Below are 134,685 nucleotides of genomic sequence, written 5' to 3' on the forward strand. Positions count from 1 at the left end.
GGCTAGTGGGGAAATTAGACAGATGGTATCCACTGATAAGATGGATTTAAACATTGAAAAGTCCAGCTGGACAAAGCTGACCTGTGGTCAATGGGTATGAATCATACCATTGTAGGGTTTGGAAAGAAAAACTATTGTATCTTTAATTAACTTGTCTAAAGCAGATACCATTGTCTACCATTGCCACAGGTTGAGTCAGGACCATGTGCTGGATTCTGCTGTGGGGTCAGGTTAGCATTGTGCAATGCAATCCCAGGTAGTCTGTCCTGTGCACAGGTGGTTGAGCTGTCAAATGCAGTCTCATGAAGTCTGTCCTGTGCACAGGTGGTTGAGCTGTGAAATGCAGTCCCAGGTAGTCTGTCCTGTGCACAGGTGGTTGAGCTTTAAAATGCAGTCCCAGGTAGTCTGTCCTGTGCACAGGTGGTAGAGCTGTAAAATGCAGTATCAGGTAGTCTGTCCTGTGCACAGGTGGTTGAGCTTTAAAATGCAGTCCCAGGTAGTCTGTCCTGTGCACAGGTGGTTGAGCTGTGAAATGCAGTCCCAGGTAGTCTGTCCTGTGCACAGGTGGTTGAGCTGTAAAATGCAGCCTCATGTAGTCTGTCCTGTGCACAGGTGGTTGAGCTGTAAAATGCAGTTCCAGGTAGTCTGTCCTGTGCACAGGTGGTTGAGCTGTGAAATGCAATCCCAGGTAGTCTGTCCTGTGCACAGGTGGTTGAGCTTTAAAATGCAGTCCCAGGTAGTCTGTCCTGTGCACAGGTGGTAGAGCTGTAAAATGCAGTATCAGGTAGTCTGTCCTGTGCACAGGTGGTTGAGCTGTAAAATACAGTCCCAGGTAGTCTGTTCTGTGCACAGGTGGTTGAGCTGTAAAATGCAGTCCCAGGTAGTCTGTCTATTGCACAGGTGGTTGAGCTGTAAAATACAGTCCCAGGTAGTCTGTCCTGTGCACAGGTGGTTGAGCTGTAAAATACAGTCCCAGGTAGTTTGTCCTGTGCACAGGTGGTTGAGCTTTAAAATGCATTCCCAGGTAGTCTGTCCTGTGCACAGGTGGTTGAGAGGTAAAATGCAGTCTCAAGTAGTTTGTCATGTGCACATGAGGTTGAGATGTAAAATGCAGTCCCAGGTAGTCTGTCCTGTGTACAGGTGGTTGAGCTGTAAAATGCAGTCTCATGTAGTCTGTCATGTGCACAGGTGGTTGAGCTGTAAAATACAGTCCCAGGTAGTCTGTCCTGTGCACAGGTGGTTGAGCTGTAAAATACAGTCCCAGTTTGTTCTGTGCACAGGTGGTTGAAATACAGTCTCAGATAGTCTGTCCTGTGCACAGGTGGTTGAGCTGTAAAATACAGTCCCAGGTAGTCTGTCCTGTGCACAGGTGGTTGAACTGTAAAATACAGTCCCAGGTAGTCTGTCATGTGCACAGGTGGTTGAGCTGTAAAATACAGTCCCATGTAGTCTGTCATGTGCACAGGTGGTTGAGCTGTAAAATACAGACCCAGGTAGTCTGTCCTGTGCTCATGTAGTTGAACTGTAAAATACAGTCCCAAGTAGTTTGTCCTGTACACAGGTGGTTGAGCTGTACAATACAGTTCCAGGTGGGCTGTCATATGCACAGGTGGTTGAGCTGTAAAATGCAGTCCCAGGTAGTCTGTCATGTACACAGGTGGTTGAGCTGTAAAATACAGCCCCAGGTAGTCTGTCCTGTGCACAGGTGGTTGAGCTGTAAAATGCAGTCCCAGGTAGTCTGTCCTGTGCACAGGTGGTTGAGCTGTAAAATGCAGTCTCATGTAGTCTGTCATGTGCACAGGTGGTTGAGCTGTAAAATGCAGTGCCAGGTAGTCTGTCCTGTGCACAGGTAGTTGAGCTGTAAAATGCAGCATCATGTAGTCTGTCATGTGCACAGGTGGTTGAGCTGTAAAATGCAGTCCCAGGTAGTCTGTCCTGTGCACAGGGGGTTAAGCTGTAAAATGCAGTCCCAGGTAGTTTGTCCTGTGCACAGGTGGTTGAGCTGTAAAATACAGTCCCAGGTAGTCTGTCCTGTGAACAGGTGGTTGAGCTGTAAAATGCAGCCTCATGTAGTCTGTCCATTGTTGCATCAGGATTTGGTTTCATGGCGAGGGATATGTGACCATGATTTCTGAAACGTGAAAAACAATCACAACATTTACATTTTATCTATTTGCAGGTCAACTTGTGGTGCAAACTCAGGGTTTCTGTTCTTGAACAACCTCTCACACAAAAAATGTTAATGTTGTTCAAATAAGAGAAAAGAAGCTGTACAAGATTAAAGCAATTACAATTCATATTGATATGCTGACACTGTCAGAAAATCCACTCCTGATAATCAGCTGAAATCTTGTACAAATAAAGGAGTGAAATTCTACAGGATAAACTTTTTAATTAAGTCAAGATAATCCGAAACTTCTGGGACACATGTGTCTTCTTTTTTATACTGAATATGTCCCCCACTTGAAACCAACACCTGCCCTCACAACTTTAACATCAGATGTGATTTAATTAGTTACTCAGACTGGGAGGACTCTAATTGAATCCCTGTAAAGGCATTTCAGATTTAACTTAGAGTGAGAGGGTACAGAGATTTCAAAAATATAGATAATGTCAACATAATTGACCAATAATTACATGCCCGACTCATAAATTGTCTTGACCAAGTATATCTGCAGGGCATGCTAAAGGGTCAAGGTTTATTAACTAATATTTACACTTTATAACATTGAACAAACATTGTTCAATTTGAAAACAAACAACGGCACTTTGAAAAATTTACAAATATCAATAGGTCATTAACATAATTTGTGTTTAAAATTTTCCAAATATTGCAAATTTCCAAAATATTGAAACAGATTAAATGAGGTAATATCGCAAATATCCCAAATTGAGAAACAGATTAAATTAGGAAATATCGCAAAAAAACCAAATTGTAAAACAGATTAGATGAGGTTAGATGATCACTAAACACACACAAACAAAAGAAATACCGTAAATGAGTTAAACTATCAAACACCTGTATTGGTAAGCAATTAAATTAGCTGTTTGATTGTCAATAAATGTGACGATTGGTTCCAATGGAATATCAAACCACCGCTGATTGTTATCTCACAGATGTTAATCAGAAAATAAATGAGGTATTTTTTAAAGATTATTTCAAAATGGGTGGGGAATACACATGATAGTATTTGCATGTTTTTTTTTAACAAGTATCAAGTTTGAAGACATCTGTTTCTCAAAGAGATGGGTTACTTGAATTAAACAAACCTCAATGGTCGATGAAGCGATAATTGGTTATTTGATGTCATCTTACTAGAGTACCTTTGTTATATATTTCCCCCCCCCCCCCCCCCCCGCTTTCAAATTTTGTGTGTGACCTAGTAACATATTTTCTGTCAAGTTTCAACATTCTCATTTTTAGCCCTGTTGTTATAAGTAACAAGTTGTCAATTATAAAGCTTGTTATACACAGATTTGTGCAGTACATGCAAGTTTTAAGTTGTAATAATGTACATTTAAATGTGAAGGAATTCTTAAAAGTGTATGTCTACAGACTAATCAATGGACATTGAGACACCTCCCACTTACTTACTGACTTAATTGTAGGGGATATAAATACCTGTAAGTGTCCCTTAAATCATAAGGCATGTCTCCCCGGAGGTACATTAAAGGAGGGTGCAGTGTATTGGTGCTTTACACTGGGCACTTAAAAGAACCAGGGACGTTTCTGGAATCGGCGCGTTTTCTTTATCGCGCTTAAACCCCCACCAACACCTCTCTTGGGGCGTACAGCACTGAGTATTAAAACTCACAATTTAATAAACAAACCATAAATAATCAAAAATAAATACAAATAATAATGGTGGTAATAATTATCATACTGATAATAATAATGGTGATGAGGTGATGATGGCAATAAGGATAATACTAATAAAAAGAATTGTGATGATGGTGATGGCTATGATGGTGATGAAAATGATGACTACCAGCGAACATTAAGGTCCCATTGGCCACCGTACAGTCATTTTATAGATCTAATGATCATTGTTAATTTCAGATCTATAAAATGATAATTAGAGAAATGATGCTATACTATTCTCTATATTTGTTAAAAAAAAATTTTTGCGAAAACCCGGGCCGCCTAGGTCAATTTGACCTACTTTGGCTCAAAAGTAAATATTTCCCCTGATAGGTCACAATAAGAGATCAGCACGTTAGGTAGTTGTGAAGACTCAGCGATTACCTGTAAATAAACTAAAAAAACAACATACAAACACATTAAATCATAAGGCAGCAAACTCTGGTGTTGTTGTAGCACATTAGTGCCAGAAATAAGGTGTAACACTCATGGCTCCTCACTTAATCCTTACTTCTTTCCCTTGAAAAATTAAACAGAGCAATTAACCTCTCTTTAAAATCTTCTAAACGCTTTCAAAAGATGGGAATTGTTTAAAAGAAAGCCCTGGTTGTATGAAAGAGACATGAGGCCAAAAAGATGAACGTTTCCGCCAACCCAACTCACCCTAATATTTTTGTCCCAGCCCAAATTTGTTTCTGGTATTCTTGGTTTATTTTTAGAACATTTTCACTATATTCCATTAAATTCATTGAACTACATTTGAAGTTTGTTATTATTTTCATAAATATGATCATATTCATTAAATTAATTTAAAGAAATACATTTGTAACTAAAAATAGAATGAAGAGATTGGGCTGATAATTGCATGTGATGCATATTCTTAATTAAAGTAGTGAATCATCAAAAAAAAGGTTAAACACAAGAAAAAAAGCTGAAACTTTTTTTTGCAATGTTAATAGATTACATTTACAATCATAATCTTTTTACCACAATTAAGAAGCATTGACAATGACTTTGAAGTTATATTTGTACATGCAAGCAAAATATGATGCACTTAAATTTACCATACTTTTTCCATGAGACATTGACTTTTTGTAAATATTTAAGATATTTTAAACAAAAGTATGAACTTCAAGAGACAGTATTATTACTTGACAATAAACAGTAGGTGCATTGGCGTGAAATCTCTGGCATATCTGGCGACATGTAGAACATGCCTGCCATTTACAAGAGACTCAAAAAATCAACAAGTTCATTAGGAATGTCATGTCCTTGTCTTGTGCAGTAATTGACTTTGATTCCTGATTGTAAAGGTGACTAGGGTTTCCTTTGTTTGGAATGATTTTATTGTCTGCACTTTTATTGCTATACACCATGCACAGGTTGCTTTCAAGAGTGTATTTTGGCAATCAAGTTTGGACCCCCTGGTTGACTTTTAAATGACTGGTTTGGACATTTCACCAGTCTATTCTACACTTAGTAGCTTATGAGTGGTTACAGAGTTTTGTCTTTAAACTTCTTAAGGTTTTACTTGCAATGCGAATATATATCAATAGCAAAATAAGTAAACTTTTAACGTTTAAATTATACTTGTATTCATGGTGCCGTATCTGGTTTATATTTTAGTCATGTGTGATAAGTAATTAGTCATTCACTCATTACTTACGACCGTCGACGATAAACATGCGTAATGTCCGATCATTACATGCAAATGACAGTATAATTGTTAAGGAATATCTTATCTAGGGATTTTACTTTTCATGGCAAATTAGTTTCCAAAAGCAATCTCTGACAAGGGACGCCTGGCACAGGAAAGTGGAAGAAAAGAAATATATTTTCAGAAATATTAGATTATCTGAATGTTTTGTCTGAAATGGGTGAAAGTACGCATGAAATAAGTCATATTGTACATGAGGTGTTACGTATTGTAATCATAGATTGGTTGATTATAAATTGTGGATCGTACATTTTGTTTATCAGAGGGTTTATGGTCTCCTGTTACTGAGACCATCGTATTTGTTTAAAGATAAAATCAGTAAATAAATTGAGAATGATTTATAGTGAAATTTAACCCCTTTTGCTTGTGGAACAAAGTGAGTGTTCTGTTACCGCCAATTGAAATATTGCCCCAAAGAACATTTCAAATGGCAAAAAAAACGTCAACTTAGGCGACACACAAGCTTTACAATTGCTCTGTGTAATGGTTTCGAAAGATTTGTTTGCAAAAACAGTGCATTACATTAAAACCCTTGCATACTTCAGTGTCATGCAGTTTTTTTTTAAGAGCAATAAAGACAAACCTTTGTTCAATCTAGAATGGTTCAGTTGATGTGAATGTTGATTAACCCAAAGAACAAAAGGAGCCACAAGGTGCAAAACAAAACAAAAACAATTCCATTTGAAAATAGTTTAAACTTGGGAATAATTATATAAGGGTAAAAAAGTATGCACAGTAAACTGTAGGTCCTGCTTTAAAAACTTGTACCAGTATTGGATCAGATACCTTAGTTTACGCTATTTCTTGCATTTTTTTTATATAAATATAAAATGCTTTAAAAAATGATATGTATTGGGGGGGGGGGGAATTATTTTTGCCAATACTCCAGGCCTAGTTATAATCTGGGTTACCAGCATCAAACTAGCTCACCTGGTCAAATCTTAGAAAAACCTTTTGACCATGCTTCATGGCACATTTATGACTCAATTCTGTTTGAAACTGTGTCACATGTCTCCAAACATCAGGCAACCAGGTCAAAGCTAACAAAAACTTTTTCACTTCAATAGACGACACATTTATGTCATTCATTATGAAAGTGGTTTGCATGTTTATCTGGATAATACCTAGGTCAAGTAAAAATCTGGGTCACATGTGTCCAAAGACTCAATGTCAAGTTTGGACAATTTGGTTTTTCTCAAAGTCAGGTGAGCACTACTGGGCTTTCATGGCCCTCTTGTTTGCCTGTTAGCCTGTGGTACTCAAACTTTATGAGCCCTTTGCATGCTGGGAAATTTTTCGTCTGCTGAAAGGTCGTCTGCTGAATTTCTAAAATTAGCACTTTCTTCATTTTTTTTTTCAAAAAATACTATCAGAATAGCAAACAGTTTAAATCCTGATGAGACACCACGTTCTGTGGTGTCTCATCTGGATCCAAACTGTTTTCAAAGGCCTTTAAAATTCGGTTCCAGTGCTGAAAGTGTTAAGAAAGCTGGCAAATACCAGTAACACATGCACATACCACTTAATAGAAGCAAAGTGAAAATGGCTATGTGCAAACAGCATAAAACCAGCCTGCGAGTCACTTGAATACTGTTCAGGTTTTATGCTGTTTGCTGCTCATGAGTATCTAAGGGTTGGAAATGAAGCCTTAAAAACTTGATTCTAGTAAGAAAAGCCTTTCATTAATTTTAACTTTCTAAGGGACTACAATTGTGTGAAAATTAGTATCTAAGTGGTAAACGGTTTAATAGGTATCTAAGTGGTAAAGGGTTAAATCAGAGGTATAGGGATAATGGGAGTAGCAATAATATTCACCAATACCAACACAATTTTGCAGGGCATGTGGGAATCACACTGCATTGTTTGGCTTTGAACTCTATTCCTCTAAAAACTCAACCAACATTATGATTTGAACAATTATTAATGCAAGAAATACTCTTTTTGGATAGCTACTGAATATTTTTTTTTTCATTTTATACACATGTGACTTGCTTTATTAGAAGCAATCAAACATAATTATGATGTTCTGTTAAATATTTAACATTTTCATTTTAATAAATTTTTACGATTTTTTTCTTTTAAATAAACTTGCCACACAAATATATAATATAGATATACAATTTACTTGAAACTTAAGACTTAGATATAGCTTCCTTATCAATATATTGTAGGTGCATATCAATTGTCCTTGGTTTCAATAACTGATTTCCTATGACTGATATATGACTAACGATTCAATTAAATCCTGTTCAATCATGGTGTAGGAAACAACCAATTATGATTCATGTGATGTTCAAGGATATTAAAGAGTCATCAATTGTCTGTGTTAATTGGTAAAAATACATCAATTGTTGATTGTCTTTCTCATTAATTGTTCATTTAATTGCTTTCTTCAGCATGACTGTTTGCATCCCAAATTGTTTGCATCATTTGACTGTTGACACTTTTCATTATTTTTTTGAAGGGGGTGAGGGGGGGGGGTTAGTTGACATATTTTAAGTCCTTGTTAAGTAAGTGATTTTACTTAAATTTAATAAACAAATAATGATTTAAGCTTAATGTCCTTATGTTGGAGATGGTCATACAGAAAGTGTCCTTCCATACTTCATAGAATTGCATTTATAATAGAAGGGCACAAACTATAGTTAGCTTGCACTCCATCAAGCATGAGTTGTCTGCCATGTGTTGATTAAACGCTTAGTTGAGAATTTTAAGTCTGGACATAATGAGGTGATGCACAATAAATGTTTTTTTAGTATTTTAATAGTTTTTAACCACTTGCGTATTTTTTAATTTCCTTTTAAAAATTCAACATCCTAGTGTACAGTTGTAGTAAAATTAATCAAATAAATCATCTACAAACACTGTATTATGTGAATTGGGAATAAGACATCAATTTGGGAATAAATTGTGTTTTATCAAAAGTGCATAATATGCAGTTTTATATGTTGCATTTATCTAGTTTTACAAATTATAATTAAAACATATACTTGCATATATAATAGCATCATTTAAATTGATTTTACTTAAAAACTGGATTTTTTTATTAATTAAAAAAAAAAAATCCTCGTGAAATGAAACTGTGTCCATGCCGCGCATTGACACAGTTTAAAAATACACTTTAAATGATACAAATTCACTGTTAATGAAAAAGTCATGGAAAATTTCTTATTAAGCTTAAATTATAGATAATATATTACAAAAATATATGTAGATCATGAAATGAATAGTTTTGTTTGAGAAAATCACCAAAATGATGTCCATTCCCAGTTTGATGTCTTATTCCCAATTCACATAATACGGTGTTTACAGGAAACAGTAAATAACCACAAGCTAGCATGCAAATACCAATTATTTGTAAAACTTAAACATATAAAGAACCATGAAATATTATTAGAATTTAATATTAAAGGGACATTTTCACAGATTTGGGAATATATTGAAGTTTGTTATTAAATGCTTAAAATTGATAAATGTAAATATTGGAAGTAAATAGCTCCGGTAAAAAAAAGAAAAATAGTAATCCTCATCTGGGTTCGAACCAGTGACCCTTGGAGTAAAAGTCTATCTTTATAATTTTCATCTTTTTAAATCGTAAAAAATATGCATATAATGGATATTTTAAAGCAAGGTAAATGTACAGTACTACTGATATAATACACAATGTACAAATATCATGACTAAAAAGAAAATTTGCGAATCTTTTTTTTTTTTTATATTGTAAATTTACCAAAACGTGAAAAGCTCTATTTAACTGGTATTGGTCAATCGCTTTTATCCGTAAATGTCAGTTTCTCACAGTTTTCACCACATATTAAAGACATACATAAAACTGCTCATTTAATATAAAATTTATGAGCTTTTAAACTTGTTTTCATGAGGTTCCAAGGTAAGTAACTCACGTCAGCATTATGCTTTATCTTTGTAGTAACTTCCCTTGTTCTCTGAATTGCCATAAGCAACATGGATCAAACTGCTGTTGAAATTTAGCCTCAGGCTTTTGAACAATATATTCAGATGTCATGAAAATGATTTCATTTGATCTTGAGTTTTCACTTCCTTACTTGATATCAATCCTCCTCATGGGATGGCCAAGTGTTTGAGTTTGCCAGTCCTTGGGGGCACACATTTTTTTGTAATTATGGATTGTATAATTTGTAAGCATCATTACATAAACAGCCAGTTCCCAGTTGTGATTGAGCATAATGATATACCTATAGGTAAGATACATAAAAAACAAAGTATCCTACATATTATGGAAATAGCAAAAAAAGAAAGAAAATAAGGTGTTTCAAATACCTTAAAATCTTTGAAAAATATTATGTCAATTTATTTGGCATTGCTCTTCAGCAATACCTTAAATCAATTTTCAGCAAGGTCTTCAATCAATCTTAAAGGGATCTTTTCACGCTTTGGCAAATTGACAAAATTGAAAAAAGTTGTTTCAGATTCGCAAATTTTCGTTTTAGTTATGATAATTGTGAGGAAACAGTAATACTGAACATTTACCATGGTCTAATATAGCCATTATATGCATCTTTTGACGATTTTAAAACCTAAAAATTATAAAGCGTTGCAACGCGAAACGATTGAATAATTTGGAGAGTTCTGTTTTTGTCGTTAAATTTTGTGAAACTACGAAGATTGCTTATATAAGGTATAAAATACGTTAAGTACGTGTACTTGGCGGAACAGCTCAGTAGGCTAGAGCGTTTTTACTTCAGGACTCTGGCAGGACTCCAGGGGTCACTGGTTCGAAACCTGTTCCGGGCAATGTTCTTTTCCTTTTTTTAATTTTATTCTTGATTTTTTACTGGAGCTTTTACGATTCAATGTTAACATTTATCGATATAAAGCATTTAATGAATAAGTTAAAAAAATGCCAAAATCTGTGAAAAGGCCCCTTTAAGCAATATTGTCAGTTTATTGCCAGCAATGCATTGAAACTATTATAACCAATAAACATGTATTGAATCATTACTGTCAGCTATATCTTGAATCAAGTTGACAACTGTCAGCAATATCTTGAATTAATGGTCAGCAATACCCTGAATCAATGGTCAGGAATATCTTGAATCAATGGTCAGCAATATCTTGAATCAAGTGCAATTTTCTGGTGATTTTTGTCCATAATATAGTAGAAATTACCTTGCTTATGATCATGTCAGTATTAAATTCTGCTAATAAAGACAATTTTGAATGATGGGACCACCAGCTGGGATACAGGGACGTAGGGTGGTCCATTCAGACCCATATCCATGCGATAATGAAACAACAATACCTCTGCTGAAGATACTGACATAACAGTACCAGTTTATACATGTGAAGTACTATATCTGGTGGAAATGTATTCCTGTGAAAAATGGCCTTTAAATGGGCAAAATGTCAACACACAATCATATGGACACCATGCAGCCATTTCAATGTTAAGTTAAATGTCAGTGGTCATTTGTATTAAATGTGACTGGTCTGGCTTCAGAAACTATGGAGAAGTAGATATTTAATTGGAACATTCTTTAGAATATTGTGAAGACAAGTTTGGAATATAAGTTTCATCATTGTAGTCTTTGGTTAAGATTAAAGAGTCTAAGAAGATGCCTTTTGAAAACATGAAATATAACTGGTATTTGATTGGTCTATGGCTTAAAAAACTATGGAGAAGTAGATTAAATAAAATTTGAACATTTGTTAGACTATTGTAAAGAAAAGTTTGGAATATAATGTGTTATCAGCGTAGTGTTTGGTTTAGATGGAAGATTTCCTAGTAGATGCTTCTTGAAAGCATGACATATTAATGGTATTTGATTGGTCGATGTTGAAATTGTGCAATATGCACTGCAAATAGGTGGTTCTTGTGTTTGAAATGTTTCCTTATTCTTTGGAAAGCTTGAAAGATGTTCTTAACAGTGGGTTATAAGAGATTTCCTATTAGTGTTTGATGGTATACTTAGCATGTATGGATTTATACTGTGATGATGGTAATTATAATGTTTAAGAAAAATGAAGTCTTTTTTCGACAATTAGTGTATCAATTTACTAGTACAGTATCAGAATCTATTCAGTACAGTACAGTCCTGCTTCATAATTAACTTCATCTGTAAAATAAAATAAATATTAATTAATTAATACGATAATTGTTCAACATAAAATGTTAATAAGATGTTCGATAGATGATAATATCTGCATAATATATGTCCTGTTCCTCTCAAGGATAAGTAAAGTTTACTGCCGCATATTAAGAAATATAAAGTCCAGGACCTTATAAAGCCACACACCTTGAAATTAAATACATGTTTATTAATACATATAGATGCAATTTGAAAGTGCTTAAAATTGTCATTCAATCTATAGCCTAGTTAGCAAGTAATTTATTTTTTATTTTAAAACCGAAAGTAGGATTTCTATACGTATACGTATATTTCGACAAACGCGACTAGTTTTAAGTTTTAAAGCGCAAAATAGACGGATTTCTACCTTGTAACCACCAGATATATTCTAATTGGCATAGATTAAATGAAATATATAGCCAAGTTAGCAAGTAATTTATTATTTTTCAAACTGTACCGCTTTTAAAACCGAAAGTAGGATTTTGAGACGTATACGTCCATTTCGACCAACACGATTATTTTTAAGCTTTAAAGCGCAAAAAAGACGGATTTCTACTTTGTAGCCACCAGATATATTATAATTGGCATGGATTAGATATGTTTCTTATTTATACTTAAATTTACTATGCCATGTAGTTCATTTCAAGGTGTGTTGCTTTAAGTCATAACACATATAGTCACAATATTTTAATCTTATCCCAACAGCTTTGTTACCAATTTGTCAAATATATAATTATTTAAGTCCGCATCCACTATTTGCATGTATGTTTAATGTCGGTGCCTGGTTATTTGTTAATTGGTATAATAATTCACTCCAGTATCAATTAATGTGTTATAATTTCATTATGGGAGATTTGGTTGTGAATACGCATAATGAATTTACTCATCACATGCACACATTGTTCAGTCATTGATGACAGAAGTATAGTGCGTAATTACATCAGATGAGGAGTGTATCTATTATTAGTAGCCATGTGCCTTTGAAATGAATTGTCTGTCAAAACTGTCACAGTAGCCCTACCAGTTAAAATAACATTGTCATTGAATCCTCATTGATAATATTTACCAGTAGTAAGAATATAATTATGTGAACTGACACAGGTAGCTAGCTTTTTTGTGGCGGGAATAATTACTGTTAATTCATGTGTGTACGTGTGTTTAAAATAAGTAACAACACATACCTTGGGTTAATAATTATCATGAACACGGATGTTTTAGCAGTGGTTTAAAGGGCAAAACATACTGTGTTTGGTGAACAAGGAATGAAACTTATGTGATAAACTCTGGGAGGAATGTATTTATAAGACATACAGTTGTCTGTGGTGCATAAGGTGCACCATTTAGCTTGTGTTGGTGACAAATCTTCATGGATGTTTTGGGAAGCATTCCATAGTTTATATATTTTGTTTAAACATGTGCTTTCCTCAGACAACATTGTGTTTGCTTTATGATTAAATTGTACAGAATATTGTTATCATTTTTTGGTAGTTTTTGAAGTGGTAAATCTTTTAAATCCTATCATACAAGTCATGATACTGGTAAGAGATACGATTGATTACGTTCGATTATTCACCAGTCAATATTTGTTTTCTTTGCGTAACAGTTTGAAAGAAAGTCACACGATACTACAAGGTGAAACTATGTAATAGTGATTATTCATAAACCGTGTTAAGTTTTTCATAATTATCTTGGTGGATAATTGGTAAATAAAGCGTGAAGAGAGGGTATTAAGATTAGCTATGGATGTTAAAAAATGTGTTCATTTCAGGTAAATGAGTTATAGATCATTGAAGATGGTAGTTGAATTGGAAAAGGTGAATATTGGATTTGAATAGCAATTATGTTCATTTTGGATAAATGGATATATATTAATTAAGAGCCAGCCTGGTTTGTTATGTGTGGCATGAACCTTGGGATTATCAAACCCAACAAAAGTCAGAATGGCGGAAATGAGGAGCAATGGCGGATCTCGTACTCGATTCTCTGAGCGCAAAATATTTCGGTCATCAATTCACATACGTCTAGGTAAGGTTAAATCATATTTTTGTGTTTTTATGCTCCCCGAAAATTTTCGGTGAGCATATAGTTGCCAGTTTGTCCTTCCTTCCTTACTTCCTTTCTTACATCACACTTTTGTAAAAGTTTTTCATAGCGCCTTCAATATTTAAACGATCTCTTACATATTTGTATGAAGGTACCTTGCATGGACTTCTACCTTTTGATGAGGTTTGAGGTCACTGGGGTCAAGGTCACCGTAGCTAATAATAGATTTTCCGTCACACGTTTGTTACAGTTTCTCATAGCGCTTACAATATTTAATCAATCTCTTACATATTTGGCATGTAGGTACCTTGCATGGACCTCTACCTTTTGATGAGGTTTGAGGTCATTGGGGTCAAGGTCAATGTCACCAAGGCTAATAATAGATTTTCCGTCACTCTTTTTTGTTACAGTTTCTCATAGCGCCTTCAATATTTTACCGATCTCTTATATATTTGGCATGTAGGTACCTTGCATGGACCTCTACCTTTTGATGAGGTTTGAGGTCACTGGCGTCAAGGTCAATTTCACCAAGGCTAATAATAGATTTACTCAAGGTCAAACAAGGGAGCATCCATCGTTTTCAACGATACTTGTTTTATATGAAAAAAGTTACTAACGGACAGACAACACCAATTCCATACTAATACCTCTGCCTTTAGCGGGTGATAATATTTGTTCTTGATGATCTTCCAAACAAGGCTACTTTCCCAAATACCCCAATAAAATACCTTAATATGGTTACATTATACAACATGTCTTTGATCAATTACAAAGTATATAATTTAAAAAACAAAAACATCCACTTGTACAATTAAACTTAGCATTTTAACTTCTTGCCCATTGTTACTCTTTGATGTGACTTAACTAACTGTCTGTATAACAAAAAACAAATGTTTTTAATTTGCTTGTCATCGAAATCGAAATCACGAGAAAATTAAATCTACTTGAAATTTTTCTCTGCCTTTGGATGTCCTTTAAAATAAGAACGTGTTTTATTAATATTTTAAATACCACCTCAGGCATTGATGAAAAATGATCCTCTTTTATATATACATGTACCTAGCCTTAAGATATCATTTATGCAAGCGTTGAATTTCATATGGATTTTGATGAATTATGCATTAACGGATATTCACTTTATCTTAGACCTGTTTTTTTGTGATTCAACATAAAAATGTGACTCTTAGAAATTGGTCTTTGCATATACATGTAATGAGTTTATTCATGTCATGGTAATGCTGGTTCAATAATCTTATATTACAATTGAAATTTGGGATCTGAGGTATCCTGATGGAACATTAATTTAGTCATACATTATATTTTGGGTGAAAAGTTATGAATTCTTTTCAAACTTTCAATTTCAAGTTTAACCCATTTATGCCTAGTGGACTCTCCCATCCTTCTAAATAGGTTCAATTTATTTCCAAAATTTGGGATGTCTAGTATATTTTTTTCTATATTTAGAACATTTCTTACAGAAATTCCTTAAAGCAAACAGCGCAGACCCAGATCAGACGCCGCATCATGTGGCATCTCATCTGGGTCTACGCTGTTTGCCAAGGCCTTTTTTCAAGACGCTGCATGGGCATAAATAAGTTAAGTAAAGAACAGTAAAACACATTTAACAATGCAAATTTTAATAAAACGTTCTACGAGAAGTTAAAAGCAAATTGACATGTTTTTGCCAACATCAATATAGTTTTCTTTCAAAATATAAAATCTTGGTCCTAAATCGTTGATAATGACCCAACTTGTAAATATTGTAAAGATTCGTGGTCATTGAGGGTTGGTAAACAGTAAGCTCTTCACAAACTCCTATTGTCTACCTGACATATATTTTGTCATTTGCCCCAGATTATTTTCTTAAAAGCAAATTTAAATAAAGGAATTCAGCTATCTAGAGTGTATCATAATTTAAATAGAGCAATCTTTTAAAGCTGATAAAGCACCGTCTTGAGATAATACAGATAAGATGTTTAAACTTTCAGTCGTATACATGCCTTTTTGATTTAAATGACCTGCTAAATTAGAATATAATTTCTTAAGTCTGTTTAAACCCATTTTTTCCTTTGATTGCATTAAAGTCCTACCCAGGGGAAAGATATGGTTATTAAGGCACAATTGGTAATTGTCGGCTCGGAAACTACTTAAAATGTTCTCGGGTACTCTTAAGTACACTTAAATGTACCCCAGGTACTAAAAATATACACAAACATACCTGACCAACGTAGACTGTAACCAAGTTTTATTCCAACCCAAATTACAATGTTGTCAAATGTGGTACGGAAAAGAAAGAAAAAATCTCTTTGTACAAAACCTGTCTCAGAATGCTTGTTTGAGTATGAGTTTCAATAATATGGAGGCCATTTTACAGGATATTGACATGAATATAAACATATTTAATTATAAAAAAAATGCGACAGTGATCAATTTAGCATAAGAATGCCCAGTTCCTTTTTATGCCCCCGGATCGAATGATCGGGGCATATTGTTTTTGGCCTGTCTGTCATTCTGTCCCAAAACTTTAACCTTGGTTACGATAACTTTTGCAATATTAATGATAGCAATTTGATATTATGCATGCATGTGTATCTCATGAAGCTGCACATTTTGAGTGGTGAAAGTTCAAGGTCATCCTTAAAGGTCAAAAGTAAAAAAAAAAAAACAATCCAAGGGAAGTAATAAGCTTTAAAAGGGAGATAATTTCTAAACCTGCCAAATGATATATTTTTAATTTTATTTCAAAGCGGCGCAATATCAGGGCGGACTTCAAAGACCTCGTGAAGAGACCGGTAGGACCTGTAAATAAACTCTGATCTAAAAAAAAAAAAAAAAAAAGCGGAGCAATAGGGGGCATTGTGTTTCTGACAAACTCATCTCTTGTTAAAAATATTTTCTGTACCCGGGGTACATTTAAGTGTACATTAGAGTTTCCCTGGGTACATATACGTGTAAGTGCATGTAGCACCTGAGCCTAAAATGACCGATCGAGTGTTATTTAGCCATGAAGTGCCGAAAAAGCTGCATTCTACTTCTGTATGTATTTCAACAAATGAGTTTTAAGTTACATTCATGAACTAATTCAGTTGCAACAAATGGACACTTTTGTACCAGTCTTGAATTAAATACTAATTTCATGAACATAAGTTAATGATGGGTTCATGAACGACAACGAGTCTTTTTCATAAGCTCAAGAACTTGAGTTTATTGTCAACACAACCGCAACTATTATATCTGTGCATTAGGAAGATGTTTATTTACACTTAGTGAAGAAACAATTCAGGACACCTCTGCTATAAAAAAATATTTTGGACTCTTTACGTAACTTTGCTATAGCAGGTCTGCGATCATGACATGACTCAGGCAGGCACTACGGTCAAGCCAGTTTTGAATATCAGCCTGTGGTACTTGATTTATTTCAAATGATGTGTTTTTGATTTCCGAAATTATTACTAGATCAACGATTTTTTTCATTTTTTTCAGTATCCCGTAAAAGGTACTTTCCCAGTTGAGGAAATACTACAAAAAATGGTCTGTTTTAGTACAGCTGATAAAAATGGCCATGTTTTATGCTAAAACCAATAGATTTGTGTTTCAAGTCAACACATCTAAAAAAAAAATCTGTAAAAAACTCTTTGAAGTCTTGAGTGGTATAGAATGTATTCAGTAAGCATTTAAAGTAATACTGTTGCAACTGAAATTCTCCAGCTTTGCTTTGATTTTACAGCTTAAAAAAACATTCAAAAGTTAAAAAAAATCAGATCCATCCCCCAGCTAAACTCTCTGGAGACTTCTTCCTGAAACTCAACATTTGTAAGACTTCACCAGTACTGTTACATGGACCATGATCCCTTGTCTGCTTTGAAGCAAACTTGATCATATTTCAAAAGATTTTTAATGTCTGCTTGTTCATGAAAACAAAATTCAAGTGCTGATTTGTTCAGGTGACAGGCAATTACATGTTTAGCCAGTTGTGATTTATTTACTGCAGTAGGCTAAATATCAAGATAAATTCGAAATGAGATTCCTTTTCTATTGTTCAATTCAGTGACTGAAATTTTTGTAGTTATTAATGAGAGATAATTGGTTTGCCCCCTTCACATTTAATCTTTATAAATTAACACAATTTGACTGTAGGCTTTTACAACATAGTCTGAATTCTGATGAGACGCCATGTTCTGTTGCATCTCATTTGGATCCAAACTGTTTGCAAAGGCCTTTAAAATTCGGTTCCAGCGATGAAAGGGTTAAGTTTTTCCCATAGCATACTGGAGGTAACATTTGATATAATTGTAACATTAAAGGTCTGCCTAACATTTGGATACCAGGAATTTTCGCACTCATCCGTAAACAATAAATATATTTGTAAAAGCATATAGAAGGTTGATGTTAATTGTTTTTTGTTGTTGGGTCTCTAAATTCAATGAGATCAAAAAGTTATGAAATATGTCGCTGACGTTTTTCTGTTCAATTCTTAGCCTCATGACATCCAAACACATTTAAATGAGGAAAAACATTAACAAATTATAATTATTTGATACCATACTCCTTCTTAATATTCTATCTGTTTATATGGTCTTATCAACAAATCTACACAAATTGTGGGTTTTCCCAACGCTCTACTTACTTTAGGCTGTATTGCCTTACAAAGATTGTCAAACCATATTTCTTAGAAGAAAATGCTGATATCTCCAAACAAAGGATTCACAAATTATATGTTAGGCATAATTGTTACTTGTGTCGTATTCACGTCTTTATAAATTGTACTGGATATGCAGTCATAGATTTATTGATATGGGCCTTGCTCTGAGGAAACAAAGCTTAATGCATTTGTGTGAAGTCTTGTCCCAGAAAACAAAGCTTAATGCATTTGTGTGAAGTCTTGTCCCAGAAAACAAAGCTTAATGCATTTGTGTGAAGTCTTGTCCCAGAAAACAAAGCTTAATGCATTTGTGTGAAGTCTTGTCCCTGATTAGCATGACGTGCAGTCTGCACAGGCTATAAATCAGCGACAAGACTTTCTGCCTTGACTAAAAAAAATTTTAAGAGACTTCTTTGGATTTTTTTTATCAAAATGGTAAATTGGCGGATGCAGCTGCAAAAGCTAATCTGGGATGATACTTTATGTTTAATCTTGAACCCAGCAGGACTCTACATTAAAGGATGTCTTCTTGCCTTCCTGCCTTGAAAGTGTCTAGCATAAAAAAGATTGGATGCTTGATATGGACATCAAATGGATGCTATGTTACTAAACAAACCTTGAAAAGCACACATTCAAAAACCAAAAAAAATCAGCCTTAAAAATAATTTTACACTTGAATATACAATATGTTACCATTGACCTTCTTGGTAAAATGTAAGCCATCATTGACCCTTTTGCAATGCTTAAATGGTTTTGACACAATTGGCAATTGGATTAAAATGGATATTTTACACATGATATAAATCTTTTTGAAATTTTCTATTGTATAAGAAAGAGGGTAAGTGTTTATTTTTGCATTATCATAAAAATTGCCAATTTCATTTGAGATAGATGTCAAGATCGGATGGGGTCAGTCATTTCACCTTAAAAAACGTTTTGAAGATTATAAGCTTTATTTGCGATTTATATTTTGTGACAATTTATATGGAGACCACTGAGTTAGATATTGGCTGGAGAGAAAAGCGACTTACTTTTAAAATCTTGGCTTGTGTTACAAATGTGTATAGATTTTGTTGCCAAAATTTAATGTATAATTGTGAATAAATCTTTGACCACGAGACGTGGAATTAACACAGGACATAATGATTCAAGGTCAGATATAATTATTTGATTTGGAATATATATCATAGTACATAGTTTTAGTTTTATCCTAATTTCATTTGCTAAGATGAAAGCCCCATGCAGGCAACATGTATAAAAACAATATTGCAAAACAGATCATTTTTGAAAAAATAAAATACAGTCAAACCTGAATTTAGCGGTCATTCAAGGGAAATGATCAAAGTGACCGATGTCAACAGGTGACCGTTGAATTCGGATCACAATTTTCAGATGGTTTGTCAGTTGTTAGTATTGCTACGTCGTTATCCCACCCAGTTGTTTGCATACAGTGTAAAACAAAGGCTTATTGTCGTTAACTAAGCATAATAAAAGTATTATACGTGTGTATATTGAATTATACAGAATAATATCTTATATATTTTATATATTGATTTAATTTCATATTGTTAAATTAAAGCAATGTTGTTTTCAATCCTCGTATAATTGTTTACTCATGCATCTCGTTCATTCAGTAAATAAAGCTTGTCATGCGCCGTTGATGTCACGTCCGTACAAGTCTAAAAAGTGGATTCGCTGTCATAAACCGATAGTACGGTGTAATTGTACCGTTCTAAAAAGACGCTGAAAGTTTGTTAAAATTTATTCGTACACGAACACAAAAGCATTTTTATTCAACAACCTCATACAAAATACAGTAAAACTGCAACAACTCGAGGAAGCACGGGACTGACCTCGATGCTCGAGTAATGGCAGGTTTCGAGTAATCCATGGTATTATTTGTTTTTACTGTCTCGGTTGATGATTCTAAATTTCTGACCGCAAACGCTTTATTAACATGTAAGATGGTGCTAGAGAAAATAGGCTTTGTAAAAATCACTTAAGGTTACAGTATAATAAACAAAACAATAAGGATGATCGTAAATTCGTTTAATTAATTCAACATACACACACACAACACATATATAATAACAAATATTCCATCAATATTCAATGTACATGTAGCATATTAAAAAAGCACACAAGGCACGTACATGCACATGAAAACACCCAACTAAAAACAGCATTATAACAGCATTATCACTACACACTTTGTATTTTATGTTCATTCAGCCAGACTTGTGTTACGCAAAGTCTAAAATTAAAGATTGTTGCAACCCATTTGCTTCCCGGAACTGATGGTGGAAGACGTTTCACGACAGCGAGCAGAGCATCTGTAGTTCCCGGTCTGTGTTAGGCTTTGCTTGAAAGAATCGGCGTACTACATCTAGCGCTTGGGTGGCAATTTGCAGTGCTTCTCAAAGGACGACAATTTGCAGTGGTTCTCAAACTGCAACAAACTTCACACCTATTCGAGCGTCTCGAGTTATTGCAATTCTACTGTACAAACATTCATTCATTCTTTATCCAAAAAAACATACCACATCATGCACAAAAAAGAAGATAAGTTATCACGCAAAAAACTTAAAAACACACACAACCATTATCACTCGCAACAAACAAAACAATTCACTCCACGCTAAAAAACTCGCTTATCTTCTTTTGAACACTAGCACACTTGACCCAGTGCGCAAAGAACTCATCTTGGAATTTCATAATGGAGTCAAGCATCACCTGGTTGATCTTTGCCAAAGCAACGTTCTTTAGGTGATCAATAAACTGGCACGTTTCGCTGACGGAGCAGACGGCGCAGGATGGGGGGAGTGCAGAGTTTTCATCTTCCTCACCGGTATCCGCATCCGGCTGTGTGAGTTTCAGTTCCTCCATAATTTCGGTCGCAGGCCTCTCCCAGTCTGTGATGTTGGTCTCACAAATTGCTTGGTCCTTATCAACAGCTGTCAGATCCCCGATGTCTATATCAAACAGATCCTGCGAAACTCGCAGCAACGCGAGCGAAATCATCTTCACGGTAGTCCTGAATCTCTGTGTCTGCGGGCAATGGTACAGCTTTTGAACCGCTGATGATTTCCGACTAAATCCGCACTTCCGGAAACACTTAACGATCGTTTCCTCTTTAATTTCCAACCAAGCTGCACAATTGAATAGATTGCCTCCAAGATTGTAATGTCACGAAGGATCTCTGGACCAAGCTTGTATGGCATCTTTTCAATTTCCACAAGGACGTGTCGACCCAAAACACCGCGATTTCCGGGACTTTCCGATAACAAGTGGCGTGAGCTTCTCACCTGAAAAAAAAACAAAGTATCAAGTTTAACCTCACCGCGTTCCCCACATTGAGTTTTAAACACGATATTATTGCGTTTCAGGAATGATTCCAGCCAACCATTGCTGCCCTTAAAATCATTGTCACCTAATTCACCAGCGAACTTCCTTGCTTTTTTTTTAATCATTGGTCCAGACACCTTTATCAAACAAGCCGTAGCCTCGGTGAAACACACTTAAACACCAGATCGTTCAACCCGCTGTATTACATGTCATATTTTGGACGCTTCAAACTCACATTTCCATTCGATTCATATTCCTCCATAATTTCTCGCTTACGCTTAAGCACACTCTGCACTTGCATACGTACAACACAGAGCTCACTTGCTATAACATGCAAACTTTTTCCAGTTTCAAACAGTTTCAAACACTTGACTCGCTCCTCTAATGTGAGGAACTTACGTTTACCACTCATTGTTATTCCGTGATTTATTAATCCGATTGCTTAAAAAAATGTTGTGTACCCTAGAAAGCTCTTTTAAAGAATGATCTGAAAATGTAATTTTAAATAGATTCTCAATGTTTTAAGTACAATGTACTAATATGCGGTCATTTAATAAGCGATTATTACTGTAAACGTGTCACAAACTCTGACATATTTTCTTTTGAAGATACCCCTACAAATATCCCCGGAAAAGAAACCTTCTCAACACCTTATTATTTGTTTACTCGCGTCAGGCCGCATTTATAATATCAAAGACAATTACCGCTATCAGATGCTTTAACCGCAAAATAGACTGACACATGATGTGCTGTGTTTTTAATTTTCGCGACTCGAGACGACTGACGCGTGACCGTTGATTTCAGGTCAAACATGAATTTCGGAGTTGAATATAGTGGCCATTGGCCGTTATGGACAGCTGGCCGTTGAATTCAAGTGTAATATAGAGTGTTTTTCGTCGGGGGGATTCCAGACTGACCGTTGTCTGCAGGTGACCAGTAAATTCAGGTGGCCGTTAGGTCAGTTTCGACTGTATATTTCAAATGAAGATATTACTAACTAAAACTCATAAAGCTGCATTTAACTTTTCATAATTCTGCTCGTTTTGAGTACTTTGGTTTGAATGAAGAAAATGTGGCTGCAAAATAGAATTTTCTATACCCAGAAGGGTGACAATTTGTAGCCATTTGGCGATTGGCAGTGAAATCATATGCAGTGAAATAAATATAAATTTCTTCATAAAAACCAGGCCATTTTGACATTTATGGTGTTATTTTTCATATTTTCAGTGGATAGGGGCTATACATGGATTATGCTTGCGTGATTGCTTTGGGAAACGTAGTAGACCGCACCCCCCCTCGCCCTCCCACCCGCCCTTTTTGGTGAAAGACAGTAATAAATTGTTGCCAATGATTTTCTTAACATAGGTACTTATCTGATTGTTGTGCACTTAAATCATTAGCATAATTTATAAAAAGAGATAGAAATGTTTTTACAGCTTTTAAATTCGTATCTGTGGGACCTTAAACAACTCCGTTAACTACCGCATGTAAAAAAAGGAATGTGATGTTATGGCTTACCTTTCAACGCGTCACCTCCGGCTCATTAGTGCCATTGTTAAGGGTGACATAGGTGATCATTGACTTGCAACTGATTGCCTGACTTCATACTTGCCTTTTGTTTTGAGGTGCTCAGGGTTAGCTCATTGGGTGAATATGTACGTCTCGAATAAGTGTGGGGGTTAGTTTATAAACTTCAGTACTCTACTGTTACTATAGAAACTAAATAATATTTGGTTAACATTGTTAATCACCCAATAAACAATGAATACAAGATTTGATAAATATTCTTTCAGCTAAAATGAGAACTATATTTTACTTGATGGTGATCAGGTTTTTGACTACTTTTTGTTGTGTTGTTTACTAGTGAGTTTAACAATGATAAATTTATACTTAGTGCAGACAGTATGATGTTAGTATAATTATTAAATGTAATATGTCATTTAAATATAATATTGTTTAATAATAATACAATTGTATTATTATATTGTAAATAAGTTTCACTTAGAAGCTTATAAGTTGTGGACAGTATTATTAGGTGCTTGAAATTCCTTAAGGAAAGTGCTTTAATCTAACAACAACTTGTAGATTTGATTTTAACCCATTTATGCCTAGCGTCTAAAAAAAAGCCTTGACCAAGAGCGCAGACCCTGATGCGGCGTCTCATCAGGATCTGCGCTGTTTGCTTAAAGGAATTTCTGTAATAAATATTCTAAATATAGAAATAAATATACTAGACATCCCTAATTTTGGAAATAACTTGATCCAATTTAGAAGAATGGGAGAGTCCACTAGCCATAAATGGGTTCAATCTTGCAGTGAAACAGCAACTTGTAGATTTGAATTTAAATATCACAACAGTGCATACAGCTAGTCGCCACATTGGTATTAAAAGTAAATTACGTAAGCTACTGATGCATAGTAATTTTGTTAATGAAATTCATATTAAATGTTTCATATTTAATCTTTAAGCATGATTTGATGTGCATTTCCTACACGTCTAATTAAACTCTCATACTGAGGTAGATGTTTAAATGTCAGTTTTCCTTTGAACTTTGAAAGATATACAGGCCTTTGTGCATGCTGACGAGATATCTCTATCTCAACAAAAAAACAAACAAAGAATTTATATTCACATCACATGAAAGGAGATATACTGCATACATTACATGATGTTTTCTTATATAAATCTGCATTCATGTCGTAGCATTTTGGAAATTGTTTACTTTTTTAATATAAATGTGGTATGAAATAATTATAAAGATCAAAGACATTTATAGAAAGAGACTAGTAAATGGTTAATTTGTTTTGCTAGCCCAGATGACGTTCTCTTCCAATAAGACTAGTTGAAAAGATATTACCTGGTTGGAAAAATGTGAATATATTAATTGCTCAATTAAGCACAGAGACACGCCACCTTTGATTAAATATTAATTTGACACGTGTCATGTGCACCCCATTGCACACGGGTTACAAATGACCAATCAATTGATTCAGAATTTTCTGTATTAATTTTTAATTCAAATTTTAAATATTCTGTGACATTACAGAAATATCTGAAATAATCAAAGCGCTGAAGGCACTGAAGTTGTTCGCTATTGTACAATCATAGACGCAACTCAGTTTTCAAAATTATGTTATAGCTTTTTATATCGCAAGTTTGAAATGAACACAACCCATTCAAATTTATAAAGAGTCTGAAAAAAAATAAAAAAATTTAGCTTCATTTTGAGAAAACAGGGCTTAATGCATATGCATTAATTGTCATCCCAGTACCAGAGACTCTTAACAAAAAACACCATAAAATCAGAAAGTGACATCCTTGATTAGCTTGTGCGCACTGCACAGGCTAATCAGTGTGCACAGGCTAATTTTATTTGACATGTATAAAGCCCCGTTTTCCCTGAAAGCAGCCAATATGTACAGATTTCAATGATAAACTGGCCATTGTCGCTTTACAAGCTGTTAAACACTGTTGATTACATACACACACTTGATGTCTGCAGTGTACCAGTGGTGAACTATAAACAGGCAGATGCAGTGGTTATTGCTCCTAGCGTAGTAGAGCAGACGCTCCTAGCATTTGTTGTCTGCATAATTTTACTGCAGGTAGTGCAGGCCTACGAGTGCTGTCGCTGATACATTGGCCAATATGGAACAATAGTTGTGATGATAATAATACTTTGTTTATCTTTATTCCAACATTTTGTTTGAATTAAATGTCAACAGTTTTTTTTAGTTACAGAAAAATACGGAAAGGCAAACCAGTTTTTGTCAAATGTTACAGACGTTCTTATTTGTTTTTCTTATGCACATTACTGATAATTAATCAAATATATTCTTAATTAATAAACATGAGATAAATCCCTTTAGAGTGAATTAATAAGGTATTAAGGATTACAGCAATGGCCAGAAGAACTGTTCAAAAGACACTTGTTGGTGCTATGTATACAGATTGTCCCTCGTGCTAATTGTACACTACATTGTACTTCCACTTGCATCTCACCTCCCCTCCAATATATGTGCAGAAAGTATCAACCCAGTCTAGCCTGTGCTGTCAATTTTCGTCTAAACTGGATTTTCGCTAAGAAGAGTCTAACTTTAAACAAAAAATACCATAAATGCGGAAAGTGTCATCGCCGATTAGCCCGTGCTCACTGCGTAGGTGAACCTGAAATGACACTTTATGCACTTGCATTAAGCCCCATTTTCCAAGAAACTAGATAACTAAGAAGCATATTAAAAATGTGTGTGTATATTTGTGTTTTCAGGTGGCAGTAGAAGCAGAAGCATTGATGAAGGATCAGGTAGGTGGAGATTTATTTCGTATTATTACTTCATCAGTAGTACCGTGTGCTGACTGAACTTGCCATGTAAGACTTTTACCCATTTATACCTAGTGGATTCTCCCATCCTTCTAAATTGGATCAATTTATTTCCAAAATTAAGGATGTCAAGTATATATTTTTTCTATATTTAGAATGTTTCTTACAGAAATTCCTTTAAGCAAACAGCGCAGAACCTGATTAGAAGGCGCATCATGCGGCATCTCATCAGGGTCTAAGCTGTTTGCCTAGGCCTTTTTTCTAGACGCTAGGCATAAATGGGTTAAAGTGACTCATTTTTGCCAAAGTGGGTTTAATTCATGTGCTTAAAGTATCGTACCATATTAGTCTGTGCAGTCCACACAGGTTAATCAGGGATGACAGTTAATATGTAAACTAGAATTTTGGTAGAAGAGACTTCTTTTAAATGAAAAATTTCTAAGAATAAAAGCGGGAAGTGTCCCTAATAAGCATGTTTTCCCAGAAATTGGCTCAAATTGATTACTTTTCAGAAAAAGAGCTGTGCACAAATTATTCTTGAAGATTCTAAAATCTCAGAAAATGGCTTATGTTACATTATTGTTTACCTTTTACCATTGTTAATTGACCCCCCAAAAAAGTTTTTGATGTTGATGTATAGGCTATAGCCCAAGTGGTTTAATAGCCATGTGTCAGAACATCAAAGAGTTGTTTATTAGTCAATTAACAATTGTAATCAAAAATTCATATTTGTTATTGGTATAAAGATTCACCATCTTGCAATTAAGGTTAGCAAAAGGACCAATCAAATTTTATTAACGTTTGTCAATATTCTTGATTTCATATGGGCAGTTTTTAACATGTTCTTTGTCTCATTTAGTAAAGATATATGAAATAGAGCAATCTTGCTGTTACTTTTAAGTTGTTGACGACTGATCATGATTGTATCTTGTTAAACTATCATGCAGCCAGCAACCTTGTTTTGTCACTAGATATTCACTCGTAGGACCCTGATACCTTGTTCTGTTACTAGATATTCACTCGTTGGACCCTGATATCCTTGTTCTGTCACTAGATATTCACTCTTTGGACCCTGATACCTTGTTCTGTCACTAGATATTCACTCGTTGGACCCTGATATCCTTGTTCTGTCACTAGATATTCACTCGTTGGACCCTGACACTGTGAAGCTAGTGAACACTGCTCTCGAGGCAGGCAGCAAAGAGAGAGCTCCAGAGTTTGCCCTCAAACCAAAACGACAGTTCATCAACGAGGGTGAGACGGCCAAGTTCAAGGCCTCCTTTGATGGCTGCCCAGAGCCCACACTGTGTTGGCTCTTCAATGGGAAGATAATTGAGGCTGATGATAGGCATAAGGTAGAGTCACCTCCCTTTATTTGGTCTATGATTATAGCAATTTCTGTGATAAGCAATTTTGATTCATCAAGCGCATTATTTTTAGTTTTTTTGTAAACTAAATAAAGTTTCAATCTCCATTACTTTATTGAACATCTGCTAGATGCAAATGCAGAACTTATTTCTATAAGTGACTTTTTAATTACCATTTTGTCATTCTTTAGATCTATTCGGAGGAAGACATTCACATTCTTGAAGTACTAAAGACAGTGCCTGCAGACAACGGCAACTACGAGGTCAAAATTGTGAACTCTGCAGGGGAGGCAACTGCTTCAGCTGACCTTGAAGTGTTTGGTAGGTTACCTCCCTTTAAAACTTACATTTAAATTCAGTTGGGCAATAAATGGGCATGCTTTAAGTTAGCATCATGGCGTAAAAGCTTCAATTAAAAGATAATTGGTGAATATGCAATAGAGAATTGTTTATACAAAGTAATAATGCCATGTAACTCAGCTAAAGTTGTATGAATTACTGTTTACAATGTCCCATCTTTTGTCACAAAGTATATAATTCCCTTTTCAACAAATTTAAACTGACAATACAAAAATAACAACAATTGCATATGAATACAGTTATTGTTTGTTAACCCATTTATGCCTAGTGTCTAAAAAAAGGCCTTGGCAAACAGCGTAGACCCAGATGAGACGCCGCATAATGTGGCGTCTCATCTGGGTCTATGTTGTTTTGCTTAAAGGAATTCTAAATATAGAAATAAATATACCAGACATCCCTAATTTTGGAAATAAATTGATCCAATTTAGAAGGATGGGAGAGCCCACTAGGTATAAATGGGTTAAACCATGGGAAAAGTTGTTCCTGTAGCCGACAAGTCTACCAATGTGTGGATAGTTCTAGGGATTGCCAAATGCAAACAGTGGAAATATTGTTGCAGTTCATTGGCCATTCAATTGTTATATTTACCAATCTGGAGAGAGGCTTTCCTACTGCACTTAAAGCCTGCCTGCTTAATTATTGCTTGTCAAGTGCCATGTGCGTAGCTTCGTTAGATATTTTATTCTCATCCTTGTTTATCTTATGGTAAAAACATTTTTGAACACACACATGCTTACATGTAAGAACACATTTAATGGAAGACCAAACCAGTTGTGCCATGAGAAAATGGGTCTAAGGCCATCTTCTGCCAGCATAGCTTCAGACCATCCTGTGCAGTCTGGAATTCGCCTTTCCACAAAGAGACCACAAAACCTTGCGGACAGTGTAGTCCTGATTAGACTGCGCAAATATGCAGGCTTGTCAGGAGCTACTCTAGCTTCACATATCATAAGACCCATTTTCGCATGATGCCACTCAAATAAGACAGAAAACTGCCTGACACTGTGTTTCTTGATGTGTAAAATGCTAAATGATTGCTCAAACTTGTTTGGGGCAAATGCAAAATATTAGGAAAAAATTAGAATATTGTCATTGAAGTCCAGTGTTCCTAAGTGAAATGGTAAATTCCTTGCTATAAAGACAAGAACTGTTCCCATAAAAGAGTAATGAAAATAAAAACAAAGTGTGAAAATCCATAGCCTGTGATTTTGGTAATGTCTTGCTGATGTTTGACTATGATTGAAATGTCTGTATTTTGTCTTGGCTATGGTACTGGCTTTCAATCACAGTTAAATGTCTGTTATTTATAGTTGGTGAACATGTATGATGTTCTTAAGTATCAGATGCAAATCTTTAATGTTTGTTTTCATCATTTGTTTCAGTTCTATTTAAATGACAGTATTTAACAAACATTGTGATCATGTCTTACACAAAAATAATTTTTAAGGAATTTGGAGTCACATTGACAAAAGGCAAGTTTGTTTTGTGGATATAATATAATTATATACTTTTCCAGTTCTTTCCTAACATGCATACATTTTGCTGTATGCAAAATGTTTAATAGTGATCATGGTTGTTTTTTGTCTGTTACCATGGTATCAATTTGAGGGAAGATCTAATTTGCTGAGGGAAACAACAAATTTGGTCCAGAGAAATTTAAGAAATATGCCCTGATTGCATCGTTATTTATTTAGTTGAAACTTTAACTATATAACGTACTTCAGATCACAAAGCTTTGTAATTCTAAATTATTTAATTTCAACAGTCAAATTATGTTTAAAATCACCCATACGAGGTTGAAATAAACTCGTCCTTTTTATATACTATCCAAAAAATGTTAATAACTATTCGTAAAATTAGTTTGACAGTGAAAAAGAGTAAATGAGCTGAAAGGAGGAGACATCACGCTGCTGGTACAGTTCAGTTTCATGTAATTCCTGTTTCGGTATTGCTTTAGTGCGCCCAAAGTCCCAGACTGGCAAGAAGTCCATGTTTGTGGCTCCCACTGTCGACATACCCCTGGAGGACACAGAATTTGCCGACAAGGAAAAAGATGCAACTCTCGTGTGCAAGTTCCACAGTAAGTGAAGATCATTTGATATGAGCTGGACTCTGGGAAAAAGGGGCTTAATGCATGTGTGTGAAATGTTGTCCCTGAATGCAGTATACAGACTCTAATAAGGGACAACACTTTTTGCCTACTGGATTTTCACTAAAGAAGAGTCTGCCTTTAACCCTTTCAGTGCTGGAACCGAATTTTGAAGGCCTTTGCAAACAGTTTGGATCCAGATGAGACGCCACAGAACGTGGCGTCTCATCAGGATCCAAAGTGTTTGCTATTCTGATAGTATTCTTTGAAAAAAATCGAAGAAAATGCTAATTTTAGAAATTCAGCAGAAGACATTTTAGCAGACGACACATTTCCCAGCATGCAAATGTTTACACAAAAACACAACAACATTAAGGCGGAAAGTGTAGACCCTGATTAGCCTGTGTGGACTGCACAATTAATTATCAGATACTTCTGTATCATGTAGCGTTCTGAACCATGAAGGGCCTAGCCGTACCTAATTTAAGGGAGAAGTTTTGGTGACTTGGTGTGCTCAATTTGGAGAGCATTAGCGCAAAAGGGAGAAGTTATAGTTTCAAGTCCCGAACTAAAGTTTCACAATTTCTGGCCCTTTTAAATGATAAACCCTGCAAAACTTGTACCTTATACTTGTGAATTTTAACAATTTTTCGACTGGTTAGATAATCGGGCATGAAAATCATCCTTTTTAAAACTTATGTTTCTATTAAATTGTGACCCTGTCTGAATTAAACCATTAAATAGTGAAGGCTAGAATATTCTAGTCTTAATGGACTAGTTCATTAAGCCATAGTTAAACAACTGATTATATTTTGCATCACAAAAGTATTCTAAAATAGTGAAGTCTATAGGTCAGTGTTTGCAATCTATATCTAATTTATTTATATCTGTATTATTGGTAGACTTTCTTGATAGGTACTTGACAAATATGTTGAACGACACTAGTGAGGGAAGGACACATTTAGATATTTATCCAAGCATATTGTTTGGTGATTGTACATTTAAAATTCAACACAAGACTTGCACTATGATTGAGATCTTACTAAACATTTGGTCCTGTTTTTTTCTTTGATTGCTCTATTTTTGAAAAGAAATGGCTCGATTTGCTTAATGAAATTAACATACTTTATCACTTTACGATATTTTATCAAAATATATAAAAACACTCTTTATCTGAGATTTTCTAGTATTTCTAGTTTTATAATTTAAATTATTTGCTATTTAATTGTTTGTTCTATTGGTATAGAGCATTGTACATTCTTGATCAGTGTTGACAGTTGAACATGGGTACTGGAGAGTTTGCGCCAACAAATACAATTATTAGTTGGAAAATTTGGATGTGTTTCCATGGTATTAAGTCACATGTAAATCCACTAAGAAACTCTGAAATGAACTAGCATTAATATCTGTAATAGAAATGCATAGGTAAAGTTATTTTTCAGAAGATTGTATCTTATTGTAAAACGTACCATCCTGACATGTATTACATATGTTGTAATACTTCATTAAGAAAGTGTTGACAATTAATCAATACTAATATGTCATGATTGCATTGCCCGCAGCCTGCAGTGGTAGTGTCACACTGATAGGCGAGGATCATGTAATATTTATGTAGGCTCTAATGTTATGTGATCAGAGATACATTATAAGGACATGTCAGGTTGTTCCTTAATGCAATAAAATTCACGTAAATATCAAATATGGTGTGAATTATTGGTTGGGTAGACAACATAAACGTTTCTGTGCTTGTAACCAGCACTGGAAAAATATTGTTCAATAAAATTGTGTGATCATTTTGGTAAATGAAAAAATATCATTTTCAGTTTACATTTTCTAATTTATTGACATAATTGAATACAATATTTGTTGTATGTTAAGCAAAATCCATGATAATTTGATGCTGAAGAACTTATAAAAAACATTCCAACCAATTAATTAATACCTTTTAATTTACTTTTTGTGATTGGGTGCAAAATTTCTTAGAAATTTAAATTGCAATTTTTATTGGTCTTTTTAAAGATGCAATTGACGGGAAAGCCAGATGGCTTAAAGACGGCAGAGAGGTCAGCTCATTCCAGACAAAAGCGACCTTTGACGGGCGCACTGCTAAGCTTGTTCTACGTGAGGCGTCTAAGAAAATCTGCGGAACCTATGAGTGCATCGTGAAGAACTCCGGTGGAGAGGCAAAGTCAAAGGCTGAGGTGTCGTTAATGGGTGAGTCGAACAATTAGTATTTGATAGAATTATTGGTGGAGTGTGACCCAGACATGTTGTTTGTTAATGTTTTGTTTGGTTTCTTGATAAGGTTTATATAGACATTAATAAAATCACATTATTTGTTGAATTGGTGGTTTGCATTTTGTACAATTTAATTTTTTCATTCTAATGTTTTATGGAGTTATGTTTTGACCATCAATATTTTAAAAAAATGATTCTATTCCCATGTGTGTTGTTTTGTTTTTCCATACAGCATTTGCCATATGACTGTTGTTTTTATGAATGTTACCTTTTTCTTGTTGAAAACCACTAAGATGGATGATTAAGTTTTACACAAAAAAATAGTCTTGTGACAGTTTGTAGTTGTGGAGCCTGTTTTTTTTGTTTAAGATCACATATTACACAATTGTGGGTAAAAAACAGGTTTTACTAAAAAAAGAAATAAAAAAATCTTAAAAAAAAAACTTTAAAAAAAATATAATATTGATAAGCAAAGAAATGTTCAATGAAACAAAACATCTTTTAGTTAACTTATGGCTTAGCAGACTTTTAATTATAAATTTGTATTAGACTGCTTTGTTCTTGATTTCACTATATGAGCCTTGCTCTGGGAAAACAGGGCTTAAAGCATTTTGTGTAAAATGTAGTCTTTGATTTGTCTGTCTAGTCTGCATAACATAATCTGGGATGACACCACTTTTATGGATTATTTGTTTATACAAAGTCTCTTCTTAATGAAATTTCAGTCTAGGGAAAGAGAGTTGTCCCAGATCAGCCTGTGCAGACTTCACAGGATAATCTTAGACGACCTTTTATGCACATGCACCTAGCCCCCTTTTTTATCAGAGCATGGCTCATTTGAATTAGCCTGCTTTGTCCTTCAGGTTTCACAATAAAATTTTCTTTATAAATACAGGGTGCAGGTTCAATGGGGTTTTCACACGGGCTGAACTGAATGAAAACACACCATTAAGAACTTTATTTTTGCAAATATCTCAAGTTATTATCCCCGCCGAAAAAAAATTCGGAGGGGATTTAGTAATAGTCTCCGTCCGTCTGTCCAGAGCATTACTCCAAAATGTTTTCAATGGATTTACATTAAACTTAGAATATAAACAGATGGCAACTAGGAGAAGTGCAGTGACCAAGAACCATTACTCTATCTACCTTAGTTTTTGAATTATCTTCCTTTATATAATTTCAAAGTAAATTCTTGTCCCGAGCATAACTCTAAATCTACTGAAGAGATTTACTTGAAACTTCAAATATAAACAGATGGCAAGTAGGAGAAATGCAGTGACTAAGAACCATAACTTTATCTATCTTAGTTTTTGAATTATCTCCCTATATTTAATTTCAAAGTAAATTTTTGTCTGGAGCATTATTATAACTCTAAATCTACTCAAGATATTTACTTGAAACTTCAAATATAAACAGATGGCAAGTAGGAGAAGTGCAGTGACTAAGAACCATAACTCTACCTTAGTTTTTGAATTATCTCCCTTTATTGAATTTCATAGTAAATTTTTGTCCGAAGCATAACTTTTAATCTACCAAAGGGATGTACTTGAAACTAGAAATATAAAGAGATGGCAAGTAAGAGAAGTGCAGTGACTAAGAACCATAATTCTATCTACCTTAGTTTTTGAATTATCTCCCTTTATTATTATTCTACTCTAAAACAAATGTTCTCATACAAGCAAACACCCCCGGCGAAATGTTGTTCATGATTTCATGAACACTTCAAGCCAATCAAGAACTGTTCATGAATGGTTCTGAAAAAGTTCCTGAGCTTGGTTCATGAACTTTTGGACATGAACTGTTCTTAAGACGTGTTCATGAACTGTTTATGAATTAATGTTGAACATTTCAAAGTTCATGAACAGTTCTTCATCTAACCATAAATACTTAGTGATGAACATTTCATGCACAAGTATTTCTAATGACTTTTCTGAGACAGACTTTAAGGATCCATCATGAATAATTCATGAATTCCTTTGTGCTAGATGTTTCATACATATTTTTGAAAGTAATATTGAAATGTCTAGCATACAAATCTTGTAGATTTGTGAAACCTGTGAAGTTAGTATGAATATGCATAGTACTTTCCCCACTGTAAGTTAGAGTTCTTGACCTGTTCTAGAGAATTTTAAGAACATTTGTACAAGAACTGTTCAAGAACTGCCTTCAGGAACACTTCAATAACTTTTTAAGGACCTTTCCTGTTCTTGAATTATTCTTAAACTATTTGAACACTTTAAGAACTATTTTGAACAACATGTTTCCTTCTGATGTTCTTAAACAGGTCTACACAATGTTTTTGAACATATGATGGACTTTTTAAGAGTCCAATATGTTCTTAAAAGGATCTGTCATTGTTCTTGGAAGACTTAAAAGACAAGTTTAAGAACGTTTTAAGGACATCTTATTTCAAGAACAGTTTAAGATGATATCAAGAACTCAATGTACATTGCATTGCTGTTTTTACAAAGAAAGAATATTGTGTGCACAGGAAGTTGAAACGGAAGGCACATGGTTTATGTTATATTTGAAAATGTAAGTCTTTAATAAATTACCGGCTGAACTGATCAGCCATTGGTTCCATTTCAAGTTCTTTGGCACTGTAAGTGTAACCATTTCAGGGAAACCATTGATTAGTAAATGATTCTTGAACTGAAAATGAGACTATTCATAATCTTTTCAATACATGAATTATTCATGAACATATAGTGCAAAGTTGTATTATGAAATTTAAAGAGTATTATCAAACCACTTGTATCTCAGTTATTAGTGTTATATTTAAATTATTGTTATATGTTGCTATCAATATGTTAAGTGCTAATACAAGACTTGTTTCTTCTTACCCTGACCTGTTTGTTGAGCTTTAGTAACACTTATGATAACCTTTGCATAAATTGACAATTTCTTGTTCATGAATAGTTCATGAACACTTCATGCCACCTCAGTTCATGAACTCTTGAAGAACTATGGTTCATGAACCATTCACTTACAGTTTGTGAACAGAAAATGAGCCATTGAAAAATAGAAGGAAAATGTTCATGAACTGTTCGTGAACAGCAAAACCCTGAAGAATTTTTCAAGAATTGTGTTGTTCATGAACTGTTCAAGAACACTTCATGCCATTGATGTTCATGAATAGTTCATGAACATTTCATGCCATAATGGTTCAAGAATATTTCATGAACACTTCATGCCACACGGGTTCAAGAATAGTTCATGAACACTTCATGCCATAAGGGTTCAAGAATAGTTAATGAACACTTCATGCCATTAGGTTTCAAGAATATTTCATGAACACTTCATGCCATTAGTGTTCATGAACAGTTCATGAACTAAAATTTCAAGAACTTTTCACAGACGTGGCTCATTTTCTGTTCACGAACTATTCGTGAACAGATCATGAACTCAGTTCACGAACAGTTCATGAACTGTTCACGAATTATTCGTGAACTGCAGAACAACATTTCGCAGGGGACATTTCGACTGGGATTTGGCACTACTGTGACAAGCTCTTGTTAAAATATGTTTGCAACAAATCTTTAATGCATAAAAGACAGTTTGCGTTGCAGTTTGTACCGATATCTTAAGATATAATTGAATATGTCGGAAATCGGTGCCAAAATTTCACGTTGCGTGCAGCATAACCGTGTATATGAATGTTGAATTCATCAAATGTTTGTTCAAGAACACAAGCTTATTAAATAAAGTAATTCTGATGAATTTTACATTGCCATAAGCCACATAAATGTTATTTGAAAAAAAAACACCACTTACTGGTGTGTTTACATCCATTAACATTCATGTGTGAACCCCATTAAGTCACGTGATCCTGCACCCTAAATAGGAAATGTCAACTCCGGTTTCTTCCCTTTATAGGTTTCATGTTTCATATCTCTGGTGTTATTTTAGAAATATGAAACTGGTTTTTAATGTTTACAGTTATTTGCTATGCTAACACTATAACACTTAAACTGTTGTTATATTGCCCTTTATGTTATGATATGTATATGCACAACTACAGTGGCAGAAATATGATGGCAACTGTTCAAGTTTAGAACTGTTTATCTTCAAAATATCATAACAATCAGCAGCTGTATCACATATTTCTCAACTTTTTAGTACCATATAGTGGAGAATGTATATTTAATTAATTTTTGTTTTAATTGTGTGTACTCATTTACAAGGAATGCAATAGATGATTTGTTACAATAATCTTGGAGCACTGAACTTATTTTATTACTCAAGTCCTTTATGTAAAAAAGTAAACCAAATCAAGAGTACATAATTATGACCATGATTAACCCTTTGCATGCTGGAAAATTTGTCTTCTGCTAAAATGTCATCTGCTGAATTTCTAAAATTAGCATTTTCTTCGATTTTTTCAAAGAATACTATCAGAATAGCAAACAGTTTGGATCCTGATGAGACGCCACATTCTGTGGCGTCTCATCTGGATCCAAACTGTTTGCAAAGGCCTTCAAAATTCGGTTCCAGCACTGAAAGGGTTAATTTACCGCTACATTTGTTACTTGATTTTGTGGATATACTTGCTATTACAAACTGGGCTTGTTGACGAGGATTGGTGCTTTAATTTAGCAATATGATTATAGTAAGCATACTTTAACTTATCAAATAACAAATTGCAAACGGGAGGAAAAAACCCCAACAAAAATCCACATTATTTTGTCTTGTTTCCTTCAGATCCGAAAGTTGTTCCAGTTCCCCCTAAGTTCACAGTGAGCCTTGCAGATACAGATATTGACCTTGGTGAAAAACTGGTCCTTGAAACACAGGTCACAGGTATAGATTGTGTACATTTAATAAATGGTTAAATTACTGATTCAAAGTTTATTTAAATATTAAAATGAGTCGATTGTTATTTAAAATGATGGAATCTTTCACCACAAATTACCAAGAAGAATGTTATACAAAATATGGTAACCATTTGTTCAAGTTCTTAATTACATGATAAGGTCAATTTTTTCAACATATTAATACTGATGAATTTCATAAATGTGCTGAATTTCAACTCTTTCTTGATTGTGATTAACTTGCTTATATACATGTTTGAATTGGTTGTACATATTAAGAAAACTTAACTCTTTGTATAGTCAATGAGACATAGCAATAATAACATTTCCTGATGTTAGTTGTATTAAGGATAAAATAAAACACACTTACTATCCTTTTTTCAATGACACCCTAAGAAAAGCGCGACCTTCACTTTTTTTTAAATGCCGCCTTTGATTAACTGTGACCTTCACCTTTTTCAATGCTACCCTTGGTAAACTGTAACCTTAACTCTTTTTTCGATTCTTTCCTAGGTAAACCGCGACCTTCATTGAAGTGGTACAAAGACAATCAGGAACTTGGTTCCTCTCAAGATATCCGCATGGAGTACAAAGAGGGCAAAGGTCGTCTCATAGTGGATAACCTTGACCCTGCAGAAGGGTCAAAGTTCACCTGTGTGGCTAAAAATATCGCCGGTGAAGACACTACCGTGGCCGCTGTGAAAGTGACAGGTAAATTTGGCTGCTTATGTGAACATGAATACATAAATTTAGTGCATTTTAAAAGACATATTCACAGATATTGATATTTTTGTATTTACAAAAAAATTACTTACCAAACTAATTTATATAGAAAACTATTACATAACTTAATATGAAATAAGTATAATATCAAGAAATTAAGTTGAAGATATTCTTTTGTCTAAGGTATTCAACCTTGTGATCTTTGGAAGGAGAATATTTTGTGTTACCGGTATTAATGCACAATGGAGCATTGCTATCTGTTCTTGATCTGTGTAAGAAGATAATCAATATTGTTTTCAGGTGTTTTCTGTAGCACAACAAACACCCAATAAAATTGTAAAAAAATAATAATTTTGTGTTAAGATAATTTTTAAATACCCTTTAAAAACTATTTGTTACATTGCTTTAATTTTTTTTAATAATTTGAATATTTTAAATTGGAAGATTACAAATGATTAATGTCAACAAAATGTAAAAGATTGTCATTTAGGAACTATTAACTCGGTACAATGGGTGTATGAACTTCTATAGCTTAAATTATGCTTTTTAGAATCTGAAAAATGATAAATCTGTAATTCTTCATGGTTTTCATAACTTTGCACAATAACAGGGTTAATCACAACAAATGCAAAAATTAGACCTCTGAAAATCTGTTGTATTTACTTAACATGTTGATACCAAATACAATAATTTCATGGTCAAGCCTCAAAATGTATTCTATATTACATTGAATACATTTTCAATGTTATAAAAAAGTAAAATGCCAATTGTAAAAGAACACCGCCATTTCAAGTTATTATTTTCTGTTGGCTGTCTTAGTGTGTGTATGAACCATAAGTATCAACTTACAGGTAGAGTTTCATTTCGGAAGTGGCTATGAAAACTTTAAGCATAATTAATGAGTGTTAAATCTGTGTAAACCACAGTAATGTGGAGTAATGAACTGAGCCATTTTGAACTCAAGCCGAGGTATTGTGGTAAATGTTATGTCCTTCCATCATGTGAAAGTGCAACTGATTACTGTAACCTGTAGACTTTAATTAATGGCTATTATAAGTTATATAGTTAAAAGTTGCCCATATTAACTGACTGTTGCTTAAGTGAGGGACATTAAAACGATGGCCAGGGGCATTCGGTACGGAAATTTCAAAATCATTATATCTTTAAAAGTGCTAAGTAGAAACTTTATATGAATCGTTTTAAGAAATCTAAGACAACAATTTATTTACATTCTTGAAAATATAATATTTTTCTAAATTTGCAATCTAAAGATGTCATAAAGCTTTCATGTTTTACAATGCAAAAATTCCATGTGGCGTAGTGTCCACCTTGTGACTGGGAAGTCATGGGTTCGATCCCCACTGTGGGAGCATTCTTAAGACCCCCCCCCCTCGACATCAAAAACTGTTCCAAGTCCCAGGTCACAGATTCAAGAGTTTTTCAAATAAGCCTAAGGATATTGATGCAATTTAGTAAACCCATTTATGCCTAGTTGACTCTGCCATCCTTCTAAATTGGATCAATTTATTTCCAAAATTAGGGATGTCTAGTTTATTTATTTCTATATTATGAATATTTCTTACAGAAATTCCTGTAAGCAAACAGCGCAGATCCTGATGAGACGCCGCATCATGTGGCGTCTCATCTGGGTTTACGCTGTTTGCCAAGGCCTTTTTTCTAGACGCTAGGCATAAATGGGTTAAAATAAATAGGTTAAAACTAAATTCAAAAAATTTCTCCAGGATTGACATTGTATTTCATATAGACATGTTATGTAGTTAAACCAATGTTTTGATCAATTCACTATTATAAGGTAAATAGCATGAAATTCATTAGTAAACACCACATTTCCATTTGGCCAAACCTAAATAATATATGTAGCATGAACTCATGAACAGCTTCATTGTAAACAGCCGTCGCAGTAGGTGAAACGATAAGGCAAAAAGTAATGATTGAGATGTAATTGAATCTTAGGATGTTAAAATAGCTTTGTATTGAGTAATCACATGTTTGTGTGTGTGTGGAGCAATAAGATTGAGGACAGTTTGATGAGAACTGTGCAAGGGAACGAGGCCTGAAGTTTGACACTCGAGGTCTCGAGTGAAATTGGATTATCTATAGAGCTAAATTGGATTTTTGTGTATGGATGTTTTATTTGATTTATGTTTTAGCTGTCTAGAAAAGAAAAGATTGTTTGTTCTAAACAAAAAATCTTTTACTGAATGTGTTGTCTTTTTTTATGGGTAAAAATCATTATAATTGATAAAATGAAAAGTTTGATTTGGGGTTTTAATAGTGGTGTTAATTTTTTAGCAAGTGATTGATTATGGCATACACCATATGTGCATTATTAATACCAGAGCTACATGTATATTGGTCTGACGCATTGAATAATTACGTAACTATTTCACGTTGATAAACCCTTGTGGCTTTCAAAGTATTATGATTTAATCACAAGATTACAAATAGAAAAAAATCAAAGCAACCAGTTTTACCCTTTTTCACTTAGAAGCTTAGAGTGAAAATAGCAATGCGCAAACAGCATAAAACCAGAACAGCCTGCGAGTAACTCACAGTCTGTTCAGGTTTTATGCTGTTTTCTGCTCATCAGTATCTAAGGGTTGGAAATAAAGCCTTTACATCGCGAATCTAGTAAGAAAGGTCTTTAATAAAATTTAACTTTTATGCGACAACAAATGAGTCAATATATGTTTCTAAGTGGTAAAGGTTTAAAGGCACATCATACCACCGATATCCATGTGAAATGCCAATTTTATTACACTGATATTTTGCTATAAACCACTGGAAGGCATACCATAGATAGATGTGCTATATCTTTTCAGGATCCTCTGACCAACACGACCCTCCAATATTCACAAAAGAACTCTCAGATATGGATGTCAAGGATGGAAACAGAGTGGAACTGAGTGTGGAGGTCAAAGGTGAGCCAAGATTTCTGCGAGTTGTAATAATTGTAAATATTACAAATATGATATGATTCTTATTATTTGTGATGTGTATTCATATGATAATTTTATGCATTTTTGGCAAATGCTACTTTCCAATTCCTTATTAATGATATTAAATTATATCTTAGTTTATTAATGTATAATTCAATTTAAAGTGATATTCAATTTTTTTGTTTCGTTATATAAAAAGTTATCTGCAAGCTTAATTTGTTTTTGAAAAAAACTTGTTGTTATAAAGAAATGTTTTTAATATATGTATCAACCATTACGTAAGGAATGCATCCATCAAATGCATTATACATCTGCATTGTGTGTACTTGAAGAACTAATAAATTGTGCATTCATGTTTTATTGACAATTGATGGATTTATTACAAGATTCCTTGCCCAGGCATGCATAATGATTGTATAAAAAAGCATGATCAGTTGAAACCGAAATTGGCATGCAATTACCACACCAGATTTTTTAAAGGATGTGTCACATTTTATTTGTCAATCATTCCATTGGTAGAAGATATATATGTGTGCAGCAGTTACTCATAATAAGAAACGGAAATTCTTTTTTGGTATGATTATTTGTCAAACAATTGGCATGATTAGTACAGATGGATGTATTTAGGTGAAACCCAAACTGCATTATAGATTCTAAACAAATGATTTAACAAGCCCTTCAAATAAAACATAAAAAATAATTTTGATACACTGTAACTCCAATATAGTGCGGTCCGTTATAACCCTGTGTCCAATATAACGCGGGGGGTCCTTGGATCCCCTTTTTCTACAACCTTCCATTTCTGATTCAAATCCATGTTATGCAACTTCATGTATTTTCAAAAAATTCAAAGAAGCCGGCGATCACAGCTTGATTGCTTTATCCGTCTGTTAAACTAATTTTAATCGATTAGAGGTTAAACGACACTCGACAGCTAATTGGTGATATTATGTTATGCAATGTCAATAAAGGTGTGAAAACTCGCGAGTTTGTGTTTATTACATGTATTCCCTAACAGAGCGGTTCAGTGCACTAATTTCAATAAGGCATGTGCAAGCGGAATAATGATCAAATAAAAATTAAAGTTATTTAAAACGATTACATGTTTATGTTTTGTATTTATCATGTATTGTATTTCATTGTATAAACTATGGCTGTGTGTTATCGTTTATTATATGCTACACATGCTTGATAAATGAAAATATCTGTGTGTGTGTTTAATGCTTCAGTACGTATATGAAAAATAAATTAAAAAATCCTGACGATTTATTTACATGCTAACGCAGTGTAATAGTTAACAGAGATGCACTTAAATTTTTGCCCGCTATCAGAAAGTCCACGGAAAGCACGTTTTTTACATGCTGCATATGACGCAATAAAACCATTTCTTTGTACATGTATCGTATTGCATTCAATCTAAATTAAATTAGCTCATCCAATTAAAGCTGTGTCCCATAATGCACTGTACTAATTTTTCTGAAAAATGGCGTTGGCATATGAATTTGTTTACGAAATTCGTAAACATATTTCTTGTCATAAATGTTTAACATTATTTGTTCGTAAGTGATGTTGTAATTATATTGGATTATCGGATAAATGTGCACATAAGAAAAGCGGTATGTATACTGTTATCTTTTGATTCGGTTTATATGCATGTATTTGCGGATGACAACACAGCATAACAATGCACAGGAGTGACAGGACCTATATTATAGGCTATACTATACCTGTTTTTATAGCCCCCTTAAATAAATAAGCTCAAAACTTATAACGCTGTCCGTTTATAACGCTGTTGTGTGGCTTGGACCCCGTCATTCGCGTTATATTGGAGTTACAGTGTAAATGGCTAGACATATTTTCAAATTAAATTATTTTAACTCCAAAGGTCTATTGCATGTTTCTGCTGGTGCATGTTGCTCAGGTACCCCACCCATTGATATTGTCTGGGTGCACAACAACCGAGAAATCCCGCACACAGACCCTGTGTGCCGCATGGTTACCAGGGGTAACACCCACATGCTCATCATCCCGGAAGTGTTCCCGGAGGATTCTGGGGAATACGTGTGCGAGGCATACAATAGCTACGGCGATACTGACACCTTCTGTAGATTGAATGTGCATGAAGGTATTGTGAGCTTTCTGTTGGTTTTGTTACTTCCCTTAGTAATGCTGGAACACAATTTATATTGTGTTTTTTCTGAGTTACTTCCCATAGTAGCTGGAACACCATTGCCATTTCGTCTTCTGAGTTACTTCCATAAGTTGCTTGAAATCAGTTGAATGAAAATCGTTGATGTTAGGTCAGCTGAGTTATTTCCCTTCTTTCCATTAAAGCCTTTGATATTCCTGTAGTTGCTTGAAATTCATTTAAATTCTTTTAGTTCCTTCTCTCAGCTGTATAAAGGACATTGCACTGATAAAAAATTGGTCGTTTAAGAAAATGTTGGTGGGGGTAAATTCAGAAGAAAAGCTGACAAAAAGAAAAAAGCAGGCAATTATTGTTTTGTTTCCAGTTTAAAAAACGTTTTCTTGTGACTAGACAAGTAGGATAGTCAATAACATAGAATTATAACCTACTGAAAATATATCAGGTTTATTGTTGTGTAAGATACACATTTGTGGTATCTATTCATGGTTAAAGGAAATAAAATATTTCCTATCATAAACATAATCATAACTGAATTAATTATATGTAAATTGCAATAATGCAACATGTGAAATAATTTAATATTATTGATACTAAATTGTCTGCAATGCTTATTCATTATTTTAATCAATATTTTTATTACTTCTCCATGACACAAAACATTCATGATCAATATTAAATAATCTGAAATGCTTATCCTCGATTTCAATCAATATTTTTATTACTTCTCCATGGCACAATACATTCAGTTTTTCTTTTAATATACATTAATCTTCTAAAGGTTCATTTAAAGCATTCTAACTGAATTTATTTCAGTAATTAATTATTCTAAACCTAATTTGAGTGGATTTTATTTTAAACTGATTTTACTTTGGTATTTGTAAAGGAATCAATTGGCACAATGAAGGTATTGCATTTACAAGGCCAAAATGCATTCTATCTGAAAATGAAATCTGTATTAAACACTTGGATATGTAATTAAAAAAGATTGAGCCAACATTTATAATTAATTGGATTGAACATTTCATATTGATTGAATATTTGTATTTCAAATTCAGCTCCCAAATTAAAAATATTTAGATGTTTTGGTAAAGGTTTTGCTTTAATTTCTAATTTAATATTCTAGTATTTAGTAAGGAGATAAAAAATTGTACCCCTACAGCAAAGGAGAGTTTTTCATAATGGATTTATAATGTCCATCAGTCAATCTGTAAGTAGGAACAAAAAGTACCATTGTTGAGTCACAATATTCAGGCTTGACTGCTTTGTTCCTTGTGATAGTATATTATGGATGTACAATTTTGAATATTGAATTTTATGTTGCAAATGGTAAACAAACTTAGAAGCTTCAATTATTGAACTTTATGCAAAAAACAACAGATTCTTTATTATGATTTTTACAATTTGTTTGATAACTGTTAACTGTTATTTTCCGACTACACAATAGCGTTGTTTAAGAATATCAAACATATTGAACAAATTATTGAACAAATGAAAAACATTTCTTTGGGCACTTAATAGTTTAATCATAGTTGTACCAATTGCTGATACTATCTATTGACATAATTATGTTTCTTACATTTCTAATTTGGTCTCTTACAACTTTTATTTCATTCCTAATATAGACAAAATTTCCCAACAATGAGAGTACGTTAATTCAGTTGTTGTTTCCTTGAGGAAAGGGCAAATACATTAAAGTGAATAATTTAAAGCAAATGTCAGTGTGGCCATTACATTTAACCTTTCTGTATGAAGATGTATGCATTGCTATTTGTCAATGTTATTGTCTTGTAACAGTTGCTTTAAAGGTTTGAATTCCAAAACTCTAATGGGAATAAAATTGAACCTAAAAAAATAATGTTCTTTAATGAATTAAAGAAAGTTACGTAGGTTTGACATCTTTTTTTTTACACAAACACTATCTTGCTTTAAAGACATTTACATTTAATAACAAAGTAATATTAAACTACATGTAGTATGATTTCCTGGCTATCTTTCCAAACAGTTTAATACAACTCTGAAAAAATGCACTTATTTTGCTGTATTAAATACAGGTAATCAATGGTAAAAACATTGGAATTATGAATAATTAAGAGGATATGTTTATATATTTATTTTCTGCAATGTTCTTCTATTTACGCACAGAATATAATAATAATTTTGGCTTGAAACTGCTTTCGTAGCGTTAATAAGATAACGTGATGCCTCATAAAGGTTTATATGTGGAGTACTTTTATAACCACAAATAATCTGTCACAGGCAATATATCACTCAGAAACAAAAACCTAATGTGTCATTGTTCACCTAGTGAAGTGAACCTTTTGTTTATTTCTACCAAATGTAACAACTATGTTTCACGATATGATTGATATAATATATATTGGATATAAATGTGTGTAGGTAGCTTGTTTATTTTAAATGGTTCACAAAAAAACTGCGGAAATAGACAACAAGATTAATGCTCTATAAGTGAACGTACTATTTAATGTTGAAATATGATGATACTCAATTTTTTTCAGTACGAGAGCTTTAGAATAAAGACATTTTTTATACATGGCAGACCATGTAATATGTGCGTTGTGTCACACATGATAAAATCCCAAAGAGTATTTCTTTTTTTTTTATCTACCTGAATATCTTTTGATTTATTTACACTTCACTGAAGACAGGAGATAAAATTGTGATTAGTTTAATTGATGACTTTGTTAAAATAGTGTGGTTAGAATGGCAAGTTAGTATAAATTGATGGTATTTGTTTGTTTTCAGTTTTGATATGATTTATATTTGTTTGATTAACTGATTTAAACTGATTTAAAACGAACTAAAATTTAAAAATTGTAAATGAATGGAGTCAAGTGTCTTGCATTATGGAAGGATCTATAAGTGATATACATGGAACCTTTAGCATTGGAATATATCAGGTAATATGACTTTCACATTATAATTAACAAATAATAAACATTAATTAAACTGTCTTTATATGTAATTGACTAAATTTCCATTTGCTGTTTAAATATATTTTATGGCACTTAGCTATTTTATGCCCCCAAAGGAGGGCATATAGTGATCGGACTGTCCGTCCGTCTGTCTGTCTGTCTGTCTGTACGTCTGTCTGTCACACTTTTCCGTTTTGGTTTCGAAAAATGCTCATAACTTCTATGTCGCTCCAGATTTAACCTTCATATTTGCATGTGTATATGGACAAGGGCTTTCCATACCCACACAAATTTTGACCTCTTTGACCTTGAACTTAGGGTTAGTGTTAAGGTTTCGAAATCTGTGTTTAAGTTTCGAAAAAGCGTTTTTCCGGGGCATGGAGATGGAGACAGCTCTTGTTTGTTACTGTAATCGATAAATTTGAAAAAATGGTTTATATTCTAAACATTAAATAAATCACTCATATTTCATACATAATAACAAATAAAGTCATATTAGGTAAGATCAAAGTGAACTCACCACTAAAACTCTGCAACATTATTTAAAATGATAACTGCTCAGTATTTCTAACTTGATTTGTAGATAATGCAATATTGCAAAATCATGCGATTCCTATGTCAATAGAAATACACTAAAATTGTCCCTTTACCGTCATAAACTTGTAAACAGAAGAATGCAGCTGATATTTGGCTGATCATTGACACCTGTTGCCAAACAATAACGTGATATATGTAGACAAGTATATAGCTGACATAATATCAATTTGGAGGAGCTGATAGACAATATCGTTAACATATGGGCTGTGCTCTGTGAAAAGGGGGTTTAATGCATGTGCGTAGTGTTGTCCCATGCAGTCCGCACAGGCTAATCATGGACGACAGTTTCCGCCTTAACTTCATTTTCATTAAGAAGAGACTTAATTTAAACAAAAAATATCATGAAGGCGGAGATTGTCGTCCTCAAATAGCCTTAGTCTTGCAGTCTGCTCAGGTTTTATGCTGTTTGCTGCTCAAGTGATAAAAAGTTAAAAGAGTAATAGGGGGCATTGTGTTTCATAAACACAGCTCTTGTTATCATGTCATTTAGGGGCATTTAAAATGTAGGTAAGTCTCCATATGTAGAAAATGGAGCATTATGATATAATTGTCAATACAAACAAAACATTATCATGCGCTCCTTCATTGGGTTTTAAACTGTAATACTTTCTTAATTAAACTCCTTTTAAATTAGCTTTTTTATGTTGAGCAAAAAATGCATAACCATGCAAATAACCTACTGAACTTTCAATACAATATACAGGCCAATAAACTTCTAAAGTGGCATTTATAATACCTTAAGATATTTTACAATCCATAAATGTCTGTGCCGTAAATAAAAATAGTCATATAATTGCCTGAACCAAAATCTTGTAAACTGGGCCTTTGCAAATGGTTTTCACTTGAGTTAGGCCAAACACGATAATGGGTGTTGGTAACATTCAACTATGGAATATATGAATATTACATGAAGTTGATTTACAACTAGTTATGTTGTATTACAGAGTAATCTATGTAATTGTGATAATACAATTTGCTCTCCGAAACACCTTTGTGGTATTTAGCAGCATATTAAATTTGCACCTTATGTACTTCACTGGATTGTTTATTGACTACCTGTATCTAAAATCTAGTTTCCATGACAATAGCTTTTTTGTCAGCTTTTCTTTTATCATCTGTAATTACATTCAATTGTATGAAATAAAACCAATTTTACTTTTATGATGAGTATTATACTTACATGGGAAAAATTTGAGAACTTTTCCTGGACATCAAATAAAAAAATAAGCGATCATTAAACAGACCATTTTTGGAACTTGTGTATCTTATTTCATTACAAATATGTGTACCTTTTTACAGTACAACAATTGCTTTCTTACTGCATGATTAGTATAAGTGTTGTGGTAGATGGTCTTCAAGCACATATGGATCTTTGCCTCGCTTGAGAAAAAATCTTGCCTTGACATCTTAACCCATTTATGCCTAGCGTCTAGAAAAAAAGCCCTGGCAAACAGCGTAGACCCAGATGAGACACCGCAAGATGCGGCGTCTCATCAGGGTCTGCACTGTTTGCTTAAAGGAATTTCCATAAGAAATATTCCAAGTATAGAAATAAATATAGTAGACATCCCTAATTTTGGAAATAAATTGATCCAATTTAGAAGGATGGGAGAGTCCATTAGACATAAATGGGTTAATGGGCTCTGATAAGTGGAGAAATACTATAATTTGTAACTGGGACAGTCATACCATGACTTGTTTATCGGTTATCATTCAGCAAAATGGCTTAATTATAGTGTTATAAAAATTGGGCAGATTTTCTGCAATACTAATTCTCAGTTAGAGGGAAATCAACCTCCTAAATGATATGCAATATTCAAACTTCTGATACCTTTGCAAAAACCTAAACTATTTATTGCATTAAGCCTGGTCTATCAGCATGATACTGCTATTTCAAAAGGTAGATTAACAAGTGTTAAATTGGATTTGGTGCAGAGAAAAGAGCTGCAGATATAAAAAAAAAATATGTTTTAATGAATCTAATACCTGGGTCCCCTAGTTGTGATGCTATGTGGGACACGTGTTGAGTGGGGTTTAATTTTGTTGCACTGATGGTATGGGCCGTGCTCAGTGAAAATGGGGTTTGATGCATGTGCGTTAATTGTTAATAAGGCAAATCAGGGACAACACTTTTCGCTTTGACAATATTTTTACTTTTAAGAAAGTATCTTATTAGCTAAGATCCAGTTTAGGTGGAAAGTGTTGTCACTGATTAGCCTGTGCAGATGCATGAAGCCCCCTTTCACAGAGCATGGCACTTTTTTTTCTTAAGTGTGTGTGTGTGTGTGTGTGTGTGTTTAATGAATTTCTTTTATTGCAATAAGACAACTTGAATATTTGAAAATGGAATGCTTTGTATTGTTCATTGTTAAAAAACAATTTTGTTTACAGTTTTTATGCATAATAGTGTTGCAATTTTTTTAATAAAAGCATGGACATAATTTGCATCATGTGTTTGAAATAAATTCTATTCCCTTTGCCTGTGCACTCATTCTTTGCCCCTGGTCTTTCTGTTAAATACTCTAGGTACATGTACACACTCGCATGGTCTTGATCTCCACCCAGGGAGAATTCTTAAGGTGACAAGCCTAAAGACACCCAAGTACTGGTTCTTCCCAGAAATGGACACAAGAGGGACTAAATAAACGAAAGGCTTTTGGGCATAATAATATGGGCTTAATCTCAATCTGGACTTTTTTTCATTCTGTGAGAATGGCCGTTTTTAACAAACTTGGGAAATTTGTGACTCAAATTTTCACAATTTTTAGAAGTTTGTGTCTCAAATTTTCACAATTTTAGAATGTTTGAGACTCATTTTTTCACAATTTTGAACAATTCGCGACTAAGTTTTTTACCATTTTTTTTACTGTTCATGACTCATTATTTCACAATTTTGAACAGTTCACAACTCATTTTTCACAAAATGGGAGGGGGGGGGGGGGGGGGGCAAGGCCACCTCACAAAAACAGGAAAAAAAGCCCTGTCAATAATCTTGTGATTAAACAGGAAAGTTGACAATTGCTAAACCGCATAGCAAAACTATTATGCAAAATGTTCCGTTTTACTTTCTATAATGGAGATTCAGTTATTTAAATCAATAAAATAGGTCAAAATAATCAAAGTCCTATCATACTGCTTCTAAGGCACAATTAAGCTGACAGTGTTCAGACAGGCACAGGAGTATGCTAACTGTATTGTTGTGTTTAAAAATTAAATATTAAGAACTAACAGATTTATGCTTACAAAAGTTACCGTGGCAATAAACCCTCCCTTGCAAGCCCCTGCACGGCACGGCATGGTAGACGTCTATGGAAAAAAAATTGATAGTTATTCTCAAAAAGGTTTTTTCTTACTTTCTCTTTTCAGATGGACCCCCGCCTAAACTTCCTAAGCCAAAAAAGAATTAAAGCAGCAAATAACCTTTCTTCTTCTTTTCTTTAATTTCTGTCTTTTCTCTTTGTTTAATGTATAAAAAGCTTGTGTTTTTTTACTTCTATCTTTGTTTTAGTTTTTTTCATTTTTTTTATTGTGTGTTATACAAAAAAACTGAAATTGTTGTGACATTTTTTTTGCAATTCAAATGCAAAATATTTTTGTGACATTTTTTACAATCTAAGTGCAATATATATTTTTGACTGTGTGAATGACAATATATTAATACTGCATACCCAGGACAAGACATTCCATTTTCAACATTCAAGCGTTATTATGTGCGAAATTAACGTCAAGTGTGACGTCAAAGTGGGGAAATATGTGACAAAACAAAACAATATTAGTGATAACATGTCTTGTTTAGAATCTGTCTTTGCATTTTGCATGAATTGTTTGTTTGTTACTAACACCTCAAAGCAGACGACTCCACGCAAATCGAAGAAATCCAACAGACCGCGCCCGTCTTTGTGATCCGTCCATCAAACGCTCACGTCTGTGATCACGAAAGTGTGACCTTGAAGTGCCAAGTGTCGGGCGAACCCCCACCCTCCGTTCAGTGGCAGCGTGGGAGACAAACCCTCAAACACGGGGACAAATACAAGGTAGTGAATATGAGCCACACTCTACGAAAATGGGGCTTACTGCATTTGCATAAAGTGTTGTCCAAGTTTAGCCGGTGCAGTCTGCACAGACTAATAAGTAACGATACTTTCCATGTTTATGGTATTTTTGTTTAAAGGAAGTCTCTTATTAGCGAAAAACCAGTTTAGAGGGAGAGTGTTGTCTCTAATTAGCCTGTACTGACTGCAAATGCATTAAGGCCTGTTTTCCCAGAGTTAGGTTATTATAAATTAATGTATTCTGTTCATTATCTAATGCACCTAATGGCCATACAATGAAGATGATCTTTATAATTGGCACTGGTAAAATATTATGGTATACCCACCAATAAATTTGTGGTAACATGTTGAAAGAGGCAATATGGCAGATATTAATAATGCAGGGTTTTGGAGAATTTCCAACTTTGCTTTTGTATTACATGCAGCACTGTTAAACTGCATTGTCTGCCATCATGCAGTACTTTCTTTTTATAAGGAAAGTATTCTCATTTGATGTTCAGTGACCATGAACTGTGGTTTCAATAGGTTTTGGTGTTTAACATTTGAAGTTTGTGGATTTTAATTGTTATTATTTAGTTTATAGTGTAGATAAAAGTTAAATTTTTGTTGGAAATAAGAGTTTCATATTGACTGGCTTGAAATTTTTACATTCATAGCAAGAGGTGGCAACTATCGCATATCTTGTTGACTTAAACTATTTTTCTCTTTTGTTATGTTTGGATTTTTTATTGTGAAGAAACGCCAAGATTTTTTATTATCCTCTTACAATGCATTTACAATACCTTCTGTGTAATTCAGGTTTAGTACAATATGAGAACACAACCATGTTTTGAAGTACAAAGAATATGTTAAAAAAATAGACCTTATATCTGATATTTTCTGCACACAATTAATATTGTACCATATAATCGACTTTTTGTTCAGTTTTAATCAGTTAAAACAAACATTTTCCAATGATAACTGGTTATTGTAAACATACAGACATAAAATGTCATGTGAAAAACATAACTCTTTTAGTGCTGGAACCGAATTTTAAAGGCCTTTGCAAACAGTTTGGATCGAGATGAGACACCACAAAACGTGGCGTCTCATCAGGATCCAAACTGTTTGCTATTCTTATAGTATTTTTTTTTTTTTAATCAAAGAAAAATGCTAATTTGAGAAATTCAGCAGACGACATTTTAGCAGACGACAAATTTCCCAGCATGCAAAGGGTTAAACAATTGACGATTGGTTGTATGCAGTGTTTGAATGAGTGCAAATATGTGATAAGATGTGAGATAAATGAAATAGTTGCCAGTTAAAAGGCAGTGTATGACGGTGCTCAGGTCCATTTAATTCTTACAAAAGTCTGACATTTTAAGTCTCACGGGGAGCTGTTTTCTGAATCTCTGTATTACTGTGTAGTTACTTTCAGCAAAAATAACATTTTATTAGTCCATTGTTAAGTTTATGGAAGGAACAAACATTTAAAATTTAAGATGCAAATGGGTGTGTGTATATGTAAGGTCATATATTTTATACATGTGGAATAAATTATTTGATAACACAAATTGGCGGTAATGGATATATTTGATAAAGTCGTGATTCTAAATTAGTTTTCAAAATTATTTAAATACACCAGCGCATAACATTTATTGGGCTTAAATGTTACAGTTTGAAACAGATGTTATTGGACATCATCTGAACTTTTCATGACTCTAATTACCTGAAACAATTACTGGCTATATCCCTTGAGCTACAATTTAATGATGGCTATAATGCAAACTTAGTATTTAACTGTAATTATTATAATTCAAGTGTAATGTTGAAGTTTGTGTGTATAAGTAGGTTGAGAAGAATAAGATCTCTTACATACATAAAAGGAATATTTCAGTTAGATAATATACGCAAGTGAAAACAGTTTGAACTTTTTCTTTTAACTGATGTTTTGAATAAGATTAATAAATAAATTATATAGGTTAGTGTTCACAACTATTGTATCTGGAAAAAAAAAGATGTTGAAACAAAGGATTTACGCGGATTATAGCCCTCAGAATTATATACAAAACGTTACCATTATCATCTTGTGTATCATCATGAAAATACTTCATGATTTAGAATTATTTACTATACAATCATGTAGTTAACAGCTGATGATTTTTAAGTATGTACTCAAATTAAAACGTTTTTCTTTTATTGTTTCAGATCAGTAGTATAGGAGATGAACACTTTCTAGAAATTGTGTCAGCCACAACTAACGACATCGGCCAGTACACTTGTACACTGTGTAACCTGCACGGGTCTACGAGTGCCACGTGCGATCTGACAGTAGGAGAGGTCACTCCAAACAACTCACTCCCGTCACGCTTTCTGCTTAGGAAAAGGTAACTGCAGAAAAACGTGTATTATGTATTTTGTATTCAGACTTAGTAGTCTATTTTTTGTTGATCTCTGTTAAAAATGTTCTAGTATTTTGTGATATATTGACAATAACATAAATGTTGCTTCAATAAATAATCACTTAACAAAATAGTTAACTGGACTCATCTGTTAAGATATTGCACTTTTTTGAGTGAGATAACTCCTAAATTTTTCTACTTATGTTTGATATGATATTTAAATCCCATAATTGACAGTTCCTTACTTGTACTGATTTATACTGTTTGTTTGATACAGATCTCAAGATATTTATAACGGAAAGTCCAGTACCACAGACTCTGAAGGTTCTGATATTTCATCCAGTGAGGCAGAACAGTTTAAATCTTCATTTGCATTAAAACGAAGCAGCCTGCCACTAGTAAGCTCATCTCCCAAGCAACAAATATCCGAACCAAAGTACAGTCGAGCCGTTAGCTCACCAGGAACTAGTACCCATGTTACTAGTGTGTGTATTCCTACTCCAACAATAAAAGAAGTTCCAGAAGAAATAATTAAACCTAAAGTTATAGAATTTGATTTTACAAAACGTTCTATCAAATGCAAAGAAATAGCTGGTAAAAAAAACGAAAGTATTAAAGATAACCAGTATATAGAAAATAAATCTTTAAGTGATAAAAGTAGTTCCTCTGATAAAATATATCATGCTTCAGAAGTGAAAATAGTTAAAAACGTAGCTCAATCTCAAGAAACAGATATCAAAGCAGCATTTGTAGAAAGTGTTCCCATTCCTGGGAAGAACTTGCCTGTAAACAAATTAAAATCTCCAAAGTCACTGTCCTATGAAAATAAAGGGGGCATAACTCAGGTCGATTTCCGTGGACTGCTTAAAAACACTAGTGACAAGCCTTCAGACTCATCAGACTCTACAGTGAGTTCAGGAAAGCCTTTATGTGAAACTGATCAAGGTTTCTTGAAGTCCGCGTCAAAGGAACCCAAAGTTGATCTATCTCAGAGAAAGAAACTCTTTGAAAGATCTTTGACCAATGAAAGTGTTCCAAACGGTGTTCACAAAAAGAGTGACAAGTCTGTTGTTAAAGCAGGAAAAATAGACAAAGCTCAGAAACAGTTTGAAAGTCAAACATTGGAGACAAAATCTGATTTTAGGACCGTTCTTAAGCCAAGGAAAGACAACTCTTCTTCTGAAAAAATACCCATCGGTGAGGAAGTAAAACAGGTGGATTTCCGCAATCTGCTAAAGCATAAAATAAGTGCTGAATCTGTGAGCGACAAAAAAACTGAGGTCAGGTCAACTGCAGTTACTGTTACACAAAGCGATTCAAACAATTCCAGCCCAAGTGCATTTGAAACTTTTGCAAAACTTGAAAAAACATCTACAGCGCAATTATCCCTCTTGGAAAAAAGACAAAGCAAAGCTAATGCGGGCAAATTAACTTTAGACTTAAAGAAACCTAAAGAAAATAAATCCAGGGCTGTTGCAAGCAAGTTTGACTTTAAGAGTGTTTTGACTTCAAAAGAGAGTGAACATCTAAAAGCTCATTGTAAATATAATGGTGAAGTAGTGAAACCTCAGCCAAGGCGGATTTCTCAATCAAAATTGGCCGTCATGGAAACAAAACCAGTGTTCAAAGACCAGCTGTGTGATTGTTCAGTGGAACATGGAAGCCAAGTGGTGCTGGAATGTCAGGTGACTGGAATACCTCCCCCCAATGTGAGCTGGTCTGTCAACAAAACAGAAATCAAGGTTAGTTAGTAAAGCATTAAATAGAGGATATGTGTTGGATTCGGTGGATTATCAATTTTAATTCATGAGTGATCATAGAAAATAATATTTTCACGAGTGGCGCAGCCACAAGTGAAAATATAAATTTTCTATGATCACGAGTGAATTAAAATCGATATTCTACCCAATCCAACAAATGTTCTTTTTATTTTATGCTTTTTTCACAGTTTGTAATTATACATTGTTAAAGAGTTTAAAGAATTTCGCTTGGATAATGATATCATTTCGTCAAATAAATGACGTCATTTCACAGTTAACAGTGAATATTATCGATAATTTTAACTGTTTGAAATAGTGAAATTATCAGTTTTAATTCACTAATATTTCTCTATAAACAACCGTAAAGCATAAAATAAATATTTTTATAGCCCCCACTTTTTTTTGCTTGTCCAGTTGTCAAGTCTGGTAAGTCTGTCAGATGGGGCAGCAATGTCCTACATGTCTTGCAATTCTTTTGTATTTCCTCAGTTGAGGGTTGAGAGGGAAAGTATCTTTTATATAGTTGTTAAGCAGATACCGCAGTTTTATCTCTTAGACTACCCAAACCATTCATTTTGTCCTGATATTACACACTTTTAACCGGTATGCATTTGAATATGTTCATACAGTTATTGACTTAGTTAGAAAATGATGTATATATATTTATTTGTCACATACATGTTGAAGCCACAAATTAGACATTTTGTGTCTTAAGACTTTCATGAATAATTAAGTTTTTGCACTATTGGTTAAGTGTGTTAAGTGTGACAAAATGGCATTATTCATCATCATTATCATTCCCTTGACAGGTTTGGCCATGGGGGGGGGGGATCCTCCTCTCAGTCAGGTCTGTTGTGTGCTGCTAAGAGTTAATTTCATCCATGGGAAGGGATGTCCACTCTTTGACATTGTTAATTAAGAATAGTAGATTATTTATATGCATAACAAAACAAGCATTCAATTTGTATACCATCTCAACCCAAGTAATCAATTGTATACGAAATGAGCAGCCTTGAGGTAAAACAGGACATAATGCATGTGCCTTAAGTGTCGTTCTGTACAGACTGCACAGGACCCTGAGGTAAAACAGGACATAATGAATGTGCCTTAAGTATCATTCTGTACAGACTGCACAGGACCCTGAGGTAAAACAGGACATAATGCATGTGCCTTAAGTATCATTCTGTACAGACTGCACAGGACCCTGAGGTAAAACAGGACATAATGCATGTGCCTTAAGTGTCGTTCTGTACAGACTGCATAGGACCCTGAGGTAAAACAGGACATAATGCATGTGCCTTAAGTGTCGTTCTGTACAGACTGCACAGGACCCTGAGGTAAAACAGGACATAATGAATATGCCTTAAGTGTCGTTCTGTACAGACTGCACAGGACCCTGAGGTAAAACAGGACATAATGCATGTGCCTTAAGTGTTGTTCTGTACAGACTGCACAGGACCCTGAGGTAAAACAGGACATAATGCATGTGCCTTAAGTGTCGTTCTGTACAGACTGCATAGGACCCTGAGGTAAAACAGGACATAAAGCATGTGCCTTAAGTGTCGTTCTGTACAGACTGCACAGGACCCTGAGGTAAAACAGGACATAATGCAATTGTGCCTTAAGTATCGTTCTGTACAGACTGCACAGGACCCTTAGGTAAAACAGGACATAATGCATGTGCCTTAAGTGTCGTTCTGTACAGACTGCACAGGACCCTGAGGTAAAACAGGACATAATGCATATGCCTTAAGTGTCGTTCTGTACAGACTGCACAGGACCCTGAGGTAAAACAGGACATAATGCATGTACCTTAAGTGTCGTTCTGTACAGACTGCACAGGACCCTGAGGTAAAACAGGACATAATGCATGTGCCTTAAGTGTCGTTCTGTACAGACTGCACAGGACCCTGAGGTAAAACAGGACATAATGCATGTACCTTAAGTGTCGTTCTGTACAGACTGCACAGGACCCTGAGGTAAAACAGGACATAATGCATGTGCCTTAAGTATCGTTCTGTTCAGACTGCACAGGACCCTGAGGTAAAACAGGACATAATGCATGTGCCTTAAGTGTTGTTCTGTACAGACTGCACAGGACCCTGAGGTAAAACAGGACATAATGCATGTGCCTTAAGTGTCGTTCTGTACAGACTGCACAGGACCCTGAGGTAAAACAGGACATAATGCATGTGCCTTAAGTGTCGTTCTGTACAGACTGCACAGGACCCTGAGGTAAAACAGGACATAATGCATGTGCCTTAAGTGTCGTTCTGTACAGACTGCACAGGAACCTGAGGTAAAACAGGACATAATGCATGTACCTTAAGTGTCGTTCTGTACAGACTGCACAGGACCCTGAGGTAAAACAGGACATAATGCAATTGTGCCTTAAGTGTCGTTCTGTACAGACTGCACAGGACCCTGAGGTAAAACAGGACATAAAGCATGTGCCTTAAGTGTCGTTCTGTACAGACTGCACAGGACCCTGAGGTAAAACAGGACATAATGCATATGCCTTAAGTGTCGTTCTGTACAGACTGCACAGGACCCTTAGGTAAAACAGGACATAATGCATGTGCCTTAAGTGTCGTTCTGTACAGACTGCACAGGACCCTGAGGTAAAACAGGACATAATGCATGTGCCTTAAGTGTCGTTCTGTACAGACTGCACAGGACCCTGAGGTAAAACAGGACATAATGCATGTGCCTTAAGTGTCGTTCTGTACAGACTGCAATGTGCCTTAAGTGTCGTTCTGTACAGACTGCAATGTGCCTTAAGTGTCGTTCTGTACAGACTGCAATGTGCCTTAAGTGTCGTTCTGTACAGACTGCAATGTGCCTTAAGTGTCGTTCTGTACAGACTGCACAGGCTAATCTTGGGCCAAACTTAACCCACATGCATTAAGGCCCTGTTTTTCATAGCAAGGCTTAAAATATTGACGGTTCTCTTCGGTTGTTTCAGCAAAGCAAGTATTTCCGCATGTCCTACACAGAGGACCGGGCTAAGTTGGTGATTGCTGAGGTCTACTCTGAGGACGAGGGTGAATACACGTGCACAGCAACAAATGCTTCCGGTTCCGCACAGACCTCTTGTAATATTGTAGTTCTAGGTACTGGAAATTTGTTTCATTAAAAGTATTTGATCCTTTTTCTGGGAAAACAGGCATTAATCACTGTTAAGTGTCGTGGCAGTCCGCACAGGCTAATTAGAGACAATGCTTTCCACTTTTATGGGTTTTTTTCGTTTAAAGGGAAGTCTCTTGTAAGCGAAAAAAATAGTTGAGGCTTAAAGTTTCTCCCTTAATTAGCCTGTGCCAGCTGCACAGGATAATCTGCGTTGACAATTTGCACTGAAGTATTTGACCCCGTATTCCCAGAACGAGGCTCAATTTTTTATCTTAATATTTTTCAGGATCACTTTCATAATATTGACATAACCCTTTCCCACTTAGATAATTGACATAACCCTTTCCCACTTAGATACGTATTTTCACGTATTTGTAGTCCCTTAGAAAGTTACATTTTATTGAAGACCTTTCTTACTACCGGTAGATTCAAGTTTGTAAGGCTTCATATCCAACCCTAAGATACTGTTGAGCAGCAAACAGCATAAACCTGAAAAGACTGCGAGTTACTCACAGGCTGTTCTGGTTTTATGCTGTTTGCACATAACCATTTTCTCTTTGTCTCTGAGTGGGAAAAAGTTAAACAACTTCATTTCAATGAAATTATTCCCATGTTAATTAAAAAAAATTAAGCTAGCTTGACTTAAAAGATGAAAATTATGGACAAAATTATGTTATGCATATACTATTACATATATTAATGCATATACTATTACATATACTATAAGTCTATAACATATACTATTACATATACTATTACAAGCAAGGTATATGGTGTAAACACCATTTTTCAGGTAAAGACAATCATGTCAAATTCCATAAATAGGGATTAAAATGGTCAATCTCAAGTGTGTTAAAGTAACAGAAAGGACCTTTTTAACACTAATATGTTGCAGTATGAAATTATCCCAACCCATTCAAAAAAATTTGATTGTCATCGCTATAAATTTTCCATCTCATTATTGTAGATCGACCAGATTCCCCCGTTAACTTGGAGGATGAAAATGACGAGCCTTTCTCCCCCACTGCAACTCCCCCCAAAATCTACAACATCTGTCCAGCTGAGTTCTGCATTAAGCGTGGGGGCACTATCGAGTTCAAGGCCTCGTATACGTCAGTGCCACCAGGAACCGTGATGTGGTATAAGAACAAAGAAGAACTCAAGTCAGGTAGGACTGTTTGTAAGGGCTCTTTCATGTAGATAATGGATATTGTTAGGGCACAGTCATGTAGATAGTGGTCGTAGAAAAAAATGTTATTAAAAAATGGTCTTACTTGTAATCCCACTGGACTTTGAGTTATCATTGTGCTGTTGTGTATAATTGTGTACTTTATACTGGGTAATTATGATGTTTCATTACTTGAGTGTGCCAAAGTTTATTTTGTTAACGTCCCCTATATATATACCGGTAGCTATGTTTGTTCATTTTGTTCCTTGTATCTCCATCTTTATGAAGTCAACTGAAAATGACATGTTCTCTTAAACATCAATAATACTTCCTACAATGATTTGATACAAGCATCAGTGTGTTTTGTTTTTTTTTCATTCAAAATCGGGTCTGTAATCGGCCCTATTCCCAATGGAAAAAGTATATATTTTTCCCAAATGGGAGCAAAAAATTCCCAATGGAAGGTTTCCAAACAAATTTTTTTTTTAGATCTCAATATTTTATTATACTCCCATCCATATAAGTTCAAACTTAGTAAATATAATACTGAAAACACGTATTTTCTAAATTTTGAAGCATTTTAAAGCAAAACAACAACACTAATTTCCCAATTGTAGTCAAAGCACAACAAATTTTCCCAATCCAAAGGGACCCTGCCCCATTCCCAAAATGATGAGAAAAGCACTGAGCATTATTGTTGTCTTTAAACACAATTAACACACCCGCATTACACTAACCTTGTGTTGACCATGACCTTGATATTCTTCTACTTAAAATGTGCACTTAGATAAAAAAAATAATTACACAAGGTCCAGATTCGTTAACCAAGAATGGCATGTTTCATCCAATATCAATGACGTTTCCTACTACAAAGCTGTGATGGATAATGTCTTAGAACACTGTCAACACAACCACATGGGCTGACCCCTTTTGGCCTTGACATCGGCCTTCTTGTGGCATTTTTCAGTTAACCCAAATCAACCATTGGCTTGAGATCAATACAACTAACTATCAAGCTTTCATATTTCAGTTATACACTCACTCTCACCTTACCTTATTTTGACCTTGACCTTATTTTGGACAATTCTGACCAGGCTACCACCAAGGGGAATCAGCATTGACCGAAGGAAGCATTTTGTTAATTTTATGGCCATGGACCTTTAAAATGACATATCAAGTGTATTTTTAACCAGGTTTTCCGAAGGAAAAAACTGGTTATTAGATTGGCGAATGCGGGCGGGCTGGCTGGCGGGCTGGCTGGCTGGCGGGCTGGCGGGCTGGCGGAATAAGCTTGTCCGGGCCATAACTATGTCGTTCATTGTCAGATTTTAAAATCATTTGGCACATTTGTTCACCATCATTGGACTGTGTGTCGCGCAAAATAATTACGTCGATATCTCCAAGGTCAAGGTCACACTTTGAGTTCAAAGGTCAAAAATGGCCATAAATGAGCTTGTCCGAGCCATAACTATGTCGTTCATAGTCAGATTTTAAAATCATTTGGCACATTTGTTCACCATCATTGGACGGTGTGTCGCGCGAAATAATTACGTCGATATCTCCAAGGTCAAGGTCACACTTTGAGTTCAAAGGTCAAAAATGGCCATAAATGAGCTTGTCCTGGCCATAACTATGTCATTCATTGTGAGATTTTAAAATCATTTGGCACATTTGTTCACCATCATGGGACGGTGTGTCCCACGAAAGAATCACGTCAATATCTCCAATGTCAAGGTCGCCACGACTAAAAATAGATTTAAAAAAAAAAAAAAACTTACAAAGGGGGTTAATTTTTTTTGGTCATTTCAAAAGTTCAGTTTGAGTTTTCTCCCTTTATCAGATTTTTTTTTCACAATGAAAACCTGGTTTTGTGACAATTTTGTCCCTTGTTGTTTTTGGTTTGACATTTAGGTTTATATTGATTTAATTTTTTTTTTTTAATTCTTTTAATATATTTTTTAAAATAATGGCTGCTTTAAGTATTGTATATTAACAATTGTGATTATTATATAAATTATTAAGTATTTCTTAACGCTGTCTACACATATAACCAGTATAAAAGGTTTGTATTGTCAAAATTGCGAAACAATATCTCAAATTCATTACCATTTTTGTTATATTTTAGATTCCAGGCGAAAGATTGAAACCAGCGAACATTTCAGCACATTAACTATTGATAACATTCAACCATCAGACAGTGGCAAATTTTACATAAGTGTGGAAAATAGACTCGGCCATGATACAGCCTTTGCTTCACTAACTGTTGAAGGTACTTTTAGGGCTGTTAACCCATTTATGCTTAGCGTCTAGAAAAGAGGCATTGGCAAACAGCGTAGACCCAGATGAGACGTCGCATGATGTGTCGTCTCATCAGGGTCTGCGCTGTTTGCTTAAAGGAATTTCTGTAAAAAATATTCTAAATATAGAAATAAATATACTAGACATCCCTAATTTTGGAAATAAATTGATCCAATTTAGAAGGATGGGAGAGTCCACTAGGCATAAATTGGTTAGATTAAACTTTCTGAGGACTACAAATGAATCAAAATGCGTATCTAATTGGTAAAGGGTTAATGTGCCTTTTGATCCTTATGTTTTATTGTAGCAATGCACATCTAAGGTTCTTTCAGCATATTTGTGTTCTCTTACAAGGTGACTAATAATGATGGTTATTGCAACAGCAGCGGAAGCAGCAATTGTTTAATAAAACTTTTCAAAAGTGTTTGAGGCTTACAAGAAGAATTGTGTTTGGTTCCCAGCCCAATTATTCTCATTAAATTTCATTAGTTTAAACCTATTTATTTTAGCTTGATTGCATTTAAAGCACTTACTACTTATTTGAAACGCCCTCGGGTCAATTTCCTGGGACTAGAACCAGTGCTTGGTGTCAATGGAGGAGATTTAAAGAGCTTTCCCACGGTGGGGATTGAACATGTCACCCTAGGGGGACACAATATCCATTACGCCATGGCGTACCCACTTACTTGATCCAACACTTTCAGCTGAGTACAAGTTGTGAAAAATGTGTTTTTTTCCTTGAGCACTTTCATGAAATAGGTCTTTGAAAATTGTGCATACCTAATTGTAATTAAAACTGAACTCCATTGTCAAGAAATATTTTAAGGAAATATTATTCAAAATGACATTTTCTTTGTAGACTTTTTCAAATAAAATGTCTTCATTCTACTTAAGTTAAGAAGTACATTTGAAAAGTGTTTTGGTTTTAGTAAGGTAATCGGTTTATTTATAGATGTTCCCGAGCCACCTGCAGGTCAACCTGGAGTCAGTGAAGTTACCTTGACCTCAGCCACGGTGTCCTGGTACGGACCCGCCTTTGATGGGGGTTGTCCTGTTTCTAATTATAGACTTGAAATGTGTGACGCTGAAGAGCAGGAGTGGACACTAGTAACATCTAAGTGCATAGTAAGTGTCAGACAAAATGTTTGAGCATTGCTCTGTGACAAAGGGGCTTAATGCGTAATGTGTCTTCTCAGATAAGCCTGTGCAGTCTGCACATGCTTATCACGGACATCTTCTTCCGTCTAGACTGGCTTTTCCTTTAGAGACTGCCAGGAAACAGTGTCATTCCTGATTAGCCTGTGAAGAATGCAAAGGCTAATCTGTAATGACACTTAATGCATATGCAATTAAGCCTTGTTATCCCAGAGCATGGCTCAATAAAAATGTTCTTCTTTAAAAAAAATAGTATGGTACATGTTCTACCATACATTCATTATCTGATGTACATGTTCTACCATACATTCATTATCTGATGTACATGTTCTACCACACATTCATTATCTGATGTACATGTTCTACCATACATTCATTACCTGATGTACATGTTCTACCATACATTCATTATCTTGTGTACATGTTCTACCATACATTCATTCTCTGATGTACATGTTCTACCATACATTCATTATCTGATGTACATGTTCTACCATACATTCATTATCTGATGTACATGTTCTACCTACCACACATTCATTATCTGATGTACATGTTCTACCACACATTCATTATCTGATGTACATGTTCTACCATACATTCATTATCTGATGTACATGTTCTACCATACATTCATTATCTGATGTACATGTTCTACCATACATTCATTATCTGATGTACATGTTCTACCATACATTCATTATCTGATGTACATGTTCTACCATACATTCATTATCTGATGTACATGTTCTACCTACCACACATTCATTATCTGATGTACATGTTCTACCATACATTCATTATCTGATGTACATTCCATCGTAGTTAAAACCTGCTAATTCTGTCCACTTGAAATATCTGGGTAGTACCTTTAAATTTATTCAATTAAAAATATCTGTAACAAATGAAGAAAACTGTTCAATGAAAGCATTTTAGATCACCGGGCTTAAACATGTATTTCCACGTTCAGAGCACCACATACAGAGTTGATCAGCTGAAACCCCACACACCCTACTTCTTTAGAGTGTTTGCCGAGAACAAACATGGGCTCAGCCAGCCATGTCAGACGCCCGAGGTCACGGTTACCTCCGACAGACGACCCTCCGCCTTCCTTAGATTGCCCAGCACAGAGTCTGATGGTACGTGACATCATGGTTGATTTGCTGTCAAGATTGCTGTTTTGTCAAGGTTGTTACATGTTTTCAAGGTTTATTTGCTTTCAATGTCACTGTTTTGTCAAGGTTTTCACATGAATTCCAGTTTGATATGCTGTCAAAGTCATTGTTTTGTCAAGGTTGTCACATGAATTCAAGGTTGATTTACTGTCAAGGTTACTGTTTTTTCAAGTTTGCCACATGAATTCAAAGTTAATATGCTGTCAAAGTTTCTGTTTTGTCAAGGTTATCACATGAATTCAAGGTTGAGTTACTGTCAAGGTTACTGTTTTGTCAAAGTTTTCACATGAATTCAAGGTTGATTTGATGTCAAGATTGCTGTTATGTCAAGGTTGCCACATGAATTCAATGTTGATTTGCTGTTAAGGTTATTGTTTTGTCAAGGTTGTCACATAAATTCAAGGTTGATATGCTGTCAAGGTAACTGTTTTGTCACGGTTGTCACATAAATTCAAGGTTGATATGCTATCAAGGTTACTGTTTTGTCAAGGTTGTCATGTGAATTTAAGGTTTACTTGCTTTCAAAGTCACCGTTTTGTCAAGGTTGCCACATGAATACAAGGGTGATATGTTGTCAAAGTCACTGTTTTGTCAAGGTCGTCACATGAATTAAAGGTTTATTTGCTGTCAAAGTCACTATTTTGTCAAGGTCAACACATGAATTAAAGGATGATTTACTGTATAGGATACTGTTTTATCAAGGTTGTCACATGAATTCAAGGTTGACTTGAGGTCAAGGATTTTACAATAACATATGTTAATTTAAATGTAGGAGTTACTGATTTATAAAATTCATTTCCTCAATTAAAGGAAGTTTTGAGGTCAGGGTCAGTATATGATTTCCAACTCAATGTTTAGCCAAAATATCTATGTGAGTTGATGCCAAATTGAGTTCTCAGTCACTCTTTTTCACAATCATTATGCAATTCAATGGTGATATTCATTCTAAGGTCATTGTTTTGACAGTAAGGTAGAGTTTATTGCTTTATTGCTTGATTTTTGTTCAGCATTTTTTTACAGGGATGTGCATATTGAATGTTTTCCTTTTTAGCATTGTTTAATCGATGTTGTGCAATTTACACCCAGCTTTGCATAACTTGTGCAGTGAATTAGGTTATGGTTTATAGGAAATAATGTTTTTTTGACTAATTTGGGAGACATAAAAACATGCTGTGCTTAAATTTGCAAATAGGCTTTTAGATGACAAAATATACATGTATAGTCAATTGCACAATCATTATAATTTGTATTTAGTTTTCTTCATTTTAAAACCCTATAAAGTTGTATTTTGGAATATGCATATGCATGACAATATTTTGAATATGCAGATGTCTGACAAATTAAAATGTATGGAATGAGTTTTTTCATTGTTTTCACAACTTCCACATTTCTTGTGTGATTTCATCTGTGTTTTCTGCCACTAATTTTCACCTTATTTAAAAAGAGTAAAATGAATACAAACATCATTTAGACACTTTTCTTGTAAATCAAGATTATTCAAACTTTTAAACACGACAGCTTGAAACAATTGTACTCTTCCATAGTTCGGCAGCAGAAGATTTTACCAGTACACCAAAATTTTGGTAACAAAAGGTCCCATAATTTAAGCATTTTGTATTATCCAAATACCTTCAATAACTGACTTTGTTGAAATATATTAGAGTTTATGTTTTTCAATTTTCTAATTGTCATGGTATTTATTGCAAGGACAAATTGGCAAAGTAAATAGTATTTTTATATGTAAGGTGAACAACTAATACATTGGTGAATATAAATGTGAAACATATACTGCAATAAGGGTGTTTATGCATATTCAGTTGTTTTTTTATAAGAAATGAAAATTGTTCCTCTAATTATATGCATAATTAGGTAGCGCAAATGTAATGATTCAACACTGGCTATTGTATCTAACACAATAGATATCACAATTATGCAATTCATATTGTGTTGTAGACGACTAATTCAAAACTGGTCCCAGGAATTGCTAAATATTTTTCTTAAAAAGAAAACACTAAAAGTTGTTGATATTAGATTATAAATATTTCATAAATAGACTGCGTGTCACATTAATTATTTAGATAAAAATATTATATATTTATGTAAAATATACTTAATATGTTAAAATGTAACTATTTGTATTACACAAATTGTCTCTCCATCGCTGAATTTTACATGGATCAGTTTTGCATTGTGCCTAGTTAAATAGTGAGTATTATTTATCTTTTAGGCTTTATAGTTTGCCGTCATTTCACATTCATTCAGTGAAGGTCATGTGACTTTTAAAGTTCCTTATTAAAAAGTTCTGTGTTGGCTTAACCCTATCCTACTTTGAAGCAAAGTGAAAATGGCTATCTGCAAACAGCATAAAACCAGAACAGCCTGAGAGTAACTGGCAGTCTGTTCAGGTTTTATGCTGTTTGCTGCTCATCAGTATCTAAGATTTGGAGATGAAGCCTTTAAAACTTGAATCTAATAAGTAAGGTCTTAAATTTAAAAAAACTTTCCAAGGGACTACAAATGCGTGAAAATACGTATCTAAGTTGTAAAGGGTTAACTTTGATGTATAAAACCAATTGCAAGCTAGTGAAACCATTTATTTTAAGGAAATAAATGTCCACTTAAAATTCATCAGTGTTTCCATGTTAATGTTCCTTAATAAATTGGTTATCTGATTTGATAACACCAGCAAATAAGACTGGTTCTACGCCACATTATTAACTCTCATTTCATTTATCAGAAATCCTTGTTTTCAAAAATTATAAAAGTGATCATTTCAAATCTAAGCATTCAAATGTGTCACAAAATTGTTACTCAAAATCGAACGTGAAACATTGTTGATTGGTGACCTACACACCTCGCGAGCACACTGGTGCGCCTGTCACATGACCGTCACATGACCCCTGCCTGTCACATGTCACGTGTTTACAGATGTGTTCATGCACGAGACTAATGAGCCATTCACGCCCCTGTCAGAATATGGTCTAGTCTCGCCTCTCTCACCAGGTATGTAGAATGGTTACTCATTGCAAACGACGTTCTCGATAATCACATGCAATGATCGCTTAAAGGAACTTTTGGCTTTTTGAAGACCTTTTTGTCTTGACTGTAAATTAACATTTTTTGGCTGAACTATAATTAATAGTTATTAATTTTTATACATGATTTAAATAATGTTTATTGTGCGTGGTTTATAGTGACTTCTGTAATGACTGTTTGTTTATTAATATTCAAAGTTACTTCTTTTTTCATTTTAAAATTAGTATCTGATTTTCCATTAGCGATACTTATAATGTTTGTGGAGCTTATTTCATTGTGCATAGAAATTGACACTCCAAAGGGCCTACATTTCACCTGTGTCTGTTTTAACTGGATGTGATGTGAATTGTTTTGATTTGTAAGGCTTTATATAGTTTCTTGCATTTATTTTTAGTTGCTTTGCCAAGTAGAATTGATCATGGTGATACTGGTAATAAAACACTTTTTGTTCTGCATTTTCTTTGGGTTTGTATGCAGGAAAGGGTTTTGTTTGTTGAAGGGTTTGTGACTGGGTTTGGTTTTTTGAAATTTAGAAAAGAAATTAAAAATAGTTATGTTAAAAAACATGGGTTTGGTTTAAAAAAAAAACAATTTATAAATGCATATAGTTTTGCATTGGTTGTTTTTAAAAAAAATAATAGATTGACAAAAGAGTTTTGTTCTTGCATGAATATTTTGCTGTAAAAGGATTGTTATTTTAATATGATTATGCATGCTGTCATGGAACTAAAACGTTTAAAAATTGTAACAAACAAGTTCGTTTTGTTAATACAGTTTCACTTTGCTAAGAAATTCAAACTCTGCATGATAAATCAAGTTTTTTTAAATAGAATACCATATGTTAATTTATAAAGGGAGCTTTTTACAAGTTGAGTATTGTAACTTTACACTAAAGTTTCATTACTAGTTAATAATATTGAACATTTATTTTCATTCCATAATTTAGTAATCAAGTACTCTCTCGTCCATTATTTTCATTACAACTAACATGTCTTTACCTATCTAACAAACATTTTTCTATAGAGTTATGTAGTTTCAATTTTATCTTGTGTTGCATATAATATTTCTTTGAATTTCTCTTACTTAGTGGTCTGAATTGTCTTTGTTGTCATTAGTTTGAATTTACTGAAAGGTTTTTGTGTTCAGGAGATTTGTCACAGATTATATCTATTTGACCAGATTAGCCATTTTAATGTTAGAGGAAAAAGCTGAAATAAAAAAAATGTTTAAAAGACTGTAATTTGTTATTGATTTTTCAATATAAAAAATAATGTGTAGGCATGCATTTTGAAATAATTTGGAGGTTCCATTATTTCTTATTTTTTTTTTTTATTAAATATAGTCAATTAATGTGAACTGATATGTAAACAAATTGCAAGCCTTTGCAGATGTCTAGGATTCTCTCCTTACATTCTCAATTAAATTTTTTTGTTTGATGAATGGGTATTTCTTCTCATCTACAGATGAAGTGCCGTTTGAACATCGCGAGGTGACACTCAAACCTGGTCGTGTGTTCGAAAACTTCTACTCAACCATAGAGGAAGTTGGAAAGTAAGTGGAAAATATTGACATATAGAATCTCAAGTCATTATTTTTGGTAAAACAAATTAGATGCAAAAACATCAACAAAACAATATAATGTCAAGATGTAAATTACATTTTAGGAAAAAAAGCAAGAAAAACGTCTTACAAATATTAAGTGCAAGTGATCATGACTGTATGATTAACACATCAAACGTAAATCAACATACTCATTTCCACTAAAAAATGAAGTGTCATAGCACTGATTTTGTTATAATGGAGGTATGATAAACACAAAAAAATGGTTACTGTCCAATTTGAACATGCTCAATAATTTTATTCGATGCCCCACCTGACACTTGAATATAGGGCAGTAAGCTGTTATTTTCTATATATAAAACCCAGTATAAAGTGGGAATACTTGATATCAATGATCTAAAAAAAATAGTTCTGTAAATATTTGATCACCTTTCAGGGGCAAATTTGGCACCGTGTTCAAGTGTGAGGAGAAGGCAACGGGCAAGATCTGGGCGGCGAAGGTTATCAAGTGTAGCGACGAGGCACAGAGAAAGAAGTTCAAGCTTGAGATCGAGATTATGAACCAACTGCAGCATCCCAAGATCCTCCTGCTCTGGGATGCGTTTGAAGGCCCGCGCAAAAGCATCCTCGTCATGGAGTAGTAAGTGAAACTGTTGGGCTTTTTGTTGTTTGCTGTCAAACATCATAATTATGAGGATTATCTATAGAATCTATGAGGTATAAGGAGACAAACCTTGGTTAATTTACTAACCAATGACCAAACCAGAACCAAATTGGTACACACACCACCACACATTAACATATTTATAACTAGGGCCATTTTTGTTTTTTGTCCGATATTGGAATTATGAGACACATCTATTGACCTCCTTTGGAGAGAAGTGTATATATACGATTGTTTGTGTTTTATTTAAGGCAAATGACTGATGCCTGATTAAAAACCAAATTGTGAAACCCAACACAAAAAATTATCATGTTTAAAACTATGGCCGCCGCCTTTGAGGCAATGGATGCCCATTTTTGGGTTAAAGCCAGTGGAGAGGCATCGAAAACTGCTATGAAACTCATCTGTTTTTGTATAAAAATGTAAGTTGGGCCCTTAACATTTTATTAAATTGACTTTAAATTCAACCAAAAAGTGAGTGTCATTAAATTAAAAAATGGTGATTTTTATTATAGACCATGATATTATGAAACAATATGTTTGTTTGGTAGCACTTTATTATATCATTTAGGTACATGATTAAAGCCCAGTTTTGGTAGATGATAGGAATCATGTTTAACTACAGTATCGGAGGGGGAGAACTGTTTGAGCGCCTGACGGACGACGACTTTGACCTGTTGGAGCGTGACTGTATCCAGTTCATGCGGCAGATCTGTGACGCGGTCCACTACATGCACACGCGCAACATTCTGCACCTAGACCTGAAGCCTGAGAACATCCTCTGCATCAAAAATGAGAGCAACAAGATCAAGATTATAGACTTTGGTCTCGCAAGGTGAGAACAATTAGATCAAGATTATAGACTTTGGTCTCGCAAAGTGAGAGCAATTAGATCAAGATTATAGACTTTGGTCTTGCATGGTGAGAGCAATTAGATCAAGATTATAGACTTTGGTCTTGCAAGGTGAGAACAATTAGGTCAAGATTATAGACTTTGGTCTCGCGAGGTGAGAGCAATAAGATCAAGATAATAGACTTTGGCCTCGCAAGGTGAGAGCAATAAGATCAAGATTATAGTCTTTTGTCTTGCAAGGTGAGAGCAATTAGGTCAAGATTATAGACTGGTCTCGCAAGGTGAGAACAATTAGATCAAGATTATAGACTTTGGTCTCGCAAGGTGAGAGCAATAAGATAAAAATTATAGACTTTGGTCTTGCAAGGTGAGAGCAATAAGATCAAGATTATAGTCTTTGGTCTTGCAAGGTGAGAGCAATTAGGTCAAGATTATAGACTGGTCTCGCAAGGTGAGAACAATTAGATCAAGATTATAGACTTTGGTCTCGCAAGGTGAGAGCAATAAGATCAAAATTATAGACTTTGGTCTTGCAAGGTGAGAGCAATTAGATCAAGATTATAGACTTTGGTTTTGAGTCGTGGCATGATAAATGAATCCCATATTGCTTTTACAATAAATGTAATAAAAAAGTTTTCAGTTTTTTTTTCTTGGAAAATTTAGCATGTCACACCTCAATTTGAGTGTAATTTTCATGATAATATCAATCATTTTAAATGACTAAATGTGCTGTTTGTGTACATTATATGAAGTTATATTTGCCTGTTGTGTGTTCGGGATTTTTTATGATCACCAAATATTAGAATTCAACAACAAAATCTCAATCCTTATCCTACAAACCTATTTGTTGCTTTTGCCAAAAATATATTTTTGATGGCGGCACATGTCCAAGGCCAAATTATAGACAGTATAAAGTAACGGTTTTGTTAATTTTAAATGACATTCACTCGTTAAACAAACACTGAAATATATTTTCATGAACATTTATGCTTATTTGATACATCCTCTTGCAGGTATTATAGGAAAGGGGAGAGCGTCCGTGTTCTGTTCGGAACTCCAGAGTTTGTTGCCCCCGAGGTTATCAACTATGATGAGATTGGTTTTACCACGGACATGTGGAGCGTGGGAGTAGTATGCTATCTTCTGTAGGTATTTTTTCAAATATAACATGATTAGTTACTAAATTTGTATTGGGATTCTTATGACAGATTAAAGGGACCTGTTCACACCTTGGTTAGATGATGATTTTCAAAAGAATTGTTAAAAGTTAACAAAATAATGTATACATAATGTTTAAACAAGCAAAATAATACTCCTGACTTAGAAAAAAGTTTTAATTTTTGGTTCATTAATGAAATGCTATATATATTTGCAATTTGAAAAATACCTGTAGATTAAGCATAGAGTTTCTAATTCCCTTTTGCTTCCAGGGGTCTTAGGGCAGGCTCTTTTTATGCCCCCGGTAGGGTGGCATATAGCAGTTGAACTGTCAGTCAGTCCGTCTGTCAGTCTGTGCGTACGTCCGAAAACTTTAAAATTGGCCATAACTTTTTTAATATTGAAGATAGCAAATTTATATTTGGCATGCATATGTATCTCATGAAGCTGCACATTTTGAGTGGTGAAAGGTCAAGGTCATCCTTCAAGGTCAAAAGGCATAAAATCCAATCCAAGGGAAGTAATAAGCTTTAAAAGGGAGATAATTTCTTAACCTGCCAAATGATATATTGAAATTTTATTTCAAAGCGGCCCAATAGGGGGCATTATTTTGAGGCAGGTCGATACATCTGTAGTCGAGAAGACGCTGGACGACCTGTAAATAAATCTCAAATACACACACCACACACACGGGCATTATTGTGTTTCTGACAAAACACATCTCTTGTTTATAACTTTTTATTATATTTTCTTACTTTTTATAATAAGTTAAGGGTTTTCTACATTATAGACTTGTTTGTAAAGATATTTAATGAAAACTTTTTATACATAAGAAAATCTGTGAACAAGTGTTTTCAAAAAAATATTTCACAATATTTATTTATTGTTAAATTTATCCAAAAATTATCATATCATTTGTACAAAGTAGTAACAAATCTCTTCTTTAAAAGCATAGATTTTAAAATAAAAATATTGTTCACCCTTTTTTTTTGGTGGAGGGGGGGGGTGGGGCGTTTCGGACTTTAAAACTGTGACTAACGGTACCATGAAATCACCTATATTATTTCAGCTAGCCATTGATGTCTATGTTCACTATGATATTTCCAGACTGGCAGGGGACACCCCATTCAGGGGGGACTCTGATGTGGAGACTCTCACAAACGTGACAAAGGGCGAGTTTGAAATGGATGAAGAGGACTTTAACAGTGTATCCCAGGACGCAAAAAACTTTATCAACAGTCTCCTCATGAAAAACAAAGAGTAGGTAGTTTTAAACCTATTTATTTCACGTCTATTGCATCTAAAGCCTGAAGCTTATTGAAACACTCTTCCTGGGTAGAACCAGTACATGGTGTCTTTTGTGGAGATAAAAGGATGCTCCCACAGTGGGGATCGAACCCATAATCTCCTTGGCGCTAGGCAGACACCATATCCACTAAGCTAAGGAGACACACATGAAAAAAGTATGTAGATTACGTACCTGTATACACCTTGGTGAATTTCATTAAACTAGTTGTTTTATGGTGACATAAATCAGACCATAGATAATTGGTTTGTGTCAAAAACCCTACAGAGATGGATTTGTGATATTTGGAAATAATAGATGTATTTGCATAGTGACCATAATATTTCAAATGAATATATAATAAAATAAGACATATTTCTAAAGATGTTTTTTTTTTTTTTATAATCTGTCAATACAAATTATTGGTAACAGCAAAGAGTTTTACATAGACCATTTTGTTTTCTTTCAATAAAAAATCTGCAAATACTTTTAGAATTGATAACAAACAACATGGTTTTTCTATTGCAACAATTAAGTTGAACAAAAATACATTTCCCGAATCTCCATGACAACCATTTTGCTCTCGTTTCCAGCAAGAGACTGAGCAGCCAGAAGGCCCTTGAGCACCCGTGGCTTGCAGAGGACACACAACTGAAAAACCATCGCATAAACACCAAGAATCTCAAGCGGTTCATGGCGCGCAGAAAGTGGCAGGTGGGTGTTGGTGTGTGAGCACAACTTATCTCAATAAAGTGTATTTAACCTTTGCATGCTGGGAAATTTCTCGTCTGCTAAAATGTAGTCTCCTGAATTTCTAAAATGAGCATTTTCTACAGTTTTTTTTTCAAAGAATACTATCAGAATAGCAAACAGTTTGGATCCTGATGAGACGCCACGTTGTGTGGCTTCTCCTCTGGATCCAAACTGTTTGCAAAGGCCTTCAAAATTCGGTTCCAGCACTGAAAGAGTAAATTAGCTTTTAACAAATCAGTATTGGTTACATATTGTTTTCTGGGCAAAATGCACAATAACACATAAAAATACACACACAAAACAGACAGTGAGCTTTTAATTAAATACTTTTCCCAGAAGTGAATTCCTCCTCTATTGAAATGAATTTTCTGATGCAACAAATGTTCTCATGCAAGTAAGATTCTTATACAAGGAATGTTTTAAAGTTTGGAATTTTTACAATGTAAATAATGTGCTAATGCAAGTAACTTTTCTAATGATACAAGTATTTTTTCAATGATGCAAGTAAAAGTATGAATAATGTTCTAAATACATTTTCAATGTATTGCATTACTTTATTCTATTGAATGGTTGTTGTACAATAACGTGTTAAAATATGAATAAGATGTTGTTCGTCTAATAATTTCTGAAACATAAGTTATTTAATATCTTATAGGATGTTGTTTTTTTTAATCATCTTTTTGATACATAAAATGTATTGTTTTGATGATAAAAAAATGATTTCATTTATCTATACCCTTTTTCTAAAAAATGGATTTGGTTATGGTAAATGTGTATACATGCTCAATACATTAAAGCAAGTGTGAATGTATGATCTTTACCATGTAAAAAAAGTGCCAATTTTAATAGAGTGCAAATAGAAAAAAATACTAACAAAAACACTTTAATATGGAATAAATCAATAAATACAAGTGTCCAAATTTTATCAATAAGTGCTTTGTAACCTTTCTGAGCTGTCAATTCATTATATAAACTTTTTTTTTCGTTTCATAATGAACAGTTAAAAAACAATTTATCATTTAATTTTTTTTTAAATAAATATGCGTTAAAGATCAATATTTTTATTTCCTATTAACAAAAATACACATGTTTTTACTGCTTTAATGTTTACAAAACTGTAATAGTACACTAAAATGTTTGTTGTAAGGGTGTTCATAAACGCTCACATGTTTCCTGGTTTTATTGCTACATTTTGCATTGTATTGTATGGTTAGGTGAAGAAAACACTGGGCATAAACCCTTTCCCTCTCAGAAGCAAAGTAAAAATGGCTTTGTGCAAACAGCATAAAACCAGAACAGCCTGCGAGTAAATGGCAGTCTGTTCAGGTTTTATGCTGTTTGCTTCTCATCAGTGTCTAAGGTTGGAAGAAGCCTTAAAAACTTGAGTCTAGTAAGAAAGGTCTTAAACTAAATATAACGTTCTAAGGGACTCCAAATGCATGAAAAAAACATTTAAAGCGGTAAGGGTTAATAAGTGATATGTTGCCATCTAATTTATTAAGATTTCATATAATTTATAACCGACATTTTTCTGCAAGATAGTCTACTATTGTAATGCCACTTCTCATGTTAATCATTGTCAACAATTTCAAGTACTTAAATTTTGAGCGATGTAACAAAAACATTTCTGCCGCATATGATAAAAAAAATTTAGATTACCATTTCCAATTAGTGTGTGATGTCCCCTATAAATTGCAATAACTCCCTAATTATAAAATATTAAACTAAGACTGTTCATTCTCCACAGTAACAGGTGCACATTTAAAATGTTCATCAAAGCATTGGGTGTAGGACATCATGTTTATCTATATACAAATATTATATCATATTCATCATTATTTGTTCAATTTCCAATGCTGAAATATATGAGCTGCGTTCTGAGAAAACTGGGCTTAATGCATGTGCAAAAAGTGTCATCCCAGCAGTGCTCCAGCTAGGCCTTAATTGAAGGCGCCCCACCTGCCCCTCCGAACCTCCGCCCTGCCCTTCCTAGGGCGCCCCCCCCCCCCCCTGCCCTTAAAAAAATAAATAAATATTTTTTTTACATTATGATTTATATAATATTAATAAATCTCTTATTACATTATAATTATTTTTTTCTCTCATTGTAGACATTATATTTGAATGGTTTAATAATAATGGGAATAATAGATTCTAACAATAATTAATAATATATAAATTATCATGCAAAAGGAAGCATTCCAAAAACGCCAGCGCGCTCAAAAGTGCCCTTTTGACAAAAAATCCCCCCTGCCCTTTTCAAATCCTAGCTGGAGCACTGATCCCAGTCTGCACAGGCTAATCAGGGACGACACTTTCCGCCTAAATTAGATTTTTGCTAAGAAGAGACTTCATTTAAACAAAACATGTCAAAAAGGGGAAAGGGTCGTCCCTGATTAGCCTGTGCGGACTGCACAGGCTAATCTGGGACAACACTTTAAGCACAGGCATTAAGCCCAGTTTTCTCAGAACGCGGCTCATATAGTTGAGCACTCAGTACAACTTATTTATGGTTTTGTCAGCTGAAGTTTTTCCATTAAAGCTTAAAGCATAAACCCATTCCCACTTGGATGCAAAGTGAAAATGACTATGTGTAAACAGCATCAAACCAGAACAGCCTGCAAGTAACTTGCAGTCTGGTTAGGTTTTATGCTGTATGCTGCTCATTAGTATCTAAGGGTTGGAAATGAAGCCTTTGAACTTGAATCTAGTCAGAAAGGTCTTTAGTTAAATAAAACCTTTTTAGGGACTTTAAATTGGTCAAAGTACGTAGCTGAGTGGTAAAGGGTTAATATTTTCACAATGCTTTAATTGCATGTGAAACTGGAGTCATTATTCATGGGATCATTGTATATGTAATAGAAACTATAAGAATTCTTAAGTTAGGAACACTAATTTCAAATTACATTTTTGGCAGCTATTACCTGTCGTGTTACTGAAAAATAAATCTGCAAACATATTTAAACATACTACGTTGAACAAATGCAAGATTTGATGCTTTTTTTTCTTATCTTCTGTTTCTGATTTACATATTAAATTGGCAATGGTTCCATGAATGTCAATATATTGGAACATTTTCTTATCATTTTATAAATATGTTTTGTATTATTTATTTGGTGATGGACACATTTTTTATATTCATTTACAGAAAACCGGAAATGCTATTCGAGCTTTGGGGCGGATTACATTAAGTCAAAAGATGTTAAAGAACAACAACTCTACCAAAGATAGTAGCTCTTCAACCGCTTCTGGTGAAGGTTCACAATCTAGTTCAAGTAGTAGTCTAGGGTCAGGTGGTACATTAACAGTTACTGAAAATAGCACTTCCTCTTTAAAGGAAAGCACCAGAAACAAGGAAGTGACGGCCAATAAAAAGGGTGAACATTCAAATGTGACCAATCAGAATAAAGGTGGTGGCTCAGCAAAACAGACACATACAGGTGATGGACTTGATGTAAACAATTACACGAAATATGATCAAGACCTTGAAAAAAGAATGTCTGATCATCTTGCAAGTGTGGATTTAAATTCAAATGAAAGAAACTCTGCCCTTCCAAAATCACCCAATCAGAAATCTGGAAATTGCGACGTTTCCATGCAGAAAACTGATTTGTGTGACAACTGCATTAAAAATACATCTTTATATCACAATTCTCATTCACAATCAATGAAACCATCTTGTACCATATTTAACAAGAAAATGGTGGACACTCAAGCGTTTCCAGGAGACGTCGTTAGATTTGACATTGGATTTGAAGCAGACGCACAAACAACAGTGACTTGGTATTTTGAAGACGAGATAATAGTGGAAGATAACCGCCACAGTATTCTAAAAAGCAAGGAAACTTGCTCATTGATAATTAAAGACGTCTGCGAGGATGACGATGGTGAATACTCATGTAAAATCGTGAATTCCAAAGGAGAAGATGAGTGTTCTTCAGAACTCATCGTGTACGGTGCATTATGAAACAATCTGGAATATGGAGTGCACTGACGATTGGAGTTTGAATATCAGTATTTTGAATTCACAGAAACGAATAATGTTTTATTCGAAATCTGTTTGAGTTCATCCCAATCATGTAAGATCCAATGAGAGTCTCTCTCTGTGTCTGATATATTCATTTATGCAGATGAGTGGACTTTGTCATGAATATGCAACATCTTACATATGCATGAGGTAATGAGGTACTATACTGTGCCAGTTAAAACAATCAGGTTGTATGTAACCCCTCCTCTGGTCCAATCAGAGTTGAGGCTTTTACCTGATAAGAGATTTGAAATTAACCAATCAAAATCAGTCTGTGATTTACTCCAGACTGCATGCAGACGATTGATAAAGAGACAGATACACAGATTATGACAAAATATAATCGTAGCTCCAAGCCTCATAGCCCTAGTTTGTAGTAAGTAGTGCATGATAAATTTGTTGAAGCCTTATTTATGCAATTTTTTAAAACTAGAGACAGATCCAATTAACAAAAACAGACAATAGAAAACTGTTATTTAAAGTGTTATTCTTAAGAGTTTTAATAAATGCATTGTTATTGTTGTTACATTTAAATAATTATAATATCAAAAGTGAAAGGGTAACACGATCATACTATGTATCTATATTTTTAATTTTTCAAATGTTTACGGCTTCTAAGATATTATCGTGTGTAAGTTTTTCTACAGTGTATGATAAACTATGTGATTCTATTTCTCTCTAAAATGCTTGTATTTACTGACAACGCTTGGCCATCATCAACATAGACATACACCTCTTGCTAACACAGACATTGCATTTAAGGAGATGACATGTTTTCTTGATGTTGGCCATTTTTCGACTTTTTCGACCCTCAACTATACAATCCCTGATGAGCATTTTATAGAAAAATGAGTTCAGCTGAATTTCTTTGTGCAATTTTTGTGTTATATTGTGTAGTTTATTAAAGTTTACAACTCTGTAGATATTCTGGTTACATATATGTAGTTTATATATTGTATATCCAAGTGTTATTCTGTAAATATTCTGATATTTATTAATTTTTAGTAATCATAGCTGTCTTTCACTAAAATAAGATGAGCATTTTTTATTATTTTTATTCTATACTTAATAAGAAAATGTTGATGTTTATGTATTATTGGTTGTATTTCTACAACAACTAAACCTGTTCTCGGCTGCATACACTGTAAATAAACTTTGGTGTTCAATAAAATCTATAAAATAATTTGTATTTACATTGATCCTGCTCATACATGAATTCAGAGGTGCCAGTATTAATATTGTTAACCTCTCACAATATCATATATTTTATCTTCCTTTCTATTTGTATTAGAATGTTATTTGAAAATAGACACCCAAAATAGACCCAATAGAGATAACCTTTTTCTAACAAAGTATTCAGCTAATGTGCCTTGTTCTGAGAAAACTGGGCTTAATGCATGTGTATAAAGTGTCATCCCAGATTAGCCTGTGCAGTCCGCACAGGCTAAATAGGGACGACACTTTTCTCATAAACTTGATTTTCGGTAAGGAGAGACTTCCTTGGAACTAAAAATACCAAAAAAGCGGAAAGTGTTGTCCCTGATTAGCATGTGCGGACTGCACAGGCTAATCTGGGACAACACTTTACGTACATGCATTATGCCCAGTTGTCTCAGAACGCGGCTAATTTGAAAATAGACACCCATAATAGACCCACTCAAGAATAAGTTCAAATTATTTTTGAGAAACCCCTCATCTGTAGGTACAAACAAGGCTGCCCCATGTACAATTATTTCAAAATCACATGCCACATCAACCATTATTATTTAAATGAAATTACCAATAGTTTAAACCCATTTATTTTAGCTCGATTGCATAGAAAGCCTAAGCCTATATGAAAAGCTCTTGAGTGTTTCCTGGGATTAGATTCAGTTCTTGGTGTCTACATGTATATTTGGGAAATCTAAAGAACGCTCCAACAGTGTGGATCGAACCAGTGACCTCCAGATTGCTAGGCAGACAACATATCGATTACACCATTGCGACCTGACAAACTACCATTTACGGATTATATGGGACAAGGATGTTTGTATCTGTTATGTACAGATTGGATGAGTTTTTCCAAAGTTAATGATATCTTGATAACAACTTCACTTCAAACTTCAAGTGACCAGTAGCATCTGTCCATTGGTCAAGTATAGAATAAATGGACATGAAAAGTACACATACATGTATATACTCCAGTTTTGTGAAAAAGCAAGTTATATCCATTGTATTTAAAAACAGTGACGAAAAAGACGGTATTGCAGTATATTTAAGAATGTTAGACAGCCTGTCTTGATTTAATATATCATTTTCATAATGCGCTTGAAATAGAACACGTCTTCTTTACCATGTAAGAATATGTTCGACATTGCATCATAAACTTTGCAGTGAAAACCCAGATCAGAATGCAAACTATGACCATTGGGTCCGAAAACACAACAAAACGCCATAGATTCCCATGTCCTTGAGTTATTAACAGTTCAACAACAACAACTACATATTAAGGCATTTTGGGGTTCCCCATAAATATACGTTTATCCATTTGCTAAAAAGCTGTATTGAGCAATAAATCAAAATGTTGAAACAAGCAGTGACATCTTATCTAAATGATGTGTTTTTATCTAAGTTGGAAAATGAGCACACTTATAAAGGCAACATAAGGATCAATGTTTGACTGTTTGTATGCATACAGAGGCGACATGTTGATCGAAAATGAGTACACTTATACAGGCAACATAAGGATCAATGTTTGACTGTTTGTATGCATACATAGGCAGCATATGGATCAAAGTTGGAAAATGAGTACACTTATACAGGCAACATAAGGAGCAATGTTTGACTGTTTCAATGCATACATAGGCAACATATGGATCAAAGTTGGAAAATGAGTACACTTATACAGGCAACATAAGGATCAATGTTTGACTGTTTGTATGCATACAGAGGCGACATGTTGATCGAAAATGAGTACACTAAAACAGGCAACATAAGGATCAATGTTTGACTGTTTGCATGCATACATAGGCAACATATGGATCAAAGTTGGAAAATGAGTACACTTATACAGGCAACATAAGGAGCAATGTTTGACTGTTTCAATGCATACATAGGCAACATATGGATCAAAGTTGGAAAATGAGTACAGGCAACATAAGGATCAATGTTTGACTGTTTCCATGCATACATAGGCATCATGTTGATCAAAGTTGGACAATGAGTACACTATCACAGGCAACATAAGGATCAATGTTTGACTGTTTGTATGCATACAGAGGCGACATGTTGATCGAAAATGAGTACACTCAAACAGGCAACAAAGGATCAATGTTTGACTGTTTCCATGCATACATAGGCAACAGACAGATCAATGTTTGATTGTTTGCAAAATGAGTACACTAATACAGGCAACATAAGGATCAATCTGTTTATATTGGCAAAACACGTGCATTTCTTGAATAATGTGTACACATAACAGCAATACAAGGATCACTGAGTAGGCCAGTTAGAGCACTTTATAAAGGCCACATATGATAGCACATGTAAAAGATTCAAACACATATATAGGGCACATGTGTATCATTTAACTTGTACACATATGTAAATACAATACAATCTTTACAGTAGAACACTTGTAACAATATACACACACCATATACAAAATGTATATTACAGTAGAACAATTGTATAAATATATAGACAACACATGTATCGCAGTAGAACAATTGTACAAATATACAGACAACACATGAACCTTAGTAGAACATTTAAAGGCAGCAAATGTAGACAGTAGAACAAATTTTGACTTATACAGACATCATGTGTCACACAGAATAACAATTGTTCACATACATTGCCAGCATATGTAACACAGTAGAACAATTGTACACATATATTGCCAGCATATGTAACACAGTAGAATAATTGTACACACATATGGCCAGCATATGTAACACAAAAGATCAATTGTACACACATATTTACAGGCCATGTATCACAGTAATCAATCGTGCACATATATTGCCAGCACATATACCACAGAAGAAAAATTGTACACATATATAGACTGCATATGTATCACAGTATAAAAATAAACATGTATGCATATATAAGCAGATCATGCACCAAATAAGCTTATTTTTAAACATGGGTAACTCAAACTGGTTTGAACATGGTTTGCGAGTACTGTATGTATCGCAGAATTACATTTGACATCCACTTGTATCATAAACGTTTGAACGAGTTCATTTGTCGAAAAAAGAATTCAACATTAACCGATTTTATTGAAAGCACACATACGGAAATGATTAACACTTTTTCACTAACCAATATGTGTGTGTGTGTGTTTGCGTGCACGTGCGTGTGCGTGTGCGTGTGAGTGTGTGTGTGTGTGTGTGTGTGTGTGTGTGTGTGTGTGTGTGTGTGTGTGTGTGTGTGTGTGTGTGTGTGTGTGTGTGTGTGTGTGTTCGTGTGTGTGTGTGTGTTCGTGTGCGTGCTTGTGCGTGCGTGCTTGTGCATCTGCATGTGCGTGTGCGTGTGCGTGTGTGTGTGTGTGTGTGCGTGTGTGTGTGCGTGTGTGTGTGTGTGAGTTTGTGTGTGTGTGTGTGTGTGTGTGTGTGTGTGTGTGTGTGTGTGTGTGTGTGTGTGTGTGTGTGTGTGTGTGTGTGTGTGTGTGTGTGTGTGTGTGTGTGTGTGTGTGTGTGTGTGTGTGTGTGTGTGTGTGTGTGTGTGTGTGTGTGTGTGTGTGTGTGTGTGTGTGTGTGTGTGTGTGTGTGTGTGTGTGTGTGTGTGTGTGTGTGTGTGTGTGTGTGTGTTTGTAAATGGTGGAAACCCACTTCCGGTCTTTCGTTACACACCAAACAACCCACTACATATTGGCAACCCACTACACGAAACCTGGTAGTGACTTTGACATTTTGTTTTTTTCGGCTAAATTTGACATTATCTTAATAAAAAATGAATTTTTAACATGGAATTGACTTGACGGTTTTTATTCGCAATTGTGTGTTGCCGTACACGCATAGCAATGTTGCCATTTTCATGTCTCACACATTTTGCCCCAATAATTGCGCGCATGCGCGCATATTCCAAAATGTCCTCCAATACTGAGTCCAACGTGATGGGGAATTAAATATAAGGTATTTGTATGCTGAATACGTTATTTTTAAATATGATATTAGGCGGTTAGATAATAAATGTTATTCTTGTTTAAAATAAACCGCACGTTGGCTGTTAAACTGCTTCTTTTCGGATATAAACAGACACGATTGAACTAACGAAGGTCATTCGTCCTAGTCCAAATTTTTGACGCTCTTAAATATTAAGCTACTTTTTATATGGGTAATATTTGGAGAAAATTTCCAAAGAAATTAGCCCATATAAAAAGTATCTCTAAATTATTTGCGCGTCTTATAAATGAGACTACATTCGTCCGAGCTTGTATTGAACTGGTATTAAACATTTTCAGAAATCAAAATAACCTTTGATTTAATTTCCATTAGTATTTGCCAAATACGATTTCATTGATTGTAGTTTTGTGAATCGTAATCAGTAACTTGTCGGCTCGTTACGTACATTGTCATTGTACCTAGTCTTAGCTCGTAGGCCTACCCTACAGCATTGTACATGTAGGTGCTGAACAAATTTGTTGCAAACCTAAAAGGCTAAATGTTTTGTGCAATAGGTAACATTAAAATTTTCCGTCAAGTTCTTCTTCTTCCATGTGATATCATCATGAGACCTCAAAGAATTTCAAGAAAGGGTGTAAGTGGGCGTACAACAGGATGAAAAAAAAAATGTGCATCAATGAAGGGAAGCATTTAATTGTGTGCCAATTCTTCATATATATGAGTTGATTGTTATAAAGACGAATTGGTTGTTATTGCTTACAATCGGTAATTTTTGGGCATGCGCAGTCACTGGTTGGCAAAAGCACTGGTTACTGATATGGAAAATATATGCAGTTAGTCATGTTTTCATCAGAAAATAAGTAAGAACTTCTAAAATAATTACTCAAACACAATCAATGAATATAATAACTATATCACGCCAAACCAACATCGGCTTTGGAATAATTGTATTGTTATTTTTTGTTATAATTAGCCTAAATGATTGACACCGCCCATTGGTCTTCAACTTAGAAGCAATGTCAAATGACTTCAAATGTTTTTTTTAGTGAAACAAAAATACAATCTCAGGGAATAATCTACATGTGCGTCCCGCATCTATGACGCACAAATATCGAAATAGACGCACAAATATCGAAATAGACGCATTGTTTTGAAATATGTGCGTCCACTCGGACACATTGCTGAACTGTATCCGTTAACGCATACGCGAATCACGATAGGTACGAACCATCTTGTGTACGAGTCAAAAGTGTAGCAATGAACGCTAAGTTTAACCGAATGAGGCTTGAAGACTCCAGCAAGTCTTTTGATTTGCTCTAGTCGAGCCGCTGATGTATAATACGAACCAATTAGAATCGACCTTTAAAATAGAACGTGTTATGATATTTTCTCGAGTCCTCGGATGAAAACCTGCTTTAACTTTGTGTAACTTAGTCATAAATAATACAGAAAAAAATGCCTCCGAAATAAGGTGTTGAAGCTTAATAATCCAAAACAAACAAATCTAAACTTTAATAATGGTAGGTAAATGGCTCGCAATGCGGATGTAAACAATAATATTATCAAGCTCGCAATTCGGATGTTAACAATAATATTATCATCGATTTGAATCAAGTTGAAATGTTATGATAGGTTACATTCGTGTAACAGATAATGTTATAGCCTATGTGAAGGCAAACAAGATAGTGATAACTCTGAATTTGTTTGTTTTTTTGGTTTCAACAAGTTTTTGAGATTATTAAAAGTTTAATGCAAGTATAGTTATTGAGCTAGTGTGATTTAGACATATTTTCTTCACTACTTGGTATCTTTCAAAATTTGGGACCCATTCTTTTTCTAGGTGGACTCATTAATTTTGGCCTGGGACTCATTGGTCTTAAATCTGCGAGTTCAGGGACCCTGAATCTTATGTTTTCTATAAAAGTTATTTTTTATAAATAATATAATTGAGTTTCACTGTGTTTTAAGGATTTAAAATTATTGTGGAAATTACAGTAATTTTCAACATAATCAATAGATAAGCGTTAAGCCAACTGCCTTTTGCTAACCAGTGGGCAGTCTGCAAATAGCAGGTGCGCATGACCTCACTCGTCGACTTTTCTATTACACATTACAGTGTAGGCTACTTTGCTCCTTATTTTCTTGTGCAGTACAGCATTTATATAACACTTATACAAATATTTTCCATATAGACATGAATCCACAAATAAATTAATTGACCGTGGCCATATTGGCTATCACGTGACCCCGCCACCATCTTAGTACGGGCAAATTTGACAAATAACAGCAATGTAGAATTTATCGTCAAATTATTCGTGTAATAATTAAGGCTGAATTTGCTGTATTTTTATTCCCCGCCATAGTCGGAGGGATATTGTTTTGGCGTTGTCCGTCTTTCCGTCTGTCTGTCCGGATCCATATCTTGGAAGTGCTTTGGCGGACTTCATTGAAACTTGGTATGAGTATATATATGGATAATAGGATGATGCACGCCAAATGGTGTTGTACATCATCTTTTAATAACCATACATGCCAGAAATTTTCAGGTCAAAATGGGGACATTCCATTAACAATTTCGGGACATTTGACCAAAGAGCAGGACACCTAAAACGATCAATCATGCCAACTTTACTGTAGTCAGTAATCAGGACATTACTTACAAAACCTAATAATTTCTGGCAAATATAAGCGATTAATGTGTTTACGAATTTCATGAACACAAAAGTTCTCAATTTTCCCAAAGTAAACACACATGTGCACAATGCGGATGAATCAATAACGTGAAATGAGGGGCATGCCTCTATTTGACTTCAATTTTGGACAGGGGATGCGTAATTGTTCAATGCGATGTGCGCGCATCGAGCATTGTTTTATTCAACCAATCATCAATTAACTCTAAATTTAGATTGATGCAATAGGTTCAAGTTGTTTTCTGAAAATCAGTAAAAAAACGCAAGTATAAATTTATATCAAACTTCAATGTGTATTGGTCAGCGCTCGATTTGCTTGATATACAAACTGGTGTTTTGACAGGTTTTTTAGCCTCAGCTGGTATAATACACAGAATAATGTGTAAAAGAATCTTTGGACTTGATTTGGGCCATGAAATACAAATGCAGTCGGCTTTTAATTCACTATGATGCATCTATCGCTAGCAATTAGCGACCCCTATCATATAAACACCGTGGTGTAAATGCCCGATTAAAATCAATAATTTGCCGATTGAGTACTGATAAGGTGTCAAAAACAACTCTGGATCTCTCGACTAGTAGATATCGTTTGTTAATAAGGGGGCAATAAAGGGATTAGCGATGGTAATTTAAGCTAGACGGGGCTTTAACTGCGAATTTTATTGTGACCTTATAGAACATTATGTCATTTTGTAGGAATGTCGGTAAAAATTGTGTCACATCATGACACCGGGACAAACACCCCAAAAACAGGACTGTCCTGCCAAGATCAGGACGTCACTCTGGAATGTATGGTTAATAACAGAGTTATGGCCCTTTGTATCATTAAAAAATGCTTTTTTGTGTGTCTGGAGCCATATTTTGAAAGTGTTTTGGCGGATTTCATTGCAACTTGGTATGAGTGTCCAGAGGCATATTGGCTGGGCAGTGCCCCAGATAATTATTTCGGAAATAGGGTTTTCACCCACTGATTTTGAAAAATAGGGTGATTTCATTCTTGGAATAGGGTGAAATGAGTTATAAGATGTATACAGTAAAACCATTGCTGCTTTACTTCTGTTGAAGCTGCACACAATTGTATTGATTCAATAAAACTGTAAACTAATATAATTAACTTTAATAAACTGATGTTTCATAACATCTTTAATCCTTGAAACTGTCAATAATTTCAACATTAAACTTTAAAAAAATCGATAACACGAATGATTCGGCACTTATTGGCTCCTGCTTACTTGGTTCGAAAAAGTTAGCGATCGACTGATATTTTGGCGCAACAATTGCGGATGTCTTTCTCTTAGACATTTTTATTACGCATCGTATTAGAAACTGAAAGTACAGACACTTTACAAATACATGCACAATGAACGACGGATTAAGTCAGATTGAAAACGCATGTATGTCGTTGTAAATAATTCGGTCAGCCGCTTTATTTAACTATGAAATCTAGTTTGCAGAGCGTTTGAATAGCTTTGACTGTTTTATTGCTCCGTCATCCAGGCGCTTGCTGAATAAAAGCGTCGCCGCGTAACGAAAATAATCACAAAAAATAATCACAAAAAATACCTTAAATGAGCAAAGTATTTTCGATCAAAGCTTTTGTATCGTACGCATCAAATAAGACGAATGTGCATAAAAGGCAAATCGGGTGCATTTTCAATACGCATGATATTGTATTTCTTTGCGTTTTTAAACATTTTAATAGGGTGAAAGACGCAGATACGCAGCTTATCTGGGGCACTGGCTGGGGATATGTACTCTTAAGAATTTGCTTGTTTTTTATAGAAATCCTGTCAGTTATGCCTTTTGCTTAAAACACATTTCTTCTTTGAATTTTATTATCTGAAGATAATTATAAAGGTTATTTCCACATATAAAATCTTAAGAAAACTTTGTGAATTATAAGGTTAATTACTCAGGAGACGTTAATTAGAAATTTAGCGAAATTTTTAAAGATGTATGACAGAGATATACAATTTCTTTGAAAATCAGATATCTGCCTTTGATTAAAACATTGTTATATCTTTATATAAACAAGAATATAGTTCCAGATATACACATTAAGAAAATGTATATGATTCAATACTGAGATAGTGAGATAGAAAAAAGAGGAGTGTATGTCACAGTTCAAGCGCGGTGGTGTATACCATATGTTTAATGACCGGACTTTAAATCAACCGAATATACATGTATATTCATTTAAGATTAAAATTTTGAGCTTCTGTAATATTGCATACATACAATATACGTATTCACTATCTAGGTTGGCGCTAAGGAAAAAAACTTAGTCGCCAAACCTAGGGGGGTCCGGGGGCATGCCCCACCTGAAAATTTCCTGAGCAAAATTAAGACTATTTTTGTCTGAAATTAGCCCTTTTTTTGCTTGAAAAATTTTCTTCGCTGGTGAGCCACTTGCTGACATTTTGCAGGAGATTTTTTTGTTTACACAGACACCGGTGGCGTAGTGATAATGATACATTACCACCGTAAAACAGTTTTCAGTACATGTGGTATTTAGGTTAGAAACCTTTAAACAGCCCTCCCGTCTCGGTAGTAATTATACAACATTTTATGAAATCCAAACAATACTTTTTTTCATTTTTTTTTTGTTTTTGAAGAAATGCGTGAGAGATTACTTAGTCAGCATGAGACCGTCATTCCATGTCAAAAACCGTGAGACTCACGGCGAAACCGTGAGACTTGACAGGTAGATGTTTCCGATTCTGCATTCACGTCTGCACTATTTTAGACGTCTTCGGATCGCGAACCTAACATTTGGTCATTTCCTGAGCTTACATTATTCTGTCCGCTTTCTTTTCTAAAGAATTGTGTTAATTTCTGTTGCTTTGACTTTCCATTTTCGTTCACAGCATCCATTTTTCCCAGAATCTGCAACTCGCTTTCGAAATCGGTCTTTCATGTCGCATAGCTACCGTAAAGGGAAGTAACTCATATCTACTTTTTTAGCCAATCAAAATCGTTGTTTCTTTGGAAACTAGTTTTAAGTGGCTATGTCAATGCCATAACTCTGCCCATCTGATTAAGTGACAATTCCGTACTGGTCGATTCGATGACGTTGAATCGTAACATCTAGAGCATAGGCCATTACACGGCACGCTTCAGTGATTATCACGTAAATCTCCAAGTAACCCAAATACTCGAAAAGTCTGGTCGCAGTGTAAAGCATGACCACTTAAGACATTAGCCATGTGGATTATCGACCTAGGCCGTCGTCATTATCCCCTGGGGCCTTTCCGGTAAGGGTAATGATTGTGTAATCTAAGCGATGTTTCTGGCGTTTTATACGGTCTGAAAACAGGCATTTAGAGTGTGCATTTGTAAAGCATAGGGTCTTTTTTTTCAATCGCCAATTTCATGAAAATCTTATTTTTAATCGACAGCCAGGAATTGTAATCGCCAATGGCGATTTTGGCGATCCGTAACGCTAACGTAGACTATATTGACATTGAAAAACTAGCCGAAACTCAATTGTTTAAAATTAAGAACAGGAAACAACTCATTTTAAAATAATGCATATTGGCCTGTAGTTAAAATTTTGTTCTTGTGAAAATTTAAATGCAGGCCATTGTGTCTGATTCAAAGGATACATACACAAAAACATCTGTTTTATATCTATATATTACCCTCCACATAAAAATATTGAAACACATGGAGAAAATCGAAAAATGTTTACAACTTCCATTATATTACATTAAACTCTGTACTAATAGCTTATAGTTTATAGGCATTAATTCAATGTTTTATTTATTTATATAGAATCTAGAGCTACTGAGTCCATAAAAATATGTTTTTACCTGGATAAGAAATATCTTCTATCAAAAATATAGATCTGCTTTGGTTATCTTCAATGACTTCTGGAATCCACCATGATTCAGTGTACTGTAACCACGCGCGAGGGTACATATTTACGATAAGGTCATAATACACCAAATAGTTTCCCTATATAATTCAATGTAAAAGCGACAACTTTGAGCGAAAATAAATGCAACATTTTGCACATAGAGACCCCCATAACCATACCTTTTCTTAAAGGCCATTCTAAGCGGAATCGATTTATGCAATAAAAAAGATATGTCATGTACAATGCAAGAAAGAACTTGACACAAATCAAAATCGACTGTTTTTGCAACTTTTTTTTTCGGCCGTTTCTTAGTGGAATGTAACCTTTTCTAGTGCAATGGTTTACTATAGTCTTCAAGTGTATCATATTTCAGGGATTCAGTAGTGAACACCTATTCATGCCCTACCATTATCTCCGCAAGATAACACCTGAATAATGGTAAAAAGTGTAAAACATGCCTTCCTGTCAACTATGATATTTTTTTAGAGAGTACAGCCCTTCATGAAGCGATCATTTAGTGTATTGTAACCTATAAGACAACGTTTACTGTTAACATCGCGAAAAATAAGCACTTCTCGATACTTATAAACCTATTTTCTATGTGCATGCCAATTTTCAGACCGATCTTTCACGTAGAAGTGCTTGAAAATGCATTTTATTATAACGCCTGATAAGCCATGTGGCTTTCGCGTTCGGAGCTTTGATTTATAACGGGCGGTCAGGCGTAAAACGATTACCCTAAATAATTACAATCGGTCAAAATACTGGAATATTGTTACAAGCTATGTAGAAAAAGAAGTAAACAGCTATTAAAACGTGTTCATGAGCTCTTTCAGCACAAATTGTTGCGATTTGAGATGCTCAAGACGAGTTTTTGTACATTTTTTTTCTTATTTTCCTCTGAAAACGTATTTTTTTCTTAAAAACTCACGATGCTCCTTTAATTCGTGAAACAAACGCATTTATTCCGTGAAATTTGCCAAAACGCATCATATCTCACTAAAAAAAAATGATGATTTTCTATAAATACAGCACCTTTGTGACTAGGCCTGGTTTTGCGTATAAGACAACGTTTACTGTTAACATCGCGAAAAATAAGCACTTCTCGATACTTATAAACCTATTTTCTATGTGCATGCCAATTTTCAGACCGATCTTTCACGTAGAAGTGCTTGAAAATGCATTTTATTATAACGCCTGATAAGCCATGTGGCTTTCGCGTTCGGAGCTTTGATTTATAACGGGCGGTCAGGCGTAAAACGATTACCCTAAATAATTACAATCGGTCAAAATACTGGAATATTGTTACAAGCTATGTAGAAAAAGAAGTAAACAACTATTAAAACGTGTTCATGAGCTCTTTCAGCACAAATTGTTGCGATTTGAGATGCTCAAGACGAGTTTTTGTACATTTTTTTTCTTATTTTCCTCTGAAAACGTATTTTTTTCTTAAAAACTCACGATGCTCCTTTAATTCGTGAAACAAACGCATTTATTCCGTGAAATTTGCCAAAACGCATCATATCTCACTAAAAAAAAATGATGATTTTCTATAAATACAGCACCTTTGTGACTAGGCCTGGTTTTGCGTTTAGGTCATAATACACCAAATAGTTTCCCTATATAATTCAATGTAAAAGCGACAACTTTGAGCGAAAATAAATGCAACATTTTGCACATAGAGACCCCCATAACCATACCTTTTCTTAAAGGCCATTCTAAGCGGAATCGATTTATGCAATAAAAAAGATATGTCATGTACAATGCAAGAAAGAACTTGACACAAATCAAAATCGACTGTTTTTGCAACTTTTTTTTTCGGCCGTTTCTTAGTGGAATGTAACCTTTTCTAGTGCAATGGTTTACTATAGTCTTCAAGTGTATCATATTTCAGGGATTCAGTAGTGAACACCTATTCATGCCCTACCATTATCTCCGCAAGATAACACCTGAATAATGGTAAAAAGTGTAAAACATGCCTTCCTGTCAACTATGATATTTTTTTAGAGAGTACAGCCCTTCATGAAGCGATCATTTAGTGTATTGTAACCTATAAGACAACGTTTACTGTTAACATCGCGAAAAATAAGCACTTCTCGATACTTATAAACCTATTTTCTATGTGCATGCCAATTTTCAGACCGATCTTTCACGTAGAAGTGCTTGAAAATGCATTTTATTATAACGCCTGATAAGCCATGTGGCTTTCGCGTTCGGAGCTTTGATTTATAACGGGCGGTCAGGCGTAAAACGATTACCCTAAATAATTACAATCGGTCAAAATACTGGAATATTGTTACAAGCTATGTAGAAAAAGAAGTAAACAGCTATTAAAACGTGTTCATGAGCTCTTTCAGCACAAATTGTTGCGATTTGAGATGCTCAAGACGAGTTTTTGTACATTTTTTTTCTTATTTTCCTCTGAAAACGTATTTTTTTCTTAAAAACTCACGATGCTCCTTTAATTCGTGAAACAAACGCATTTATTCCGTGAAATTTGCCAAAACGCATCATATCTCACTAAAAAAAAATGATGATTTTCTATAAATACAGCACCTTTGTGACTAGGCCTGGTTTTGCGTATAAGACAACGTTTACTGTTAACATCGCGAAAAATAAGCACTTCTCGATACTTATAAACCTATTTTCTATGTGCATGCCAATTTTCAGACCGATCTTTCACGTAGAAGTGCTTGAAAATGCATTTTATTATAACGCCTGATAAGCCATGTGGCTTTCGCGTTCGGAGCTTTGATTTATAACGGGCGGTCAGGCGTAAAACGATTACCCTAAATAATTACAATCGGTCAAAATACTGGAATATTGTTACAAGCTATGTAGAAAAAGAAGTAAACAACTATTAAAACGTGTTCATGAGCTCTTTCAGCACAAATTGTTGCGATTTGAGATGCTCAAGACGAGTTTTTGTACATTTTTTTTTCTTATTTTCCTCTGAAAACGTATTTTTTTCTTAAAAACTCACGATGCTCCTTTAATTCGTGAAACAAACGCATTTATTCCGTGAAATTTGCCAAAACGCATCATATCTCACTAAAAAAAAATGATGATTTTCTATAAATACAGCACCTTTGTGACTAGGCCTGGTTTTGCGTTTAGGTCATAATACACCAAATAGTTTCCCTATATAATTCAATGTAAAAGCGACAACTTTGAGCGAAAATAAATGCAACATTTTGCACATAGAGACCCCCATAACCATACCTTTTCTTAAAGGCCATTCTAAGCGGAATCGATTTATGCAATAAAAAAGATATGTCATGTACAATGCAAGAAAGAACTTGACACAAATCAAAATCGACTGTTTTTGCAACTTTTTTTTTCGGCCGTTTCTTAGTGGAATGTAACCTTTTCTAGTGCAATGGTTTACTATAGTCTTCAAGTGTATCATATTTCAGGGATTCAGTAGTGAACACCTATTCATGCCCTACCATTATCTCCGCAAGATAACACCTGAATAATGGTAAAAAGTGTAAAACATGCCTTCCTGTCAACTATGATATTTTTTTAGAGAGTACAGCCCTTCATGAAGCGATCATTTAGTGTATTGTAACCTATAAGACAACGTTTACTGTTAACATCGCGAAAAATAAGCACTTCTCGATACTTATAAACCTATTTTCTATGTGCATGCCAATTTTCAGACCGATCTTTCACGTAGAAGTGCTTGAAAATGCATTTTATTATAACGCCTGATAAGCCATGTGGCTTTCGCGTTCGGAGCTTTGATTTATAACGGGCGGTCAGGCGTAAAACGATTACCCTAAATAATTACAATCGGTCAAAATACTGGAATATTGTTACAAGCTATGTAGAAAAAGAAGTAAACAGCTATTAAAACGTGTTCATGAGCTCTTTCAGCACAAATTGTTGCGATTTGAGATGCTCAAGACGAGTTTTTGTACATTTTTTTTCTTATTTTCCTCTGAAAACGTATTTTTTTCTTAAAAACTCACGATGCTCCTTTAATTCGTGAAACAAACGCATTTATTCCGTGAAATTTGCCAAAACGCATCATATCTCACTAAAAAAAAATGATGATTTTCTATAAATACAGCACCTTTGTGACTAGGCCTGGTTTTGCGTATAAGACAACGTTTACTGTTAACATCGCGAAAAATAAGCACTTCTCGATACTTATAAACCTATTTTCTATGTGCATGCCAATTTTCAGACCGATCTTTCACGTAGAAGTGCTTGAAAATGCATTTTATTATAACGCCTGATAAGCCATGTGGCTTTCGCGTTCGGAGCTTTGATTTATAACGGGCGGTCAGGCGTAAAACGATTACCCTAAATAATTACAATCGGTCAAAATACTGGAATATTGTTACAAGCTATGTAGAAAAAGAAGTAAACAACTATTAAAACGTGTTCATGAGCTCTTTCAGCACAAATTGTTGCGATTTGAGATGCTCAAGACGAGTTTTTGTACATTTTTTTTCTTATTTTCCTCTGAAAACGTATTTTTTTCTTAAAAACTCACGATGCTCCTTTAATTCGTGAAACAAACGCATTTATTCCGTGAAATTTGCCAAAACGCATCATATCTCACTAAAAAAAAATGATGATTTTCTATAAATACAGCACCTTTGTGACTAGGCCTGGTTTTGCGTTTAGGTCATAATACACCAAATAGTTTCCCTATATAATTCAATGTAAAAGCGACAACTTTGAGCGAAAATAAATGCAACATTTTGCACATAGAGACCCCCATAACCATACCTTTTCTTAAAGGCCATTCTAAGCGGAATCGATTTATGCAATAAAAAAGATATGTCATGTACAATGCAAGAAAGAACTTGACACAAATCAAAATCGACTGTTTTTGCAACTTTTTTTTTCGGCCGTTTCTTAGTGGAATGTAACCTTTTCTAGTGCAATGGTTTACTATAGTCTTCAAGTGTATCATATTTCAGGGATTCAGTAGTGAACACCTATTCATGCCCTACCATTATCTCCGCAAGATAACACCTGAATAATGGTAAAAAGTGTAAAACATGCCTTCCTGTCAACTATGATATTTTTTTAGAGAGTACAGCCCTTCATGAAGCGATCATTTAGTGTATTGTAACCTATAAGACAACGTTTACTGTTAACATCGCGAAAAATAAGCACTTCTCGATACTTATAAACCTATTTTCTATGTGCATGCCAATTTTCAGACCGATCTTTCACGTAGAAGTGCTTGAAAATGCATTTTATTATAACGCCTGATAAGCCATGTGGCTTTCGCGTTCGGAGCTTTGATTTATAACGGGCGGTCAGGCGTAAAACGATTACCCTAAATAATTACAATCGGTCAAAATACTGGAATATTGTTACAAGCTATGTAGAAAAAGAAGTAAACAGCTATTAAAACGTGTTCATGAGCTCTTTCAGCACAAATTGTTGCGATTTGAGATGCTCAAGACGAGTTTTTGTACATTTTTTTTCTTATTTTCCTCTGAAAACGTATTTTTTTCTTAAAAACTCACGATGCTCCTTTAATTCGTGAAACAAACGCATTTATTCCGTGAAATTTGCCAAAACGCATCATATCTCACTAAAAAAAAATGATGATTTTCTATAAATACAGCACCTTTGTGACTAGGCCTGGTTTTGCGTATAAGACAACGTTTACTGTTAACATCGCGAAAAATAAGCACTTCTCGATACTTATAAACCTATTTTCTATGTGCATGCCAATTTTCAGACCGATCTTTCACGTAGAAGTGCTTGAAAATGCATTTTATTATAACGCCTGATAAGCCATGTGGCTTTCGCGTTCGGAGCTTTGATTTATAACGGGCGGTCAGGCGTAAAACGATTACCCTAAATAATTACAATCGGTCAAAATACTGGAATATTGTTACAAGCTATGTAGAAAAAAGAAGTAAACAACTATTAAAACGTGTTCATGAGCTCTTTCAGCACAAATTGTTGCGATTTGAGATGCTCAAGACGAGTTTTTGTACATTTTTTTTCTTATTTTCCTCTGAAAACGTATTTTTTTCTTAAAAACTCACGATGCTCCTTTAATTCGTGAAACAAACGCATTTATTCCGTGAAATTTGCCAAAACGCATCATATCTCACTAAAAAAAATGATGATTTTCTATAAATACAGCACCTTTGTGACTAGGCCTGGTTTTGCGTTTAGGTCATAATACACCAAATAGTTTCCCTATATAATTCAATGTAAAAGCGACAACTTTGAGCGAAAATAAATGCAACATTTTGCACATAGAGACCCCCATAACCATACCTTTTCTTAAAGGCCATTCTAAGCGGAATCGATTTATGCAATAAAAAAGATATGTCATGTACAATGCAAGAAAGAACTTGACACAAATCAAAATCGACTGTTTTTGCAACTTTTTTTTTTCGGCCGTTTCTTAGTGGAATGTAACCTTTTCTAGTGCAATGGTTTACTATAGTCTTCAAGTGTATCATATTTCAGGGATTCAGTAGTGAACACCTATTCATGCCCTACCATTATCTCCGCAAGATAACACCTGAATAATGGTAAAAAGTGTAAAACATGCCTTCCTGTCAACTATGATATTTTTTAGAGAGTACAGCCCTTCATGAAGCGATCATTTAGTGTATTGTAACCTATAAGACAACGTTTACTGTTAACATCGCGAAAAATAAGCACTTCTCGATACTTATAAACCTATTTTCTATGTGCATGCCAATTTTCAGACCGATCTTTCACGTAGAAGTGCTTGAAAATGCATTTTATTATAACGCCTGATAAGCCATGTGGCTTTCGCGTTCGGAGCTTTGATTTATAACGGGCGGTCAGGCGTAAAACGATTACCCTAAATAATTACAATCGGTCAAAATACTGGAATATTGTTACAAGCTATGTAGAAAAAGAAGTAAACAGCTATTAAAACGTGTTCATGAGCTCTTTCAGCACAAATTGTTGCGATTTGAGATGCTCAAGACGAGTTTTTGTACATTTTTTTTCTTATTTTCCTCTGAAAACGTATTTTTTTCTTAAAAACTCACGATGCTCCTTTAATTCGTGAAACAAACGCATTTATTCCGTGAAATTTTGCCAAAACGCATCATATCTCACTAAAAAAAAATGATGATTTTCTATAAATACAGCACCTTTGTGACTAGGCCTGGTTTTGCGTATAAGACAACGTTTACTGTTAACATCGCGAAAAATAAGCACTTCTCGATACTTATAAACCTATTTTCTATGTGCATGCCAATTTTCAGACCGATCTTTCACGTAGAAGTGCTTGAAAATGCATTTTATTATAACGCCTGATAAGCCATGTGGCTTTCGCGTTCGGAGCTTTGATTTATAACGGGCGGTCAGGCGTAAAACGATTACCCTAAATAATTACAATCGGTCAAAATACTGGAATATTGTTACAAGCTATGTAGAAAAAGAAGTAAACAACTATTAAAACGTGTTCATGAGCTCTTTCAGCACAAATTGTTGCGATTTGAGATGCTCAAGACGAGTTTTTGTACATTTTTTTTCTTATTTTCCTCTGAAAACGTATTTTTTTCTTAAAAACTCACGATGCTCCTTTAATTCGTGAAACAAACGCATTTATTCCGTGAAATTTGCCAAAACGCATCATATCTCACTAAAAAAAAATGATGATTTTCTATAAATACAGCACCTTTGTGACTAGGCCTGGTTTTGCGTTTAGGTCATAATACACCAAATAGTTTCCCTATATAATTCAATGTAAAAGCGACAACTTTGAGCGAAAATAAATGCAACATTTTGCACATAGAGACCCCCATAACCATACCTTTTCTTAAAGGCCATTCTAAGCGGAATCGATTTATGCAATAAAAAAGATATGTCATGTACAATGCAAGAAAGAACTTGACACAAATCAAAATCGACTGTTTTTGCAACTTTTTTTTTCGGCCGTTTCTTAGTGGAATGTAACCTTTTCTAGTGCAATGGTTTACTATAGTCTTCAAGTGTATCATATTTCAGGGATTCAGTAGTGAACACCTATTCATGCCCTACCATTATCTCCGCAAGATAACACCTGAATAATGGTAAAAAGTGTAAAACATGCCTTCCTGTCAACTATGATATTTTTTTAGAGAGTACAGCCCTTCATGAAGCGATCATTTAGTGTATTGTAACCTATAAGACAACGTTTACTGTTAACATCGCGAAAAATAAGCACTTCTCGATACTTATAAACCTATTTTCTATGTGCATGCCAATTTTCAGACCGATCTTTCACGTAGAAGTGCTTGAAAATGCATTTTATTATAACGCCTGATAAGCCATGTGGCTTTCGCGTTCGGAGCTTTGATTTATAACGGGCGGTCAGGCGTAAAACGATTACCCTAAATAATTACAATCGGTCAAAATACTGGAATATTGTTACAAGCTATGTAGAAAAAGAAGTAAACAGCTATTAAAACGTGTTCATGAGCGCTTTCAGCACAAATTGTTGCGATTTGAGATGCTCAAGACGAGTTTTTGTACATTTTTTTTCTTATTTTCCTCTGAAAACGTATTTTTCTTCTTAAAAACTCACGATGCTCCTTAATTCGTGAAACAAACGCATTTATTCCGTGAAATTTGCCAAAACGCAGTCATATCTCACATAAAAAAATGATGATTTTCTATAAATACAGCACCTTTGTGACTAGGCCTGGTTTTGCGTATAAGACAACGTTAACTGTTAACATCGCGAAAAATAAGCACTTCTCGATACTTATAAACCTATTTTCTATGTGCATGCCAATTTTCAGACCGATCTTTCACGTAGAAATGCTTGAAAATGCATTTTATTATAACGCCTGATAAGCCATGTGGCTTTCGCGTTCGGAGCTTTGATTTATAACGGGCGGTCAGGCGTAGAAAACGATTTACCCTAAATAATTACAATCGGTCAAAATACTGGAATATTGTTACAAGCTATGTAGAAAAAGAAGTAAACAACTATTAAAACGTGTTCATGAGCTCTTTCAGCACAAATTGTTGCGATTTGAGATGCTCAAGACGAGTTTTTGTACATTTTTTTTCTTATTTTCCTCTGAAAACGTATTTTTTTCTTAAAAACTCACGATGCTCCTTTAATTCGTGAAACAAACGCATTTATTCCGTGAAATTTGCCAAAACGCATCATATCTCACTAAAAAAATGATGATTTTCTATAAATACAGCACCTTTGTGACTAGGCCTGGTTTTGCGTTTAGGTCATAATACACCAAATAGTTTCCCTATATAATTCAATGTAAAAGCGACAACTTTGAGCGAAAATAAATGCAACATTTTGCACATAGAGACCCCCATAACCATACCTTTTCTTAAAGGCCATTCTAAGCGGAATCGATTTATGCAATAAAAAAGATATGTCATGTACAAATGCAAGAAAGAACTTGACACAAATCAAAATCGACTGTTTTTGCAACTTTTTTTTTCGGCCGTTTCTTAGTGGAATGTAACCTTTTCTAGTGCAATGGTTTACTATAGTCTTCACGTGTATCATATTTCAGGGATTCAGTAGTGAACACCTATTCATGCCCTACCATTATCTCCTGCAAGATAACACCTGAATAATGGTAAAAAGTGTAAAACATGCCTTCCTGTCAACTATGATATTTTTTTGAGAGTACAGCCCTACATGAAGCGATCATTTAGTGTATTGTAACCTATAAGACAACGTTAACTGTTAACATCGCGAAAAATAAGCACTTCTCGATACTTATAAACCTATTTTCTATGTGCATGCCAATTTTCAGACCGATCTTTCACGTAGAAATGCTTGAAAATGCATTTTATTATAACGCCTGATAAGCCATGTGGCTTTCGCGTTCGGAGCTTTGATTTATAACGGGCGTTCAGGCGAGAAAACGTTTACCCTAAATAATTACAATCGGTCAAAATACTGGAATATTGTTACAAGCTATATAGAAAAAGAAGTAAACAACTATTAAAACGTGTTCATGAGCGCTTTCAGCACAAATTGTTGCGATTTGAGATGCTCAAGACGAGTTTTTGTACGTTTTTTTTCTTATTTTCCTCTGAAACGTATTTTCTTCTTAAAAACTCACGATGCTCCTTAAATTCGTGAAACAGACGCATTTATTCCGTGAAATTTGCCAAAACGCGTCATATCCCACATAAAAAATGATGATTTTCTGTAAATACAGCTCCTTTGTGACTAGGCCTGGTTTTGCGTTTAGGTCATAATACACTAAATAGTTTCCCTATATAATTCAATGTAAAAGCGACAACTTTGAGCGAAAATAAATGCAACATTTTGCACATAGAGACCCCCATAACCATACCTTTTCTTAAAGGCCATTCTAAGCGGAATCGATTTATGCAATAAAAAAGATATGTCATGTACAAAGCAAGAAAGAACTTGACACAAATCAAAATCGACTCTTTTGCAACTTTTTTTTTCGGCCGTTTCTTAGTGGAATGTAACCTTTTCTAGTGCAATGGTTTACTATAGTCTTCACGTGTATCATATTTCAGGGATTCAGTAGTGAACACCTATTCATGCCCTACCATTATCTCTGCAAGATAACACCCGAATAATGGTAAAAAGTGTAAAACATGCCTTCCTGTCAACTATGATATTTTTTTGAGAGTACAGCCCTACATGAAGCGATCATTTAGTGTATTGTAACCTATAAGACAACGTTAACTGTTAACATCGCGAAAAATAAGCACTTCTCGATACTTATAAACCTATTTTCTATGTGCATGCCAATTTTCAGACCGATCTTTCACGTAGAAATGCTTGAAAATGCATTTTATTATAACGCCTGATAAGCCATGTGGCTTTCGCGTTCGGAGCTTTGATTTATAACGGGCGTTCAGGCGAGAAAACGTTTACCCTAAATAATTACAATCGGTCAAAATACTGGAATATTGTTACAAGCTATATAGAAAAAGAAGTAAACAACTATTAAAACGTGTTCATGAGCGCTTTCAGCACAAATTGTTGCGATTTGAGATGCTCAAGACGAGTTTTTGTACGTTTTTTTTCTTATTTTCCTCTGAAAACGTATTTTCTTCTTAAAAACTCACGATGCTCCTTAAATTCGTGAAACAGACGCATTTATTCCGTGAAATTTGCCAAAACGCGTCATATCCCACATAAAAAATGATGATTTTCTGTAAATACAGCTCCTTTGTGACTAGGCCTGGTTTTGCGTATAAGACAACGTTAACTGTTAACATCGCGAAAAATAAGCACTTCTCGATACTTATAAACCTATTTTCTATGTGCATGCCAATTTTCAGACCGATCTTTCACGTAGAAATGCTTGAAAATGCATTTTATTATAACGCCTGATAAGCCATGTGGCTTTCGCGTTCGGAGCTTTGATTTATAACGGGCGTTCAGGCGAGAAAACGTTTACCCTAAATAATTACAATCGGTCAAAATACTGGAATATTGTTACAAGCTATATAGAAAAAGAAGTAAACAACTATTAAAACGTGTTCATGAGCGCTTTCAGCACAAATTGTTGCGATTTGAGATGCTCAAGACGAGTTTTTGTACGTTTTTTTTCTTATTTTCCTCTGAAAACGTATTTTCTTCTTAAAAACTCACGATGCTCCTTAAATTCGTGAAACAGACGCATTTATTCCGTGAAATTTGCCAAAACGCGTCATATCCCACATAAAAAATGATGATTTGCTGTAAATACAGCTCCTTTGTGACTAGGCCTGGTTTTGCGTTTAGGTCATAATACACTAAATAGTTTCCCTATATAATTCAATGTAAAAGCGACAACTTTGAGCGAAAATAAATGCAACATTTTGCACATAGAGACCCCCATAACCATACCTTTTCTTAAAGGCCATTCTAAGCGGAATCGATTTATGCAATAAAAAAGATATGTCATGTACAAAGCAAGAAAGAACTTGACACAAATCAAAATCGACTCTTTTGCAACTTTTTTTTTCGGCCGTTTCTTAGTGGAATGTAACCTTTTCTAGTGCAATGGTTTACTATAGTCTTCACGTGTATCATATTTCAGGGATTCAGTAGTGAACACCTATTCATGCCCTACCATTATCTCTGCAAGATAACACCCGAATAATGGTAAAAAGTGTAAAACATGCCTTCCTGTCAACTATGATATTTTTTTGAGAGTACAGCCCTACATGAAGCGATCATTTAGTGTATTGTAACCTATAAGACAACGTTAACTGTTAACATCGCGAAAAATAAGCACTTCTCGATACTTATAAACCTATTTTCTATGTGCATGCCAATTTTCAGACCGATCTTTCACGTAGAAATGCTTGAAAATGCATTTTATTATAACGCCTGATAAGCCATGTGGCTTTCGCGTTCGGAGCTTTGATTTATAACGGGCGTTCAGGCGAGAAAACGTTTACCCTAAATAATTACAATCGGTCAAAATACTGGAATATTGTTACAAGCTATATAGAAAAAGAAGTAAACAACTATTAAAACGTGTTCATGAGCGCTTTCAGCACAAATTGTTGCGATTTGAGATGCTCAAGACGAGTTTTTGTACGTTTTTTTTCTTATTTTCCTCTGAAAACGTATTTTCTTCTTAAAAACTCACGATGCTCCTTAAATTCGTGAAACAGACGCATTTATTCCGTGAAATTTGCCAAAACGCGTCATATCCCACATAAAAAATGATGATTTTCTGTAAATACAGCTCCTTTGTGACTAGGCCTGGTTTTGCGTATAAGACAACGTTAACTGTTAACATCGCGAAAAATAAGCACTTCTCGATACTTATAAACCTATTTTCTATGTGCATGCCAATTTTCAGACCGATCTTTCACGTAGAAATGCTTGAAAATGCATTTTATTATAACGCCTGATAAGCCATGTGGCTTTCGCGTTCGGAGCTTTGATTTATAACGGGCGTTCAGGCGAGAAAACGTTTACCCTAAATAATTACAATCGGTCAAAATACTGGAATATTGTTACAAGCTATATAGAAAAAGAAGTAAACAACTATTAAAACGTGTTCATGAGCGCTTTCAGCACACATTGTTGCGATTTGAGATGCTCAAGACGAGTTTTTGTACGTTTTTTTTCTTATTTTCCTCTGAAAACGTATTTTCTTCTTAAAAACTCACGATGCTCCTTAAATTCGTGAAACAGACGCATTTATTCCGTGAAATTTGCCAAAACGCGTCATATCCCACATAAAAAATGATGATTTGCTGTAAATACAGCTCCTTTGTGACTAGGCCTGGTTTTGCGTTTAGGTCATAATACACTAAATAGTTTCCCTATATAATTCAATGTAAAAGCGACAACTTTGAGCGAAAATAAATGCAACATTTTGCACATAGAGACCCCCATAACCATACCTTTTCTTAAAGGCCATTCTAAGCGGAATCGATTTATGCAATAAAAAAGATATGTCATGTACAAAGCAAGAAAGAACTTGACACAAATCAAAATCGACTCTTTTGCAACTTTTTTTTTCGGCCGTTTCTTAGTGGAATGTAACCTTTTCTAGTGCAATGGTTTACTATAGTCTTCACGTGTATCATATTTCAGGGATTCAGTAGTGAACACCTATTCATGCCCTACCATTATCTCTGCAAGATAACACCCGAATAATGGTAAAAAGTGTAAAACATGCCTTCCTGTCAACTATGATATTTTTTTGAGAGTACAGCCCTACATGAAGCGATCATTTAGTGTATTGTAACCTATAAGACAACGTTAACTGTTAACATCGCGAAAAATAAGCACTTCTCGATACTTATAAACCTATTTTCTATGTGCATGCCAATTTTCAGACCGATCTTTCACGTAGAAATGCTTGAAAATGCATTTTATTATAACGCCTGATAAGCCATGTGGCTTTCGCGTTCGGAGCTTTGATTTATAACGGGCGTTCAGGCGAGAAAACGTTTACCCTAAATAATTACAATCGGTCAAAATACTGGAATATTGTTACAAGCTATATAGAAAAAGAAGTAAACAACTATTAAAACGTGTTCATGAGCGCTTTCAGCACAAATTGTTGCGATTTGAGATGCTCAAGACGAGTTTTTGTACGTTTTTTTTCTTATTTTCCTCTGAAAACGTATTTTCTTCTTAAAAACTCACGATGCTCCTTAAATTCGTGAAACAGACGCATTTATTCCGTGAAATTTGCCAAAACGCGTCATATCCCACATAAAAAATGATGATTTTCTGTAAATACAGCTCCTTTGTGACTAGGCCTGGTTTTGCGTATAAGACAACGTTAACTGTTAACATCGCGAAAAATAAGCACTTCTCGATACTTATAAACCTATTTTCTATGTGCATGCCAATTTTCAGACCGATCTTTCACGTAGAAATGCTTGAAAATGCATTTTATTATAACGCCTGATAAGCCATGTGGCTTTCGCGTTCGGAGCTTTGATTTATAACGGGCGTTCAGGCGAGAAAACGTTTACCCTAAATAATTACAATCGGTCAAAATACTGGAATATTGTTACAAGCTATATAGAAAAAGAAGTAAACAACTATTAAAACGTGTTCATGAGCGCTTTCAGCACAAATTGTTGCGATTTGAGATGCTCAAGACGAGTTTTTGTACGTTTTTTTTCTTATTTTCCTCTGAAAACGTATTTTCTTCTTAAAAACTCACGATGCTCCTTAAATTCGTGAAACAGACGCATTTATTCCGTGAAATTTGCCAAAACGCGTCATATCCCACATAAAAAATGATGATTTGCTGTAAATACAGCTCCTTTGTGACTAGGCCTGGTTTTGCGTTTAGGTCATAATACACTAAATAGTTTCCCTATATAATTCAATGTAAAAGCGACAACTTTGAGCGAAAATAAATGCAACATTTTGCACATAGAGACCCCCATAACCATACCTTTTCTTAAAGGCCATTCTAAGCGGAATCGATTTATGCAATAAAAAAGATATGTCATGTACAAAGCAAGAAAGAACTTGACACAAATCAAAATCGACTCTTTTGCAACTTTTTTTTTCGGCCGTTTCTTAGTGGAATGTAACCTTTTCTAGTGCAATGGTTTACTATAGTCTTCACGTGTATCATATTTCAGGGATTCAGTAGTGAACACCTATTCATGCCCTACCATTATCTCTGCAAGATAACACCCGAATAATGGTAAAAAGTGTAAAACATGCCTTCCTGTCAACTATGATATTTTTTTGAGAGTACAGCCCTACATGAAGCGATCATTTAGTGTATTGTAACCTATAAGACAACGTTAACTGTTAACATCGCGAAAAATAAGCACTTCTCGATACTTATAAACCTATTTTCTATGTGCATGCCAATTTTCAGACCGATCTTTCACGTAGAAATGCTTGAAAATGCATTTTATTATAACGCCTGATAAGCCATGTGGCTTTCGCGTTCGGAGCTTTGATTTATAACGGGCGTTCAGGCGAGAAAACGTTTACCCTAAATAATTACAATCGGTCAAAATACTGGAATATTGTTACAAGCTATATAGAAAAAGAAGTAAACAACTATTAAAACGTGTTCATGAGCGCTTTCAGCACAAATTGTTGCGATTTGAGATGCTCAAGACGAGTTTTTGTACGTTTTTTTTCTTATTTTCCTCTGAAAACGTATTTTCTTCTTAAAAACTCACGATGCTCCTTAAATTCGTGAAACAGACGCATTTATTCCGTGAAATTTGCCAAAACGCGTCATATCCCACATAAAAAATGATGATTTTCTGTAAATACAGCTCCTTTGTGACTAGGCCTGGTTTTGCGTATAAGACAACGTTAACTGTTAACATCGCGAAAAATAAGCACTTCTCGATACTTATAAACCTATTTTCTATGTGCATGCCAATTTTCAGACCGATCTTTCACGTAGAAATGCTTGAAAATGCATTTTATTATAACGCCTGATAAGCCATGTGGCTTTCGCGTTCGGAGCTTTGATTTATAACGGGCGTTCAGGCGAGAAAACGTTTACCCTAAATAATTACAATCGGTCAAAATACTGGAATATTGTTACAAGCTATATAGAAAAAGAAGTAAACAACTATTAAAACGTGTTCATGAGCGCTTTCAGCACAAATTGTTGCGATTTGAGATGCTCAAGACGAGTTTTTGTACGTTTTTTTTCTTATTTTCCTCTGAAAACGTATTTTCTTCTTAAAAACTCACGATGCTCCTTAAATTCGTGAAACAGACGCATTTATTCCGTGAAATTTGCCAAAACGCGTCATATCCCACATAAAAAATGATGATTTGCTGTAAATACAGCTCCTTTGTGACTAGGCCTGGTTTTGCGTTTAGGTCATAATACACTAAATAGTTTCCCTATATAATTCAATGTAAAAGCGACAACTTTGAGCGAAAATAAATGCAACATTTTGCACATAGAGACCCCCATAACCATACCTTTTCTTAAAGGCCATTCTAAGCGGAATCGATTTATGCAATAAAAAAGATATGTCATGTACAAAGCAAGAAAGAACTTGACACAAATCAAAATCGACTCTTTTGCAACTTTTTTTTTCGGCCGTTTCTTAGTGGAATGTAACCTTTTCTAGTGCAATGGTTTACTATAGTCTTCACGTGTATCATATTTCAGGGATTCAGTAGTGAACACCTATTCATGCCCTACCATTATCTCTGCAAGATAACACCCGAATAATGGTAAAAAGTGTAAAACATGCCTTCCTGTCAACTATGATATTTTTTTGAGAGTACAGCCCTACATGAAGCGATCATTTAGTGTATTGTAACCTATAAGACAACGTTAACTGTTAACATCGCGAAAAATAAGCACTTCTCGATACTTATAAACCTATTTTCTATGTGCATGCCAATTTTCAGACCGATCTTTCACGTAGAAATGCTTGAAAATGCATTTTATTATAACGCCTGATAAGCCATGTGGCTTTCGCGTTCGGAGCTTTGATTTATAACGGGCGTTCAGGCGAGAAAACGTTTACCCTAAATAATTACAATCGGTCAAAATACTGGAATATTGTTACAAGCTATATAGAAAAAGAAGTAAACAACTATTAAAACGTGTTCATGAGCGCTTTCAGCACAAATTGTTGCGATTTGAGATGCTCAAGACGAGTTTTTGTACGTTTTTTTTCTTATTTTCCTCTGAAAACGTATTTTCTTCTTAAAAACTCACGATGCTCCTTAAATTCGTGAAACAGACGCATTTATTCCGTGAAATTTGCCAAAACGCGTCATATCCCACATAAAAAATGATGATTTTCTGTAAATACAGCTCCTTTGTGACTAGGCCTGGTTTTGCGTATAAGACAACGTTAACTGTTAACATCGCGAAAAATAAGCACTTCTCGATACTTATAAACCTATTTTCTATGTGCATGCCAATTTTCAGACCGATCTTTCACGTAGAAATGCTTGAAAATGCATTTTATTATAACGCCTGATAAGCCATGTGGCTTTCGCGTTCGGAGCTTTGATTTATAACGGGCGTTCAGGCGAGAAAACGTTTACCCTAAATAATTACAATCGGTCAAAATACTGGAATATTGTTACAAGCTATATAGAAAAAGAAGTAAACAACTATTAAAACGTGTTCATGAGCGCTTTCAGCACAAATTGTTGCGATTTGAGATGCTCAAGACGAGTTTTTGTACGTTTTTTTTCTTATTTTCCTCTGAAAACGTATTTTCTTCTTAAAAACTCACGATGCTCCTTAAATTCGTGAAACAGACGCATTTATTCCGTGAAATTTGCCAAAACGCGTCATATCCCACATAAAAAATGATGATTTGCTGTAAATACAGCTCCTTTGTGACTAGGCCTGGTTTTGCGTTTAGGTCATAATACACTAAATAGTTTCCCTATATAATTCAATGTAAAAGCGACAACTTTGAGCGAAAATAAATGCAACATTTTGCACATAGAGACCCCCATAACCATACCTTTTCTTAAAGGCCATTCTAAGCGGAATCGATTTATGCAATAAAAAAGATATGTCATGTACAAAGCAAGAAAGAACTTGACACAAATCAAAATCGACTCTTTTGCAACTTTTTTTTTCGGCCGTTTCTTAGTGGAATGTAACCTTTTCTAGTGCAATGGTTTACTATAGTCTTCACGTGTATCATATTTCAGGGATTCAGTAGTGAACACCTATTCATGCCCTACCATTATCTCTGCAAGATAACACCCGAATAATGGTAAAAAGTGTAAAACATGCCTTCCTGTCAACTATGATATTTTTTTGAGAGTACAGCCCTACATGAAGCGATCATTTAGTGTATTGTAACCTATAAGACAACGTTAACTGTTAACATCGCGAAAAATAAGCACTTCTCGATACTTATAAACCTATTTTCTATGTGCATGCCAATTTTCAGACCGATCTTTCACGTAGAAATGCTTGAAAATGCATTTTATTATAACGCCTGATAAGCCATGTGGCTTTCGCGTTCGGAGCTTTGATTTATAACGGGCGTTCAGGCGAGAAAACGTTTACCCTAAATAATTACAATCGGTCAAAATACTGGAATATTGTTACAAGCTATATAGAAAAAGAAGTAAACAACTATTAAAACGTGTTCATGAGCGCTTTCAGCACAAATTGTTGCGATTTGAGATGCTCAAGACGAGTTTTTGTACGTTTTTTTTCTTATTTTCCTCTGAAAACGTATTTTCTTCTTAAAAACTCACGATGCTCCTTAAATTCGTGAAACAGACGCATTTATTCCGTGAAATTTGCCAAAACGCGTCATATCCCACATAAAAAATGATGATTTTCTGTAAATACAGCTCCTTTGTGACTAGGCCTGGTTTTGCGTATAAGACAACGTTAACTGTTAACATCGCGAAAAATAAGCACTTCTCGATACTTATAAACCTATTTTCTATGTGCATGCCAATTTTCAGACCGATCTTTCACGTAGAAATGCTTGAAAATGCATTTTATTATAACGCCTGATAAGCCATGTGGCTTTCGCGTTCGGAGCTTTGATTTATAACGGGCGTTCAGGCGAGAAAACGTTTACCCTAAATAATTACAATCGGTCAAAATACTGGAATATTGTTACAAGCTATATAGAAAAAGAAGTAAACAACTATTAAAACGTGTTCATGAGCGCTTTCAGCACACATTGTTGCGATTTGAGATGCTCAAGACGAGTTTTTGTACGTTTTTTTTCTTATTTTCCTCTGAAAACGTATTTTCTTCTTAAAAACTCACGATGCTCCTTAAATTCGTGAAACAGACGCATTTATTCCGTGAAATTTGCCAAAACGCGTCATATCCCACATAAAAAATGATGATTTGCTGTAAATACAGCTCCTTTGTGACTAGGCCTGGTTTTGCGTTTAGGTCATAATACACTAAATAGTTTCCCTATATAATTCAATGTAAAAGCGACAACTTTGAGCGAAAATAAATGCAACATTTTGCACATAGAGACCCCCATAACCATACCTTTTCTTAAAGGCCATTCTAAGCGGAATCGATTTATGCAATAAAAAAGATATGTCATGTACAAAGCAAGAAAGAACTTGACACAAATCAAAATCGACTCTTTTGCAACTTTTTTTTTCGGCCGTTTCTTAGTGGAATGTAACCTTTTCTAGTGCAATGGTTTACTATAGTCTTCACGTGTATCATATTTCAGGGATTCAGTAGTGAACACCTATTCATGCCCTACCATTATCTCTGCAAGATAACACCCGAATAATGGTAAAAAGTGTAAAACATGCCTTCCTGTCAACTATGATATTTTTTTGAGAGTACAGCCCTACATGAAGCGATCATTTAGTGTATTGTAACCTATAAGACAACGTTAACTGTTAACATCGCGAAAAATAAGCACTTCTCGATACTTATAAACCTATTTTCTATGTGCATGCCAATTTTCAGACCGATCTTTCACGTAGAAATGCTTGAAAATGCATTTTATTATAACGCCTGATAAGCCATGTGGCTTTCGCGTTCGGAGCTTTGATTTATAACGGGCGTTCAGGCGAGAAAACGTTTACCCTAAATAATTACAATCGGTCAAAATACTGGAATATTGTTACAAGCTATATAGAAAAAGAAGTAAACAACTATTAAAACGTGTTCATGAGCGCTTTCAGCACAAATTGTTGCGATTTGAGATGCTCAAGACGAGTTTTTGTACGTTTTTTTTCTTATTTTCCTCTGAAAACGTATTTTCTTCTTAAAAACTCACGATGCTCCTTAAATTCGTGAAACAGACGCATTTATTCCGTGAAATTTGCCAAAACGCGTCATATCCCACATAAAAAATGATGATTTTCTGTAAATACAGCTCCTTTGTGACTAGGCCTGGTTTTGCGTATAAGACAACGTTAACTGTTAACATCGCGAAAAATAAGCACTTCTCGATACTTATAAACCTATTTTCTATGTGCATGCCAATTTTCAGACCGATCTTTCACGTAGAAATGCTTGAAAATGCATTTTATTATAACGCCTGATAAGCCATGTGGCTTTCGCGTTCGGAGCTTTGATTTATAACGGGCGTTCAGGCGAGAAAACGTTTACCCTAAATAATTACAATCGGTCAAAATACTGGAATATTGTTACAAGCTATATAGAAAAAGAAGTAAACAACTATTAAAACGTGTTCATGAGCGCTTTCAGCACACATTGTTGCGATTTGAGATGCTCAAGACGAGTTTTTGTACGTTTTTTTTCTTATTTTCCTCTGAAAACGTATTTTCTTCTTAAAAACTCACGATGCTCCTTAAATTCGTGAAACAGACGCATTTATTCCGTGAAATTTGCCAAAACGCGTCATATCCCACATAAAAAATGATGATTTGCTGTAAATACAGCTCCTTTGTGACTAGGCCTGGTTTTGCGTTTAGGTCATAATACACTAAATAGTTTCCCTATATAATTCAATGTAAAAGCGACAACTTTGAGCGAAAATAAATGCAACATTTTGCACATAGAGACCCCCATAACCATACCTTTTCTTAAAGGCCATTCTAAGCGGAATCGATTTATGCAATAAAAAAGATATGTCATGTACAAAGCAAGAAAGAACTTGACACAAATCAAAATCGACTCTTTTGCAACTTTTTTTTTCGGCCGTTTCTTAGTGGAATGTAACCTTTTCTAGTGCAATGGTTTACTATAGTCTTCACGTGTATCATATTTCAGGGATTCAGTAGTGAACACCTATTCATGCCCTACCATTATCTCTGCAAGATAACACCCGAATAATGGTAAAAAGTGTAAAACATGCCTTCCTGTCAACTATGATATTTTTTTGAGAGTACAGCCCTACATGAAGCGATCATTTAGTGTATTGTAACCTATAAGACAACGTTAACTGTTAACATCGCGAAAAATAAGCACTTCTCGATACTTATAAACCTATTTTCTATGTGCATGCCAATTTTCAGACCGATCTTTCACGTAGAAATGCTTGAAAATGCATTTTATTATAACGCCTGATAAGCCATGTGGCTTTCGCGTTCGGAGCTTTGATTTATAACGGGCGTTCAGGCGAGAAAACGTTTACCCTAAATAATTACAATCGGTCAAAATACTGGAATATTGTTACAAGCTATATAGAAAAAGAAGTAAACAACTATTAAAACGTGTTCATGAGCGCTTTCAGCACAAATTGTTGCGATTTGAGATGCTCAAGACGAGTTTTTGTACGTTTTTTTTCTTATTTTCCTCTGAAAACGTATTTTCTTCTTAAAAACTCACGATGCTCCTTAAATTCGTGAAACAGACGCATTTATTCCGTGAAATTTGCCAAAACGCGTCATATCCCACATAAAAAATGATGATTTTCTGTAAATACAGCTCCTTTGTGACTAGGCCTGGTTTTGCGTATAAGACAACGTTAACTGTTAACATCGCGAAAAATAAGCACTTCTCGATACTTATAAACCTATTTTCTATGTGCATGCCAATTTTCAGACCGATCTTTCACGTAGAAATGCTTGAAAATGCATTTTATTATAACGCCTGATAAGCCATGTGGCTTTCGCGTTCGGAGCTTTGATTTATAACGGGCGTTCAGGCGAGAAAACGTTTACCCTAAATAATTACAATCGGTCAAAATACTGGAATATTGTTACAAGCTATATAGAAAAAGAAGTAAACAACTATTAAAACGTGTTCATGAGCGCTTTCAGCACACATTGTTGCGATTTGAGATGCTCAAGACGAGTTTTTGTACGTTTTTTTTCTTATTTTCCTCTGAAAACGTATTTTCTTCTTAAAAACTCACGATGCTCCTTAAATTCGTGAAACAGACGCATTTATTCCGTGAAATTTGCCAAAACGCGTCATATCCCACATAAAAAATGATGATTTGCTGTAAATACAGCTCCTTTGTGACTAGGCCTGGTTTTGCGTTTAGGTCATAATACACTAAATAGTTTCCCTATATAATTCAATGTAAAAGCGACAACTTTGAGCGAAAATAAATGCAACATTTTGCACATAGAGACCCCCATAACCATACCTTTTCTTAAAGGCCATTCTAAGCGGAATCGATTTATGCAATAAAAAAGATATGTCATGTACAAAGCAAGAAAGAACTTGACACAAATCAAAATCGACTCTTTTGCAACTTTTTTTTTCGGCCGTTTCTTAGTGGAATGTAACCTTTTCTAGTGCAATGGTTTACTATAGTCTTCACGTGTATCATATTTCAGGGATTCAGTAGTGAACACCTATTCATGCCCTACCATTATCTCTGCAAGATAACACCCGAATAATGGTAAAAAGTGTAAAACATGCCTTCCTGTCAACTATGATATTTTTTTGAGAGTACAGCCCTACATGAAGCGATCATTTAGTGTATTGTAACCTATAAGACAACGTTAACTGTTAACATCGCGAAAAATAAGCACTTCTCGATACTTATAAACCTATTTTCTATGTGCATGCCAATTTTCAGACCGATCTTTCACGTAGAAATGCTTGAAAATGCATTTTATTATAACGCCTGATAAGCCATGTGGCTTTCGCGTTCGGAGCTTTGATTTATAACGGGCGTTCAGGCGAGAAAACGTTTACCCTAAATAATTACAATCGGTCAAAATACTGGAATATTGTTACAAGCTATATAGAAAAAGAAGTAAACAACTATTAAAACGTGTTCATGAGCGCTTTCAGCACAAATTGTTGCGATTTGAGATGCTCAAGACGAGTTTTTGTACGTTTTTTTTCTTATTTTCCTCTGAAAACGTATTTTCTTCTTAAAAACTCACGATGCTCCTTAAATTCGTGAAACAGACGCATTTATTCCGTGAAATTTGCCAAAACGCGTCATATCCCACATAAAAAATGATGATTTTCTGTAAATACAGCTCCTTTGTGACTAGGCCTGGTTTTGCGTATAAGACAACGTTAACTGTTAACATCGCGAAAAATAAGCACTTCTCGATACTTATAAACCTATTTTCTATGTGCATGCCAATTTTCAGACCGATCTTTCACGTAGAAATGCTTGAAAATGCATTTTATTATAACGCCTGATAAGCCATGTGGCTTTCGCGTTCGGAGCTTTGATTTATAACGGGCGTTCAGGCGAGAAAACGTTTACCCTAAATAATTACAATCGGTCAAAATACTGGAATATTGTTACAAGCTATATAGAAAAAGAAGTAAACAACTATTAAAACGTGTTCATGAGCGCTTTCAGCACACATTGTTGCGATTTGAGATGCTCAAGACGAGTTTTTGTACGTTTTTTTTCTTATTTTCCTCTGAAAACGTATTTTCTTCTTAAAAACTCACGATGCTCCTTAAATTCGTGAAACAGACGCATTTATTCCGTGAAATTTGCCAAAACGCGTCATATCCCACATAAAAAATGATGATTTGCTGTAAATACAGCTCCTTTGTGACTAGGCCTGGTTTTGCGTTTAGGTCATAATACACTAAATAGTTTCCCTATATAATTCAATGTAAAAGCGACAACTTTGAGCGAAAATAAATGCAACATTTTGCACATAGAGACCCCCATAACCATACCTTTTCTTAAAGGCCATTCTAAGCGGAATCGATTTATGCAATAAAAAAGATATGTCATGTACAAAGCAAGAAAGAACTTGACACAAATCAAAATCGACTCTTTTGCAACTTTTTTTTTCGGCCGTTTCTTAGTGGAATGTAACCTTTTCTAGTGCAATGGTTTACTATAGTCTTCACGTGTATCATATTTCAGGGATTCAGTAGTGAACACCTATTCATGCCCTACCATTATCTCTGCAAGATAACACCCGAATAATGGTAAAAAGTGTAAAACATGCCTTCCTGTCAACTATGATATTTTTTTGAGAGTACAGCCCTACATGAAGCGATCATTTAGTGTATTGTAACCTATAAGACAACGTTAACTGTTAACATCGCGAAAAATAAGCACTTCTCGATACTTATAAACCTATTTTCTATGTGCATGCCAATTTTCAGACCGATCTTTCACGTAGAAATGCTTGAAAATGCATTTTATTATAACGCCTGATAAGCCATGTGGCTTTCGCGTTCGGAGCTTTGATTTATAACGGGCGTTCAGGCGAGAAAACGTTTACCCTAAATAATTACAATCGGTCAAAATACTGGAATATTGTTACAAGCTATATAGAAAAAGAAGTAAACAACTATTAAAACGTGTTCATGAGCGCTTTCAGCACAAATTGTTGCGATTTGAGATGCTCAAGACGAGTTTTTGTACGTTTTTTTTCTTATTTTCCTCTGAAAACGTATTTTCTTCTTAAAAACTCACGATGCTCCTTAAATTCGTGAAACAGACGCATTTATTCCGTGAAATTTGCCAAAACGCGTCATATCCCACATAAAAAATGATGATTTTCTGTAAATACAGCTCCTTTGTGACTAGGCCTGGTTTTGCGTATAAGACAACGTTAACTGTTAACATCGCGAAAAATAAGCACTTCTCGATACTTATAAACCTATTTTCTATGTGCATGCCAATTTTCAGACCGATCTTTCACGTAGAAATGCTTGAAAATGCATTTTATTATAACGCCTGATAAGCCATGTGGCTTTCGCGTTCGGAGCTTTGATTTATAACGGGCGTTCAGGCGAGAAAACGTTTACCCTAAATAATTACAATCGGTCAAAATACTGGAATATTGTTACAAGCTATATAGAAAAAGAAGTAAACAACTATTAAAACGTGTTCATGAGCGCTTTCAGCACACATTGTTGCGATTTGAGATGCTCAAGACGAGTTTTTGTACGTTTTTTTTCTTATTTTCCTCTGAAAACGTATTTTCTTCTTAAAAACTCACGATGCTCCTTAAATTCGTGAAACAGACGCATTTATTCCGTGAAATTTGCCAAAACGCGTCATATCCCACATAAAAAATGATGATTTGCTGTAAATACAGCTCCTTTGTGACTAGGCCTGGTTTTGCGTTTAGGTCATAATACACTAAATAGTTTCCCTATATAATTCAATGTAAAAGCGACAACTTTGAGCGAAAATAAATGCAACATTTTGCACATAGAGACCCCCATAACCATACCTTTTCTTAAAGGCCATTCTAAGCGGAATCGATTTATGCAATAAAAAAGATATGTCATGTACAAAGCAAGAAAGAACTTGACACAAATCAAAATCGACTCTTTTGCAACTTTTTTTTTCGGCCGTTTCTTAGTGGAATGTAACCTTTTCTAGTGCAATGGTTTACTATAGTCTTCACGTGTATCATATTTCAGGGATTCAGTAGTGAACACCTATTCATGCCCTACCATTATCTCTGCAAGATAACACCCGAATAATGGTAAAAAGTGTAAAACATGCCTTCCTGTCAACTATGATATTTTTTTGAGAGTACAGCCCTACATGAAGCGATCATTTAGTGTATTGTAACCTATAAGACAACGTTAACTGTTAACATCGCGAAAAATAAGCACTTCTCGATACTTATAAACCTATTTTCTATGTGCATGCCAATTTTCAGACCGATCTTTCACGTAGAAATGCTTGAAAATGCATTTTATTATAACGCCTGATAAGCCATGTGGCTTTCGCGTTCGGAGCTTTGATTTATAACGGGCGTTCAGGCGAGAAAACGTTTACCCTAAATAATTACAATCGGTCAAAATACTGGAATATTGTTACAAGCTATATAGAAAAAGAAGTAAACAACTATTAAAACGTGTTCATGAGCGCTTTCAGCACAAATTGTTGCGATTTGAGATGCTCAAGACGAGTTTTTGTACGTTTTTTTTCTTATTTTCCTCTGAAAACGTATTTTCTTCTTAAAAACTCACGATGCTCCTTAAATTCGTGAAACAGACGCATTTATTCCGTGAAATTTGCCAAAACGCGTCATATCCCACATAAAAAATGATGATTTTCTGTAAATACAGCTCCTTTGTGACTAGGCCTGGTTTTGCGTATAAGACAACGTTAACTGTTAACATCGCGAAAAATAAGCACTTCTCGATACTTATAAACCTATTTTCTATGTGCATGCCAATTTTCAGACCGATCTTTCACGTAGAAATGCTTGAAAATGCATTTTATTATAACGCCTGATAAGCCATGTGGCTTTCGCGTTCGGAGCTTTGATTTATAACGGGCGTTCAGGCGAGAAAACGTTTACCCTAAATAATTACAATCGGTCAAAATACTGGAATATTGTTACAAGCTATATAGAAAAAGAAGTAAACAACTATTAAAACGTGTTCATGAGCGCTTTCAGCACACATTGTTGCGATTTGAGATGCTCAAGACGAGTTTTTGTACGTTTTTTTTCTTATTTTCCTCTGAAAACGTATTTTCTTCTTAAAAACTCACGATGCTCCTTAAATTCGTGAAACAGACGCATTTATTCCGTGAAATTTGCCAAAACGCGTCATATCCCACATAAAAAATGATGATTTGCTGTAAATACAGCTCCTTTGTGACTAGGCCTGGTTTTGCGTTTAGGTCATAATACACTAAATAGTTTCCCTATATAATTCAATGTAAAAGCGACAACTTTGAGCGAAAATAAATGCAACATTTTGCACATAGAGACCCCCATAACCATACCTTTTCTTAAAGGCCATTCTAAGCGGAATCGATTTATGCAATAAAAAAGATATGTCATGTACAAAGCAAGAAAGAACTTGACACAAATCAAAATCGACTCTTTTGCAACTTTTTTTTTCGGCCGTTTCTTAGTGGAATGTAACCTTTTCTAGTGCAATGGTTTACTATAGTCTTCACGTGTATCATATTTCAGGGATTCAGTAGTGAACACCTATTCATGCCCTACCATTATCTCTGCAAGATAACACCCGAATAATGGTAAAAAGTGTAAAACATGCCTTCCTGTCAACTATGATATTTTTTTGAGAGTACAGCCCTACATGAAGCGATCATTTAGTGTATTGTAACCTATAAGACAACGTTAACTGTTAACATCGCGAAAAATAAGCACTTCTCGATACTTATAAACCTATTTTCTATGTGCATGCCAATTTTCAGACCGATCTTTCACGTAGAAATGCTTGAAAATGCATTTTATTATAACGCCTGATAAGCCATGTGGCTTTCGCGTTCGGAGCTTTGATTTATAACGGGCGTTCAGGCGAGAAAACGTTTACCCTAAATAATTACAATCGGTCAAAATACTGGAATATTGTTACAAGCTATATAGAAAAAGAAGTAAACAACTATTAAAACGTGTTCATGAGCGCTTTCAGCACAAATTGTTGCGATTTGAGATGCTCAAGACGAGTTTTTGTACGTTTTTTTTCTTATTTTCCTCTGAAAACGTATTTTCTTCTTAAAAACTCACGATGCTCCTTAAATTCGTGAAACAGACGCATTTATTCCGTGAAATTTGCCAAAACGCGTCATATCCCACATAAAAAATGATGATTTTCTGTAAATACAGCTCCTTTGTGACTAGGCCTGGTTTTGCGTATAAGACAACGTTAACTGTTAACATCGCGAAAAATAAGCACTTCTCGATACTTATAAACCTATTTTCTATGTGCATGCCAATTTTCAGACCGATCTTTCACGTAGAAATGCTTGAAAATGCATTTTATTATAACGCCTGATAAGCCATGTGGCTTTCGCGTTCGGAGCTTTGATTTATAACGGGCGTTCAGGCGAGAAAACGTTTACCCTAAATAATTACAATCGGTCAAAATACTGGAATATTGTTACAAGCTATATAGAAAAAGAAGTAAACAACTATTAAAACGTGTTCATGAGCGCTTTCAGCACACATTGTTGCGATTTGAGATGCTCAAGACGAGTTTTTGTACGTTTTTTTTCTTATTTTCCTCTGAAAACGTATTTTCTTCTTAAAAACTCACGATGCTCCTTAAATTCGTGAAACAGACGCATTTATTCCGTGAAATTTGCCAAAACGCGTCATATCCCACATAAAAAATGATGATTTGCTGTAAATACAGCTCCTTTGTGACTAGGCCTGGTTTTGCGTTTAGGTCATAATACACTAAATAGTTTCCCTATATAATTCAATGTAAAAGCGACAACTTTGAGCGAAAATAAATGCAACATTTTGCACATAGAGACCCCCATAACCATACCTTTTCTTAAAGGCCATTCTAAGCGGAATCGATTTATGCAATAAAAAAGATATGTCATGTACAAAGCAAGAAAGAACTTGACACAAATCAAAATCGACTCTTTTGCAACTTTTTTTTTCGGCCGTTTCTTAGTGGAATGTAACCTTTTCTAGTGCAATGGTTTACTATAGTCTTCACGTGTATCATATTTCAGGGATTCAGTAGTGAACACCTATTCATGCCCTACCATTATCTCTGCAAGATAACACCCGAATAATGGTAAAAAGTGTAAAACATGCCTTCCTGTCAACTATGATATTTTTTTGAGAGTACAGCCCTACATGAAGCGATCATTTAGTGTATTGTAACCTATAAGACAACGTTAACTGTTAACATCGCGAAAAATAAGCACTTCTCGATACTTATAAACCTATTTTCTATGTGCATGCCAATTTTCAGACCGATCTTTCACGTAGAAATGCTTGAAAATGCATTTTATTATAACGCCTGATAAGCCATGTGGCTTTCGCGTTCGGAGCTTTGATTTATAACGGGCGTTCAGGCGAGAAAACGTTTACCCTAAATAATTACAATCGGTCAAAATACTGGAATATTGTTACAAGCTATATAGAAAAAGAAGTAAACAACTATTAAAACGTGTTCATGAGCGCTTTCAGCACAAATTGTTGCGATTTGAGATGCTCAAGACGAGTTTTTGTACGTTTTTTTTCTTATTTTCCTCTGAAAACGTATTTTCTTCTTAAAAACTCACGATGCTCCTTAAATTCGTGAAACAGACGCATTTATTCCGTGAAATTTGCCAAAACGCGTCATATCCCACATAAAAAATGATGATTTTCTGTAAATACAGCTCCTTTGTGACTAGGCCTGGTTTTGCGTATAAGACAACGTTAACTGTTAACATCGCGAAAAATAAGCACTTCTCGATACTTATAAACCTATTTTCTATGTGCATGCCAATTTTCAGACCGATCTTTCACGTAGAAATGCTTGAAAATGCATTTTATTATAACGCCTGATAAGCCATGTGGCTTTCGCGTTCGGAGCTTTGATTTATAACGGGCGTTCAGGCGAGAAAACGTTTACCCTAAATAATTACAATCGGTCAAAATACTGGAATATTGTTACAAGCTATATAGAAAAAGAAGTAAACAACTATTAAAACGTGTTCATGAGCGCTTTCAGCACACATTGTTGCGATTTGAGATGCTCAAGACGAGTTTTTGTACGTTTTTTTTCTTATTTTCCTCTGAAAACGTATTTTCTTCTTAAAAACTCACGATGCTCCTTAAATTCGTGAAACAGACGCATTTATTCCGTGAAATTTGCCAAAACGCGTCATATCCCACATAAAAAATGATGATTTGCTGTAAATACAGCTCCTTTGTGACTAGGCCTGGTTTTGCGTTTAGGTCATAATACACTAAATAGTTTCCCTATATAATTCAATGTAAAAGCGACAACTTTGAGCGAAAATAAATGCAACATTTTGCACATAGAGACCCCCATAACCATACCTTTTCTTAAAGGCCATTCTAAGCGGAATCGATTTATGCAATAAAAAAGATATGTCATGTACAAAGCAAGAAAGAACTTGACACAAATCAAAATCGACTCTTTTGCAACTTTTTTTTTCGGCCGTTTCTTAGTGGAATGTAACCTTTTCTAGTGCAATGGTTTACTATAGTCTTCACGTGTATCATATTTCAGGGATTCAGTAGTGAACACCTATTCATGCCCTACCATTATCTCTGCAAGATAACACCCGAATAATGGTAAAAAGTGTAAAACATGCCTTCCTGTCAACTATGATATTTTTTTGAGAGTACAGCCCTACATGAAGCGATCATTTAGTGTATTGTAACCTATAAGACAACGTTAACTGTTAACATCGCGAAAAATAAGCACTTCTCGATACTTATAAACCTATTTTCTATGTGCATGCCAATTTTCAGACCGATCTTTCACGTAGAAATGCTTGAAAATGCATTTTATTATAACGCCTGATAAGCCATGTGGCTTTCGCGTTCGGAGCTTTGATTTATAACGGGCGTTCAGGCGAGAAAACGTTTACCCTAAATAATTACAATCGGTCAAAATACTGGAATATTGTTACAAGCTATATAGAAAAAGAAGTAAACAACTATTAAAACGTGTTCATGAGCGCTTTCAGCACACATTGTTGCGATTTGAGATGCTCAAGACGAGTTTTTGTACGTTTTTTTTCTTATTTTCCTCTGAAAACGTATTTTCTTCTTAAAAACTCACGATGCTCCTTAAATTCGTGAAACAGACGCATTTATTCCGTGAAATTTGCCAAAACGCGTCATATCCCACATAAAAAATGATGATTTGCTGTAAATACAGCTCCTTTGTGACTAGGCCTGGTTTTGCGTTTAGGTCATAATACACTAAATAGTTTCCCTATATAATTCAATGTAAAGCGACAACTTTGAGCGAAAATAAATGCAACATTTTGCACATAGAGACCCCCATAACCATACCTTTTCTTAAAGGCCATTCTAAGCGGAATCGATTTATGCAATAAAAAAGATATGTCATGTACAAAGCAAGAAAGAACTTGACACAAATCAAAATCGACTCTTTTGCAACTTTTTTTTTCGGCCGTTTCTTAGTGGAATGTAACCTTTTCTAGTGCAATGGTTTACTATAGTCTTCACGTGTATCATATTTCAGGGATTCAGTAGTGAACACCTATTCATGCCCTACCATTATCTCTGCAAGATAACACCCGAATAATGGTAAAAAGTGTAAAACATGCCTTCCTGTCAACTATGATATTTTTTTGAGAGTACAGCCCTACATGAAGCGATCATTTAGTGTATTGTAACCTATAAGACAACGTTAACTGTTAACATCGCGAAAAATAAGCACTTCTCGATACTTATAAACCTATTTTCTATGTGCATGCCAATTTTCAGACCGATCTTTCACGTAGAAATGCTTGAAAATGCATTTTATTATAACGCCTGATAAGCCATGTGGCTTTCGCGTTCGGAGCTTTGATTTATAACGGGCGTTCAGGCGAGAAAACGTTTACCCTAAATAATTACAATCGGTCAAAATACTGGAATATTGTTACAAGCTATATAGAAAAAGAAGTAAACAACTATTAAAACGTGTTCATGAGCGCTTTCAGCACACATTGTTGCGATTTGAGATGCTCAAGACGAGTTTTTGTACGTTTTTTTTCTTATTTTCCTCTGAAAACGTATTTTCTTCTTAAAAACTCACGATGCTCCTTAAATTCGTGAAACAGACGCATTTATTCCGTGAAATTTGCCAAAACGCGTCATATCCCACATAAAAAATGATGATTTGCTGTAAATACAGCTCCTTTGTGACTAGGCCTGGTTTTGCGTTTAGGTCATAATACACTAAATAGTTTCCCTATATAATTCAATGTAAAAGCGACAACTTTGAGCGAAAATAAATGCAACATTTTGCACATAGAGACCCCCATAACCATACCTTTTCTTAAAGGCCATTCTAAGCGGAATCGATTTATGCAATAAAAAAGATATGTCATGTACAAAGCAAGAAAGAACTTGACACAAATCAAAATCGACTCTTTTGCAACTTTTTTTTTCGGCCGTTTCTTAGTGGAATGTAACCTTTTCTAGTGCAATGGTTTACTATAGTCTTCACGTGTATCATATTTCAGGGATTCAGTAGTGAACACCTATTCATGCCCTACCATTATCTCTGCAAGATAACACCCGAATAATGGTAAAAAGTGTAAAACATGCCTTCCTGTCAACTATGATATTTTTTTGAGAGTACAGCCCTACATGAAGCGATCATTTAGTGTATTGTAACCTATAAGACAACGTTAACTGTTAACATCGCGAAAAATAAGCACTTCTCGATACTTATAAACCTATTTTCTATGTGCATGCCAATTTTCAGACCGATCTTTCACGTAGAAATGCTTGAAAATGCATTTTATTATAACGCCTGATAAGCCATGTGGCTTTCGCGTTCGGAGCTTTGATTTATAACGGGCGTTCAGGCGAGAAAACGTTTACCCTAAATAATTACAATCGGTCAAAATACTGGAATATTGTTACAAGCTATATAGAAAAAGAAGTAAACAACTATTAAAACGTGTTCATGAGCGCTTTCAGCACAAATTGTTGCGATTTGAGATGCTCAAGACGAGTTTTTGTACGTTTTTTTTCTTATTTTCCTCTGAAAACGTATTTTCTTCTTAAAAACTCACGATGCTCCTTAAATTCGTGAAACAGACGCATTTATTCCGTGAAATTTGCCAAAACGCGTCATATCCCACATAAAAAATGATGATTTTCTGTAAATACAGCTCCTTTGTGACTAGGCCTGGTTTTGCGTATAAGACAACGTTAACTGTTAACATCGCGAAAAATAAGCACTTCTCGATACTTATAAACCTATTTTCTATGTGCATGCCAATTTTCAGACCGATCTTTCACGTAGAAATGCTTGAAAATGCATTTTATTATAACGCCTGATAAGCCATGTGGCTTTCGCGTTCGGAGCTTTGATTTATAACGGGCGTTCAGGCGAGAAAACGTTTACCCTAAATAATTACAATCGGTCAAAATACTGGAATATTGTTACAAGCTATATAGAAAAAGAAGTAAACAACTATTAAAACGTGTTCATGAGCGCTTTCAGCACACATTGTTGCGATTTGAGATGCTCAAGACGAGTTTTTGTACGTTTTTTTTCTTATTTTCCTCTGAAAACGTATTTTCTTCTTAAAAACTCACGATGCTCCTTAAATTCGTGAAACAGACGCATTTATTCCGTGAAATTTGCCAAAACGCGTCATATCCCACATAAAAAATGATGATTTGCTGTAAATACAGCTCCTTTGTGACTAGGCCTGGTTTTGCGTTTAGGTCATAATACACTAAATAGTTTCCCTATATAATTCAATGTAAAAGCGACAACTTTGAGCGAAAATAAATGCAACATTTTGCACATAGAGACCCCCATAACCATACCTTTTCTTAAAGGCCATTCTAAGCGGAATCGATTTATGCAATAAAAAAGATATGTCATGTACAAAGCAAGAAAGAACTTGACACAAATCAAAATCGACTCTTTTGCAACTTTTTTTTTCGGCCGTTTCTTAGTGGAATGTAACCTTTTCTAGTGCAATGGTTTACTATAGTCTTCACGTGTATCATATTTCAGGGATTCAGTAGTGAACACCTATTCATGCCCTACCATTATCTCTGCAAGATAACACCCGAATAATGGTAAAAAGTGTAAAACATGCCTTCCTGTCAACTATGATATTTTTTTGAGAGTACAGCCCTACATGAAGCGATCATTTAGTGTATTGTAACCTATAAGACAACGTTAACTGTTAACATCGCGAAAAATAAGCACTTCTCGATACTTATAAACCTATTTTCTATGTGCATGCCAATTTTCAGACCGATCTTTCACGTAGAAATGCTTGAAAATGCATTTTATTATAACGCCTGATAAGCCATGTGGCTTTCGCGTTCGGAGCTTTGATTTATAACGGGCGTTCAGGCGAGAAAACGTTTACCCTAAATAATTACAATCGGTCAAAATACTGGAATATTGTTACAAGCTATATAGAAAAAGAAGTAAACAACTATTAAAACGTGTTCATGAGCGCTTTCAGCACAAATTGTTGCGATTTGAGATGCTCAAGACGAGTTTTTGTACGTTTTTTTTCTTATTTTCCTCTGAAAACGTATTTTCTTCTTAAAAACTCACGATGCTCCTTAAATTCGTGAAACAGACGCATTTATTCCGTGAAATTTGCCAAAACGCGTCATATCCCACATAAAAAATGATGATTTTCTGTAAATACAGCTCCTTTGTGACTAGGCCTGGTTTTGCGTATAAGACAACGTTAACTGTTAACATCGCGAAAAATAAGCACTTCTCGATACTTATAAACCTATTTTCTATGTGCATGCCAATTTTCAGACCGATCTTTCACGTAGAAATGCTTGAAAATGCATTTTATTATAACGCCTGATAAGCCATGTGGCTTTCGCGTTCGGAGCTTTGATTTATAACGGGCGTTCAGGCGAGAAAACGTTTACCCTAAATAATTACAATCGGTCAAAATACTGGAATATTGTTACAAGCTATATAGAAAAAGAAGTAAACAACTATTAAAACGTGTTCATGAGCGCTTTCAGCACAAATTGTTGCGATTTGAGATGCTCAAGACGAGTTTTTGTACGTTTTTTTTTCTTATTTTCCTCTGAAAACGTATTTTCTTCTTAAAAACTCACGATGCTCCTTAAATTCGTGAAACAGACGCATTTATTCCGTGAAATTTGCCAAAACGCGTCATATCCCACATAAAAAATGATGATTTTCTGTAAATACAGCTCCTTTGTGACTAGGCCTGGTTTTGCGTATAAGACAACGTTAACTGTTAACATCGCGAAAAATAAGCACTTCTCGATACTTATAAACCTATTTTCTATGTGCATGCCAATTTTCAGACCGATCTTTCACGTAGAAATGCTTGAAAATGCATTTTATTATAACGCCTGATAAGCCATGTGGCTTTCGCGTTCGGAGCTTTGATTTATAACGGGCGTTCAGGCGAGAAAACGTTTACCCTAAATAATTACAATCGGTCAAAATACTGGAATATTGTTACAAGCTATATAGAAAAAGAAGTAAACAACTATTAAAACGTGTTCATGAGCGCTTTCAGCACAAATTGTTGCGATTTGAGATGCTCAAGACGAGTTTTTGTACGTTTTTTTTCTTATTTTCCTCTGAAAACGTATTTTCTTCTTAAAAACTCACGATGCTCCTTAAATTCGTGAAACAGACGCATTTATTCCGTGAAATTTGCCAAAACGCGTCATATCCCACATAAAAAATGATGATTTGCTGTAAATACAGCTCCTTTGTGACTAGGCCTGGTTTTGCGTTTAGGTCATAATACACTAAATAGTTTCCCTATATAATTCAATGTAAAAGCGACAACTTTGAGCGAAAATAAATGCAACATTTTGCACATAGAGACCCCCATAACCATACCTTTTCTTAAAGGCCATTCTAAGCGGAATCGATTTATGCAATAAAAAAGATATGTCATGTACAAAGCAAGAAAGAACTTGACACAAATCAAAATCGACTCTTTTGCAACTTTTTTTTTCGGCCGTTTCTTAGTGGAATGTAACCTTTTCTAGTGCAATGGTTTACTATAGTCTTCACGTGTATCATATTTCAGGGATTCAGTAGTGAACACCTATTCATGCCCTACCATTATCTCTGCAAGATAACACCCGAATAATGGTAAAAAGTGTAAAACATGCCTTCCTGTCAACTATGATATTTTTTTGAGAGTACAGCCCTACATGAAGCGATCATTTAGTGTATTGTAACCTATAAGACAACGTTAACTGTTAACATCGCGAAAAATAAGCACTTCTCGATACTTATAAACCTATTTTCTATGTGCATGCCAATTTTCAGACCGATCTTTCACGTAGAAATGCTTGAAAATGCATTTTATTATAACGCCTGATAAGCCATGTGGCTTTCGCGTTCGGAGCTTTGATTTATAACGGGCGTTCAGGCGAGAAAACGTTTACCCTAAATAATTACAATCGGTCAAAATACTGGAATATTGTTACAAGCTATATAGAAAAAGAAGTAAACAACTATTAAAACGTGTTCATGAGCGCTTTCAGCACAAATTGTTGCGATTTGAGATGCTCAAGACGAGTTTTTGTACGTTTTTTTTCTTATTTTCCTCTGAAAACGTATTTTCTTCTTAAAAACTCACGATGCTCCTTAAATTCGTGAAACAGACGCATTTATTCCGTGAAATTTGCCAAAACGCGTCATATCCCACATAAAAAATGATGATTTGCTGTAAATACAGCTCCTTTGTGACTAGGCCTGGTTTTGCGTTTAGGTCATAATACACTAAATAGTTTCCCTATATAATTCAATGTAAAAGCGACAACTTTGAGCGAAAATAAATGCAACATTTTGCACATAGAGACCCCCATAACCATACCTTTTCTTAAAGGCCATTCTAAGCGGAATCGATTTATGCAATAAAAAAGATATGTCATGTACAAAGCAAGAAAGAACTTGACACAAATCAAAATCGACTCTTTTGCAACTTTTTTTTTCGGCCGTTTCTTAGTGGAATGTAACCTTTTCTAGTGCAATGGTTTACTATAGTCTTCACGTGTATCATATTTCAGGGATTCAGTAGTGAACACCTATTCATGCCCTACCATTATCTCTGCAAGATAACACCCGAATAATGGTAAAAAGTGTAAAACATGCCTTCCTGTCAACTATGATATTTTTTTGAGAGTACAGCCCTACATGAAGCGATCATTTAGTGTATTGTAACCTATAAGACAACGTTAACTGTTAACATCGCGAAAAATAAGCACTTCTCGATACTTATAAACCTATTTTCTATGTGCATGCCAATTTTCAGACCGATCTTTCACGTAGAAATGCTTGAAAATGCATTTTATTATAACGCCTGATAAGCCATGTGGCTTTCGCGTTCGGAGCTTTGATTTATAACGGGCGTTCAGGCGAGAAAACGTTTACCCTAAATAATTACAATCGGTCAAAATACTGGAATATTGTTACAAGCTATATAGAAAAAGAAGTAAACAACTATTAAAACGTGTTCATGAGCGCTTTCAGCACAAATTGTTGCGATTTGAGATGCTCAAGACGAGTTTTTGTACGTTTTTTTTCTTATTTTCCTCTGAAAACGTATTTTCTTCTTAAAAACTCACGATGCTCCTTAAATTCGTGAAACAGACGCATTTATTCCGTGAAATTTGCCAAAACGCGTCATATCCCACATAAAAAATGATGATTTTCTGTAAATACAGCTCCTTTGTGACTAGGCCTGGTTTTGCGTATAAGACAACGTTAACTGTTAACATCGCGAAAAATAAGCACTTCTCGATACTTATAAACCTATTTTCTATGTGCATGCCAATTTTCAGACCGATCTTTCACGTAGAAATGCTTGAAAATGCATTTTATTATAACGCCTGATAAGCCATGTGGCTTTCGCGTTCGGAGCTTTGATTTATAACGGGCGTTCAGGCGAGAAAACGTTTACCCTAAATAATTACAATCGGTCAAAATACTGGAATATTGTTACAAGCTATATAGAAAAAGAAGTAAACAACTATTAAAACGTGTTCATGAGCGCTTTCAGCACAAATTGTTGCGATTTGAGATGCTCAAGACGAGTTTTTGTACGTTTTTTTTCTTATTTTCCTCTGAAAACGTATTTTCTTCTTAAAAACTCACGATGCTCCTTAAATTCGTGAAACAGACGCATTTATTCCGTGAAATTTGCCAAAACGCGTCATATCCCACATAAAAAATGATGATTTGCTGTAAATACAGCTCCTTTGTGACTAGGCCTGGTTTTGCGTTTAGGTCATAATACACTAAATAGTTTCCCTATATAATTCAATGTAAAAGCGACAACTTTGAGCGAAAATAAATGCAACATTTTGCACATAGAGACCCCCATAACCATACCTTTTCTTAAAGGCCATTCTAAGCGGAATCGATTTATGCAATAAAAAAGATATGTCATGTACAAAGCAAGAAAGAACTTGACACAAATCAAAATCGACTCTTTTGCAACTTTTTTTTTCGGCCGTTTCTTAGTGGAATGTAACCTTTTCTAGTGCAATGGTTTACTATAGTCTTCACGTGTATCATATTTCAGGGATTCAGTAGTGAACACCTATTCATGCCCTACCATTATCTCTGCAAGATAACACCCGAATAATGGTAAAAAGTGTAAAACATGCCTTCCTGTCAACTATGATATTTTTTTGAGAGTACAGCCCTACATGAAGCGATCATTTAGTGTATTGTAACCTATAAGACAACGTTAACTGTTAACATCGCGAAAAATAAGCACTTCTCGATACTTATAAACCTATTTTCTATGTGCATGCCAATTTTCAGACCGATCTTTCACGTAGAAATGCTTGAAAATGCATTTTATTATAACGCCTGATAAGCCATGTGGCTTTCGCGTTCGGAGCTTTGATTTATAACGGGCGTTCAGGCGAGAAAACGTTTACCCTAAATAATTACAATCGGTCAAAATACTGGAATATTGTTACAAGCTATATAGAAAAAGAAGTAAACAACTATTAAAACGTGTTCATGAGCGCTTTCAGCACAAATTGTTGCGATTTGAGATGCTCAAGACGAGTTTTTGTACGTTTTTTTTCTTATTTTCCTCTGAAAACGTATTTTCTTCTTAAAAACTCACGATGCTCCTTAAATTCGTGAAACAGACGCATTTATTCCGTGAAATTTGCCAAAACGCGTCATATCCCACATAAAAAATGATGATTTTCTGTAAATACAGCTCCTTTGTGACTAGGCCTGGTTTTGCGTATAAGACAACGTTAACTGTTAACATCGCGAAAAATAAGCACTTCTCGATACTTATAAACCTATTTTCTATGTGCATGCCAATTTTCAGACCGATCTTTCACGTAGAAATGCTTGAAAATGCATTTTATTATAACGCCTGATAAGCCATGTGGCTTTCGCGTTCGGAGCTTTGATTTATAACGGGCGTTCAGGCGAGAAAACGTTTACCCTAAATAATTACAATCGGTCAAAATACTGGAATATTGTTACAAGCTATATAGAAAAAGAAGTAAACAACTATTAAAACGTGTTCATGAGCGCTTTCAGCACACATTGTTGCGATTTGAGATGCTCAAGACGAGTTTTTGTACGTTTTTTTTCTTATTTTCCTCTGAAAACGTATTTTCTTCTTAAAAACTCACGATGCTCCTTAAATTCGTGAAACAGACGCATTTATTCCGTGAAATTTGCCAAAACGCGTCATATCCCACATAAAAAATGATGATTTGCTGTAAATACAGCTCCTTTGTGACTAGGCCTGGTTTTGCGTTTAGGTCATAATACACTAAATAGTTTCCCTATATAATTCAATGTAAAAGCGACAACTTTGAGCGAAAATAAATGCAACATTTTGCACATAGAGACCCCCATAACCATACCTTTTCTTAAAGGCCATTCTAAGCGGAATCGATTTATGCAATAAAAAAGATATGTCATGTACAAAGCAAGAAAGAACTTGACACAAATCAAAATCGACTCTTTTGCAACTTTTTTTTCGGCCGTTTCTTAGTGGAATGTAACCTTTTCTAGTGCAATGGTTTACTATAGTCTTCACGTGTATCATATTTCAGGGATTCAGTAGTGAACACCTATTCATGCCCTACCATTATCTCTGCAAGATAACACCCGAATAATGGTAAAAAGTGTAAAACATGCCTTCCTGTCAACTATGATATTTTTTTGAGAGTACAGCCCTACATGAAGCGATCATTTAGTGTATTGTAACCTATAAGACAACGTTAACTGTTAACATCGCGAAAAATAAGCACTTCTCGATACTTATAAACCTATTTTCTATGTGCATGCCAATTTTCAGACCGATCTTTCACGTAGAAATGCTTGAAAATGCATTTTATTATAACGCCTGATAAGCCATGTGGCTTTCGCGTTCGGAGCTTTGATTTATAACGGGCGTTCAGGCGAGAAAACGTTTACCCTAAATAATTACAATCGGTCAAAATACTGGAATATTGTTACAAGCTATATAGAAAAAGAAGTAAACAACTATTAAAACGTGTTCATGAGCGCTTTCAGCACAAATTGTTGCGATTTGAGATGCTCAAGACGAGTTTTTGTACGTTTTTTTTCTTATTTTCCTCTGAAAACGTATTTTCTTCTTAAAAACTCACGATGCTCCTTAAATTCGTGAAACAGACGCATTTATTCCGTGAAATTTGCCAAAACGCGTCATATCCCACATAAAAAATGATGATTTTCTGTAAATACAGCTCCTTTGTGACTAGGCCTGGTTTTGCGTATAAGACAACGTTAACTGTTAACATCGCGAAAAATAAGCACTTCTCGATACTTATAACCTATTTTCTATGTGCATGCCAATTTTCAGACCGATCTTTCACGTAGAAATGCTTGAAAATGCATTTTATTATAACGCCTGATAAGCCATGTGGCTTTCGCGTTCGGAGCTTTGATTTATAACGGGCGTTCAGGCGAGAAAACGTTTACCCTAAATAATTACAATCGGTCAAAATACTGGAATATTGTTACAAGCTATATAGAAAAAGAAGTAAACAACTATTAAAACGTGTTCATGAGCGCTTTCAGCACAAATTGTTGCGATTTGAGATGCTCAAGACGAGTTTTTGTACGTTTTTTTTCTTATTTTCCTCTGAAAACGTATTTTCTTCTTAAAAACTCACGATGCTCCTTAAATTCGTGAAACAGACGCATTTATTCCGTGAAATTTGCCAAAACGCGTCATATCCCACATAAAAAATGATGATTTGCTGTAAATACAGCTCCTTTGTGACTAGGCCTGGTTTTGCGTTTAGGTCATAATACACTAAATAGTTTCCCTATATAATTCAATGTAAAAGCGACAACTTTGAGCGAAAATAAATGCAACATTTTGCACATAGAGACCCCCATAACCATACCTTTTCTTAAAGGCCATTCTAAGCGGAATCGATTTATGCAATAAAAAAGATATGTCATGTACAAAGCAAGAAAGAACTTGACACAAATCAAAATCGACTCTTTTGCAACTTTTTTTTTCGGCCGTTTCTTAGTGGAATGTAACCTTTTCTAGTGCAATGGTTTACTATAGTCTTCACGTGTATCATATTTCAGGGATTCAGTAGTGAACACCTATTCATGCCCTACCATTATCTCTGCAAGATAACACCCGAATAATGGTAAAAAGTGTAAAACATGCCTTCCTGTCAACTATGATATTTTTTTGAGAGTACAGCCCTACATGAAGCGATCATTTAGTGTATTGTAACCTATAAGACAACGTTAACTGTTAACATCGCGAAAAATAAGCACTTCTCGATACTTATAAACCTATTTTCTATGTGCATGCCAATTTTCAGACCGATCTTTCACGTAGAAATGCTTGAAAATGCATTTTATTATAACGCCTGATAAGCCATGTGGCTTTTCGCGTTCGGAGCTTTGATTTATAACGGGCGTTCAGGCGAGAAAACGTTTACCCTAAATAATTACAATCGGTCAAAATACTGGAATATTGTTACAAGCTATATAGAAAAAGAAGTAAACAACTATTAAAACGTGTTCATGAGCGCTTTCAGCACAAATTGTTGCGATTTGAGATGCTCAAGACGAGTTTTTGTACGTTTTTTTTCTTATTTTCCTCTGAAAACGTATTTTCTTCTTAAAAACTCACGATGCTCCTTAAATTCGTGAAACAGACGCATTTATTCCGTGAAATTTGCCAAAACGCGTCATATCCCACATAAAAAATGATGATTTTCTGTAAATACAGCTCCTTTGTGACTAGGCCTGGTTTTGCGTATAAGACAACGTTAACTGTTAACATCGCGAAAAATAAGCACTTCTCGATACTTATAAACCTATTTTCTATGTGCATGCCAATTTTCAGACCGATCTTTCACGTAGAAATGCTTGAAAATGCATTTTATTATAACGCCTGATAAGCCATGTGGCTTTCGCGTTCGGAGCTTTGATTTATAACGGGCGTTCAGGCGAGAAAACGTTTACCCTAAATAATTACAATCGGTCAAAATACTGGAATATTGTTACAAGCTATATAGAAAAAGAAGTAAACAACTATTAAAACGTGTTCATGAGCGCTTTCAGCACACATTGTTGCGATTTGAGATGCTCAAGACGAGTTTTTGTACGTTTTTTTTCTTATTTTCCTCTGAAAACGTATTTTCTTCTTAAAAACTCACGATGCTCCTTAAATTCGTGAAACAGACGCATTTATTCCGTGAAATTTGCCAAAACGCGTCATATCCCACATAAAAAATGATGATTTGCTGTAAATACAGCTCCTTTGTGACTAGGCCTGGTTTTGCGTTTAGGTCATAATACACTAAATAGTTTCCCTATATAATTCAATGTAAAAGCGACAACTTTGAGCGAAAATAAATGCAACATTTTGCACATAGAGACCCCCATAACCATACCTTTTCTTAAAGGCCATTCTAAGCGGAATCGATTTATGCAATAAAAAAGATATGTCATGTACAAAGCAAGAAAGAACTTGACACAAATCAAAATCGACTCTTTTGCAACTTTTTTTTTCGGCCGTTTCTTAGTGGAATGTAACCTTTTCTAGTGCAATGGTTTACTATAGTCTTCACGTGTATCATATTTCAGGGATTCAGTAGTGAACACCTATTCATGCCCTACCATTATCTCTGCAAGATAACACCCGAATAATGGTAAAAAGTGTAAAACATGCCTTCCTGTCAACTATGATATTTTTTTGAGAGTACAGCCCTACATGAAGCGATCATTTAGTGTATTGTAACCTATAAGACAACGTTAACTGTTAACATCGCGAAAAATAAGCACTTCTCGATACTTATAAACCTATTTTCTATGTGCATGCCAATTTTCAGACCGATCTTTCACGTAGAAATGCTTGAAAATGCATTTTATTATAACGCCTGATAAGCCATGTGGCTTTCGCGTTCGGAGCTTTGATTTATAACGGGCGTTCAGGCGAGAAAACGTTTACCCTAAATAATTACAATCGGTCAAAATACTGGAATATTGTTACAAGCTATATAGAAAAAGAAGTAAACAACTATTAAAACGTGTTCATGAGCGCTTTTCAGCACAAATTGTTGCGATTTGAGATGCTCAAGACGAGTTTTTGTACGTTTTTTTTCTTATTTTCCTCTGAAAACGTATTTTCTTCTTAAAAACTCACGATGCTCCTTAAATTCGTGAAACAGACGCATTTATTCCGTGAAATTTGCCAAAACGCGTCATATCCCACATAAAAAATGATGATTTTCTGTAAATACAGCTCCTTTGTGACTAGGCCTGGTTTTGCGTATAAGACAACGTTAACTGTTAACATCGCGAAAAATAAGCACTTCTCGATACTTATAAACCTATTTTCTATGTGCATGCCAATTTTCAGACCGATCTTTCACGTAGAAATGCTTGAAAATGCATTTTATTATAACGCCTGATAAGCCATGTGGCTTTCGCGTTCGGAGCTTTGATTTATAACGGGCGTTCAGGCGAGAAAACGTTTACCCTAAATAATTACAATCGGTCAAATACTGGAATATTGTTACAAGCTATATAGAAAAAGAAGTAAACAACTATTAAAACGTGTTCATGAGCGCTTTCAGCACACATTGTTGCGATTTGAGATGCTCAAGACGAGTTTTTGTACGTTTTTTTTCTTATTTTCCTCTGAAAACGTATTTTCTTCTTAAAAACTCACGATGCTCCTTAAATTCGTGAAACAGACGCATTTATTCCGTGAAATTTGCCAAACGCGTCATATCCCACATAAAAAAATGATGATTTGCTGTAAATACAGCTCCTTTGTGACTAGGCCTGGTTTTGCGTTAGGTCATAATACACTAAATAGTTTCCCTATATAATTCAATGTAAAAGCGACAACTTTGAGCGAAAATAAATGCAACATTTTGCACATAGAGACCCCCATAACCATACCTTTTCTTAAAGGCCATTCTAAGCGGAATCGATTTATGCAATAAAAAAGATATGTCATGTACAAAGCAAGAAAGAACTTGACACAAATCAAAATCGACTCTTTTGCAACTTTTTTTTTTTCGGCCGTTTCTTAGTGGAATGTAACCTTTTCTAGTGCAATGGTTTACTATAGTCTTCACGTGTATCATATTTCAGGGATTCAGTAGTGAACACCTATTCATGCCCTACCATTATCTCTGCAAGATAACACCCGAATAATGGTAAAAAGTGTAAAACATGCCTTCCTGTCAACTATGATATTTTTTTTGAGAGTACAGCCCTACATGAAGCGATCATTTAGTGTATTGTAACCTATAAGACAACGTTAACTGTTAACATCGCGAAAAATAAGCACTTCTCGATACTTATAAACTATTTTTCTATGTGCATGCCCAATTTTCAGACCGATCTTTCACGTAGAAATGCTTGAAAATGCATTTTTATTATAACGCCTGATAAGCCATGTGGCTTTCGCGTTCGGAGCTTTGATTTATACCGGGCGTTCAGGCGAGGAAAACGTTTACCCTAAATAATTACAATCGGTCAAAATACTGGAATATTGTTACAAGCTATAAGAAAAGAAGTAAACAACTATTAAACGTGTTCATGAGCGCTTTCAGCACAAATTTGTGCGATCTGAGATGCTCAAGACGAGTTTTTGTTACGTTTTTTTTTTTCTTATTTTCCTCTGAAAACGTATATTTTCTTCTTAAAACCACCGATGCTCCTTAAATTCTGTGAAACAGACGCATTTATTCCGTGAATTTGCCAAAACGCGTCATATCCCACATTAAAAAATGATGATTTTCTGTAAATACAGTCCTTTGTGACTAGGCCTGGTTTTTGCGATCTATAAGACAACGTTTAACTGTTAACACTCGCGAAAAATAAGCACTTCTCGATACTTATAAACCTATTTTCTATGTGCATGCCAATTTTCAGACCGATCTTTCCCGTAGAAATGCTTGAAAATGCATTTTATTATAACGCCTGATAAGCCCATGTGGCTTTCGCGCTTCGGAGCTTTGATTTATAACGGGCGTTCAGGCGACGAAAAGTTTTACCCCTAACTAATTACCATCGGTCAAAAATACTGGAATATTGTTACAAGCTATATAGAAAAAGAAGTAAACCACTATTAAAACGGTTCATGAGCGCTTTCAGACAAATTGTTGCGATTTGAGATGCTCAAGACGAGTTTTTGTACGTTTTTTTCTTATTTTCTCTCTGAAAACGTATTTTCTTCTTTAAAAACTCACGATGCTCCTTAAATTCGTGAAACAGACGCATTTATTCCGTGAAATTTGCCAAAACGCGTCATATCCCACATAAAAAATGATGATTTTTGTAAATACAGCTCCTTTGTGACTAGGCCTGGTTTTGCGGATAAGACAACGTTAACTGTTAACCATCGCGGAAAAATAACACTTCTCGATACTATAAACCTATTTTCATGTGCATGCAATTTTCAGACCGTCTTTCACGTAGAAATGCTTGAAATGCATTTTATTATAACGCCGATAAGCATGGGCTTTCGCGTTCGGAGCTTTGATTTATAACGGGCGTTCAGGCGAGAAAACGTACCCTAAATAATTACAATCGGTCAAAATACGGAATATTGTACAAGCTCTATAGAAAACAAGTAGTATAACAAAACTATTTTTAAAACGTGTTCATGAGCGCTTCAGCACAAATTGTTGCGATTTGAGATGCTCAAGACGAGTTTTTGTACGTTTTTTTTTCTTATTTTCCTCTGCTGAAAACGTTAGTCTTCTTTAAAAACTCACGATGCTCCTTAATTCGTGAAAAACAGACGCATTTATCCGTTGAAATTTGCCAAAACGCGTCATAATCCCACATAAAAAATGATGATTTGCTGTAAATACAGCTCCTTTGTGACTAGGCCATGGTTTTGCGTTTAGGTCTAAACACTAAATAGTTTCCCTATATAATTCAATGTTAACAGCGACAACTTTGAGCGAAAATAAATGCAACATTTTTTGCAATAGAGACCCCCATTCCATACCTTTCTAAAAGGCCTTCTAAGCGGAATCGATTTATGCAATAAACAGATATGGTCATGTACAAAGCAAGAAAGAATTGAACACAAATCAAGATGCTCAAGACGAGTTTTGTAC

The 134,685-nt window shown here is 34.8% G+C and overlaps 2 protein-coding genes and 2 long non-coding RNA genes across 7 annotated transcripts; 3 read left to right on the forward strand and 1 right to left on the reverse strand.

Annotated features, from left to right (window-relative positions):
• Nucleotides 1-226: 226 nt before the first annotated feature.
• LOC127849280 (uncharacterized) lies at nt 227-1,889 on the reverse strand. The gene is made up of 2 exons (XM_052381997.1): nt 1,257-1,889; nt 227-889 (listed from the first exon to the last, which is right to left on the reverse strand). The coding sequence occupies exons 1-2, from the start codon at nt 1,887-1,889 to the stop codon at nt 227-229; spliced, it is 1,296 nt and encodes a 431-aa protein (XP_052237957.1).
• Nucleotides 1,890-11,520: 9,631 nt separating this feature from the next.
• LOC127847358 (myosin light chain kinase, smooth muscle-like) lies at nt 11,521-77,453 on the forward strand. Of its 3 annotated transcripts, none has more exons than XM_052379216.1 (27): nt 11,521-11,557; nt 25,985-26,020; nt 27,176-27,393; nt 27,597-27,726; nt 29,723-29,845; nt 31,874-32,068; nt 36,794-36,892; nt 37,417-37,614; nt 40,470-40,568; nt 42,508-42,711; nt 50,115-50,299; nt 52,505-52,683; nt 52,976-54,440; nt 57,424-57,571; nt 58,555-58,755; nt 60,881-61,024; nt 62,006-62,178; nt 63,179-63,347; nt 66,312-66,386; nt 66,814-66,849; nt 67,883-67,970; nt 68,416-68,619; nt 69,269-69,478; nt 70,510-70,641; nt 71,762-71,914; nt 72,533-72,653; nt 75,841-77,453. In XM_052379216.1, exons 1-27 carry the CDS (start codon nt 11,536-11,538, stop codon nt 76,657-76,659), a joined length of 5,826 nt encoding a protein of 1,941 aa, XP_052235176.1. In that variant the 5' UTR covers nt 11,521-11,535; the 3' UTR covers nt 76,660-77,453. The 3 variants fall into 3 exon arrangements, with proteins under 3 accessions (XP_052235176.1, XP_052235175.1, XP_052235177.1); XM_052379215.1 differs by lacking the exon at nt 11,521-11,557 and adding an exon at nt 12,902-13,711; XM_052379217.1 differs by lacking the exons at nt 11,521-11,557; nt 25,985-26,020; nt 27,176-27,393; nt 27,597-27,726 and adding an exon at nt 29,094-29,237.
• On the forward strand, nt 56,236-57,405 carry LOC127847365 (uncharacterized). 2 transcript variants are annotated; one of them, XR_008033940.1, is made up of 3 exons: nt 56,236-56,373; nt 56,566-56,693; nt 57,016-57,405. It is a non-coding gene; the product is annotated as an uncharacterized LOC127847365 (long non-coding RNA). The 2 variants fall into 2 exon arrangements; XR_008033939.1 differs by having other exon boundaries at nt 56,245-56,501.
• On the forward strand, nt 59,937-60,582 carry LOC127847366 (uncharacterized). The gene is made up of 2 exons (XR_008033941.1): nt 59,937-60,159; nt 60,322-60,582. It is a non-coding gene; the product is annotated as an uncharacterized LOC127847366 (long non-coding RNA).
• Nucleotides 77,454-134,685: the final 57,232 nt, after the last annotated feature.

The sequence above is a fragment of the Dreissena polymorpha genome, chromosome 10 (assembly GCF_020536995.1).
Source record: "Dreissena polymorpha isolate Duluth1 chromosome 10, UMN_Dpol_1.0, whole genome shotgun sequence".
Taxonomy (NCBI): Eukaryota; Metazoa; Mollusca; class Bivalvia; order Myida; family Dreissenidae; genus Dreissena; species Dreissena polymorpha.

Bases quoted from the DNA above. Each gene is read 5' to 3' on its own strand.
- LOC127849280 (XM_052381997.1), bottom strand. From the start codon at position 1,889: ATGACAGACTACATGATGCTGCATTTTACAGCTCAACTACCTGTGCAC. The intron at 890-1,256 runs GTATTTTACAGC...CCTGTGCAATAG, and splicing joins GCACAGAACAAACTGGGACT to ACAGACTACCTGGGACTGCA.
- LOC127847358 (XM_052379215.1), top strand. From the start codon at position 13,627: ATGGCGGAAATGAGGAGCAATGGCGGATCTCGTACTCGATTCTCTGAG. The intron at 27,394-27,596 runs GTAGAGTCACCT...GTCATTCTTTAG, and splicing joins AGGCTGATGATAGGCATAAG to ATCTATTCGGAGGAAGACAT. The intron at 70,642-71,761 runs GTAGGTATTTTT...TGATATTTCCAG, and splicing joins GGAGTAGTATGCTATCTTCT to ACTGGCAGGGGACACCCCAT.